The sequence below is a fragment of the Rousettus aegyptiacus genome, unplaced genomic scaffold (assembly GCF_014176215.1).
Source record: "Rousettus aegyptiacus isolate mRouAeg1 unplaced genomic scaffold, mRouAeg1.p scaffold_m13_p_13, whole genome shotgun sequence".
In the NCBI taxonomy this organism is placed as follows: Eukaryota; Metazoa; Chordata; class Mammalia; order Chiroptera; family Pteropodidae; genus Rousettus; species Rousettus aegyptiacus.
The window spans coordinates 75,025,238-75,142,140 of NW_023416288.1; the positions used below are offsets into that span (position 1 = coordinate 75,025,238).

Sequence of the window (116,903 nt, forward strand, 5' to 3'; positions counted from 1 at the left end):
TGAATCTATAGATTGCTTTGGGTAATATGGACATATTAAATATGTTAATTCGTCCTAACCATAAACAAAGTATATTCTTTAATTTGTTTCTGTATTCTTCAATGTCCTTCTTCAATGTCTTATAATTGTCCTAGTACAGGTCTTTTACCTTCATGGTTAAATTACTTCCTAGATATTTTTTTGATGCAATTGTAATTGTCTTCTTAATTTCTCTTTCTGATAGTCCATTATTGGTGTATAAAACTGCAACCAATTGCCTAATAATAATTTTGTATCCTGTTACTTTCCTAAGTTCATTTATCAGTTTTAATAGTTTTTGGTAGAATTTTAAGGGTTCTCTACATAGAACATCACGCTATATGCAAATAATGACAGTTTTACTTCTTCCTTTCCTATTTTCATGCTCTTTATTTTTTTCTTCTTGTCTGAGTGCTGCAGCAAGTACTTCCAATACTATGTTGAATAGAAGTGGTGAAAGTGGACATTCTTGTTCCTGGTCTTAAGAAAAACACTTTTAATTTTTCCCTGTTATATATAATGTTGGCTGTGAGTTTGTCTTATATGGCCTTTATTATGTTGAAATATGTTCTCTCTGTACTCACTTTGCTGAGTTTTTATCATAAATGAATGCTGGATTTTGTCAAATGCTTTTTCTATATGTTACCATTGTATGATTTTTATTTTTTATTTTGGTTATGTGGTGTACCACATGAATAGATTTGCAGATATTGAACTACCTTGCATCCCAGGAATAAATCCCACTTGATCATGGTGTATGATCTTGTTAATGTACTGCTGAATTCAGTTTGCTAATATTTTGTTGAGGATTTTGCATCTATGTTCATAAGGAATATTAGCCTATAATTTTCTTTTTTTGTAATGTCTGTCTGGTTTTGGAATCAGGGTAATGCTGGCCCCATAAGATATGCTATGCTTTGGAGCCTTCCATTCTCTTTGATTTCGTTAAGAGTTGGAGAAAGATAGGTGTTCATTCTTCTTTGAATGTTTGGTAAAATTCACCTGCGAAGTTATCTGGTCCAAGACTTCTGTTTGTTGGAAGTTTTTAAATTAGTGGTTAGATTTTTGTTAATAGTAATTAGTCAGTTCAAATTTTCTGTTTCTACTCAATTCAGTCTTAGGAGATTATGTGTTTCTGGAAATTTATCCATTTCTTCAAGGTCGTCCAATTTGTTGGCATATAATTGTTCGTTGTATTCTCTTATAGTCCTTTGAATTTCTGCAGTGTACATTTTCACTTTTCTTCTTTCAGTTCTGACTTTATTTGGGTTCTTTTTTTTTGCCTTGATGAGTCTTGTTAAAGGTTTATAAATGTTTTTCTTTTCAAAGAACCAGCTCTCCGTTTCATTGATTTTTTATATTGTTTTTTTTTAGACTTTATGTCATTTATTTCCACCCTGATTTTTATTATTTTCTTCTACTCACTTTGTGCTTTGTTTGCTGTTCTTTTTCTAGTACTTTTAGCTCTATGGTTAGATGTTTATTTGAGATTTTTCTTGTGTCTTGAGGTAGGCTTGTATTGTTATGAATTTCCCTCTTTGGATTGTTTTCCTGTTTCCCACAGATTTAGGGTCATTGTGTTTTCATTATCATTTGTGTCAAGGCATCTTTTGTTTCTTCCTTGATCTCACTGTTAACCCATTCATTTTTCAGAAGCGTGCTATTTAGCCTCCATATGTTTGTGTGTTTTTCAGGTTTTTTTTTCTTGTAATTGACACCTAGTTTCATACCATTGTGATCAGAGTAAGTGCTTAGTATAATTCCCATTTTCAAAATTTATTGAAACTATTTTGTGGCTTAATGTGTGATCTATCCTGGAAAATGTTCCATTTGCACTTGAAAAAAATGTATATTCTGCTGCTTTGAGGTGAAATGTTCTAAAAATACAGTTAAGTCCATCTGGTCTAACATGCATTTTAAGGTCACTGTTTCCCTGTTGATTTTCTACCTAGATGATCTATCTATTGATGTTAAAGTCCCCTACTACAACTATATTTCTATTGATCTCTTCCTTTATATCCCTTAATATTTACTTTATACTTTTAGATACTCCTATCTTGGGTGTCTAAATGTTTACAAAGGTTATATCCTCTTGTTGGATTGATCTTATTATCATTATGTAAGATCCTTCATTGTCACTTATTTTAACTTTTGTTTTAAAGTTTATTTGTGTGATGTATTTCTATCACAGCTTTATTTTTTCATTTTCATTCGTATGAAATATCTTTTTCTTTTTAAAATTAAATTTATTGGGCTGACATTGGTTAATAAAATTATATAGGTTTCAAGTGTATAATACAACATAGGTATATTGTATTGTGTATTTACCACCCAAAGTTAAATTGCTTTTCATGCCATATATTTGACCCTTTTATCCTTATTTTCCTCCCTCCCTCTTCCCTCTGGTAGCCACTAAACTGTTGTCTGTGTCTGAGTCTCTGTTTGTTTGTCTTCTTCATTTACTGTTTTCAGTTTTATATTTCACATATGAGTGAAATTATATGATTCTCAATTTTTTCTGTCTGATTTATTTCACTTAGCATAATAATCTCAAGATCTATCCATGTTGTAGCAAATGGCATTATCTCATCTGTTCTTATGGCTTAGTAATATTCCAGTATATATACATATACATATATATATATATGTATATATACACTGCACCTTTTCCATCCCTTTATTTCAGTCTGTGTGTCTTTCTATCTGAAGTGGGTCTCTTGTAGACAGTAAATGTATGGGTCTTGTTTTCTTATCCGTTCATGTCTTTTGATTGAAGCATTTAGTCCAATTACATTTAAAATTATTTTGATAGATACATAGTTATTGTCATTTTGTTATTCATATTTATGTTCTTTTTTTTCTTCCCTTCCTCCTCTTAGTGTCCTTTAACATTTCTCCTAATATTGGCTTGTTGGTAATGAACTCCCTTAGCTTTTTCTTGTCTGGGAAGCTCTTTATCTGTCTTTCAATTCTAAATGATCGTTTTTCTGGACACAGTAATCTTATTTGTAGGTCCTTACTTTTCATTACTTTAAATATTTCATGCCAATCCCTTCTGGCTTGCAAAGTTTCTGTTGAGAAGTCAGCTGACAGTCTTTTGAGAGCTCCCTTGTGTAGAAAACTAACTGCTTTTCTCTTTCTCCTTTTAAGAGTCTCTTTTTGTCTTTAACCTTTGGCATTTTAAGTATGATATGTCTTGTTATGGTCCTCTATGGGTTCATGTTGTTTGAGACTGTTCTTGTTGGGCTTGTATGTCTATTTCCCTTGCCAGGTTAAGGAAGTTTTTGGTCATCTTTTCTTTAAATAGATTTTCAATCCCTTGCTCTGTCTTTTCTTTTTCTGGTACCCTTGTGATATAAATGTTGTTATACTTGATGTTGTCCCAGAGATTCTTTAAACTATCCTCATTTTCAAATTCTTTATTCTTTCTGCTATTCTGATTATATGTTTTCTGCTGCCTTGTCACTGATTCAATCTGCTTCATCTAATCTGCTGTTAATTCTATCTAATGTATTCTTCATTTTAGTTATTGTATTCTTCATTGTATTGTATTCTGATTTGTTCTTATTTATGGTTTCTATCTCTTTGTTGAAGATCTCACTGGGATTATCTATTCTCCCCCTAACTTCATTGAGCATTCTTATTATGTGTTTTGAACTCTGTATCTGATAGATTGCTTGCCTCCATTTTGCTTAGTTCTTTTTCTGGAATTCTGTTCTGTTTTATATTTGGGACATATTTCTATTTCTGTCTCTTCATTTTTGCTGCCTCTCTGTGTTTGTTTTTACATATTAGGTAGATCTGCTAAGCTTCCCAATCTTTGTAGAGTAAGATGTCCTGTATAGCAGGTCGTAGTCCTGTGGGGCTCAATGTTGCAGACTCTTTCCTCACCTGAATCAGGTTCTACAGGGCTGTCCTTTGTCTGCGCCATCTGTGTCCTCCTTTTGTAGTGGAGGCTTGATTGCTCTTGGCAGAACCGTGGGTGGTGTTGATTCTCGATTGACTGGCTATGAAGACTGCTTGTGACTATAGGGTGATGAGCTATTTTGTGGGGCTGACCTTAATAAGTGTGATTTACAGTAATGGGGCTTTGGTGCCTGCTGAGGTCTGCCCTTTGGGTTTGCCATTTTTGGAGCTATTTGGATGGTTCTCTAGTGTGGTCTAAATCACCAAGTATGTTGGTTCTGGGGCCTCTTGGTATAGGCCTAAGTCACCTACTGCATATCTTCAGCCCAGGCCTGCCTGGTAAGAGCTACACAGTGCTCTGTGTTTGGTAACTGTTGGTTCTGGGCTTGGAGGCTTCTGAGAGAGTCTATGCTATGAAGTGAGGCTGGCCGCCACTACTACTAAGCCTAGGGCCACTTAGCACGTGGTACAGGGCATGCTGAGGTCAGTCGCTGCTTTTTTGGGGTTTGTGGACCTTTCAGAGATTTTAGGGCAGTCCATAACATGGCTCAAGCCTGACAGCTTGTAAGTGATTGATACTATTTTAAATTACTAAATTTGGGGGGGAGGGGTGAATAAGTGCTTCTTTTCTTGAGATGTGTTAAAATTATAATGCAAGCAAAATTTATCTGTTAGGACTTGTTGCTTCAGTATTATTCATTTTCCCACTTTTTTCTACTCTTCCATTTACCATAAGTTTCCCTTAAAAATCCATGTCATATTATGACTAGCCAATTTATTTTTTTCTAAGTTTAAAAGTTCCTTTTAATATTATTTTGTCTTTTAACAAAGAAAGATGAGAATCTCGAAGATGCAAGTGCTGAAAAGGATTTAGTGAGGAAGAAAGAAAAAGAAACATGTAAATTCACCAGATAGGAGCCAAAACATCCAATTTAAGCTGTACTGCTTCATGTTACCTAAGTCAGAAGTCATCTTTGCTTTATTTCTCTGCTTACAAGTACCATGTCACTTACTGTAGTTGACTTTTTCAATTGAGAAAAATTAATTACTAATTATGGCTTCTTTATAAACCACATTTGCCAATTTATTAGAAGCTAAAATCAACTTGGCAGATGAACATATTTAAATAACTGACAAAAATTTTCTGTATCTGATGCTTTTCCTAAAACATGTAAAGTTAACCAAAGAATAGAAAAGAAAACAAACAAACAAACAAACAAACAAAACAAACAACAAAAAAAAACACTACTGTATTATACTTCTTTTCGACTAGTCTACCACTACTTCTCTTTAACTGGCCTGATTCTTCAATGGGAAATTTTCTTTAAAAAAAATATTCTCCTAAACCTATGTAGCATATATTTTGATTCAACATAAAAATCTACATAATATTTTCAGTTCCTATCAATATCAGCTATTTGGAATTAGACTAAATTAAAAATCTAAGACTTTGGCTATTATTTTCTATTTTAAAGTCATGGGCATTGATAAGAGACTAACATTCAAGGATTATTTGCTATCTCTCTCTTTCCTTTTTTTACATTTTCTCACTTAACAAATATGCTAAAGCCTTGCTATTGTCACACTAAATTGATCTAGATAACAAAAGAGATATCCAATTTGTATCAAATTTACACTTAATTTTATAAGTAGTAAATAAATAAGGATTCCACTGATCTTCTGCATCAGCTTACTAGTAACTTCAAACTTTGTGAAAATACAATCTTTTTCTTTCTTTTGTTCCTTCCTTTTCTTCTTCTTCTTCTTCTTCTTCTTCTTCTTCTTCATCTTCTTCTTCTTCTTCTTCTTTTTTTTTTTTTTTTGGCCACTGAAGCCATAATATCTAGTAGAATATCTGGCATATAATAAGGACTGAATACAGTATTTTAACAACTTTATTGAGTTATAATTAATATACAGTAAAGTACATGCATGTAAAGTATATAGTTTGATAAATTTTCACATATGTACAGACATAAAATCATCACCAAAATCAAGATAACAAACATATCTATTACCCCAAAAGTTTCCTCATTCCCCTTTCTAATCTCTCCTATTATAACCACTGACCTACTCTCTGTCACTATAGATAACTTTGCATTCTCTAGAGTTTTATATAAGTTAAATCATACAATATTGTTTTCTGGCTGACTTCTTTTACTCAGTTTAATTATTTTGAGATTAATTCCGGTTGTATAAATTAATAGTTTATTTCTTTTCGTTGCTGACTAGTATTCTATTGTGTCACTATACCACAGTTTGTTTATCCATTCATATTTATTGGACTTTTGGGTTGTTTCCAGTTTGGAGGTGTTATAGATAAAGCTGCTGTGAACATATGTGTATGCCTTTGTATAGATAAATGCTTTCATTTCTCTTGGGTAAATACTTAGGGGTAAGATGGCTGGATCATATGGTAGGTGTATGTTTAACTTTTTAAGAGAAAGCCAAAGTGTCCAACCAAATGCCAAAAGTAGTTGTACATTTAACATTTATACCTGTATTACTTGAGAGCTCCCCATCCTCTATATCTTAGCCAATACTTGGTATAGCCCATCTTCCTAATTTTAGCCATTAGCATAGGTGTGTAATGGTATCTCATTGTGGTTTTAATTTGCTTTTCCGTAATGACTAATGATGTTGAACACTTTTTCACATGCATTTTGCCATTTGTATATTATCTTTAGCGATGTCATATTCTTCCCATTTGGCAAAGGAAGGAAAGTGTTTGCTTTTTTATTAAGTTATGAGAGTTTTTTGTATATTCCGGATACAAGTTCTTTATAAGACATATGATTTCAAATATTTTCTCCCACTTGGTAACTTGTCTTTTCATTTCCTTAACAGTGTATTTCAAAGAGAAGTTTTTAATATTGATGAAGCTCTGTTTATTAATTTTTCTTTTATGGGTTGTACTTTGTGTTATATCTAAAAAAATGTGTCCAAATCAAGGTCATAAAGATTTTCTCATAGAGGTTTTACAGTTTTAGGTTTTATATTTAGGTCTATGTTCCATTGTGAGTTCGTTTTTATGTATGGCATGAGACATGAATTGAAGTTCATTGTTTGCATATGGACGTCCAGTTGTTCCAGCATCATTTATTGACAAGAGCATCCTTCTTCCATTGAATTACCTTTGCAAACTTGTGAAAAAATCAGTTGGCTATACTTGTTTGGGTCTATTTCTGAATGTTCTCTTTTAATTCATCTTTTTCTTTGTCTTTATACCAATATCACATTACCTTGATTATTATTGAGGCTATATATTAAATCTTAAAATCTCCAACTTTGTTCCGCATTTTCCAAATTGCGTTGGTCCTTCTGGTTTCTTCATATTTCCATGTGAACTTTACGATCAACTTGTCAATTTCTATAAAACATCTTGTGCATGTTTTGATTGGGATTGCTTTGAATCTTTAGGTTAATATGAGAAGAATTAATATCTTAACAATATTGAATCTTCTGACCTATGGTTGATACATTTATATTGAACAAAAAAGATGTTAGGAGTTTGATTATGTAATGAAAAATTTTCAGAAGCTCTAAGTACATTAAAAATATCTCGTTTATTAAAATGTTATGGCAGGAAATTTTGATTTGTCTTTTCAAAAAAACATTTATTCTAATAATCTTACAAAAAATTTTGAAGAGATACAGTCAATTTTAGGAAATGTATGGTGATTGCTTCATACTTTGACATGTAAAATCTTGTAATTTTGGACTTAATAAAGATCTTTGGAGTATGTTCTACCTTTAGAAAAAGGAGGAAAAAATGGTGAGGTAGTGACAAACTATTAAAACTTGAAGGGAGACTGATGTACATTTAGTAAGAAAAAGTCTAAATGTAGCTTCAGGCATCCAGGAAAATTTCATTTTTTTCAGGTTTCTTAGAAGCAAGTACCAATCATAGTTATTTGCTTTTGGAATTTTTTAACTTTTAAAAGCACTTTCAGCCCATAATTACTTTTTATTCATACAATAACTTTGTGCAGTAAGAATGGCAAGTTATCATCATTTGGCAGTTGATAAAACTGAGGAACCCAATTGATAACAGATCATCAAAAGTCATAGTGGAAGCTAGTGAAACGGCTTCCAGGTCACCTAATTCTCTTCCAAACTGTCTTTTTACTAGAAATTTCTGTGAGAAAAATAGAACTCACTCTAGCTATTCCAATAGATAAGGCATTTGTTAAAGGATATTAGGTAGTCCCCAATCTCCAGAAGGACCAGAGACACAGACTTGGAGACTGCCTGCCCAGATCAACACATAAGTCAAGCCCAGCGAAAACTGTGCTGGTCAGACCCCACCACCTGTATTTTTTGGCCTACAGGGAAAATAATGGACACCAAAAGATAGGGACACCTCCATAAATGTGATCCTAAAATACCTACACCAGCATAGTCTCCCTCAACAGATCCAAAGATTCCCTGTTGCTCTGCTTCATTATTTTGCTTTTTGCTAAATAGAAAGTTCACTCTAGAGCACATGAGTAGCAGAGTCTAGGTCACTTATTTGAGCCTCCATTCATAATGAAGGTAATCCCCTGAATAAAAAAAAATGATGTTCAAAGTCACTTGCCTCAACATGTCAAGGTACATCTCATAAAGCAGTCTTAAAATCAGTGTGATCAGTGGCTTTGGGTCAAAGGAATCTTTTAAATTTCTAGTATTTTCCTAAGTGTAGTCCATGGCTCTTTAGAAGGCCATAATAATCAATGTAGTGTGTTCCATAGTTTTAAAAACTGAAATAGAATTGAAAATGTCATTGTTTATTGCACATAGTGAAGGTAAGTATTGTCTGGTGAAATTTTTTCCTAATTGTATATGTGTGTCTACATTTATACATGTGTATGTATAGTATGGATATATAAGTGTTCCAAGCCCTAAAGGAAAATATATTTCCTAATGTGAATCACGATTAAAAAAGAAAAAAATTGAAAAACAATAGTTAAATCCAACTTCTTTATTTTACACTTAAAGTAGAAAAAAATAAGGCTCAGAAAAATCAAATACTTTGTTCTGGTGGTTTAATGCAAAGCCAGATCAGAATGCAGGAAATTTCTCAGTTCTACTCTCCATTACAAGGACATCATCTATCACCTAGAAGAATACTTTCTGTTTTCTACATAGATCTCTTTCTACATTAGCCTCTTTGTAATAACTGAATGTATTTCATTAATTTGTATATCACAAAAATATTGTAAATTTTACAGTTGCATTTGGAATCAGAAAATATTTTTTCCAATTTTAATATATTTTATTTTTTCTATTTTCTTTGTTAAATTAAATTTATTGAGGTGACATTGGTTAATAAAATTACATAGGTTTCATGTGTACAGTAATTAATAGTTTTATTTGCTGTAGTTAATACTAGTCTTAATACCATACTACATATTAACTCTAGAAAGATAACTAATCTGTGTCATTTTAAAGATTTTTAAGTTGGTAAATATGTTAAGAATTGCAGAGAAGTCATTGGACTAGTAGCTCTAAACATGTTTTTAAAGAATATAATTCTATTTTCAATAAAAAGGAATTTTAAAGTTGTAATCTGCCATGCTGAATGAAAATATATCATTGAAAATATTTATCTTCTTGCTAGTTTTCTGCTACATTTGTCTCTATCAAAATATTAAATATATTTCCCAAAGAAAGTTTTTATGATTTAAAATAAAGTACGATAACAAAAGATTTTTAATAACATAAAAAAACAAAAGTTTTTAAATAATGTGCCCAATTAGTGAAACATCTACATTTTAAAAAGTGGAATTACTAAAAAAAATTTGCTTAAACTTCATGAATTTTTATATTTGTGGATAAGAATTTTACAAATAATAATAAATATTTTCAAAAGAATATAGCTTACTTTTCTAGTCCTCATTTTAACTGAATTTCAAAAATTCTATTTCTACATAGCCATGACCCAAAGATTTAGCTACCTTGGAATTTCTATTTTCAACAGTAAAGAGGTTCAGTAAGTCTTTTTGCACTATTGGTGTATACCATTGCATGTTTTATAAAAATAAGTTTAATATTAATATTTCTATTCCACAATATTAACACCTAAATGTTTTTAACATTTTGATGATAAAGAAGGTTAAAGAGAAGTAAATAATATCAAAATTCAGTTAAAAATATAAATTATTAATGCTTTAGACAATTCAAATAACCCTAATTTCTACTGTGTAGTCTTCTTCCTGCAAGAATATATAATAAATGTAGCAATGAAGAGTACACTTTTGCAAAGTGCACCTAGAATCTTTCTATTTGTTAACTCGGTGTCATTATGGATTTTGATATGGATTTTAAAAGTTTACTTTTATCACAAATTAGTATTTTTCAACTCTTGCTGAGAATAGAATGCACTTTATTTTTACATGTTGACTCTTATCATCTGTGAGAATTTATTTTCTTAATAAAGATTATAACTACAAACAAAAAGGATAGTGTGTTTATCTTGCCAAAAACTTTTCTTCTATACTGAATGGTCTTTGATGTAGAAAGCTTACTATGACACATCAAATGTGCATGGGAAGACTGCAAAGACAGACAGATAAGGCAAAGAATGAGAATAAAAAATTTAGTTATCAGGGCTTTAATACAGTCGTTAGAAATTTCTCTTCCTCCCAGATTTGTTTGTCCTGTTCGGTCAATACTATTTTATTCCAACATCCCTTTTTCCAACATCCATTTAAAACAATAACAAAATTTTAAAAAAGAAAAAGAAAGAAAGATATTTACAGTCAATGAAATCCTGTCACCACACTAGGGGACAGGGGAAGGTGCTGATATTTTCCTGGGCATAGGGTATGCTCTTTAAATGCAGTACCAAATCACTAGGGGGCGGAAATTGTGTAGATGATAGATGCTTTGTTCATCCTTCTTGCGACCAAATCAAAGTTTTGACAGAAACAAAAGTTTTTGTTTCAAGCAAAGTCGCCTGAGAACTAGGTAAACAGAAACATTACATTAGGGAGACAAATAATTAATCAATCTGCAAGATCTCAAGTTTGTGTGTTCTGGAGCAGCTGAGTGGGACAGAGGCTGTGGCAGGCAGCAGCTGTAGACACCTCTTAAAGAGGTCGTGGCCGCCAGCCAACTTTTGCAGTGACAGACCTGCTGGCTCTGAGCACCAGCATCTGGTCGGCTTCACCAGGGGGACCAGGGAATTATAGGGGGACACTGGGTTGTCCAAGTGAGGGCCAGAGGTGAGGATCTCTCCCGGGCAGAAGTGCCGCCAATATCCATTGTACCCCTGTTGAGTCCTTCCCCATCCTATCTTGAGGACACAGTGCCACAATAGCTGAGATGTCATCAAACAGGATACCAGAGAATTCTCTGAAATATCACCTCCTCCTACTCGCAGCCGCACACTAGCCACATCCATTTGTGTCCTCTGCAAGTCTGGTGCTCCTTGCTGAGCAAAGCCAAGATTCACACTGGTGACAGCTGGCCTCAGCTACTGGCGCAGCTCTTGAGGCAACTGTAAGCACATCTGTGGATTGCTTGGTGAATCTTAACAGGTGACCCTGGAGGGACACAGGCTGGAGCTAAACTTGGCCTGCAGCTGAACCCTTCGCTGGACACCTACTACACAAAGCCACGCTAATAAAACCAAGACACTTGGGAGCTTTGCTTTGCACATAGAAAGAGACACAGAAAGGCAGCCAAAATGGGAAGACAAAGAAGCAGAAACCATTTAAGGGAACAAAGCAGAGCTCTAAAAAAAAAAAAAAATGGAGTTAAGCAATTGAACAGATGCAGAGTTCAAAACACTGGTTATAAAGATGCTCAATGAACTTACGGGAAGTTTAAATGAATTCAGTGAGAACTTTAACAAAGATATATATATATATATATATATATATATATATATATATGTATATGTAAATTTTAAAAGAGAATCAGTCAAAAATGAAGAACACATTATCTGAAATGAGGAGTAGATTAGAGGGAATCAATAGAGTGTATAAAAAGAGGATCGAACCACTGATATGGAGGATGGGAAAGCCAAAGACACTCAATCAGAACAGCAAGAAAAAAGAAGCCAAGAATATAATAATAATTTAAGGAGCCAATAGGACAATATTAAATGTAAAACTATCCATGCAATAGGGGTACCTGAAGGAAAACAAGAAGTTGAAGAGCTATTTGAAAAAAAATAATGATGGAAAACTTCTCTCATCTGGTGAAGGAAATAGACATAAAACCCCAGGAAGTTCAGAGTCCCAAAGAAAATGAACCCAGAAAGATCCACACCAAGACACATTATAATCAAAATGCCAAAGATTAGATACAAAGAGAGAATGTTAAAAGCAGCAAGAGAAAAGCAGTTAGTTACATACGAGGGAGCAGCTGGTTTCTAAAAAGAAACTATGCAAGACAGAAGGGCTTGGAACAAAATATTCAACATGGTGAAAACTCAGGATAGACAGCCAAGAATACTTTATCCAGCAAAGCTATCATTTCAAGTTGAAAGACAGATAAAGAGCTTTCCAGAAAAAAGTAAGCTAAAGGAATTTATCAGTACCAAGCCAGCATTACAGGAAATGCTGAAGGGACTTCTTTAAAAAGAAAAATAAGTGTGTGTGTGTGTGTGTGTGTGTGTGTGTGTATACAGGAATAAAGAATGGTAATAACTGCATTTCTAGCAGCAAGAACCTCAAACGGAAAAGAATTAAGTGCTCCAAGCAAAAGACAGAGTACCCGAATGGATAAGAAAACAAGCCCCCTACATATGCTTCCTACAAGAGACTCGCTTTAGAGTAAAAGACACACACAGATTAAAAGGAAGGAGATGGAAAAAGATATTGCCTCGATGGACTTAAAGGGTATTGTATTGAATGAAATGGGTCAGATAGAGAACAACAAATATCACATGATTTTATATACACATGGAATACAAAGAACAAAATCAACAACAACAAAAATGGACATAAACTCATAGATATAGAGAATATTTTGAGGGCTACTAGATGAGGGGAGTTGGGGAGATGGCAAAAAAAAAAGGCAAAGGGATTAAGAAGTATGAATAGATAGGTACAAAATAGAAATGGAGATATAAAATGTAGCAGAAAGAAACTAGTTAATAAAATTATAATAAACATGTAAGGGGGAAGAGAGGTACTAGATTTAGTGGGGTGATCATGTTGTGAGTTATATAGATCTCTAATCACTATGCTGTACAACTGAAACAAATATATTTTTGTATGCCAACTATAATTGAAAAAAAACTTATTGAATCATACAATGTAAATACAAGCAACTCATTGTCTATTATATTTCAATAAGGCTAGAAAAAAAAAAGCACCAAATCTACTTCTTGTAATGAATCCCTATGAGCGATTATGGCAATCATTTTACTTAATATATAATTCCATTAACAATTTTATGCTACCTTAACAGACAGAAAGCTTTTGCCAATTATTAATCACACTGGAGGAAGGGCATAAATATAAACCCCTTTTTATACTGTGGTCTATGGCTAGCTGCCACAATACTGCTAAGAAAGCTCGTTGTTGGTGTTATTCAGGACATGTTAGCCTTGTTCTATTCGAAGTCATGCAAATTTAGATAAAACTCTGTTTGTGCAATTTCTATTTCTTCAGTTATCCTCAAGGAATTGTTAAATAAAAAAAACAAATTTAAAATATTAAGCTCTTCAATCTGCTTGAAAAATGAGAAGTAGATAGGCTTAAATAAGTTCCTTTTACTTGCACTTGTAGTATTAATATTGAAAGTTAAAATATTATGCCAACCAGAATATTAAGAAACAGCAGAAAATTTTTACACTTTTTAAAAATAGAGATCTTTAAAAAAAATTTTATTAATGACTTTGTAAATTGCAATACCCACATTTGGTAAGGGTGCAATGAAAGAGACATTCAAATGTACTGCTGGAGGTGACATAAACTGCTACCACCTTTCAGAAAAGGTAATTTGACAATATACACAAAAACTTTAACATGTTTGACCCTTGATTCAGAAATTCATCTTTTCAGGATTTAGTCTAGTGAAATGCATAATTAAAGAAATGGACAAACATTTGTGTACAAGGGTGCTGTTCATTACAGAATTTGAAATATAGAAAAACTGGAAACAACATAAATATACAATAGCTGGAAATTCATTACTGAAATAATACACTATTCATATAATAGATTACCACACAGACATCAAGAAATATACCACTTGAAATATTGTATTTACAAGCAAAAAAAAAAAATGCTGAAAGTTGTTGTCTCTCGATAGTAAGTTTCCAGGTGACTTTTACTTTTTTCCTGTTTTTTTTGGGGGGGGGATATAATTGACATAGAACATTGTGTAAGTTTAAAGTGTATGATGTTTGTCGATTTGACACTTTTATAAATTGCAAAGTGATTGTCACCCTAGTATTAGCTACTATCACAATACTTACTGTTTCATTTTTTGTGGTGAGATTTAAGATCTACTCTCTTAGTACTTTTACTTTCTTTACTCCTTTCTGTATTTTCCAATTTTCCTTCAGTGTATGTCATTATTTTTAAAAAGGATTTAAAAATGTGTTTGCTAATAGTAGCATGGAGAAAAGTTTTCTTAAAAACTACAGTTCAAATGAAATTTGATGCTCTCTTTAATGTGATTGTAATTTCCAAATATTTGCACCTATTTTTGCATCCCATATATATTAAAATATGAGCAAAAGAAGTATGTCTTTTCAAGCTCCTCTTTTATCCCAAATAAAATCCCCTCAAATAAGACCACCATATCCTCAATTTATTAGGCATGTTTGGGTAATTTCTCTTCATGATTCTCATGGGAGTGCGAACCCTATTGTGAACTGTGCATATGAGGAATCTAGGTTGCATGTTCCTTATATGAATCCAATGCCTGATGATCTGAGGTGGAGCTGAAGGAGTGGTGCTAGTGATGGGGAGCAGCTGCAAATATAAGTTAACATGAGCAGAGAGGTTTGACTACATAGAGATCATAACAATTCAAATGCTTGTACACTCATATCAAAACCCTATTAGTGAGCGGCAAGTGATAAGGTGCATCTGGTGGCAGGCTTTATGGTGGCAAGCCAGTCGATGTACTCAGTTGTACAGCTGCATCTGGTGGCAGGCTTGAAGTCAAATCTGATACTTATTTCAGTCTGCATGTGGCCCGCCCACTATTTCATTTATCATATGCTCCTCTTTCTCGCATTGAGTACTTAGGTTTGGTAAGTCCACAACCTAATCCCAGCTGAAATGAGTTAAAAAAATAAATAAAAATCACTGGAAAGCGTCTTTGAAAAGGGGGAAAGACTCAGTGATGAGAGACCAGAAGACTCTAAGACTGCCAACAAAAGAAAGCTGCATTTAAAAGAAAATACCAAGAGTCCTACTTAAATTATGGGTTCATTGCAACAGATGATTCACAGTCTCCAAGCCCACTTTGTATAATATGTAACAACCGGCTATCCCACAAGATATGAAACCTTCAAAACTGCTTCATCATATGTAGATCAAGCATCCTGCATCAAAAGACAAGGCTTTGGAGTTCTTCAAAAGAAAAACAATGTGAACATGAAGAACAGAAGCAATTGCTGAAGGCCATCACTTCATCAAATGTGTCTGTGCTGAGAGTGTCATTCTTAGTGGCTGACCACACGGCTAAAGCAGCGAAGCCCTATACTATTGGTGAAGAGTTGATCCTTCCTGTTGCTAAGGACATTTATTAACTTTTAGGAGATGCTGCAGTTCAAAAGGTGGCACATGTACCTCTTTCGGCTAGCACCATAACTAGAAGAATGATGAAATACCAGAGGATACTGAGGCACAATTGTTAGAGAGGATTCATGAGTCACTGTGGTACACAATATAGGTTGACGAGGATACCGATGTTGACAAGGCTACAAAGCTTGTTTTTGTGTGATGTATTTTTCAGAAAGATGTGCATGAGGCTATGTTATGTGCACTTTTGTTGCCAACCAATACCACAGCTGCAGAACAATTCAAGCCTTTGAATGATCACATGTCAGGAAAACTGAACTGGTCATTTTGTGTTGGTATATGCACGGATGGAGCGGCTGTCATAACTAGATGGCTTTCTGGTTTCACTACTCGGGTCAAATAGGTCACTTCTGAATGTGAGTCTACACACTGTGTCATCCATAGAGAAAGGGTGACTAGCTGGAAAATGTCACTCGAAGTTAATGGCATTCTGCAGGATGTGATTAAAATTATCAACCACATTAAAGTACATCCCCTTAACTCACATCTGTTCACGCAGCTCTGTGAGGAAATGGACACAGAGCACACATGTCCTCTCTCATACACAGAAGTGAGATGGCTCTCTAAATAGAGATCACTGGCCAGCATTTGTGAGTTATGAGAGCCCCTCCAGAGATTTCTTTTAGAAAAACAGTCATTATTGGCAGCACATTTCAGTGACACAGAATGGCTCGCAAAACTTACTTACTGGTGTGATATATTAAAATTGCTTAACCAACATAATCTGTCACTTCAAGGGACAATGACAACTGTATTCAAGTCGGCAGATAAAGTGGCTGCATTCAAAGGCAACTAGTGAACACTGGGATTTTTGACATGTTTCAGACAGCAGAGATTTTGAAAGAGACTGAACCAAGGCCTTCTTTCTCCCAGCTGATGCATGATCATTTATTTCAGCTTTCAAAAGAGTCTGAGCATGATGTCCCAACCACAGAAGGTCCCCGAACTGGGAAGAAAGGTATCTATGACCTATTTGTGAATAAGCCGGGTGAATTGACTCTTTCTGTGCTAGAAGGCGATCAACTGCTTGAGATCACAAATGACAGTGGCTTTAAAAGTATGTTTGAGACGACTTCAAATCTCCATACATTCTGGATTAAAGTCAAGGCAGAATATCCTGAGCTCACCACAAAAGCACTGACAAGCCTACTCACATTTCCAACATCCTATCTTTGCAAAGCAGGGTTTTTTTGTTTGTTTGTTTTTTTGTTTTTTTTGTTTTTTTTTTTTTGTTTTTTTGTCGTAACAGCAACCAAAACGAGATTATGGGTAGATTGGACATAAGCAACACAGTTTGGGGATCACTGTCTCCCATCACCCCCAGATGGGACTGTCTAGTTGCAGGAAAAAAAAATCAGGGCTCCCACTGATTCTGCATTATAGTGAATTTTATAATTATTTCATTATATATTACTATGTAATAATAATAGAAATAAAGTGCACAATAAATGTAATGTGCTTAAAGCATCCCGAAAACATTCTCGGCGCCCCCCCACGCTCCCCTCAACCCTTCCACCCTGCACCCCCCCCATCCCCCCTGCCCCTGCCGGTCTGTGGAAAAAGTCTTCCATGAAACAGGTCCCTGGTGCCCAAAAGGTTAGCGTCCTCTAATGTAACCAACAACTGTAGTGCAAGGGTACGCTACAACCTAACACAATTTATTACGGGCTCTCAGCTATTGAATATCTGACACTGCAGCAGTCTCAGTACCACTTCAGGAGCTAATGGCAGAGTCTACTTCTCTTTGATGTGCAGTATTCCACATTTCTGGTACATAAGTCAGCAAACACATTCCCGGTGATCTTCCCAAGAGAAGAGATGAGTAGGGGAGGAATAGGTTGCTCGAACCACTTTATACATTCCGCACATATTAACCCACCAAACTGAAAAGTGGGAAGTCATTCAAGCCTACTTTAAAAGTGCTCAAAAGTTCTGATGCTAATTAGAGTAGTACAAGATTCCTGTAATGCCCAGGGCACCACGGATGTCTCGATGACATCTATTGTAGGTTCTCCATCAATTCTTCCCTCTTGCCCATCATTCTCTTGATTTTCTTAGCCCACTCTTTTCTCCATTTTCTGTGTTTCGCCCAGCACTAGGACGATAGACATTAGCCATTGCTGGACCGTTTAAACGTCACTTCTTGCGCCATAGAAAGCATCCTTTAAAGTGTAGAATTCCAGTGCTGTCAAGTCATCTCAAAAGTGCTTCTTAGTACTACTCAGCTAAAGAACCTACAAGTGACAAGGTTCAGCAACTGACAGTTGGTGGGATGGCCTGAGAACGCGAGCAAGTTGGACGTCAAACTCACGTTCGACCTTAGCAAACTCAGACGCGCAAGCGCGTGGCGCAGAGCCGGTCTCTCATGGCCGCATCACAGCGCCTGCGCACAGAATCAGGGCGGGCCGGGGTGGTGAGAGGAGATGCGGTAGGTTTTAGCACTCATACTGTCTTTGCTCGCTTCAGTTTGCTAGCCCCGCCTCCTCCAGCTGCTAGCCTTCCCAAACAGCCGGGTGCAACCCCCCCCCCAGCGCTCTCCGTCCATTGGCCCTTAGGCTTTTCCGTTTCCGCCCAGCCCTCGATAGTTCACCAATCAGCATATGCGTTTGGGTAAGCCCACCTTCTGCCCGTCGCTCGGGCTCCTCCGCCTCCTCGCGCTGCTGCCTCCTTCCACACCTCCTTCGTCAGGCGGGTGTCTTCTGGGGGCCCAAGGGCTGTCGGCGGCAGCAGCAGCAGCAGCGATATGGAGCTTGGGGCTGGTGGCCGAACTATTGCTCGCGGACACGAGTCCGGGTCCTTGAACATTCCGCCGCCCCGGGAGCAGGAGCGGAAGCTGGAACAAGAGAAGCTGTCCGGGGTGGTGAAGAGCGTACACCGGAGGCTCCGCAAGAAGTACCGGGAAGGTAAACAGGGAGCTGGGTGGGGGGGGGGGGGGGGGGGGAGGCATCATCGCCTCAGCCCCTTGTCTCCTCTCCGCTCCGGCCAAGGTCCCACCATTACAACCCAAAGGAGCTGCACGTCAGCCACTGCCAGTGCAGCTATCCCAGGCCCGGACCCTTTATGGTCGAGCCTCAGTCCGCGTCTGGCGGGCTCCTCCCGCCCCATTTTCTACGAAGGCCCTTCAGAAGAGTTCCAGGCCTGTGGAGAAACTTGAGTCCCCAACCCCTCCAATCTCCAGCCGCAGTGCTGAGATTATTGTCACCACACACAAAAACATGCCCTTACAGAGGAGGTGGAGATTTCTGGTTGCGAGAGACGGCAGGTAAAATCCATTTGAGAAAGGCGGACTGAAATACAGCCGAGTTGGCCCTCGCGCCCTCGCGCTTGACCAGACTGATTTCCTGCGGGATCAGACAGACCGCCTTAGAACCTCAGTCCTACGGGTTTAGCCAGGCCGTGTCGTAGCTTATTGGCTTCAAGGGCTGCGAAGTCATCAGGCCTTTTAGCTGACTGGACTTAACCTTGTTAAAAAGGGCAGGGGCTCCATCCATGCCCCACTCACCATATTCAAATACTTGATCTTAGTATTTATTTAGGCGGAGGAGGAAGAGATCTGGGGCAGGTTTTCAAAATACAGTGAGAACACAGATTCCCCGGAGAAGCCAGCCTTTTCTGAGAACCCTCCTATGGAAGATCGTGAGCAAAGGAAGAAGACTTAGTAGCTTTTGCTTAAATTAGTGTTTATAGTTGGGGGTCTACAGTTATGCTTAGCAATTTTTAATATAGGCCTTTTTACAGAGCTATTTTATAATACACTGACTGAAAATTCCATTTTTTTGTATGCCCAGGAGAAATTTCTAATAAAAATGAAAATGAAGAATAACTACTTGGCTCTCTTTTTAGCTTAATTGCAAACCGAAAAGTCTTCTAGTGTTAGTCTTATATTTAATTTAGGATTAGAAGCAAAATTATGTCAGTCAATGGAACAGACATGTAAGATCATGTTGCTTTGATTTACAAACACTTCAGTTGCTCTACAAGATTAAAAGTGTCTTTTGCTCCTTTGAATATAGTTAATGTGTTTAATTTTTCAAACTTTAAATTCAGTTTTCTTCCTTTGGCAACTTAAGCCTAGCTTTTTAAGCAGCTGATTCAATAGTGTTCTAAATAACTACTGTAGTTATTGTTTAGTAGGTAGCACAGAAAGAGACTTAAGGGGCATAGTTAAGATGTTGAAATTTGTTTCTTAAAAGGATGCTTTAAACCCCAACCCAGTTTATTCAATAAAATGAGCAGTTATGACAACCATTGCATCATTTTTGATAATCAGAGAATGCACTTACATAGTGGCATTCACTATAGATTTTTATGTTGTTTGGAGAAATGGAGAAATCAGTGGACACACTTTATATTAATTTATCATGCTATTTTGTAGAATTTTAAGTAAGTACATATTTTTAAAGAAAAAATGACTAGTATATAATTCAGTTTCAATTTTTACCTTTTTATAATTTCCAATATTTATCATTTATTCATAAATCAATAGGTTCCACTTAAATTAACACACTACTAATGTGTTATGTCCTCAAGTACTATTTATACTTGCTTAGTTCTAACATGTTGAAACATGTCTTTATACGTGAATTATTTATAATGAGAATTGGTAGTTGGAAGTTACCAGAGCTAGAATAGATACATGAAGTTCATAAGTGAATGATCTGCTGTGCTTCTGAGCAGGTGGAGTCCTGGCAGTCTGTAAACATTTGAATGAGACAGTTTTCAAGGCGTTTTAATGCCCTGAATTCCACCAGTGATCTAGATAGACTTCGGTAGGCTTTATTCCAATGATATACAAAGCCCATCAGTGAACTAGCAAAGTGAAAGATCTTAATGAGAGTGCCATTCCTACCTTTATTTCTGACATGTAGGTCAAATCTTAGTGGTTTACAAAAATCTGTGAAAAAAAGCCATCTGTGAAAAGTTCTGTTATGCATATAATCCCAAAGAAACAAGTTTTAGCGATTTTCTTTGAAGTTTTAGCATTGTTATAATACTAATGGTCCCCCAGCCTGCAGACATATTTTTACATGTTCATTTGCAAGTCAGCTGTGGTCATAAAATAATAATATAAATGGTGATTAGGTGCTAGGTCAGGTTACAAAGGCCTGTTTAATCAGTAACATACTTGAGCTCTAATACCAATAACTACACTCTTTTTATAACAATATCAGAATAGGCAGTGAAAATTCCAGCTTAGAATCTTGGAACATTAGACTGAAAGGAGGCTTAGCATTTTATCAGTGTTCCCAAACATCAGTAGACTCACCTGGGTGCCTTTTAAAAAGTTCCTGCGTTCCACTTCAGATGTATATTTTCAGAATCTCTATCATTGGAGTCTAGAAATTTGTCAGCCATATTTTGGAGTGGTGACCTAAACTTCCTTCCTTTTATACATGAGTAAGCTGAATCCCAAAAATATTAAAATAACTTGGTTTGTATAGTTCATTGTTAGCATGTATTTTTTAGGAACACTAGTTTTTCTTTCCAATTCCAAGCCTTATGGTGACTCCAAATGTTGGAATGGGAGGGAAAATGGGGAGCAGAAAGTAAGTAGCCCTAGAATTTGTGTAAGAGGATATAAATTGATGGGAATGGGGTGATCCATTGATTGGATAGGTATTAGTTGAGCTGAGACTATGTGAGGTGTGAGGTGTGGGGTTTTGTTGTTGTTGTTGTTTTATAGTAGAAAAAAGTTTTATTAGAAGGAAAAGTACACTTCCAGACGTGGAAGCGGGCCAGAGCAAGAGAAGTGTGGCTCAAAAGACAGGTGTGAGTTTTGGGGAAGGAAATAAGTTGAGGTAGAATGAAGAAGGCAAAACATTCACTGGATAGTAAGAACTGGATCATGAGTGTAAGGTTGGATAATATAGTTTTTCCTTCCTTATCTCTGGTAGTGAAATTAAAAATGAAGCAGGGATAAGAATAAAAATAAGATTTTCCTGTCCCAATCCATTTTTCCAACTGATGCTTATCGATAGTGGGGTGTGGGGTAGTAGATAGACTAGTGGTAAAGACTAGAAAGTGGGTTTCATGCACTCTTACCACTTTCCCCCTCTCTGTTCCATTTTACTGCTGGTCCTATGTCACCACTTAGAGATCGTTTGCCAGTGCATATAAGGCTAAAGTGAGAATTGGTGGTAAAGGTCAGTGTTCCAGGCAGTTCTGAAAGCTGAAGTAGTTACCAAGAGGAAATGGTAGAAGAATGTCTAGCAATAGTGATGAAAAGGGTTTTTTTTTTTTCTAGTGTCAGCCATTTATAGATAAGGAACAGTCTTTTAGATTGAGTTTGTATAAATGGAAATACGGTTGCAGATTAGGTGTTTTCTGTCTTTGTTTTACAAAATTTTTAAAAAATGACCTCCATGTAAACCAAAAATATTTTAAATATATCGTGAGTTGTAGACAGCTTTTTAGTAAGAAACAGCTAGTTTTACGTTCCATATCTAATTGAGAGCTGAAGTAGAGCCATGTGTATTTTCAGTTGTCTTTGTATGACTTTTTCCCATAATTCTAGTTATATAATCCCATTACTAAATGATTGTTATTATGGTTGGCATCTCTTTTTTCCAAACTTAAAGTATTCATGTAAAAATTCCAAGGAAATGTAAAGGTTGTGGTTGTTAGGAATAAAAGTACAATTTCCGTTTCATTTAGTTTTGAACTTTTAACAAATCTCATGAATGTCTTTAGCAAATTTCATTAATTTATTTAGTCTCTGAATTATTTTATATGCCAAAACTGATTAAAACAGTTCATGACATAAACCTATACGGTTTATAAATTAATCAGAGAGAAATAAAAATACACATTAACCTGATAAGAGTAGTACTCTCAAGGTCATGGGATTATGAGACAAAGGATGAGTTAGAATAGCAGTTTAAGATAAGCTGAAAAATACATTTGTGATTGATTATTCTTTAGCAAACATCTAAGAGAATTGCGGGTGCAAGTGATAAACCTTTGAATTAGAGATAATTTTAAACTAAAACCAAAAGTTCTAAAAATGGAGGAACGAATGTAATAGTGTTTTTCCTGATACGTTTTGAAGTGGTTTTTAGAATTTGGATAACCAACTTTATAATTGAAATTTCCTTATTTTCTTTTTTCTTTTGATGGCCTTCAACACTACTTTAAAATACTGACCAACTCCATAATCTCAAGAAACTTTGAACAGATTCTTTTTGTTTTACTTTTTCTTAAAGTGAAATTTTACCCTGTTTCTTTATATGTTTGTCCCAGTCATGTCCAATCAAAACATGCTGCTTTATTGTGCTGGAATCTGCTCAATCAGCAAAATAAGTAAGGTAGAGACTGTCCACAGAGAGGCTTGTTAACTTTGTCCTAGGAAAGTTTGAACTGCCATTCTAGCAGGGGGGAAAAATGAAGACTTTAATAATCTGTAAAACTGAAAAATAAAAGGAACAGTGACTGATAGTCAATTCAGTGAGGGGCACAGAGTGCCCCTACAATAGCCATTTGATTTTGTTATTTTTAGTCATCTTTGTAGTAAGGTATCTTTTTAGGATGTTTTTATATTTCAAAAGATACAGTAAAAGTCAAAAGTATTGGTGTAGATCTTTTGATTATTTTTAGAGAAAAAAATTAACAACAAATACAGTGGATCTTAGCCTTGGTTCCCCGTTAGTTTCATCTATGTAACTTCATGGAACACAGACATCTCTATTATTTAAGAGCTTCATAGATTATACAGTGGAGAAGGGTTGAGGGACACTGAGCTGAAGAGAAGGAATATAGAAGAAAGAAGATCATCTAGGAGGCTCATATTAATCTGGTTAAGAATTACAAGCATAAATAACAGGAGTGATCATGAAAGTAAAGATAAAGCCTTTTTGAAGGTCAGAATGAACTGTTTTAGTGACAATAAAGGGAAAGAATGAAAGATGATACCAAGATTACTTACCTGGGAAAATGTAAGTATCCATTACCATCCAGTTTGGAAATGTGTGTGTTGTTAGGATAAAGGCAGAACAGAGACAGGCAGATTGACTTGTCCTAGGGATAGTGGTAATGATATAGTTTGGAATATATCCTTTGGACATGTAGAATTGGAAGCCCTCTCTGTGAATGTTGAAGCTTTAAGGGCAGATGAACTGACGAATGGAGTGATGATAAATAATGTATAACTGAGGACAGATCCTTGGAAGATAGCAGTAGTATCCAATTTTACTTAACTACTCCTCTTTCTACCTTATGCTCCCATAGTACAGTTGTGCTTGCCTTTATTGTATTTATCACTTACCAGTTCACTTGTCTGTCTTTCCCGCTAAACTTAGGTTAAGTAGTATTCTGCCTTTTATCATTGTACCCCTAGTATCTAGCACCCATGCCTCCTCAACCTAAGGCACACACATACAAAAAGAAAGAAACTAATATAGATATTTCTAGATAGTTGAGTTTAATCTTTTTATATTTGTAACTTTTAAATTTTAACTTTTGTGTTTAATTTTTTATAATGAATTTATGGTCATATCTTTTGAATTGAGTATATTAGATTAAATTTACCCCTTTAAAAATGACCCAAATTATCATTTTGAACATCATTCTATTTTCTATATATAAAACTGGAAATAATGGAGAATATAGATATTGTAAAATGCTTTGTCCTAAACAAATATTTGATAAATGTTTGTTCAATCAGTTTGCCTTATTTTACTACATACTGTGAATTTTGTTTCTCCTCTTATCTGCTACTTACCTTCCCCTATCCATTGGTTCCCACATACCAGTGTCAGCCAGAGATTTTTTTAAAAAAGATTTTTTGCCAACAGAAAAATGAGAACTGATAAAGATGTTGCAGTGGTATAAGGTGTGTCTCTATGTGTTGGTATTAGAAGACGGTAATAGTTTTGTGTATGTGTGTATATTTAGTTATATTTATATACGCAGACTTCAAAGATGCAAATTTTGCAACTCCAGTCGATATCAATCTCCTAAATTTTGGAGGTAAAATTTGTACTAATTGCAAAATCTAAACATCTGAAAACCACAGATCTAAACTTCACTTTTATTATGCTTTAAGTGTATATATACCCACTGCAAGCATTATTTTAGCATAGGTTGCTAATTCCCATGCTTTTAGAAGGGCCTCTGAGTATTCCTTATTATTATTCATACAAAAATTCCTCTACTTTATAGAAACTACTGTTCTCATTTATACAGAAATTTAAACAAATGATCTGTATGGTTTGTACACATATCAATAAAGTTGTTTCACAAGAGGACAGCAGATGTTGATGCCATTGATTTCTGACTTTTGATTCTTTCCATTTCTCATACAGCATGTATTCAAAGATTTTTATGTTTTAGATTAACTATTTTTTAGCATAAATATGTTTATGGTAAGAGAGTGCTCCAGACACAGACGATACACTATGGGCCATATTGTATTTGTATATATTAATTCATGCACTGTTTTATTTTTTAATTAAATTTTACTCTTCAGGTTGCCCCTAGCCTCATTGCTCAGTATGTTTACAACTTTGCCATAGACCTGTGATTTTGACATTTGGAGAGTATTAAAATGAATGTTACCCCTCCAGACCAATTAAATAAAACTTATGGGTGATTCTGGTGTGCAGCCAGAGTTGAAACTACTGCCAGAAGTCTGACAACTAGTACAGTTGCAGACCAAATAACTGCATTTGACTGACAAAGACCACTCGTTTGTGCCTAGTCGAGTCCCTGTACTTTGTTGTAGTGCAAAAAGCTTTATTCATATCCATGAAAGTTCATAAATTAAAAACTCATTAAGAGAAGCAGGGTGTTGTATTGGTTAGAAGCATGGACTTTGGCATTTGACTGCTAGATTTGATGTGTACCCTTGAGAAGGTGACCTAATCTCTCTGTACTTCAGTTTCCTTGTCTGTATCCATCTTAATGGGTTGGTGTTAGAATTAAATGAGCTAATATTTATAAAATACTTAAAACAGCATCTGGCTTATAGGAAGCATTAAGTTTGTTAAATACATAATTAAAAATAATAGAAGTGTATCTGTAGCTGCGCCGCCGCCTGAATGCATTTAAGGACTATAACACTGAAGATTGAATGGTTTCCGGAATTTCTGTCTATGCTTTTCTATAGTGTCTTCTCCAGTATTGGAATGGTTGTAACATTTTTTTTTTTTTTGTTCCCTTTTACTTCTTACATTTTTAAGTTTTCATATGGAAGGTCTGATGTTTTTAGTATATTATGATACTGATTTTTTTCCTTTATCAAAGAAATAACTAGTTGTAGCATATTGGATATAAGATACACATTTTCAGGTGGTTTCTTTGTTTGATTCTCAGGAAGTGCTTCAACATCAAACACCTGGGGTGTTTTGTCCCCGCCTTAGGGTTTCCGCTATATCAAGTGCTCAAGAATGCTAAAAAGGCCGGTCTCTTGTGTGACTTAATTATGTTTATAAGATAGTCTCGTCCTGAACATTTTGTTTTAATGTTTTGGAATAGCTGCTGAATTTGTTTCCACTTGGTCATGAGTTTCTCTGTTTACCTCATATTAGAGAAAATGACCTTTAAAAGTTCTTTGAACTTGAATTTGCTAATCTAGTCTTCTGTAGATATGTATCGTATAGCCCATATTTGACAGTGTACCTAAGTAAAAATTAAATAAATTGCTAGTTCTGAATTTCTAAAAGTTGAAGACTTGTTTGTGATACTCAGTAAATCTTTTAGACTATTTTTTTTTAGAGAATTTGATGACCCTCAAATTGAAATAGTTTTTAGTTTGTAATTTTACTGTGCTCATGGAACATCATTGCATTGTGTGTTCATCCAAAGTTAGATTTCCTTCCGTCACCAAATATTTGGCTCCTTTTACCTCTACCTCTTTATCATCTTTTTTAAATTAAATGTATTAAGGTACAATTTATATACAATAAACTGCACTTAAAGTGTATAATTCAGTGGGTTTCAACAGGTGTATATGACTGTGAAACCATTACCAAAATCAAGATACAGAACATTTCTCTTGTCCCCAAATTTTCTCATGTTCCTTTGCAGTCTCTTTCTCCACTCCTTGTCCCACTGATCTCTTGTTACTATACATTTGTCTTCATTTTTTAGAGTTTTATATACATGGAATTATGTGATAGCTTTCCTTTTGCATTATATACCATTTAAGAACCACAATAGTGCAATGTTAAGCTTTAGTATCATGATTCACAAGGCTAAACCACCAAGAATAATGACATACCTTACATTGGCCTCACATTTACACTACTAAATTTCTTCTGTGCTTTATATCTTTTCAAATGAGAATTAGGATAGAGTTATTGAGAGAATTATTTTCTAATGTATTCTAATGGCATGTAAAAACATGAACCTTACCATCACCTGTTTATTTTTTTCACATATAAATAACTCATTTATTTAGTATTGTTACCAATAATTTTACCTTAAGCATATAGATTTTCCAAAAAGATCTAAGTACTGTTATCCAAGAACTTATGGAGGTGACTGCACTTCCAGCTGCAAATTTTTCTTTTGATAGTAACATGAAGTGAAAAAAAAAATTATAAATCATTTAAAAACAGTGAAGAGAGGCTCCGGAAAATTTTGAATCTATTGCTTTTCTAAACCTTGTAACTTATTTTGAGAACACTACTTTGAGGTATTCAAATTTTACTGCATTTTTATCACTATTATCTGTTGACAGTTATCACCTGCAGTTTGAATTTAACCGTAGCACCTGATTTGATTTATTTGTAATTTCGGTGCTTCCTGTATTATTTTAGCATAGTGAAAATACTTTCTCCCTTATTGATGGGGCACCTTGGTTAACTTCTATAGCTTATACAAGTTATAAATCAAAAGTAGTTTTTGCCTTTCAATTTATACTTTATAATGGGAAAGTCGTACTTTCTTTTAATAGACATATATATAAATAAGTGACTATAAGGATGGAGATGCATATATGGGAGAATGTAAGATGATCAAGTGGGAGGCAGGGTAGACCCTCTTAATGAATATATGAATTCAGTTATGTTTTGAAGGAAAGAAATTTGCTATACCACATGGCAGGAGAGAAGTTAAAGGAAAATATAGTATCGGCTCTTAAAGAGTTTAGGGGTTCCATTCGTTCACTTGAGTTTGGACCTGTAATACAGCTTTCCTTAAAATAACTACTTATTTCATTGTACTTGGTCCTTACAAAGACAGTTACAATTAAAGTACTATCATAAACTATTCACAAAACTATTAAAATGGTACTGTTTTGAATTAATGAATTAATGTGCCATTAATTTATTCCTAGTTATTAACTATTTTTTTCCATAGAAAGTAGCTCATGTTTGTTCTTTAGTTGTGACATAGAATGTGAATGTAAATTTAGAAATAACTATGTTATTATCTTAATGTTAACCAAGCTTCAGAATAATTTGGTTCATTGATTTCCAGGTTAAATTTGGTTTAGCAAACTTAAATTGGCATCAATTTTAAATTATTTATTACTTTTTTGTGTTTTAATAAATTGAAATTTATTAGAGAATGAGCCTTGCTCTAGAATTTTATAAGATGACCAGATGACTATCTTTTAGACTAGAACTTTAAGCTGATCTTAAAACTATGTATTTGAAGAAATGATTACTGATTTCTTCTTTAAATTTATTTTAGTTTGACCATAAAATGTGTATTAACTATTTATGTCAAGTTAGGCTGCAGGACACATTTATAATTTTGACTTTGCTTTTTAAACTAATTTTGGAATTCTCTGTATTTGGGCAGAGTGAAATGTATCCATTCATTGGAGAGTTTCCTCTTTTCTCTGTTCTCTCTCCCCTGTCTCTTTCTTTTTTCTTTTTTTTTTACTTACATTCATATTTTTATAGGTTGCCTGCAAGATGTGACTAAGAAAATAAATTATTAATCACAATGATTCTGAGTCATCACAAATGCCAATGTATTAAAATCATTATAAGGCTAATTTTTAATAATTGAGTGATATGATTAAACTCGAATACTTAAGCATTTCTGGTTCTGTTGACTACATCTTTGATGCAGAGAGCAGGAAGTTCTTAGTTCCTAATTTGCCTTTTGATAACATGAAAGTATTATTCTTTCAAATAAGACAGTCTTAAATCTTAGTTGACTTAATTAAACGATAGTAAACATCCTAAAATTGATTTTTAACATATTTTTTGGTACATGCAATTTGAAAAAGTTAGCAGAAGGATTTTGAATATGTATACTGGACACTAGTTAATCTTAACTTTATTTGGCTTTTAGAGCCTAAATCAAATTATTTTGAAAATATTTTGCCAAAAGGATAGATGCCATTTATTTTGAATACTGTAAGAACAAATAACAGGCTGTTATAAAAAACTGAATTTTCCTGTTCTATTTTTATTTAATAACTTTATTTTAAAAATACTTTCATAAGCTTTCAAGAGCATCCTGGAAAGTGGAATTTTCTCATAACTGAATGCTAACTCTTTTTTATTCAGCTTTGAAACCACCAGATATTTAACAATGTATACCTAGTAATCAGGTTTGATACATTTTTGTTGAATAAATACATCATTTAAAAGTTCTGGGTCCATTGTGCCTTACATGGAACATAAGGTACATGTCAGGTTCATATCTGTATTACAGCATATATGACATTTTATTGTTTTCTCCCCTTCCTTTGATGCCAATACTTGCTCATTAACTTTATTATTCTCTGTAGTATTTGACAGAGTATTTTTCTGAAAATTTGTTGAAAGAATGAAAAGTATATACAATTGCATTGTTTAGCCTCAAGTATATTTACTAATAACATGTCAGTTTCAGTATTATCATACTTGCAGAGAGTTTGGAGACTCTTAAATGTTAATAAAAACATTAAAGTTTGAGTTGAATAGGCTTGCAGACAAAATTTGAATCCTTCCCCAAAACTTCATTGAAGCAGATAGGAAGCCTTAAAACTAAGAAATTGGCAGTATTTACAGAGAATTTCATGAAGTGTAAAAAACTAGAAGTCTTCTAAAAAGCAGAAAGGCAGCAGGTTTTTGTATATATAGAGTAGTCTTTGCATCCCAGCTAGTAGAATAATTCTAAAGTAAAGTGAGTTTCACATTTTACAGTTGACACAGAAATAGATGCCTTTGGTGGCCCACTTAACCCTGTTGCTTTTCACCTGTGGTGGACAGACACTGTGAGCTCAGAAGCACCCAGCCCTGATAGATTTCCAGTTTAAATGTGTGCTACTTTCTTTTCTACTTTCTGCCTTTCTTCAACACTGCTGGAACTCACTGCACATGTCCCCTTATTTAGTGCCTAAGTACAGACTAGAAGTTCAGGCTGTTAACAACCCTTAGTTAATGGGGGTAGTAACTGATAGCTAAATGTCCAGCTGCCTGCCCATCCTTTCCTTTAAGTGAACAATCCCATAGGCCTTCTATATGCTTCTTTTGTTGCCCACAGTAGCCTTGTTAAATTCACATTTTCTCCTTCCTTTGCTTGCTCTCCCACCCTCTCAGTCCTGTTCTTAGGATTCTTTGCCACATCAACTACTTGCACCCGTGTCCTTAAGTTGTACCTTCTGTAGAATCTAAACTAAGAAGTTTTATGGAAGGGACATTTGTTTAAATATTTTAAACATGGTTTTCCCAAATATGTTGGATCATAGAACTTTTGTTTGAATGACTACTACCAACAAATGTAGTAAATTTCTTTATAACATGTACGTTATATAGAACAGTGAAAGTTGCAAGTTCAAACAAAGGGCCTTTTAGAGTTAAAGATATTTATCTCAACAAAAGATAAAGCACCTTTAAAATGATATTATACCTTAATAAACCATTTGGTATCAAATCTGATAAGTAAAGTCAGGAATAATGTTATAAACCATCATAGGTTTATAAAAGTATCATTAACCAAAATATTTTGTTTGAAAGATGTCTTATAGTTCTATTTAGATACAGATAATGACATTTGAAAGTTACTAAAACTGAGGAGTTTTTCTTTGAGAATTTAGAAAAAAATTTTTTTTTGCCTGCTTGTTTTTAGTGGACAGTTATTATCAATCTGCTCTATAACAAATTAAGAGCCCTGTCATTACGTAAATATTAGTGAATATTAGTGATTAGATCAATTATTCCTGGATCTCTCTTCTGTTCTCTCGTGTGGTTTCTGCTTGTGTATCTTCCCATTTTTGCCGACTTTCTATGTCTGTTTCTATATACTAAGCAAAGCTCCTAAGTCTCCTGGTCTTATTAGCATGGCTTTGTTTAATGGGTGTCTAGTAGCACAATACTGAGAGGGGTTTAGCTGCAGGCCAAGTTTAGCCCCAGTCTGTGCTTCTCCAGGGCCACCTGTAAGATTCATCAGCAATCTACAGATGCTATGCTTATAGTTTCCTCAAGAAGCCACACCAGAAACCAAAGTCAACTGCCATCATTGTGGGTCTTGGAGCTGCTCCGCAAGTTGCACAAGACTCCTCGAGGACACAATTGGATGTGGCTTGGGAAGGGCCGCAAGTTGGGGGATGTGGAGAGTTTCAGGGAATCCTCTGGGCATAGCGACCTCTGTTATCCAGTTTGAGGATGTCTCAGCTATGACAGTGCTGTGTCCTCACACTGAGAGGGAGGAGGGTTCAACAGAGGATCTCTGGATACCACCAGCACTTCTGCCTGGAAGAGATCCTTGCCTCTGGTCCTGGTTTCGACAACTCAGCATCCCCAAGTCCCTGGTGCCCTCTGAGCAGCTGACCTGCCACTGGTGGTCAGAGCAAAGCAAGTCTATCCCTGTGAAAGTCTGGTGCAGACACATTCCCTTTCAGAGGAACATCACAGCTGCCAGCTTGCAGCTGCAACAGTCTCTGTCCCACTTAGCCGCTCAGGGCTAGGCAGCCTCACCTCTTCATCCTCTCCCACCTCCTTCTTTTGCCGGGTGATTTCTTATTTCTCTCCCTAGTTGTAGGGCTTCTCTTAATCTAGACTCCAAGCGACTCTGCGTGCTGTTTGCTCCATGTTTTCATCACAACTTTGATGTGTTTGCAAGAGTAGATGAACAAAACCTCTGTCGTTTACGCCATTTTTCTCGGTCTCTCCAACAATCACCTACATTTGAGCATGAGGCAAAAGAATCTAAGTCTTATGGCTAAGGACATTGAATGAAGCCACTTTGATAATTTTTGTTTATTTTTTTTTACCCTGATAATTATGTTAAGGTCATTTATTTGACCATAGCACACCTCTCTATCAGAACTCACATTGATGTTTCAGATATCATATTAAGTATGATGACTGATTTAATTTTTTTTAAAAGGTAGTAGTTAGAAGTAATATAATGTAGTCAGCATATAATATTCAGAACATTTTATAAAGACTCAAAACTTTGGAGAGGCTCCAAGGTATTTTTTAGTGACATTTTTGCCCTAGGTCTATAATTTCAACTCCTTTTTTATATATGGAACTAGTAAGTATGTAGAGATCCAAGAAAATAACAGGCAAGAAACAGCCTTAAGTGGTTTTACTCTGTTGCTGCAGTCATATTGCCCAATGGTACTAGGACAGATTAATGTCTGATTGCTCAGTTATACTTATTTTCCTACCAGCATGTTTCTAATTTATAAACTGATAACTTGTTTATGGTCACTTATATTTATTAGTTTTATTCAGCTTCACAAACCCATGTGTTTAAAATGGTAAAATTTATTTGATTATCAAATCATCATGGCTAAAATGATACATCTATTTGCAAATGGGATCTTTTAAACTTAGGAAATTTAAACTTTATGATTTTGCTTATACTCATCTTTAATTTTTAGACTATGCTGAAACTTCTAAGAGCCTGGCTTTTAAAAAAATTTATTCATTTAAATTAGTTTCAAGTACACAATACATTGGTTAGACATCTGTATAGTTCATAAAACAATCTCCATATTTGCTCCCTCACCTGGCCCTCCACCTAACCATCATATTAATGCTAACTCCATTCCCTATACTGTGCTCCCCATCCCCGTGACCAGCTATCCACTACTATCCATTCTCCCAGCCCCCAACCCCCTCCCCTCTGTCTGTCACCAAATCATCTACTATATTTGTGAGTTTGTTTTTGACTAGTTTGTTCTTTTTGTTCCTTAGATACTGCATGTAAGTGAAATCATGTGGTATTTATCTGTATTTATCTTTATTTGACTTATTTCATACAACATAAGAACCTCCATCCATGTCATTGCAAATGATAGGGTTTCATTTTTTTTTAATGACTGAGTAATATTCCATTGTATATATGAATCATATTTTCTTTATCCAGTCTTCTGTTGATGGGCATTTAGATTGCTTCCATATCTTGGCTATTGTAAATTGTGCTGCTGTGAATATTGGGGTGCATAGATCTTTGCGAATTATTGTTTTGGTCTTCTTTGGATAAATACCCAGAAGTGCAGTTGCTGGGTAAAAAGGTATATCCATTTTTAATTTTTCGAGAAATCTCCAGACTTTTTCATAGAGGCTGTACCAATTTGCAAGCTCACCGACAATGTAAGAGGGTTCCTTTTTCTCCTCATCCTTGCCAACACTTGTTTTTTGATATTTAGATGCTAGCCATTCTAACAGCGATATCTCATTGTGGTTTTAATGTGCATTTCTCTGATAATTAGCGACGTAGAGCATCTTTTTATATGTCTATTATCCGTCTGTATTTCCTCTTTGGAGAAGTATCTTTTCAGATCTTCTGCCCATTTTTTAACTGGATTGTTTGTGTTTTTGTTGTTGAGTTGTATAAGTTCTTTATATATTTTGGATATTAACCCCTTATCATATGTATCATTAACAAATATCTTCTCCCAAACAGTCGGTTGTCTTTTTGTTTTGTTGATGGTTTCTTTACTATACAAAAACTTTTTAGTGTGATGTAATCCCATTTGTTTATTTCTCTTTTGTTTTCCTTGCCCAAGGAGGTAGATCTTATAAGAAATATCTGTTAGTAATATCAGAGTTTACTATCTATGTTTCCTTCTAGAAGTTTTATGGTTTTGGGTCTTAAATTTAAGTCTTTAATCTCTTTTGAGCCTATTCTTGTATATGGTGTAAGAAGATGGTCCAGCTTCTTTTTTTGCATGTATCTGTCCAACTTTCTCAGCACTATTTATTGAAGAGACTGTCTTTACCCCATTGTATATTCTTACTTCCTTTGTCATATATTAAGTGAGTGTATAGGCGTGGATTTAATTCTGGGCTCTGTTCTGTTGCAGTGATCAATGTATCAGTTTTTATGCAAGAAGCATGCTGTTTTGAGCCTGACATATTTTTAAGTAAAGTTAATTTATTTTTGTCCTTGTTTTTAGTGGGAGATTTTGATAAGATCTGGCGAGAACATTGTGAAGATGAGGAAACCCTTTGTGAATATGCTGTTGCAATGAAAAATTTGGCAGATAATCATTGGGCAAAAACTTGTGAAGGTGAAGGTCGTATTGAATGGTGTTGTAGGTGAGTGTTTTTATGAATTAATATTTTTGGTTTCTAATGTATTGTTGACACTCAAATTTAAATAATGCAGTGTATAATTGTTCAAAAATAGAAGTGTTTTAATACAGATATGTCTTTTAAACAACTTCTTCCTTGTTTCTTAGGTTTATTTCATTCATCTTTTTTTAATCAAAATATTTTTCTATGACATAACTTAAAATTTTTGTTTCAACTTTTTAAAAGTATAGCTTTAAATGCATTTAATATTTAAACATTAATACAATAAAATGTGAGTTTTAACACGACTTATCATTAATAAGATATAGTATAGAAATTTCTGTAGATAGATATCTGTATTTGGACTCAAGTAAAAGTTAGCCCCTTTTATAATTTAATATTTAAAATTTAAAAACAACTTCAAACAACTTTAAAATATTGATTTTTGATATGTGATTCAGGGCATTCCAGCACTTATGTTGTCTTTGGAAAATGTTTATTTTCTCATAGATTCTAATGTAAAAAACATCAGCAAATGAAATACTGCTGATTAATTCTCTTAAGGTGGTAAAATTATAAGAACGAATATGTATATTGACTGAATTTTAAAATGAAGTCTCAGAAAACAAAGCATTATTTTTCTGCATGAACATTAAGTTCATGGCAACTTCAAGTTTATATTTCATTTCAGTTATTTTTTATTCAAAATTTCTGCATTAATCTCATTTAAAAATTATGTAATAGTGCCTATTTCATTTGTTCAACAAATGAGCCAAGGTAAAACATGTATTTAACTTAGTTCTTTTCTTTATTCATTCAATAAATATTTTTAATATTTACTGTCTACTAGTTATACTGGGAGTTCAACAATCAACCAACCAGACAAAATCTAATGGAGCTTGCATGCTAGTGGAGATTAGAAGCAAAAAAACAATACATATATTAAACATATATTAGATCAGAGATGGTAAATGCTATGAGAAAAATAAAGTAAGGAGAAATCAAAGTTTCAAGTAGGATGTAAAAAGAAGGCCTTCCTGATGTAATATGTGTAAAAGACCTAAAGGAAGTAAGAGAGCAAGCCTTAATAAGTCCCAAGGCCTTGAGGCAGGAAGCAGGCTGGCATGTTTCAGAAAGAGCAAGGAGACCACCAGTATGGCTAGAGAAGAATGAAAGGGGGGGGGGGGAGTGGTAAAAAATAAAATAATGAACAGCTAGATTTTGTAGAATAATGTGGACCATTGTAAAGACATTGTCTTTTACTCTGTGTGAGAGGGGAAGTAGTTGAATGTTTAAGAAAAGAAATGACAGTATTTTATAAGCCTTTTAAAATATTTCAAGAATCCTGAAGAATTAATTGCTATGTTAAGATAAACTATAGGAAAAGCAAGGGTTAATAAAGGAAACCAGTTAGTCCACTGCAATACCAAGGAATAAAATTACAATGAAACAGTTTTCTTGGAGAGTAAGGAAGAAAATGGATAGGACAGTGTAGTAGGCTCGAAGGAGTATAATGACTCAAGAAGGACAGGAGAGATGATAATGTATATGGTATATACTGTGGTGATTATGATGATATGTAAGAAGAGAGTTGAATATGAGGTGGTTGAGGAGCAGTGAAAAGGTGGTACCATCAATAGATTGTGGAATCAAAGAATTGTAGAGCTGGGGAACTATAGGAAGGAGCCAAAATAATAGGAAATAGGATGCTTGAAATTAAAGTGTTTGGGTTGCTTGATTTGGTTCTAGAGAGAAAATGGTTATAAATCTGACTTTTTTACAGAACATATATTTTCTCTTTTAAGAAATATAAAATGAGGTATATTGCTGAACTAAATATTCCCATGTAACACATAGTGATACTGTAATCCTATCAGGAAATCAGCACCATTACTATTTAAGATCATCATTCTTGGCTTTTAGCAGCACTTTTAAATTAATATTCCAGTACATGAGGCAAGCTTTCAGACTTTATTTCTAAAATGTACTTTGATATGTCATAGGAGTATTTAATGTACCTTGAATAATGAATCTGCCTCACATTTCACTCTTCTTTTTCCTAAGGTATATGTTTCTATCAGTAGTTATTGTATCTACATGTGTTCTGAAAGAGGTCATTTTTAGGTCTAAGTGCTAAAAAATGTCAGTGGCAAAATATGGTAAAAATTTTGCTATGGGAAGTAATCCCAAAAGGAGTTTCATAATATCTTTACTTTAAACTTAAAAGTAGGTTGGGGGGAAAGACTTCAAAACATACTGAATTTTGAAATCTGAGTTATCTGTAATTCTAACTTAGATTATATGTAATTCCTTCCTCTGTTGACAGTTCTAAGAGAGCAATGTCACTTTGAAAGCAAAAATGGGCTTTAAAAAGAGGTTGACAAAATTTGTTTCCAGTTAGTTATACTTAAAACTTTAAGAATTTGGCATGTGAGATAAGCCTTACTGACATTATCCTGTCGAGATTTTGTTGACTGGTTAGCTCAAAGAATTCTACATAAGATTTCTTTCAAAAAGTTATAAAGTTTTATTTATAATAGGACGTATTAAAAATTAGAAACAAAACAATATGAAGCTATAGTTGTACATTTAATAAAACAATTGGTCTTTTCTACTCTTTACACATAGAGAAACATAAACACTATTTCCTGAGCCATTTGAAAGTAAATAACATTAAATAACCATGTAAGCATGGGTTTATTTCTGGGCTCTATTCTGTTCTATTGATCTGTGTGTCTGTTTTTCTGCCAGTACCGTGCTGTTTTTATTACTATAGCCTTGTAACATAATTCCGCCTTGTAACATAATTTCATATCAGGTAACGTAATACCTCCAACTCTGTTTTTTTCCCTCAAGATTGCCTTGGCTATTCAGGGTCATTTATGGTTCCACATAAATTTTAGGATTCTAGTTCTGTGAAAAATGCCATTGCTATTTTGATAGGGATTGCATTGAATCTATAGGTTGCTTTGTTAATTCTTCACCATCTTGAGCACAGTATATGCTTCCAGGTTTTTTTTTTTTTTTTTTTTGCATCTTCAATTTCTTTCTTCAGTGACTTATAATTTTCTAAGTACAGGTCTTTTACCTCCTTGGTTAAATTTATTCCTAGGTTTTTGTTTGTTTGTTTGTTTTTTCCAATGCAATTGTAAATAGGATTGTTTTATAGTTTCTGAGAGTTCATTATTGGTGTATAAAAATACAACTTATTTCTGAATATTAACTTTGTGTCCTGCAACTTTACTGAATTCATTTATTAGTTCTGATAGTTTTTTTGGTGGAATCTTTGGTGTTTTCTATATCAAGGGTCCCCAACTCCTGGGCCATGGCCTGTTAGGAACCAGGCTATACAGTGGGAAGTGAGCGGCAAGTAAGTGAACAAAACTTCATCTGTATTTGAAGCTGCTCCCCAGCACCAGAATCACTGCCTCAGCTCCACTTCGGCTCATCAAGCATTAGATTCTCATAGGAACACCCATCCCTGGTGCCAAAAAGTTTGGGGACTACTGCTGTATATGATTCAGTATCATGTCATCTGCAAATAAGAAGTTTCACTTCTTTTCAATTGGGATGTCTTTTATTTCTTTTTCTTGTGTGATTGGTGTGGCTGGGACTTCCAATACTGTGTTGGATAAAGTGGTGAATGTGGACATCCTTGTTTTATTCTTGATCTTAAAGAAAAAGCTCTTAGCTTTTCCCCGTTGAGTATATTAGGTGTGTGTTTATCATATATTTCCACTTTGCTGACAGATTTTATCATAAATGGATGCTGGATTTTGTCAAATGCTTTCTCTGCATCTATTGATCATATGATTTTTATCTTTCAGTTTGTCTATGTGGTATATCAGTTTAATAGATTTGCAGATATTAAAGCAACCTTGCATCCCAGGAGTAAATCCCACTTGGTCATGGTATATAATCTTTTTAATGTATTGCTAAATTTGGTTTGCTAATATTTTGTTGAAGATTTTTACATCTATGTTCAGCAGGAATATTGACCTATAAATTTGTGTGTGTGTGTGTGTGTGTGTGTGTGTGTGTGTGTGTGTGTGTGTGATGTCTTTGTCGGATTTTGGAATCACGGTAATGGTGGTCCTATATACTGAGCTTCAGAGCCCTCTCTCCTTATGAACTTTTTGGAATAGTTCAAGAAGAATAGGTGTTAATTCTTTGACTCTGGTAAAATTCACCTGTGAAGACACTTGTTTGGGGGGAGTTTTTCGATTACTGGTTCTATTCTGTTAGTAGTAATTTCTCAGTTCGGATATCGTTTCTTCTTAATTCAGTCTTGGAAGACTACGTTTCTAGATATTTATCCATTTTTTTTCCAGATTTTTCAATTGTTGGCATATAGTTTTTAGTATTTTCTTATAATCCTTTGGATTTCTCTGGTGGCGATTTTCACTTCTTTCAGTGTGATTTAATTTATTTGGGTTCTCTTTCTTTTTTCCTTGATGAATCTATTAAAGTTTATAAATTTCATCTTTTCAAAGAATCAGCCCCTGCTGATAATAATTTGGCTTTTCAGAGATTTTATTTTCCATTGAAGTTCTCCATATTTTTGTCTATTTGATTAATCTTTTTTTCCATTAAAAATTATAACAGTTATTTTAAAGTCTTGTCTGCTTATTGCAACGTATGGTTTATTTGGGAGTCTGTTTCTTTTGGCTGTTTTTTTGTTTCGGTTATGCTCATCCCTTTTTTGCTTCATTTATGTCTCATAATTTTAAAAATATGTATATTGGCATTATATTGAAAGGAGACCGGTGTAGATATTATTTTTTCCTAGAAAGGGCATCTTTTCCTCTGATAGGCAAGTAGGATAAGAGAATCAACACTTTGATCTCATCAGGAGTTAAGCTGGATAGAAGGTGTATCACCTCTTTAGTTTTAGTTCATTTCTGGTGTCAAATGTTTTGAGGCTGAGTCTTGTTCTATCTATATTACTCATACCATCATCTAGGAGGACTCTAACCTAAGGCTAAGAAAAAGTGCAGAGAATTTTCTGGTCCCACTCCAAGCCTCCATTGCTACCCTACTGCCTTTATGTACTTGAAAAGCTCTGGGAAAAAGCAGGAGGAGAATGGAGAGAATCTCTGCATTTAGGTTTCTTAAGGGTTCCAATCTGTCACACCATTTTAGCAGCCATTAAGAGCTCAGCTGGTTTCTGTTTAACAAAACAGAATTTCTCTGCCATGAAAGACTTGATCCTTTGCTGCCCATGCACCTAGTCAACAAATGTACTAAGTGCCTGTGATCCCTTCTCATCTAGGAAGGGCTTGTGTCCCTGGATTTGGTTCCTTTTGACTCCCCTTCATCCTTAGCTCTATTTCTTTAATATATTGTTTTTTAGATTATATAGTGTATTTTTCTCTTTGTAGCATAACCAGGGGACTGTGATTGTATCTTAATCTAAAACTAGTATTGTGTCTTTTGTTTTGGATTTATCTGGATTTTTATTTTTTTTTTATTTTTCCTCAAAGTGCCATTTAATTACTTCTTCTCTCGATTTTATTTCTTATAAACTAAAAGTTGGGTCTACAGTGTTGATTCAAGTCATGTATTTTTGCCAAAATATCTATTAGGTGAACCTGCATACTCGATATTGCATCATATTAGGAGGTTCTTATTGTCATATTATTCCACCACTAGAGAATATAACCAAATTTTGTCATTTGGTTAAGGTGGTACCTACTACTAGATCCTTCCATTGTAGAATTGTTTTCCCTTCTCAATTAGCAGGTAATTTGTAATGTAACATGTTGACTTATGGATCAGTCCTGTCTCCCAGCAGCCTTTCAGGTAACAGATTTACTCCCATTTATTATTTCATTGGGGTTGCAAACTGATTTTTTAAATTATATTATTCTTTGCATTTATTAGTTGTTATTCTTCTATAAATAAAAGCTTTCCTGTATGCACAGAGAAGTATTAAATGATCTCTAGAAAGGATGGGTAAAAATAAATTTATGTAAGTAAATCTTTAATTATCAATTCACAAGGAGTTGGTATAATAATTCCAATTGTGATAAGCGATTTTATTTGGAATATCACTGTAGCCTCCTGGATTGTTGTTTATTCACTTTTTCTATCAGTTTGGTGTGTGTGTGTGTGTGTTTCTATTCAAATAATTTCATATTTTGCCAGTGGGAGCCCCTTCAAAGCTGACTTCTATTTTCTGACATCACCTTTGGGCACTTTCTTACTATCTAGTGTAATCTTAAGACCTAGGATTAGTCTATTTCTTCAAGGAGCCCTGATTTCTTTTTGTGAGAAGTGACATTCAGAAATCAAAATCTAGGCACTGGATATGCTGCTGGGGTGTCCTTCCTGCTAGAATTTTTCAGTGAAGACAAAAAAATGTATTTATAGTCAAACATAATTTACATTTTCTGTCAAATGTAACTTCATAGGATTTTTGCCTTCTTTTATATCTGTATCTCTTTTGTTACACTGAAGAAATTAGTTGTGAATAACATTAACATATTTGCTTTGTTCACATAAAATGGTTTCAAAATTACAATGCCAATTTTAGTTTTAACAATAAACTGAATGGAGATTTCTTTGTAGTTCTTTTGTCTATAAGCACTTGTGGTTCATTTAAGTTAACATAAATTAACCATCACAAGTATATAGATATTGTCTCATTTTTATAAACTATTTACAAGCTTTCCTTTTACAAATAGATCCCACTAAGGGTCATAACACCTATGTTTAAAAGTTCCTTGAAACAATTCTTTTGTGTATAATTATATTATCAATTTTCTATACAGTTGGTTTCACTTTGCTTTCAGTTTTATGTGTTTTTTCCTCCAATTTTCTTTAAATTTGGGGGACTATAAAATATTTACATAGTACAAAAATCAAAACTTTATTATAAAAGTATACCCCAAAAAAACCTCCCTTCCATTTTGTTTTTTTGTATCTCTTTTATCTTAACCATTGTTCCTTTTCGTAGAAACAAACAAATTTAAACACAAATGTGCATACACACATATATTCACCCATTCTTATCTATATAAGTAAGTACAGGTTATATACTCTATTTTGTATCTTTATTTTTTACCTAGTAATATGTCATGGCAGTCACTCTGTTTGGTATTGTATTAGTAAGGGTTCTTCAGAGATTTGTCTCACTTGTTTATGGATACTCATAAGTCTCAAGGTCTACAGGGTATGTTGACATGGTAGAGACCTAACCAGTGGTGTCATGTCATTTCTAAGATAGGCAGGGTTGAGATTCAAAGAGCCGATGGTTCAATTTGAGTGTAAAGTTAGGAAAAATCCAGTGTCCCAGTTCACAGGCAGTTGGGCAAGAGAAATCTCTTACTCTGAGAAACGTCAGCCTTTTTTTTCTATGTGGACTTTCAGCTGATTGGATGAGACCCCCCCATGTTACGAAGAACAATCTATTTTATGCAGTCTACCAATTTAAATGTCACGCTCATCCAGAAACATCCTCACAGAAATGCCCAAAATGACCCGATAACTAAGCATTTGTGGTTCAGTCAAGTTAACAAATAAATTAACTACCCCATAACTTCTCATTTTTATGTTATTTACAAGCTTTCCTTTTACAAATAGTGCTATAGTGAATAATCTTGGGCATATTATTGTTTTTTGGGCATTTTATCTTTGTAGATTCCTAGATGTGGAATTGTAAGGTAAAAGAGTAAATGCATATGTAATTATTTTAAATATTGCTAAATCGTCGTCCATAGAGGTTATATCATTTTGCACTTCATTCAGGAAAAAAGAGGATATCAGTATCTCCACAACCTCACTATGAGAGTATGTTGCACACCTTTTGAATCTTTGCAAATCTGATATGTGGAAATTGATATCTATATGTGGTTTTAATTTACGTTTCTCACAGGAATGAGATTGAGTATGTTTTCATATATTTAGGAATTATTTGCCTTTTTTTCTGTGATTTAATGTGTTCATGTTTTTGACACTTTTTTTCTCTTGCTTTTTGGTTCCTTTTTCTTGATTATTTTTAGAACTCTTTATATAATTTACAGATATGTGCCCTTTTTCTTTGACCTTGTCTTTTGTCGTGCAGGTTTTTGTTTTGCCATGTAGATTTTCATTTTTACAAAATTTATTACTTCCAAATTTTGATTATTTTAGAAGAGCTTTTCTGATTCCTAGACTATAAGAATTCATATTAGTAATTCATTTATGTTTTCTCTAGTGCTTGCTTGTGTGATATCATTTTTTACATTTAGATCTCTGACCTATTTGGAATTCAGTCTGGTGTTTGTTGTGAAGTATAGATCTAACTTTTTCCACCCAAATAATTACCTATATCCCACAATCATTTATGAAAAAGACACTTATATGATATGCCAGGTTTCCCCACATAGTAGATTTTGTTTTATGACTTTTTGTTATGTTTCATTGTTATATCATTTAGTCCATGATATTCTGTAACATCTTTCCCCACCTCACCACTGTTCTTCTTTCTCAGGGTTTTCCTGGTTTTCTTGCCTTTGTTTTGTTTTGTTTTGTTTTGTTTCCATGTGTACTTTAGAATCAGCTGATCTAACTAAATTTTTGAAGTTCATATTTTTGAGAGTACATTAAATTTTTCGATAACTGGAAAAAACTGCTATTTTTATAATGCCGAATAATTGTATCCCTGAAAAAGGTATGTCTTTTTATTCTAGTCTACTTTTGAGTATTTCAGTAGTAGTTTAAGATTTTCTGTATAGTGGTTGTGCACATTTCTTACTATGTTTATTTCTAGCTTTTTTATCATATTATTGCTGTTATAAATGTGATCTTCCCTTCCATTACGTTTTTTAATAGGCTATTATTTATGTTTTTGTGGAAATTTTTTAATTTTTGTATGTTTTACTGAATTCTCTTATTGTTTGTATTTATGCTTGATTCTTATAGATCGTTTAGGTATACTGTTATATTATCTGCAAATATAGTTTTCATTCCCTCCAATTCATTTGACTGATTCTTTTTCTCTTATCTATAATGTAGCCAGGCCTTATTTAGCGATAATGTATAGTGTATCCTATTAAATAAGTTATTGGGTTTTTGGCTGATATGTATAATTTTACTATAAGGGAATATTTACTAATTCCTATTTTGTTAAGTGTTGAATTTTGTTGACTGTCCTTTTCAGCATCTGTGGAAATGAATATGAGTTTTCTCCTTAGATTTATAAATATAGTGAATTACGTTGATAGATTTTCTTAATATGACTCATGCTTGCATTCCTGAAATGCATACTCCTTTGTTGTGTTTGATTCTGTTGCCAAAATTTTATTTAATATTTTCACATTGATATTTATAAGTGATATTGGTCTGTATTTTTTGTAGAAATTATCAGACCTAATTATCATTGTTATTTTGCTCCATAAAAATGACTTTGGAAAATTTCTCTTTGTTTCTATGGCCTGGAACTATTTAAATAGTTTTAGGGTTGTCTCATGGGAATTTACTTTATAGGGGTGATTGAGCAATGACATGGGAGATCAGTACCATTGAAAGAATTGATTACTTACATTCTGAGAGAAGGGGGCATGCCTTGCCACCCAAGGCCACAAGGGAAGCACCAGATTTGATCAGGAAGCAGAAGCAGGAGTGAGGGGACAGAACAGACCAGACAGTTTTAGGTTTTTTGTGGGAAAGGCAAAGTAGGGCAGATTAAATAGTTTAGAATTGGCTAATATGGATAATTCTAGTGGGTTTTAGGGCATACAAGCTGTTCTTAACTATCTGGTACTTGGACCTGAGTGACGTAGGCCAGGGGAAATAATGGCTTGCTATGTGAGAGTAAAATAAATGAAATTTTGGCTTGTATATGAGAGGCATGCTCCTAAGTTGTTTATTATCTTTAGGAAGTAGCTAAGTTTGGTAGGATTTCTCCCCAGAGTATAAGGCCCTTCAAGATATCAAAACAACATAAGGTACAGAAAATATAAAACAGTAATATAAGGTTTTCTGATTTTTGAAGGCTTGGCAGAATTTGTCATTGGATTAGTGGTGTTTTTTGGTGTATTAACTCTTCGATTACTATTTCTATTTTATCTATTAATTTTGATTTTGTTTGAATTTCCCATTTCCACCAATAACCAAGAATCAGGTTTAATAAAGTTCCCTCTATTTCTATAGCTAGAATATATTCTTAGAAAAATTATTTGTTTCATTAAGTTTTCAGTTTCATTAGCATAATGTTATGCAAGTTAAAGAACCAGTTTGTGTATTTATTTGTTCTGCTTTTTTCTAACACAATATCTTCTTCCTTTGTTTTGATTCACTTTTTTCTTAGTACTTTGAATTCGATATTTCATTTATTTTATTCTTCCATTTGTATTGATATCATATGGATTTGAATTTTCCTTAGGTCACTATTTTAGTTGTCTTCCTTCCTTAGGTCACTATTTTAGTTGTATTTCTTAGATCTTGATGTGTGCTTTCATTTATTATCTATCTATCTATCTATCTATCTATCTATCTATCTATCTATCTATTTGATCCTGTGATTTTTATCGCTATTTCCTTTTGACCTCAGAGATATTTAATTTTCAAAAATTGCAGATGAAATGGATTTTTTATTCTATTTTGTTGTTAGTTGCTTCTAGTTTTATTGCATTGTGATGGGATGATTTTGTCTTGTATTTTTTTTCCTATGGCTCTTACTGTGTTTTTTTTTTTCATGACTTAATACATGTATATGATAATTTTGTGAATTTCATGTGCACTTGATAAGAAACTGTACTCTATTTGAGAAAAAAAATTGTTATGTAGTGATAAGATAAACCTTATTATGCTCTTTAGGGCTTCTGTAACCTTACTTGTTCATTCACTTGATGGAGAGTGGTGTGTTAAAGTTCCCTGTTTGTCGTATATGTTTCTCCATGCATCTTATGGAATTTCTACTTTGTGAAGATGGTTACTATGACAAATGATGTATAAATATTTATAACTGTTACATCTTCTTTGGATATTTGCGGCCTTCATCATTATAAAATAGCCTTTTTTTTTTTTTAATTTATTGAATGCTTTTTATTCACTACCAGCCTCTTCACCAACATTTTCCAATCATCTCATGGATGAAGTTCATCTTCCAGTAAGTTCTTTTTTTTTTTTTTTAATAGTACTTTGTTTTTTATTAATTTTTATTTTTTTAAATTAATGTATTTAAATTAGTTTCAAGTATACAGTACATTGATTAGACATCTATATAGTTCATAAAGCATCCCCCCAAATGCTCCCTCCCTCCCCTGGCCCTCCACTTAGCCATTCTAATTGCAATTCCTATGCTGTGCTCCCCATCCCTGTGACCATCCATCAGCTACTAATCCGTACTTCTTTAACTCTTTACCCCATTCTCACAGCCCCCCAACCCCTCCCCTCAGTCCGTCACCAAATTGTCCACTATATTTGTAAGTCTGTTTTTAATTAGTTTGTTCTTTTTGTTCCCTAGATACTACATATAAGTGAAATCATTTGGTATTTATTTTCTTTATTTTTCTTTATGGTGACATTGGTTAACAAAATCTAGTAAGTTTCAGGTGTACAATTTAGCCATAAGGCGTGTGTGTGTGTGTATTGCATTGTGTATTCACTGCTCATAGTTAGATTTCTTTCTGTCACCACATATATGACCCCTTTTACACCAACTACCTCCCCCCTCCTCCCTTCCTCCCTACCCCATGGTAATTGCTCATCTATTGTCCATGCCCATGAGTCTCTGTTTTCCAGTAGATTCTTTAAAAGCAGCTTGTAACTATGATGTTCCTTGAATTCTTACATCTGTTTTTCTAAGGTTTTGTTACAAGATGCATAGCTTGGCCTGATGTAAAATCCTTCATTCACACTTTATTTCCTTCTATTTCTGGAAAAAAAAAAATCTCAATTTGGATTTGTGTGGTTGTTTCTTTGTGATTAAATTCGAGTTAAGTATATTAGCAAGAATATTACATAGGTGATAGTGTCCTTCTCAGTGTATTACATTAGGAGGCACAAGATCTCTATTCTGCTTTGGTTTTTTTTTTTTCCCTTTCAAGTAGACTTTTTAGAGCAGTTATAAGTCATAGCAAAATTGAAGAGAAATATAAATAGTTCCTGGATATATCCTGCCCTCTTACATGTACAGTATCTCCCATTGTCAACATCCATCCAGAATTGTGATGAACCCACATTGACACGTCATTATCATCCAAAGTCCATAGTTTATGTTAGGGTTCACTTTTGGTGTTATATATTCTATGGGTTTTGATAAGTAGATAAAGACAACTATCCACCACTATAGTAACATACAGAACAGTTTTACTGCCCTAAAAATCCTTTGTGCTCCGTTTTTTCATCCTTTCTTCTTTCCTGCCCCTTTTAACCACTGAATTTTTTACTGTCTGCATAGTTTTGCCTTTTCTAGAATGTCATGTTGACATTATTCACTTAATACACATTTAAGTTCCTCCATGTCTTTTCATGGTTGATAGCTTATTTCTTTTTGGCGGTGAATAATATTCTATTGTGTAGATGTATGACAGCTCATTTATCTATCTACTGATGGACATCTTGGTAGCTTCCAAATTTTGGCAATTATGAATAAAACTGCTGTAAACATTCATGTACAGGTTTTTGTGTGGAAGTTTTCAACTCTTTTGGCAAATAACAAGGAGCATGATTGCTGGATTGTGTGGTAAGATTATGTTTAGTTTCATACAGAACTGCCAAACTATCTTCCAAAATGACTATACCATTTTGCATTCCCCCCAGCAATGAATGAGAGCTCTTTTTTGCTCCACTTCTTCACCAGCATTTGGTGTTTCAGTGTTCTGGAATTTGGCCATTCTAATAGTGTATAGTAGTAGCTCATTGCTGTTTTAATTTGCATTTCTCTAGTGACATACAATGTGGAGCATCTTTTCACATGCTTACTTGCCATCTGTATATCTTCTTTGGTCAGGTATCTGTTCGGGTCTTTTGCCCATTTTTTAATCAAGTTGTTGTCTTGATGATTTTTAAGACTTCTTTATGTATTTTGGATAAGAGTCCGTTATCAGATATGTCTTTTGCAAATATTTTCTCCCAGTCTGTGACTTGTCTTCTCAGTCTCTTTCATATTGTCTTTTGGAGAGCAGAAAATTTTAATTTTAATGAAATCTCAGTTCTCAATTCTTTCTTTCATGATTATGATTTTGAGCTGTTATGTCTAAAAGTTTATCACCAAACCCAAGGTCATCTAGATTTTTTCTCAGAAATTTATAAATCTAGCTAGGAATTGTAAAGTTTTGTGTTGTATATTTAGGTCTGTAATACATTTTGAGTTAATTTTTGTAAAGGATGTATGTAATGTCTTTGTCTAGGTTCATTTTTTTGCATGTGAATATCCAGTTGTTTCAAAATTATTTGTTGAAAAGATTATTTTTTTCATTGTATTGCTCCTTTGTCAAAAATTAGTCGAATATATTAATGAAGGTCTATTTATGAGCTCTATATTCTATTCCATTATTCTGTTTGTCAATTCTTTCTCTAATACTGTACTTTCTTGATCACTATAGCTTTATATTAAGTCATGAAGTCAGATAGTATCAGTCCTTCCAACTTTGTTCTTCTCCAATATTGTGTTAGCTATTTCTGGGTCTTTTCCTCTCTTTATGATCTTGAGAATCAGTTTGTTGATATCCACAAAATAATTTGCTGTGATTTTGATTGGAAAGAACTGACATTATGGAATCTCTCTCCATTTATTTCGTTCTTTACTCTCATTTTTAAAATCTCATTTAAAATTTGAAGTGCTCTTTCAAATCTGCAATTACTTATATATAATTAATATTGAAATGTTATGTACAATTTTTTTGTGTCTATTTTTGTTTTTTGTGCTTTCGAGAATTTTCATCTGAAAAGTTTTGATGGTCTTTCTCGTCCCTTATAATAGAATTTTGTATGGTTGATGGATTCATTGGGCATTTCTTTTATGTATTTTGTCTGTTATGTTGGAGTATCTCTACATGTGTAGGTAGGGTTTGGGCTTATTTTGTTTCATAATTCCAAAAACCTTGCTTGATTGCTACAAATACAAAAGTAGAGTTTCCTTAGTAAATATTGTACTCTTTTGGTCTGACTTATGATTTTTAAACTATATATAGATTATGACACCTCAATAGGCTTCTTTCTTTCCCCTTATTGTTATCACTTCATTCTTTCCCCTTATTACTATGCCTCCAGATATACCTCCTTTTTTCAAGGTGCTTCTTTTCTTCCCCAGAAATAAAATCTTCTCAAGGTGACAGCCTTTCCTATATACTTTAAAAAGTTCCTTTTGAATTTCCCATGGCTGAATCTCTGATTCACCATTTCCCAAATCTCTTCTTAAGATTTCCCCAGAGTTCGACACTTTTTTGGTGGTGAAACTTGGCTTTTGTCACTTAGTTTTTTCTATCCTTTAACACCCTATCATACCTTTCTTTCTTTTAGAGTCCTCATCTGACTCTACTTTGGGTGGCTCCAAAGCCAATTCAGTTTGCCTTAGATTTTTATTTCCTCAATTACAAGTAAAATGAAAAGCTCTTCTCTTTCCTAGATATGCCATAGATATGAACTATACGTGATTTTTATTTGCTCTTCCTAATGATCTTTATATTTTTGAGAAGGTATGTAGAGAGATTGGAATGTAAATGGGTTGTTGTTATCCTATGAGAACCTGGAATTCTAGCTGTTATATGTTTTGCGGTCAAGTTTCTAGATAACTATGAGATTGAACCACATAAAACTGTAATTTTTGTGGGTCAAGAACTATTGAATATCACACTTATATGTGGTTCTACCTAATAGAAAGGTAAGCAAGCTCTTTAGTATTTCATGCCTTAGTGAAATGTTATATGGTAGAGGCATTATTTTTAGTATTAATTCCTAGGCGATAAAGGCTACATTTTTTTTATTAACCTTACTGAGGTTTAATTTATATATGATAAAATGCACCCTTTCTAGTGTACAGTTCAGTGGGTATTAACAAATATTTGTACTTATGTAACCACCACCACTATCAAGATACAGAACATTTCCATAATTCTAATAAGCTTCATTGTACACCTTTGTAGTCTAACCCACCCACTTCAGGAAACCACTAAACCACTTTCTATCATTAAATTAGATTTCTAAAGGCCACATTTCTAAATTGGCCTGTAGGTCTTGCATGATCTGAAGCTTGCTTACTTTCCAGTGTCACCTGACTACCAGTTCTCTACATATGTATGCTAGCCTCAGGGCTTTTTCACTTGCGAGTCCATCTACTCATCCATTTTCTGCCCAGAACTTCAAATTTCACATAGCTTTAACTGATGTCCATCTCTGCCAGATCCATGCTGAGTTTCTCTTCCATGCCTTTGCTCATGCTATTCTCTCCACCAGGAAAACATTTCTCTCTTTAACTAACATTCTTACTTGCTTGATTTAATCTTGTTCATCTTTCTAAAATCAGCTTATATGACTGATTTTAGACTGGGTTAGGTATTTATCAGTTGTATTTTATCTTTATCAATTATATTTTCTTTATTATTATATAAATTGTTTATCTCCTTTACTAGTCTGAGCTCCTTGAAGGCAGCTATTCCTTTAATTTGTTTTCTCATCAGTTATGTACCCAGCACGTGATAGGTACTTAATAAATGTTCGATCAGTGATGAATGAGTTTCAATTCTTGTATATAGAGTTAAAACTGAATCTCCATAGAATAAGTTAAAGAAATATTAAATAATAGATATTTAGAAAAATTGAAGTTGAGCTAATAGTATCCTACAAGTGTGAAGAGGAATGGACATTGTTCCCTTAGACCATAATTCTACTTGTAGAAATCAGTATTAAATTACTTCCTCAATTCTAAACTTTTCTTGGCATGTGTTTTTAGAACTTCACCAGGGAGTGTCTATGAAACAAAAAAGTCTAACTATGTTCAAAAGTATGAACTATATGTAATAATAATATGATTTATTTTAAAAATCTAAAAAGAAAGAAAAATTTAGGCTTCATTCTCCTTTAAGTAGCTTAGATAAGTAGTATATCAGTTAAATGTTTTCAAGTGTGTATCTCTTGCCACACTGTAAGCTCAAGGGCCAGAGCCAGAGCTTGTGTGTTTGTGTGTCTATCTGTCTGTCTGTCTGTCTCTCTCTTTTTTCTAGTAAGTTTCTTGGATTTAATAGCTAATAAATGTTGGAGTTGATTCTATGGTTCATGTTTGCTTTCTTATAATATACCCAGGCATGGGTCCATACTGTGGTCATCCTAAAATTATATTAGATACCAAGAAAATTATTTAAGGTTATGCCAGTCATCAGTTTCTGATTCTGGATAGCAACCTGATATGGGCTAAACTATATGAGCCTAAAATGATATATCTTGACAATTCTGCATTTTAATAACATATAAGAATTGGGACAAGTAGGAATGGTCTCTTGATAGACAGGAATAATTTTGAAGTGTTATGAAAACTACTACCGTGTTTCAACCTTCGTTCTTTTTGAAGATATACCTTTATGGGATGGTACTATTTTTTCTTATCTTTATTGAAATATAATAGACAATTAGTTACTTGTATTTACATTGTATAATTCAATGAATTTTTAAATTATAGTTGGCATAAAATAATATACCAGTTTCAGTTGTACAGCATAGTGATCAGAGATCCACATAACTTGCAAACTGATCACCCCACTAAATATAGTACCCCTTTTCCTTCTTACATATTTATTATATTATTAACCATCTTCCCCATGCTACACTCTACATCTCCATGTTTATTCTACAACTGTCCATTTGTTCCTCTTAATCTCTTTGCCTGTTTTGTTCTCCCAACTCCCTTCAAATTTAGTATCCCTCTAAATAATCTATGTATCTATGAGTTTATTTTTGCTTTTGTCGTTGTTGATTTTGTTCTTTAGATTCCACATGTGTGTGAAATCATGAGATATTTTTCTTTCTCTATCCTACCCATTCATTCAGCGCAATCCCCTCTAAGTCCATTAAGGAAATATCTTTTTCCATCCCCTTCCTTTTAGTCTGTGTGTGTCTTTTTCTCTGAAGTGAGTCTCTTATAGACAGCATACGTAGGAGTCTTGTTTTCTTATCTCTCTTTTGGTTAGAACACTTAATTCTTTTCCATTTGAGGTATTGTTGATAGGAATGTAGTTATTACCATTCTTTATTTCTGTTTTTGATACATGATTTTTCTTCTCAATGAAATCCCTCCAACATTTCCTGTAATGCTGGCTTGGTGCTGATAAATTTCTTTAGCTTATTTTTGTCTGGAAAGCCCTTTATCTGTCTTTCAACTCCAAATGATAGCTTTGCTGGATAAAGTATTCTTGGTTGTAGATCATCACGTCGAATATTTTGTTCCAAGCCCTCTGTCCTGCATAGTTTCTTTTGAGAAATCAGCTGCCAGTCTTATGGGAGCTCCCTTGTATGTAACTGTCTTTCTCTTGCTGCTTTTAAGATTCTGTCTTTGTATTTGACCTTTGGTATTTTAATTATGATGTGTCTTTGTGTGGGCCTCTTCGGGTTCCTGGGTTTTGGGACCCTAGCTTGCTGGGGTTTTATGTCTGTTTCCTTCCCCAGGTTAGGGAAGTTTTCCATCATTATTTCTTCAAATAGTTCTTCAACATCTTGTTTTCCTTCAGGTACCTCTATGACACGGATATTTTTACATTTAATAGTATCCCATAGGCTCCTTAAATTATTATTATAGTCTTGGCTTCTTTTTTCTTGCCATTCTGATTGAGTGTCCTTGGCTTTCTCATTTTCTGTGTAGGTCATTTGATCCTCCTCTTTATTCACTTCGTTTATTCCATTTAATATTCTCATCTCAGACAATGTGTTCTTCATTTCTGACTGGTTCCCTTTTATAATTTCCATTTCCATTTTTATGTTTTCTTTATCTCTTTGTCAGAGTTCTCACTGAATTCAACTACCTTCCCATAAGTTCATTGAGCATTTTTATAACCAGTGTTTTGAACTTCATATCTGTTAGATTACTTGACTCCATTATTTCTGGATCTCTGTTCTGTTCTCTCATATAGTTTCTGCTTATTTATCTTCCCATTTTGGCTGTCTTTCTGTGTCCATTTCTATGTACTAAACTAAGCTCTTAAGTTTCTCGGTCTTATTAGTGCAGCTTTATGTGATGTGTCCAGTGGTACAGTACTGAGAGGGATTCAGTTAGTTGCAGGCCAAGTTTAGCCCCAACCTGTACCCCTCCAGGGCCACCTTTAAAATTCAGCAAGCAATCCACTGATGCTATGCTTATAGTTGCCTCAAAAGGCTACACCAGAAACCTAGGCCAGATGTCACCAGTATGAGTCTAGGTGCTCTTCAGCAAGGGGCACCTGACTAAGCGAGGACACACCTTGATGTGGCTTGAATGGGGCTGCGAGTTGGGGGAGGCGGAGTTTAAGGGAATCCATTGGACGAAATGACCTCTGTTATCCAGTTTGAAGATCTCTCCTCTATGTTCACACACTGGTAGGTGGGAGGGCTCAACAGAGGAACAATGGATACTTCCGGCACTTCTGTATAGAGTGAGGCTTGCTTCGGCTGGCACTCCGACAATTCAGCGCCCCCTTGTAAGTCCCTGGTGCTCCCTGTGCAGCCCTAATGGCACTGGTGTTCAAATCAAGCAGGTCTGTTACTGCGGAAGTTCACTCGTGGACAGGGCTCCTTTAAAAGGCATCTGCAGCTACTGGCTGCCACAGCCTCCAGCCGACTCGGCCTCAGTTTTGAGTCCTCGCCCCTTTCTCCTTTTGACGTTTTAGGGTGATTTCTTAGATTTCTCCCTAGTTGTATAGCTTGTTCATCTAGATCCCAGGCGATTTTCCTTGTGGTTTTCTTCTTGTTTCTGTCACAACTTTGATTTGGTCGCCAGAGGGATGAACAGAACCTCCATCAGCTATGCCCTTTTTTTCTTCTCCGAAATGATACTATTTTTACTTAAACTAGATTTTTATACCCTTCTCTCAGAGCAAATTAGAAGGTAAATGATTTTCAATGTGTGGACAGCCTGACTTTTCATAAACCAAAAGGGATCTGAAAAATAACTGTTGGCATATCTGTCTACTGTTTGCATACTAGCAAAGCTGACTCGGAATTAACTGTGACTACTATTTTTGGATGCTGTCACTGAATAGCAGTTATCTAAGCTCTTCTGGAGCAACTTATGTTTCAGTTAAGAATGAGGTTCAGTAAAATATACAGGCACATCTGTGCTCCTGAAAAACATACTTTTTTTTTTTTTAATTAAACATATGATTGTGCTTTGTTGTATGGTAATTTTAAAAATGCGAACATGCTACAGGATTCTCAAACCTACCTCTATGTGACATTTTCAAAATAGGAATCTGTAATTTATAAGTTTTCCATTTCGAGTAATAAAGGCTAATATTTTTCTACTTAATTTTACATTCATACCTCATGTTTTAAAATATAGTTTTATTTTGCCTTATAGTGTATGCAGAGAATATTTCCAAAATGGTGGGAAGAGAAAAGCACTTGAAAAAGATGAAAAAAGAGCTGTACTTGCCACTAAGACCACTCCAGCCTTAAGTATACATGAATCTTCTAAATTCGAAGGTCATTTAACCAACCTCAGCTTTACAAACCCTGAAATTATAACTGAGTAAGTATACCTTTTGTACTTCAGTTATTAACATTATCCTGGATAGCTGTGTTAATAATCTAAAATAGTATGATGGTTTATACCAAAGAGTGGAAAGTAAGCTTGTTCCTCTGGTAATATGTTAGGCTGAAAAGTGCAGATTTGTAGTATTACTAGATAGAAAACTAGCATAAAATTTTATGGAGCATGTTTAAAACTAGTGGTTCTATAATGTAGATCGTCCTTACCAAAAATGAGAAAGACTAGTTTATTAAATGTTATTATAATCATTCTTATGGTAATACAAAGAATCAAAACAGGAAAGTCCAAATAAACTGTTTAAAGTGGCTATCACAAATAAGGAATAACGAAAGATTACTAAAAGAACCAGTTACCATTATTTTATTCTTGATATGATAATCTGCCTGCTAGTAGTCAATGTATGCATATAGATACAAATTTTATTTAATAAGTTCATGAGTATTTTCCTAGTTTTATTGAGATATAATTGACATATAACATATAAATTAAGCTGTATAACATAATTATTTGATGTATGTATATATTGTGAAATGATTACCATGATAAGTTTAGTTAACATTCATCACCTCACATAATTACAGATATTTTCCCTATGATGAGAACTTTTAAGGTATACTGTCTTAGCAACTTTCAAATATGTAATATACATTACATACCCAGAACTTACTATCTTATAACCAAAAGTTTGTACCTTTCACCGCCGTTCCCGCACACCCTATCCACTGCCTCTGGTAACCACAAATATGATCTGTTTCTTTGAGTTTGATGTCTTTTTAGGTTCCACATAGAAGTGAGATCATACAGTATTTGTCTTTCTCTGACTTATTTTACTTAGCATAATGCCCTTGAGTTTCATCCATGTTGTCATAAATGCAGGATTTCCTTCTTTTTAATGATTAAAATAGTATTCTATTGTGTGTATATACATAAAAGTACATGAGTATTATAATCCAATTAATTATTTGGAGTATTAAAAATTATTTATACAGCCTAGTACCAGAATAGATTTGTGGTGTCAAGTTATATTTTATTAATCTCTTGAAAATGCTAAATTTGAATAATTCTAGAAACATTCTTGAAGACACTAAAAACTAACCATGAAAATAAAATTAGCCTCTTAAAACTGTTCTAAATCTGTAGATATCAACACAGCATTCATTACCTTTGGTTATTTTGTTTTTACGCCATGTTGAAAATATTATCTAGTGATAGCAGTTTCATTAAAAAATTAATATACCATTGACTAGTTTAGTAGGAAAAGAGAACACATCTTTACCTTTATTTAAAGGTTACTATAAAGCTTACAAAGCATAATGACTTACTAAACATCCTATAACTCAGGCATAATGAATATTTAAAAATATTTTTTAAATGTTGACCAGTGTAAGAAATTGTAGTTATACTGCTATCAAAAATAGATATATATGGAAAATGTCAACACTAGAATTTCTGTATGGTTCTTTTTTATAATCTCTTTCATTGTTGAGATTACTTTATTTGTTGAGTCATTATATTTTCCTTGAATTCTCTAAATCAGTTTCTTTCAATTCTTTGAATATTTTTATAATATGTGATTTTTGAAGTGTTCGGTAAATCCGATTATTGGGCTAAGAGTCGGTTTCTAGTTAGTGCTCTTTTTCTTGAGTATCGACCACAATTTTCTCTTTTTCTTTGCATGTCTCATAATTTTTTGTTGAAAACTGTTTAATATATTTTTGATAATATATTGTAAAAAATCTGGTTTTGGATTCTTCCCCCAAGGAAGTTGATAATATGTTTTTTTAGTAATTTGCCTGGATTTAATCTGTGGGATCTATCTCCCTTTTAAACTGATTTCCTAGGGTTGCACCTGGGTCACTGATAGTTCTGAGGTTGTACTCAAATGCCTCTGGAGCCAGTAGGGCTTGTACTCTCTGCCAAGGGATATGTATTGATATGGGAGTGAATCCCAGTCAGCCAAGGCTGTGTGGGAACTTATCTAGCCCTCTGTGTCTTTCTGTTAAGACATAGAATCTAGAATCTTTCTGTTAAATCTCTGACTAAGTCCTCCAGTCTACAGCTCAGCGCTCCCAAAACTGCAACCTAAGTCTAGAGTAGCTGCTGCTGACTTTCCCTGTTTGTTTTCTAATAAGTTTGCTACTTTTACTGACAATGCTGTATTTGGGTTTTTCATTCACACTTTGTTCCAAATCAAGTTAGCCCCTTCCAGCAGTGAAGCTGCTGTTTCTCACAGCCAGCCCTGTCCTTGAAGTACCTCTGTAAAAACTGAGCAAGGGGTGGTGGTAGTGATTAGAGCTGCTCCCAGGCAAGGACACCACATATCAGCACTGTTGTTAACCTTGGTTCAGCTGGTTTTCATAAAATACACTTCTCAAATTAATTGCCTTTGTTTGAACCTAGAAATGGTTGTTTTTGAGGTTTTTGTTCAGTTTCATAGTTTCTTAAGGAGTGGATTTGCTAACTTCTATCTTGCCATAGTTTTGTTTTAAAGGAGAGAAATTAGTTTGGCTGAAAATAAAGGAAACTATCCAAATATAATTGTTATAGGTCAAGAATTACTTAGTAAAAAGGACTGAAATGACTTAGCTGAGGATGGCTAAGTTTAGATTTTCTTCAGTGTAAAAACTCTGGATTCCTTCACATACTTCTGGCCATAACATGTGTCTGTCGACGTAATCCTTCTGCCCTGTCAACCGTTCTTACAGCTTGTATTCTAGTCATATGGGGCTATTTAAATTCCCCTAGTGCTTTTTCTCACTTCTGGCAGTTACAAATGTGATATATCCTTTTTCTGATAAACCATTGCTGCTATATTAGGCTATATTTGAAGCATCTTTTCTTTCGGAGCTTAGCTGGAACTTCTCAAAAGAATTGATATTAATATTAAACCTTTTTATATCTTTGTTATAGTACTTATCATATTCTATTAAAATCACCCATATATTTTTCTGACTATAAATGAAATAAGATCAAATATGAAATATTTGCATGTAGAGATTATAGATGTAAAAAAATTGTTACTTAGTCCTGGTTACATTTAGGTACATTTTTTTTCCAGTCTTTTAAATAGTCTTTTTAAGTAGAGACCATGTAGTATAAAGAATTTTGTAAATTTCTCTTTCTGTGCTATTAAAGCATTATATCTCTTAATAAAAATCTGCCCTGTAAATGTCTAAATATAAAGTGGTCCTAAATATAGAATAATACTCAATTTTTCCAAAGAGATTCCCTTTCCCTTACATTGCTGCCTTTTAAAAATTATTTATATTTTTTCAAAACATTCACCAAATAAACCATATCCTGGGCCATAAAACACACCTTAACAAATTTTAAAAGATAGGTCATCATAAGAAATATTCTTTTAGACCACAATAGAGTTAAAGTAGAAATCAATAACAGAAAGAGAGCTGGAAAATCCCTAAATATTTATGAATTAAACAACATACTTCTAATCAACACATGGGTCAAACAAGAACACTCAAGAGAAATTTAAAATTACTTTGCACTAAATGCAAATGGAAATGTATCTTGTCAAAATTTATGGGATATGGTAAAAGTGGTGCTTAGATGAGAATGTATTGCATTGAATGCATATATAGTAATTCCCTTTCATCCGCAGTTTCAGTTACCTGTGGTCAACTCTGGTCTAAAAATATTAAGTGGAACATTCTAGAAATAAGCAATTGATAGGTTTTAAATTGCGTGTTATTCTGAGCATGATAATGAAATCTCACTTCATCCTGCCCAGGATGTGAATCATCCCTTTTGTCCAGTATCTCCATGCAGTATACTCTACCTGCCTATTAGTCACTTACTAGTGGTCTTGGTTATCAGATCAACTATTGTGGTATCACAGTACTTGTTTCAAATAATCCCTGTTTTACCTCACAGTGGCTCAAAATGCAAGAGTAGTAATGCTAGCAATTCAGATATGCCAAAGAGAAGCCATAAAATCCTTCTTGTAGGTGAAAAAGCTATGTATATATAGGGGTTCAGTACTAACCACTGTTTCAGGCATCCACTAGGGGTCTTGGAGCATATCTCCTGTCAATAAGGGGGGACAACTGCATTAGAAAAGAGGAAAGATGTAAAATCAATATAAGCTTCTACTTTAATAAACTAGAAAAACAAGAGCAAATTAGCTTCAAAATAAGCCGGGTGGGGGGGAAATAGAGCACAAATCAGTGAAATTGTGAACAGGAAAACAGTAGAGAAAATCAGTGAAACCAAAATCTTGTTCTTTGAAGATCAATAAAAGTGATATACATCTGGCCAAGCTAACCAAGGAAAAAAAAGGAAAAACACAGATTACTAATATCAGAAATAAAAGAGGGGCCATTACTACTGTTCCAGTGGACAGGAGTATTATGCCCACAAACTTGATAACTTAGATGAAATGGTAATTCCTTGAATGACACCAAAACTCACACAAGGAGAAATAATAAAAAGAGTTCTGTATCTATTAAAGAAGTTAAATCAATAATGAATGGGCTTTCAAAACAGAAAGAACCTGACCCAGGTGGTTTCACTGGTGAAATCTACTAAACATTTAAGGAAAAAATGACAATTTTCTATAGTCTGTTCCAAAATATAGAATCAAATTTATCCTGTGAGGCCAGCAGAATGTAATTTAAGACACTGAACCAGACTCAGACCGATGGTATAAGCATGATTAGATAATGACTGTATTATCATCCCTATTGGGGATTAAATTATGCTTTTTTTTGCTTGTGATGAAAACAAATCTAAGGCTAATGTTAGTTTTTCCTAAATAATACTTCATTATTCAGAGCAATTGAGAATGCTCAATAATTTGGAGACTTTTTAAGGACTCAAATACACTGCCCTCTTTTTGAAAGATAATATGGTGGAAAGAATCTTGCTTTACATACATTATTCTTTTGTTAGACATTTAGATTGTTTTCTTTATGACTTGTTTCCTCTCAGCATTAACCCTCTTTGTGCTTGAATTTTTATGTCCTTTAATGTATTTCAGGGTTGAAGAGTATAAATGACTCAACACAGTTGTACATATTACTGAATGACTTGCCAGAAAAAACAATACTAATTCCATTACCTCTAGCAGTGTAAGTGCCAATTTTGCCAAAATTCACCAGCATCGATTTTCTCATTTTATTCATTATTTATTAACATGATGGAATAAAATGGCATCCCATTGTGTTAATATGCATTTCTAACAGATACACAAAACAATGAAGAATAAATTTTTTAAATAAAAGAAAGGAAAATCACATGAAATCAGGAAAATAAAATCTATTCTGTGAAGTTTTAACAGTTGTCACGGCTGAAGTATAGCACACATGCTGTCATTACAGTTTCTGAAATCCATGATAAACATAGGTCATTGGTTTTTTCCTACAGAGCCTGAACTTGGCTTCAGAATTCTTTTCACATAGTACTTTAAGAAGCCATTACCAATTAATCAGTCAATATGAGAAGAAAGTCATCTACCATTTATGTCTATTACTCTTGCTATATAAATAGGACCAAATTTTGACTTAAGTTTCTTAGCAGTAGCCGGTAAGCCATGGCTGTGAATAGGATCATTTCTTTTCTTTTTCTTTTTCTTTTTCTTTTTCTTTTTCTTTTTCTTTTTTTTAGCACCCTCCCACTCTCCATGGAATTTCAAGGCCCACTGGCCTTTTTTGAAAGCCCTTTATTTGCTCCCTTAGCAGAAGCACAAAATCACTTTTGTGACTATTTTAGATAAAAATGAAAGGTGATTATTACCTCTCTAGGAAGAAAGCAAAGCCTCACCCACTCTAGAAAGCAAATCAAACAGTATTGGCTTTCTTCTTATGGAGTTGTCCATGTATCTTGATAGGTAAACATGAGAGGGAAACATTCTGGGCTGTGTAAAATTTTGTTATTTCTTAAAATGTTCTGCATACTTACTTAAATCTCCTCACTCCTTAGGAACCAGCTTTCTGAAACAGAATTATGACCACTTTAAGGTGGACCAGTTTAATATGTTTTCTTAATTATTTTTAAATGGAGGCAACAATTTAAACTCAAAAGGAAAATTGTGTTTAATGGTACAGGATTAGGCAAAGCTGCACAAAATGGAACTCTGAAAAAAATATCTAATTTCTAGTAAATAATTGTGGCTTTCAACCCTTAGGACAGTCTGAAGCCCCAACCGAACCTTTTGTTTGCATTTGAGTTGCAGCTTGCTTAGTCCCTAGGGTCATTTTTTTATCTTCCTGTTTTGAGAATTGTCTGTTTATATCTTTTATCACTTAAGTATTGGGATCTTAAGTGTTCATCAATTTGGATGAGCTTTGTAGTACTCAGGGTATTTCTTGATATTTATATTATTGGAGCAGGGGCTTAATACATGTTTCATGGGTAGAAGGAAAGACAGATGAATAGATGGAAGGAAAGGAAAGAAGAGTGGACATACTTAGGACAGTACAACCATGTCTTTATAATCATCTCCTTGAGGATTAGTAGAAGAAAAGGCAGAAGGAAGAGGTGGTGCACTGAGGGAAAGAAAAGACCATTAGATAGTCATTGCTATCCAAGAGTCTTGCTATAGGCCTGTCTCAATTCTACCTTCAGATATAAGATACTGGTCATATTCTTAAAAGCTGACAGAGAGAATATAATGCATGATGATAGGTAATGTCTAATAAAGAGAACCTAATTAAACATACTTTAATTTTATTCCCACCTCCCACCTCCACCCCTTTTGCAACCATCAGCTTGTTTTCTGTATCTACGTGTCTCTTTTTTGTTGTTTTTCATTTATTTTTTCAGATTCCACATATAAGTGAGATTATATGGTATTTGTATTTCTCAGTCTGACCCTCTAGCTTCCTCCATGTTGTTGCAAATGGCAAGATTCCATTATTATTTGTTGCCGAATAATATTCTTCTGTACTTACATACCCCATCTTCATTATCTATTGATGGACTTCTAGATTGTTTCATATCTTAACTATTACTAATAATGCTGCAATGTACATAGGGGTACATCTATCTTTTTGAATGAATGTTTTTGTTTTCTTTGGATAAATACCCAGAAGTGGGATTGATGGATCATATGATAGTTTTATTTTTAGTTTTTAGTTTTTCAAGGGTTGTCCATACTCTTTTCAATAGTGACTAATTTAAAATCCCACAACCAGTGTGTGAGGGTTGCCTTTTCTCTACATCTTTTCTAGCACTTAGTTGTTAATTTATTTGATAGTTGCCATACTGACAGGTGTGAGGTGATATCTCATTGTGGTTTTAATTTGTATTTTCCTGATGACTAGTGATGTTGAACATCTTTTCATATCTCTGTTAGCCATCTCTGTGTCCTCTTTGGGAAATGTCTATTCGGGTCCTCTGCCCATAGACATTTTTTGTTGTTGAGTTATATGAGTTATTTATGTATTTTGGATATGAACCCCTTAACAGATGTATCATTTGCAAACATCTGCAGCCATTCATTAGATTGTCTTTTTATTTTGTTGTTTTTCTTTGCTGTGCAGTTTTTTAGTTTAGTATAGTCTTGTTTAGCTTTGCGTAATGGCAGTATTGTAGCCAATGAGGTTTATCCAAGGCATGATTACTGCTAATTGATATAGTCTTGTTTATTTTTTCTTTTGTTTTCCTTGCTCGAAGAGATATATCCAAAAAGATATTTCTCCCTGGGATGAACCCCACCTGATTATGCTGTATTATCCCTTTAATGTATTGTTATATTTGATTTGCTAGTACTTTGTTTAGAACTTTTGGACCTGTCTTCATCATAGATATTGGCTTATAAGTTTCTTTTTTTGTGTTGTCCTTGCCTGCTTTTGTTTCAGGATAATGTTGGCCTCAAAATGGCCTCCTCTCCAGTTTTTTGGAAGAGTTTGAAAAAGATAGGTAATTAATCTTTGAATGTTTGGTAGACCTCTCTAGTGATGCCATACAGTTAATAAAGATTTTCTTATTCTTTGTGGTTGACTCTAGGAAGGTTATTGTCGTTTTCATTTGTCTCTATGTATGTTTTGAACTCATTTCCTTTCCAACCCAATTGTTATGAATCATATGGTTTAATTTTCTCCTTTGTGGTTTTCCCTGCTTTTTTGTAGTTAATTTCCAGTTTCACCATTGTGGTCAGAAACTATGCTCAGTATGATTTCAGTCTTAAGTTTATTTAGACTAGTTTTCTTCCCCAGCATATGATCTGTCCTTGAGAAAGTTCTTTGTGCACTTGAGAAGAATGTATATTCTGTTGTTTTAGGATGGAAAGCCCTAGAATAATCAGTTATGTTCATTTGGTCTGATATCATTTAAGACTGATATTTCCTTATTGGCTTTCTGTTTGGATGATTTATCCATTGCTGTTAATGGATAATTGTATACTATAATTGTATTTTTGTCACTGTCTGCTTTTAGCTCAGTTAGGAATTGTTTTACATATTTTGGTGCTTCCAGGTTGGGGCATATAAGTTAATAAGTGTTATATCTTCTTGATGAAATGCCCCCTTTATCATTGTAAGCTGTCCGTCTCTGTTTCATGTTACCTTTTTATCTTGAACTCTATTTTTTCTGATATAAAAGTATAGCTACGCTGACTTTTCTCTGGAAGCTATTTCGTGGTGTTTTATTTTCCACCCTTTTCACTTTGAGCCTGAGTTTGTCTTTGTAGCTGCAATGAGTCTCTTGAAGATAACATATAGTTGGGTCTTATTTTTTCATCCAGCCCCCTAATCTGTACCTTTTAATTGGTGAGTTTATTCCATTTTTGTTGAGGGTAGTTCTTGGCATATGAGAAGTTAATACAGCTATTTTATCATTTGTTCTGGTTGCTCTGTTTCTCTGTTGTTTCTTTTCCCTTGTATTTCTGTCTACTATTTTACTTTGGTTATTTTCTAAGATTTTTTTCCCTCCGTCTTGTCTTTTTTTTTATCTTACATGTCTCAGTTCTAGATTTTTGTTTTATGGTTACTTTGAGGTTCGTGTAAGTAAAAGTTTCATACTGTAGTCCTTTTTCTTCTTATTGAATCATATTTTCATTCACTAAAGCAAGTTCTGTCCTTTTCTACCTCCCCTTTTATGTTTGGGTGCTTTTTTGTCACAAATTATCCCTTTTATGCTGTATGGTTGATATCAAAATTATGGAAGGTATAGTGTTTTGTTTTGTTTTTAAATTCCTCTCCCTCCCCTTAACCTTTATGTTATAATTGAGTATTTAATACCCTATTCTGATGGATTCTTTCTTTGCCTGTGCATTTGAGATAGTGAATTCTTTTTTAGATACTCTTTTGTTTTTAACAATTCAACGAGTTTATAAGTAGAGGTCTTTTGTTTTCTAGTAAATGCTTCTATGATGCAAATTTTGTGTTTTTAATCCGAAACTAGTCTTTCTTATTGTGATTAGTTTTCTGCTTGGACTTCTGGCTTCTTTTTTGGGCTGTGTCACTTTATGGGGAAAATGCCCGGTATTCCATGAGAAGGTGGGTATCCCCTCTATAATCAGGTTTCCTCAATCTCAGAATACCATCGCCTTGGTGGGATGTGGTAGGTAATGGAACTCCTGACTTATGAGTTCCTGGCACTGCCTCCTTGTAACCAGAGGTAACCAGCTACACTGTGCTGTCTACGGTGTCTCCACTGCCTTTGTTGGGTTCTGCTGTAATCAGTTGGTGAAGGGATCACTGGTGGTAGAGGTGGAGGAATGGTTCCCAAGTCTGTGGCTTTGTCTTCTTGCTAGTGCTGGTGGCTGCTAATTCACTGCTATCATGCTTCTGTGTGGCATCTCCAACTGGTTTTAAATGCCAAATGGCACTGGCTACATAGGCAGGAATGTTCCTTCTGTCCCTCCCATACTCCCAACTGCTGAGTTTGTGCTGCAACCCCACACCTCCTTTACTTCAACATCACCTGGGTCTGGGCGGGTACAGGGAGGTAAGGGGAGGCCAGTTTGCATGTCTGCGATTTTGCCTTACTCCTAGCAATAGCAGCTACCAGCCCCTGGCTGCTATACAGTGCTGTGCTGTGTCTTTGTCCATGTCACCAGGTGTAGCCTCAATGGACAACAGTCACTCAGGCTCAAATGTTGTTACTACCCTGCTGGCCCTCTAGTCAACAGTGTGAGGGTTGCAGCCCAACTCCTTTTCCACTACTGTGTCAGCTAGGGCCACACCAACACAGAATTGCATCTGCAGCCCCCATGTCTGACCTTACCCCCCAATCCCGCCTTCCCTGCTCATTCCCATAAGCCCACCTTCAACTATCTCCATGCATGGATCTCTCAGACATGTTTGTGTGTTGAGCAGGGTATCGTTTATTGAATTATAGTTATCCTATGTATGTAACTTTAAGGGGAGAAAGTAAACGATCTTCTTACTCCACCATGATGCTGGTGTCACTTATTCCAGTCTTCCTGAATTTATTAAGCTTATTTTGTGGCCTGATATGTGATCTATCCTGGAGAATGTTCCATGTCACTTGAAAAAATGTGTATTCTGTGGTTTTTAAGTATAGTGTTCTAAAATATTTATTAAGTTGACCTTGTCTAATTTGACATTTAAGCTTGCCATTTTATTATTAATTTTTCGTCTAGATTACCTATTCTTTGATGTGAGTGGGGTATTGAAATCCCCTATCCTAATTGTGTTTCTGTGGGTTTTTCCCTTTATCTTCATTAATTGCTTTATGTATTTAGGTGCCCCTATATTGGGTGTGTAGATATTTACGATTGTTATGTCCCTTTCTTGGATATATAATTATATAATGTCCTTCTTCGTTGTTTTTCCATTTTTTGTTTTAAAGCCTATTTTGTCTGATAAAAGTTTTGCTACTCCAGTTTTCTTTTTGTTTCTATTTACATGAAATATCTTTTCTATCCCTTCATTTTCAGTCTATGCATCTTTTGATTTGAATTGAGCCTCTTGTAAGCAACATATAGATAGGTCATGTTTTTTAATCCATTCAGCCACCTGTGTCTTTTTATTGGAACATTTAATGAATTTACACTTAAAATATTTATTGATAAGTATGTACTTATTGCCATTTTGTTATTTTTTGGTTATTTTTATAGTTGTCCTCTATTCCTTTCTTCTCGTGATGTCTTGTAAGGTTTGCTGGTTTTCTTTAGTGTTTTGCTTAGGTTTCTTTCTTTGTGTTCTTTGTATATATTTTGTAGGTTTTAGGTTTGTTTAGAACTCTCATCTTGTTTGGAACTCTCCATGCTTCCTAGACCTGGATATCTGTTTCTTTTCCCAGGTTAGGAAAGTTTTCAGCCATTATTTCTTCAAAGTATCTGTTCCTTTCTCTCTTCTTCTGGAATCCCTATAGTGTGATTGTTTGAGTGCTTGATTGTTATCCTAGAGATCCCTTAAACTATCCTCTTTTCTTTAAATTATTTTTTCTTTCTGTTCTGGTTGATTTCTGCTAGTCTTGTCTTCTAGGTTGCTGATCCATTCTTGTGTTAGCTAATCAGCTGTTGATTCCTTTTACTGTGTTATTTGTTTGTTTTTGTATTCTTTAGGTCTGCTTGGTTCTTTCTTATACTTTCTAACTCTTTTTTGAAGTTCTCCCTAAGTTTCTCTATGGCACTCCCAAGTTTTATGAGCATCCTTATGATCATTTTCTTCTAATTCTTTATCATGCAAATTTCATATCTTTATTTCCTTAGGGATTTTTTTTTTTCCTGGAGATTTTTTTTGTTCCTTCATTAGAGATATTATTCATTTGGCTTCCTCTGTTAATATGAATTAGACAAAATAGCTGTTTCTTCCAGTCTTGGAAAAGAAGCCTTATATAAAAGTAGGCTTTCTGTAGAGTGTATTCTGGCTGGTTTGGGCAGGCTGGTAGGAGCAGAGCTACTGTCTAGGGTGTCCTTTGTACTGAGCTACTGACCTGGAGCAGCTCCATGTGGGGAGACCAGGTACATGTAGTAATGTATTGTATGATCCTGCTTGCTTGCTTGCTCACTCACTATGTTCAGGCTGAAATGGGCTCTGGCAGTGTGTCCAGAAACACTGAAGTGACCTCAGGCAGTCCAGGACACCTGGATAGAGCCTCTGCCCACCCTGTGGAGGTGGAAGGGGACATAAACAATGGCAGTCACCAGCTCCTCCAACCCTGGAGAATTCACGTAGTCCTGGAGAGTTCCCATGGTTCTCTGGTCTTCTCTATACAGTCTCTTATTTATTGTACCAAAAGTGGTCTGATGTAGAAGCAGCCTCTGTGTAGGCTCTGTGGCTGGTAGTTTTGGGAAGAGGCTTGGAGCCCCGCATATGCTTATGGTACTTGGGACACTAGCCTACAGGTCCTAGAGCAGCTATTGGCAAGGAGGCCAGGTTGGTGTGGTGAAATCCTATTGTTCCTACTTATTCCCTTTGTTCCGAAGCAAAAGTTTCCAGGGAATGTAGCTGTGAAAGCACTGCAGTGATCTTGCAGGTAGGCCAAAGCACTCAAATAGAGCTCCTGCCCAACCTATTAAAAGTAGAAAGGAACATAAAAATGGTGCTCACTGGCCCCTCAGGCCTAGAGAGTTCCTGAAGCTTCTGGAGGGCTTCCTTAGCTTTCTAGCCTTCTCTATTTGGCATCTTTCTCTTGTTGTTGTCAGAAGCTATTCATTCAGCACTCAGTTGTCTTGCAGGAATAAATGCTACTACCTATGTACATGCATTTCTGATTTTGCTTATAGGAACAGGCAACTTCAGCATCCTCCTGTGTCCTTGCCATCTTAGACTTCTGTAATTAGACATATTACTGTCAGTTTTGACAGTTGAGTTTATAACAATTAGTGATTTTGAATGCCATTTTTAGTATTCTCTATCTTTTTTTTAAATATTAGTTAGCAGTTGATTTCTATTCAGTTTTAGCATTCTTTGTATTTTGTGCTCTTCAATATTGAAGGTTACCATAGTAAGTAAAAGATGTTACAGTGGTAAAGGAGGAACTTAAATATCTTTTGAACATACTTCATTATATATAAATAATAGTGACTTTCAGTAGTGTTTTGCTCTTAGTTTGATGTACATTCTATATTATGATCAAAGTATATATGCAAATATAAATTTGAAAATGAAAGTAAAATTCTTCATTTATTTTACTGAAATGTTAATAGGTTGAAATCATGATTGCAAATATCAGGTCTGGAGTTCTAGTAATGTTAAGATATTAAGTCCCATTTAAAGCCATGTATATTGTAATTTTTAAGCTAGTCTACAGAAATAATGCATATTACTAATTTGAAAATATGAAATTTTCCTTCATAGTTACTTTTGGTTACATATGTTGTGCGTATGTATGTATGTATGTATGTAAATATATACATATATATATTTGTACTAGATTATAAACAAACCAAATGCAAGTAATCCATCCTTATCAGTTGCTCCTTTCTAAAAAGTTATAAAGGTAGTTCCTTTCCCACTTGTATCACTGGTTTAGAGAATAACCCTTGGGAAATATCTAACATTCCTGAGTCTCCTTTTTAAAAAAATAAATAAATAAAAATTTAAAAAAAAAATAAGGATAATAATAAAGTCTTCTAGGTATTAAGTTGAAAGAACTACATATAAAAACTCCACAGCTCTGAGCTTTCAGATAATGACCCAAAGTACTAGATGTTGAGAAAGAAAGGAGTGATGATTGTATAGTTTTGAATATCATTTGGGTAACAGCGCAGTTGACAAATGGTCATGAGAAAAATACCATGATCTAGGCTTCTGTAATCTGACCAAAAAAAAAAAAAAATAATAATAATGGTAACAGACTATTTTCTACCCAAAGAAATTCTTTCTGGAGGGATTCATAAAGTAAATGTCTTCCTTAGTAAGATTTAAAGCATTTCAAAAAGGTTATTTCTGTTAACCTTAGTTTATAAGATTCTTAATGTAGTTCTGTGCACTATGCCCTCATCTGTTAACGCTTTACTGTCTAAAACAGGTTGTTTATTATTTTAATAAATGAAATTGAATCTCATTTGTTCTAATAAAAATATAAATTTAATTAGACTTATGCATAATTATTGAAAGACAATTCAAGAAATGGAGTCTTCAGTGTTTTCTTTCTTTTAACTAACAAATTAACTGTTTTCCAATGAATTACCGAAAGCCTAAAATCCTTCCTGAAACAAATATTAATGAATGTTACTCATTTTAAGGGAGTGGTAGATGAATGCGCTATTACCTATTTTATGAGTCTTAATGGTAATTTAGTAGTTATTAACAATACATTTATTTCTTCCATAATTTTCTTAATCATTGCAATATTATCTTAAAAAAAAAAACAAATCAGTCTTAATCTTAATTCCTGTGCTATAAGGGCATGCCCTTTATCAATCCATGTACTTATACTTTCTTAATGCACCACATTTCCTTTCTCTGCCTGTCTCTTGAATGCTAGTCTTAGGCTTTCTTCAAACTCAGCATATCCTCCCATGGCACCTTAATTTATTCACATAGCTTTGGTTACCACATGTATACTGATGATTCCAAATCTGTATCTCCAGTTCAGATCTATGATCTGCCTTCATATATCTAGTTGTCTACTAGACAGCTCTTGTTTGTGTTTGCACCTATGAGATATCCTTGTGTCATGAGTGAGCTAATAGTCTCCCTTTCCTACTCTCTGAACCACCCAAATCTATTTCTCTTACTGTGTTTCCTATTTCGTTAACTGGGTGTATGTATGCCAAAGCCAGAAACTTTAAATTTATTCTTGGTTCCTCCCCCATGTCACTTTCCACATCTAGTTAATCACCAAGTCCTACTATCAGTTCTAAGTTCTTAGTATCACTTTTGTCTATTTCTCTCTATCCTCATCTCTCACTAGGGGTATTACAATAATCTCCTATTTCCAGCCTTATTCCAATCTATTCTCCACAGTTCAACCTGAGAATTTTTTCTGAAACACAGAGCTGATATTGCCAGCTCTCTTACTTCAAACTTTTCAGTGATTTCCCTTTGCCCTTGAGATAAATCTAAGGTTCTTAACGTAACATTAAAACGTCATTTATGATTGACCCTTTGCCTTCGTTATTTCCTGGTGTATATATACATATACATGTATGTGTGTGTGTACATATATGTACACATATATATGTATATGTGTATATACACGTATATGTACATATATATATTTTAACTATATTACTTAATAATATTGACCTTACTTTTATTCATGTAGAATTCTAGTGTTTTTCCTTTTGCCTAGAGCATTCTCTCACAACCCATCATTCCTCCCCTTCACCTGGATAATTTCCTGTTACTCCTTACATATAGTCATAAACATTTAACTTTCTCAGGAAAAACTTTCCTTACTCCTAGACTTCATACCATCAGCAAGGCTACATACTCCTCTAGCACAGCAGATATCAAAGTGTGGGCTGTGTGTCTCTGGACATCTCTGAGGCCGTTTTGCTGAAGTCTGCAAATTCAGAGTATTTCCATGTTAAAACTAACATATTATTTACCTTTTTTTTTTTTTTTTTTCTGGATTGCTGTTTGTACTGATGGTTCAAAAGTAATGATGGATAAAATTGCTGACACATTAGCACATATCAAAGCAGTGGTATACCAAACTACATTAAGAGTCATTGTACTCTTCACCATGCACTCGCAATGAAAACAAAGACCAGTTATACATGTTTGTCATTGATAAAACACAAAAAATTATCAATTTTATTAAATTGAAATTTTCAGTAATCATCTTTTTAACATGCCACATGATGAAATGGGAAGTCCACAAAAAGTACTTCTACTGTATCCTAATGCGTGATGGCATGGTTAGGCAGTTGTTTTCTATTTAGTCAGATATCAGATATATTTGGAAAAAATGTAAACAGTGACACTCTTCTCATCAAATTTTTGTTTGGAAAATATAGTTCATTTTCAAAACATGTTAATTTATGTTAGCATATGATGATATTATTGCTATTTATGAATACATTTAAAAATTTCTCAGTAATTTCTAATACAGTAAATATTAATAGGTATAACCCACATAAAAGTTCTTTGGAGTCTTCAGTAATTTTTCAGAGTACAAAGGGATTCTAAGACCAAAAAGTTTGAAAAGCCCTGCTCCAAAACATCTTATTCTGTTTATGATTTATCTTTCTCCTTAGACTCCACAGTAAACTGTGAAGATAAAGTCTACATTTGCCTTGTGGGTAACTCAGCTCCTAACATAACGCCAACGCATACTAGATCTCCACTAAGTACTATGAACTTAATGAATTCCAACACCGTGTGTTGATATTATGTTGCATATTGTTGGAAATGTGAGTCTGCAGCTAAGAAATGAGTTCATAAAATAGATATTAAAAATCTCATCTGCATTTGGGGGTTTATTTGATTGATGGAACTACATGATATCAACCAGATACACAGAATATTACCTTAGTCAGTCCTAAGAAAGATGTTAAAGTAGAAAGAGAAAAGGAAAAAGAGAAATCTTAATTATGGAACTTTAGGGAATGCTTACATATAATAGGAATGAAAAGGAAGCCACAATGAACATTAGAGTTAAGAAGAATAATCATCAATAGGATACAATTAAAGGGTGTTCGTATGTTTCTAGAGTAATAATACTCTTAAAGGATCATAGCGAGTGGTAAATTAAGCTAAGGTAATATTTTCAAGGAAATTCAGATCAGTAGGGCTACACAAGTGACTACAGTACACATTTTATTTCATACATGTAAATATACAGAGTAAATTTTTTATTATTTTGAATCACCTAAATGAGAATTTAACTGAATTTTTTATTAATGCTAATACAACAGCATTAACAAACTTAGAGGATAGAAAGAGAGTACAAATTGGCTAGAGCCGAGGAACAGAAAACACACACACATACAGAGAGAGAGAGAGAGAGAGTGTGTGTGTGTCAGGTGGATTGAAGAATAAATTCTACTGTTAGTGCTGCAATTTTGATCACTTTCCTCTTATCCTCAGGAGGATCATTTTCTTAATAAAAATCTCCTATTTAGTACTTGTCTAAAAGAAATATTTTACTTGATAGCTCTACTCTTATCTCCCCTCATTTGCAGATAAGTTTTTTTGGTCCATAATTTTTTTCTCTAATATTTTTAAAAAATTGATTATGCTCAGAGAATAGATTTTCCATTAATGCTATCTTGTGTCGTTAATTAGGATAACTTGGTTTCTTGGTATTAAACCTCAGAAAACATTTACTAGTTTTATATATGGTGTTCGAGGCTGATGGTACTTATGTTTTGTTTTCTTTGCCATTTATTTCTTAAATCAATTGCATTTTAAAAATATAATTTTTCATCACAACATTTTGATATGAAAGTGTCGAAATATTGCTATAGTAACTGTCATGGTTAATGATAGTTCTGACCAAGACAATGAAGAATCATATTCAGTTACTACAAGGGAAAGTTGGTTAAGACAAATATAACTGGTGAAATACTTAACCATCAATTTGTATTATAATTTTTATTTTGTTATACTGTCTATAAATAGGGTGACCATATTTGTCTCGTACAGTGCTAGTTTATGGTTGTTAATAGTACTTTTTGTTTTCAGAAGTGTCTCAGTTTGGACTATAAACTATACAATGACCCTCCCTATAAAATGCAAAACCATAATATAGCCGTAGCTCAGTTAGAAGTCAGATTTAGAGAGCAGCCAAAAGAGATGTAAGTAAATGCACGACATGACCTGGCAGATGACTTCACTTACTCCACACAATAAAAAGTTGGTCATTTTTTTTATGGCTTAGTACAGCAAACAAAGAGAAAATGTAGAGTTTTCTGAAATTGAAAACGGACGTTCAATCTGAAAATCTATAATTGAAAGGCAGGAAAACTAGTGACCAATAGGATGAAATATCAAGTAGCCCCAGCAACAAAGACACAGATGGGTGTATGTCAGCACCGAGTTGATTGAGAAGGGAAGGTTTCTAGGTGAGATACCCAATTGAAAGAATGCATGAGGAGCAAACATGAGGGGGAAATAGCAGGCACAAATTTTATTGTGGGATGCACGTTTCCGCTCTAGGGAACCGCATGGGCTTTTATATGTCAGAGAACAATAGTGGCATTCTGCCACCCATGTGTGATACAGCAAGTTGAATCATTCTTACATAAGCTAGACACAGGCACACTACTACATTTAATGTAACATACTAGATCCAGGGTCCTGTTCCTAGCCACAAGTCTGGATCGCAGCCAGACCTGTGATCAGCCAGGCCTGGGGCCCACACTCCGTCCTTATAGGGTTGCAACACAGAGAGTACTACCTTGGGCCCACAATTCTCAACAACAATACTAAAAACAACGGAATACTACCGGGCTATAAGCTATAAGGGCTATGATGGTTATTGCCCGCCCCCAGGAGAATCCCAAGGAATTCCATCAAGCTGTTAAAGGATCTTCCCCCAGGGTGTGGATGGCTTGGACTTCAGCATCTATTTCTTGGAGGGCTACCTGTTCCTGGTTGACATGATCAGAAATGTAGACATAGCATTCTGCATGGAGTAGGGCACAGGTGCTGCCCTAAGCCATAGTTAGGAGGTCAAGGACCATGCGGTTTTGCAGAACTACTTTCCACATTTGTGTGGTTTCATTCATTAAAAGGGTTATGGCCTGACACACAGCATTCAATGCCTGTGTAATGTGCTGGGCTAAGGCTTCTTCTACCTGTAATTCTACATCTGTGGATCCCACTTTTTTCCTGCAACTAGATGGTCCCATCTAGGGGTGATGGGAAACAGTGATCCCCAAAGTGTGTTGCTGATGTCCAGTTTACCCATAATCTTGTTTTGGTTGCTGTCACTGCAGAAAACCCTGCTTTGCAAAGATAGGATGTTGGAAATGGGAGTAGGCTTTTCAGTGTTTTTGTGGCAATCTCAGGATATTCCGCCTTGACTTTATTCCAGAACGTATGGAGATTTAAAGTTGTCTCAAACATACTTTTAAAGCCACTGTCACTTGTGATCTCAAGCAGTTGATCCTCTTCAAGCACAGAAAGAGTCGATTCACCTGGCTCATTCACAGATGGGTCATGGATCCATTCCTTCCCAGTTCGGGGATCTTTTGTGGTTGGGACATCATTCTCAGACTCTCAGAAAGCTCAGAAGCCCCTGGCTCAGTCTCTTTCAAAATCTCTGCTGTTTGAAACATGTCAAAAATCCCAGTGTTCACTGGTTGCCCCAATAATTTCAGTTTGCCTTTGAATGCAGCCACTTTATCTGCCGACTTGAATACAGTTGTCATTGTCCCCTGAAGTGACAGATTGTGTCAGTTAAGCAATTTTAATACATCACACCAGTAAGCAAGTTTTGCGAGCCATTCTGTGTCACTGAAATGTGCTGCCAATGGTGACTGTTTTTCTAAAAGAACTCTCTGGAGGTGCTCTCATAACTCACAAATGCTGGCCAGTGATCTCTATTTAGAGAGCCATCTCACTTCTGTGTATGAGAGAGAACGTGTGTGCTCTGTGTCCATCTCCTCACAGAGCTGCGTGAACAGATGTGAGTTAAGGGGATGTACTTTAATGTGGTTGATAATTTTAATCACATCCTGCAGAATGCCATTAACTTCGAGTGACATTTTCCAGCTAGTCACCCTTTCTCTATGGATGACACAGTGTGTAGACTCACATTCAGAAGTGACCTATTTGACCCGAGTAGTGAAACCAGAAAGCCATCTAGTCATGACAGCCGCTCCATCCGTGCATATACCAACACAAAACGACCAGTTCAGTTTTCCTGACATGTGATCATTCAAAGACTTGAATTGTTCTGCAGCTGTGGTATTGGTTGGCAACAAAAGTGCACATAACATAGCCTCATGCACATCTTTCTGAAAAATACATCACACAAAAACAAGCTTTGTAGCCTTGTCAACATCGATATCCTCGTCAACCTATATTGTGTACCACAGTGACTCATGAATCCTCTCTAACAATTGTGCCTCAGTATCCTCTGGTATTTCATCGTTCTTCTAGTTATGGTGCTAGCCAAAAGAGGTACATGTGCCACCTTTTGAACTGCAGCATCTCCTAAAAGTTAATAAATGTCCTTAGCAACAGGAAGGATCAACTCTTCACCAATAGTATAGGGCTTCGCTGCTTTAGCCGTGTGGTCAGCCACTAAGAATGACACTCTCAGCACAGACACATTTGATGAAGTGATGGCCTTCAGTAATTGCTTCTGTTCTTCATGTTCACATTGTTTTTCTTTTGAAGAACTCCAAAGCCTTGTCTTTTGATACAGGATGCTTGATCTACATATGATGAAGCAGTTTTGAAGGTTTCATATCTTGTGGGATAGCCGGTTGTTACATATTATACAAAGTGGGCTTGGAGACTGTGAATCATCTGTTGCAATGAACCCATTATTTAAGTAGGACTCTTTGTATTTTCTTTTAAATGCAGCTTTCTTTTGTTGGCAGTCTTAGAGTCTTCTGGTCTCTCATCACTGAGTCTTTCCCCCTTTTCAAAGACACTTTCCAGTGATTTTTTTTTTTTTTTAACTCATTTTGGCTCGGGTTAGATTGTGGACTTACCAAACCTAAGTACATAGTGCAGAAAAGAGGCTCTCAGATGGAAGTGGTAAATGAAATAGTGGGCGGGCCATGCGCGGTCTAAAGTAAGTTTTGGATTTGACTTCAAGCCTGCCACCAGATGCAACTGTAAAGCTAAAGTACATCAGTTGGCTTGCCACCATAAAGCCTGCCACCAGATGCAGCTTGTCACTTGCCACTCACTAATAGGGTTTTGATATGAATGTACAAGCAATTGATTAATTATGGTCTCTGTGCAGTCAGACCTCTCTGCTAATGTTAATCTCTATTTGTAGTCGCTCCCTGTCACTAGCATCACTGCCTCAACTCCACCTAAGGTCATCAGACATTAGATTTTTAGAAGGAACACACAACCTAGATCTCTTGCATGTGCAGTTCACAATAGGGTTCACACTCCTATGAGAATCTAATGCCTTTTGATCTTAGGTGGAGTTGAGGCTGTGATGCTAGCTAGCACTGGGGAGCAGCTGCAAATAAAGATTAAGCTTCATGTCGTTGCCTACCACTCACCTCTTGCTGTGCATCCACTTACCAACAGGCCATGGACCAGGGACTGGTATTTGTCCATGGCATGAGGGTTGGGGACCCCTGGTATGAACTTTACTTTTACCTCAAAAAGTACAAAATAATATTTTTAAATTTTTGCAATTTGCAACCATAGTTGTATATTTGTTTGTATTTATTATTACAATTACTAGTGTTGGTTAATGTTAATGGCTTAGTTAGTGTTTAACATTTCCCTTATCATCTCTGTGCATAATTTTCCCATTCATATGTAAAGGTTTTCACTTTTTGCTTTTAAATTAAATTTTTTCATTTATTTTTAATATTTTAATGTTATAAAATGTTATGATTTTTCTGCAGACTATTATTGACCTTTGTTTTCTTCTTATTTTATTTGTTAACATCTTTTTAAATCATTGATTATTTTCTTTATAATTTTATTCTAGTGCTTCAAAGCTTTAAAGAAAGATTATTTTTCTTCAGACTAGATATTTTCAGCTTTTTGTTTTTTAGTACAAACTCTGGATATGGTAGCTAGGGTTAAGAATATATATGATTGAATACCAATTTATTTAATGTTTATCTTTATATATGATTTAAGGAGTGGCCATAATTTATCAGATACATTTTAAAATGCAGCTGAAGCTCTTCCATATTCAATTTCTTTGTTCTTTAGTTTTCACTTAATATATAGTTTTTGAATATTTTTTTTTTGTTTTAATTTCTAGTAATTAGTTTAATTTTTCTTTTCTTTTCACCCATTTGATTGTTCCTTTCAGTTCCAAAAGAATCTTTTGGGGACACATTGATTCCAATTGAATTAAATATTAAATAAGTTTGAACAACAAATATTTTTACATTGCTTAGTTTTCCTGTACAGCAACATTTATTGAAATGTTCATAATCTAGTTTTGTGGCTTTTATGAAGTTTTTGTCCTTAGATAATGGTATAGTTCATCATTATGCTTTCTATCAGATGTATGCAAAAACAATTTTTGAATATAAGTTTTTCAAATACTTTAACAAAAAATGTTGTTATACAAAGGCCAGTTTTACCAGGCTGATATTTGCTCCTTTACATCCTTACAAATAATAAACTATATTTTCTCCTTCTTAAAGAGTCCATAATTAAGATATTATTAATTTCTATTGTCATTGTGGTTTTTCCAGTTACCAAAATGAGGACATTCATTTTAACTGAATGTCCTCTAAGTTAGTTGTATACTTGTTTATATTTATGACTTCAAGAAAGCAAAATAGGGGTTAAAGTGATCTCTAAGTAGCCAGTGTGAACACACACAGATATATACCTCAGTCTTTCTCATGCCTTTCTCTAACTATAGAAGCAAATATTTTGAATAAACATATAAAATTATTAGTGGCTAATATGAAGGCTTTTTCCCAAGTATGGTAAGTGTAGACGCCAGGCCTGATTGGCCCAAGGTCTGGCTGTGATCCAAGATCTGGCTGTTATTCAAGGTCTGGCTGATCCAAGACCTGACTAGCCTAAGGTCTGGCTGGTCCAAGGTCTGGCTATAATCCAGGCCCATGGCTAGGAATAGGATCCTAGAGTTTAGAAAATATGTAAACATACTTCAGCCTGTTGTATCACACATGTGTGACTGAATGCCACTTTTGTACTCTGCTATGTAAGAAGCCATGCTGTCCCCTAGAGAGCGGAAAGGGAGAAAGAAGGAGAGCAGAAGGAGAGACAAGAAAGGGGAGCAGGAGAAGTGCGCGTAAGACTGTGTGTCCCATGCAATAGACTGCACTCTCCAGTAGAACTGCACTTCCCAACAGAAGTGCACTTTGCACAATAAAGTTGGTGCCTGTTGTTTCATTGTCATGTCTACCTACCTCTTGTGCATTTGTCCAACTGGGCCTCATACCATCGATCCTTCTGGGTCAGGTCAGGAATACCTTGGATCCTGACAGTAAGGTAGCCAGAATTCTAATGATGCCTATCCACCACTTGCTCCCAAATTTTCATCTCTTGTTTATTCAAATACTAATCTAGGTACTACTGTGAAATAATTTTGCAGATGTAATTTAGGCTATTAATCAGTTGACCTTAAAATGGGAAGATTTTTTGGGTGAGCCTAATTTAATCACATGAGCTCTTAAAAGCAGAGAACTTTCTCCAAATGCAGCAGAAGAAAAGGGGGAAAAAGGTGTCAGGGAGACTTGAAGTGTAAGGATTCAATGTGCTGTTGTTGCCTTTGAAAGTGGCATGGGCCATGATTTATGAAATATAGGTGACCTCTAGAATCTAAGCAGACAGCCAGCAAGGAAACAGGGATCTCAGTCTTAACATCCACATGGACTTGGATTCTGCCAGCAACCTTAATGAACTCAGAAATGGATTCTGCCCCCACCCGATAACACCCTCCACCCCCTTGCAAATAAGAGCCCTGGCCTGCTTTCCCTTGATTTCAGATTTATTAGACCCTAAGCAGAGGTACCAGCCATACAGAATAAGGTGGTATTTTAAAGTTACATTTGTGGTAATTTGTTGCACAATAGACAATAGATAATATACATATTTCAAAATGAAAACTACACTAATAGTATACATTTCCATAGGCTATTTCTTTTCTTTTATGCATGGACAACTGTTAGGTTGCATTCAAATTGCTACTTCTTTCTGTATTATACATAATAAACATAATTGTTTAAAGCTCAGACTGCTGAGTCAAATTGTAATTCCACCTGAAATCACTTGCCAACTATATGACCTTTGGTGTGTTAACTTACTAAACCTCATTCATACGTTGCTGGTATAGAGTCCATTGTTATATGATTATAGTGATCACCGTGATAACAACACAAAGAATGTTGTCAATAAGAACAGGAATCTGGGCATTGATGTGAATCCATGGGCAAGATCTTTTCACTGAAATTTTTATACTTCTTTCAGATCTTTGTGTATGGAGTTTCTGGGTTATCCTTTCAGGTTTTTAAGATTTTTTTTTTTTTTTTTAGAAACTAGATATCCGTGCTTTTCTCATGAGTCTTCTGTTTTCATATCTCCAATCTCAAAGTTTCCAAGAGAAGTTTTGTAAAATAATACATAATTGAAAAGGGAGTTTGTCAGCAAAATAAATTTGGGAAAACATTGGATGGAAAAAATTAAATTGGGTTTCTTAATTATAGAACTATTACATGACTACATGCCTGTAGCTCTTCAAAAAGAGAATATATTTTCCACATTCATTGACCAATTGACAAAGGAGTGTCTTGCACGACTATTTCATGAAATGAACTTTGGGAAAAACTTTTCAGATGTACTTCGTTAATTCCATGAGCCAATACCTGTCTTCTCTTTTCCTTGTTAAAGCTTGACTTCATCTATTTAGTGCAGATTATTTAGCCCATAAACAGCCTTTACTCACCAAACTTAATTTCCCTCCAGTACATTTTTGGTTCTTTTGTACCAAAATGTGGAGGGGAAGCTGTTGCCTGGCTGTTCAATATTGCCATCAAAATTAATAAACTTTAGAAGTTAGAATTTCAGGGATTTGTGATACATATAGAAATGAAATGAATTGTATGAGAAGTGGTAAGAATGTGTTGCTAAATAAATGATAAAGAGCCAAATTTTCAATTGGAGTCATACGTTTTCTGACAACTTTTTTTTCTCTGTTCCTTGAAAAAATGATTACAACAAGAGGGCGGGTGGAACTAATGATTTTATGTGATCCAGGGTGTCTAGTAATAAATCTTTCCCACTTATTTGTCATCTGTCAGCCCTACAAGTTGGCTTTAAAAAAGTTTCTCATATGTATGACTACCATGAATTCAAGGAATAACAGTGCTGTTTATATTACTGACTCTTAAAAATGTATTTTTTTCCCTCAGATGAGAGATGAAAATCTGTTTTTCCCTTTCTCTTACTTCATACCAGTAAGGATCATAAATAAGGCCTAGGTCATTGATTTCAACCATTTCAACCATTTTAACCTTTTCTTCAGAAGAAACGTTTTAGGGTCTGGTGAAAGGGTATAGAATTGGTAGCCTCCCCTTATCTCCCATATCTGCCTTAGTTGGCTCTTGAAAGAACTCTAGAAAATACCTAACTCTTTAGAGGGCACTTTGAAAAACTACTTTGTAAACTACATACTTGGGTAAATTTTGCCAGATTTTCTTACATAATGGGTAAGAAAAAATTACTTAGAGTTTATAGGTCCCTCTTCATACGTCTTGATAAGTTCAAGATGTTGTTGTTGACACTGGCAACATGCCAGACAAAATTTTGTAGGATATTAAATCTGTATTCCCTCATTAAACTACTTAACCAGCAGGGCAGAAATTGAGGGGGCAAGAGTAAAGACATATGATCTTATAATGTAACTGGTTTGGAAAAGAGAACAAAGACAATATTGAGTAAAAAACAACTTTCTATTTAAATTCCCTATACTATTTGAACAGCTTCTACATTTTTATATATAGTTTTTTTCTTAACACTTGCATTATGTAAAGAAGGAAAAACTGTCAAATGAAGTTAGAAGACTGAAGTTTTAAAAATATTTTAAAATAATATAACTTTAACATTTTTTGTGTAAATTTGTCTAAAGAAACAAAATTAAAATTTACTGAGAAACGTAAATGAACATTTCAAAGGGGCACTAAAATGTAGAGGAAGCATAATAAACTTTTTAGCCAAATTTTATTTTCAAACCAGTATGTTTTGTCACTTTACAGAATGTGAATGAAGACAGAGGTAGTGTAGACATGCTGAAAATAGAAATCAGTTTAACAGTATTGCAGTTACTTGTCCTTCAGAAAGTCATTTGCTTCCTGACTAGTCAGCCTCTTGACCTGTTATATAGATTTGCCTTATTAGAACAAACTAATTTTCCCAAATATTTGCCTTACCAACATTAGTAAATTCAGCCATTCCTTTTGTTTCTTAAGTATAATGATAGATTTTTTTTTTTTTTTGCACAATCTTTTCAGAATCACATTTTGCATGTCAAAAAATGGCTTTCAAATATAGGGCTTACATACAATCTAGTGCACATTTGGAAAAATGTGTCCAAATGCCCCAGGGTGGTCTCCAGAAAACATAAACATATTTCAACAGTGCTTCCGTAAAATACAAAATTTGTTAAAACTGTTTAATAAAGTTTTAATGCCTGCAACATGTTCCTTTTGAACATTCTTATTAGTGGTAAATTGTCTGTCGAGGTTGAAATTGATTTTAATTTTTGGAGAGATGTTTCAGTAGAAAATGATATGGCTGTGATGAGCCCTAGGTTGCTATTGGAACGAGGGACAAAGCATGAAAAGTATAACCTGAGAATGGCTATCTGAGAGTTAAATGTCTTGGAAGGAATTTAAATTTCACACCCTAGCAAAGAATGCTAAACATTAACTCAGAGATAGGTTCACATGTATTACTTAATATTTCCAGTTCATATCCTGTGTACATAAATATTAAGTTTAATTCTGAACTGAAGTAAGAGATACTTTAATAGCATAGTCCAGGACTATTTCTATTTTAGTCATTGGAGTACAGAATTTTTGGAAAGCAAAAATTAAAGCAGCTTTCTGGAAAGAAGGAGGAAGACAGAGAGTATCTGCTTGGTAACTTTTCTGCTCCCATGAAGACCAGTTGTACTTCTGAAAATTGAAGTCAATGAGATATCTTTTCATATTTAAAATAAATCTGCCTTTTACTTAAGTTAGTTCAAATGATTTTCTCTTTCTTAAAACTAAATTATACCAGACCAAGCCAATGATTGAGTAAACCTTTGTCTTCAATATCACTGCCTATACATGTAAACTCAGATAATTTGAGGGGAGTCTGTGAACCACTCCAAATTGTAAGAAATTGTAATTTGTATGTCATATGTGCATTATTTTCTCAGGGAAAAGGACCATAGATTCCATCAGATACTCAAAGAAGTCTGTTTATTACCATTGGATCTGATGATCCCATGGTTATGCCAGTTTTTATCCTATATGTGGCACATTGAAAAGCTATTCCTTAGAGCTTTGATATTTGATATATATTAATATGACAGAATAGATTTTTATGAAATTTGGCCCTTAAGAAAATTTACTAGATAGTAATATTTTTTTCTAGTAAGTCTTAATTTTTGTTCATTTGGTTATTTCCAGCTAGAAGTTGATATAGACAAGTTTGAATTGGCTAAGAAAGTGGTATGTTACTCTCTCAAGAACTGATCTAAAATTTTAGAATGAGAATGGCTTTTGTAGCTCATCTATTCCAACCCTTTATTTTACAGATGAGGAAACAAAAAAATAATAAGTAAAATTTCTAAAGTCACAAGTAAAGATCAAGTTCTGTTGATTATCTCTCTCCAGAGCTTTTTTTTACACTATCAAACATGATAATTGTTATTTCTTTACTCCTTGTATACATCTATGATGTATAGTCAGGTCATTTAGAATGCTGTGAGGAAGATGCTACTATAATTCTCATTTTAGTAACTGTTTTTTTGTTTCTTTGGGGAAATTACACTGTGAGTGTTCTGTTAAAATATATATCAATTTGAAAAATACAGCCATATGCATGTATATACTTAATCATGGTATAGTGGCTTTGGATTTCTAGTCTTGGATAAATCAATGGAAAGAGTCATTTCAGGTATTTTCTTCTCTATTTTTTTAGGAATGTGATTAGAAGCTTATTTTTTGTTTGTTTTTAAAATTCAAAGTGAGTTTTAAAACAATGTTAAGGGCAGAAAGAACAAAAAAGTGTCACTGTATTAAAAAAAATACAATACAGCGAAATCAGTTACTAGACAATATTTCAAAAGCTACTTTATGAGTTTCAGAGATACTATGGAAAGTCCACACCTCCTTGGAAACATACTTTTATACTTCCTGTGCTTCTAACTGATATGACATTAACCCACCTCAACAACTCTTCCCTTTATTCTCTAGTCTCCCTCCCCATTTCTCCTGAGAAAAGCCTACTTATCCTATAGGTCCCAGCTGTGGGTTTCTCTTTTCTTCCACCAGTGTTCTACTTCCGTAACATTTTATACACTCCTCTACTATACAATCATTGCGTTGTTTTCATATCATATATTTGCATGTGTGTTGTCTTTGCTGGATTTATCAATTCCTTGGGTGTCAGGGCTTTTCCTCAACTTGATATCTCAAGTTCCTAAACAGAATCAGACAGCTATAATAGGTATTCAGTATGTTGAATTATAGATGTGTATATGTTTAAAGCTAGTTTTAAATAATTTCAAAATAAAATAACTTCTAAGATTAAACAGTCTTAACTATGTATATATGATTATAGTTATTTAATATAAACTTTTTAAAATTGTCTGCTCCAGTCTAATCTTATTTCTGATTTTAGGCCTTGAGCTTTCAGGTTAATCTATAGCCTTTATATCTACGTATCAAAAATAGAACATATGATCTGACAAAGATTTTTTTTGTTTTGTTTTTGTATTCTGTACATTAAAGGTACTCTGAAATATGGTTTGGATGTCAAGATACTAGAAATTCCAGATCCTTCTACCTCAGTGAGGAAGAATAGTTCACTTGTTACTGTTAAGAAAAAAAAAAAAAAAATCTAGATTCTCTTATTCTGTTTAAGCATATTTTTGTTAAATGATATATTCTTACATTGCTTATGCCAATTTTTTTTTAATTCCACCTATCTAACCATCACATTAGCCACCATTTAATTTGCAAATAAAAGAGCTTTCTCCTAAGTAAATGTATACCAAGAGAATTTGTATAAATAGTAATAATGTTTATTGTTGAATTTTAAAGTATTAGTGCTTGAAATACAGAAATACTGGTGTCAGGATTTAGTCTTTATCAATAAAAGTCATCTTGATGTCAAAGTAGTTCTTATAAGATTGATTTAATTGGGGCTATGTAATGACATGTTCCTTAAGAATTTATTAAGGCTAAATCTGAGACAGACCAGTATAGCTCTACATGGTATAACTATAAAAGAATTATTTACTTTTTGTAGAAAAATTTGTAGTGATGAAAATGAGAAAATCAGGTAATTCAGTATCATTTTAGTCATAGGTATATTTGTTGTTTTAACCACTTTGTTTGCAGAAAATTTCTAAAATGCATATATTCCTAAAAGGATATAAATGCCTTATGGAAACACAGTTTTTAAAATATGAAAATCTTGTGAATGAGGAAAATAAAATGTATAAAGACAGCAGAGGTAAGGTTAATATAAACAGTAACTACTGAGCATTCTTGTATACTTCTTAGAAGTGAGGCACAATTTTAGTTTATAATCATCATGGGTTTCCCAGAAAGGAAGTTCTTCATTCCTGCAAAATAATTTTCTTTTCACTTGACAGCTTTTATCTAAGTTAAATGAACCTGCCCAGTTTTAGTTCATCTGAAAATTAACCTTTTAGGGGGTCCATAAATAGAATTCAGAGATTCCGTAGACTTGAATGAGAAAAAAATTAATCTTTATTATTTTTATTTACCTCTAATTAAAATTTAGCATTTCCTTCTTTTGGGAATGTAGGTAGCAAAATCCAATATCTATGACTGTCACTTTCAGAAATCATATATTAAAGTATTATAGTTACTACACATATCAAAATATTCTTATCACTACTTTGAAATTATCTTAGTTACTAGATTCACTAGTAGATCCTCATTTAACGTATTACTAAAAACATATTACTATATTGGAACTTTAAAAATAGTACTTTAATAATCGTATTTCAGTATATTCCTTCGTAATTCAGTTTATTCATTTAAAAGCATTGTTTTTAAAAAAGGATTCATATATTTTACTGAACTAATGGGATTCACAGTCTAAAAATATTTGGAATCTCTAACATAGAGGAGGAAACTACACATGGTTGTATGATGGTAGTCTTCCTTTCCAAACTCATAATTCTTAAGTAATTGGATCATTTGAGTACTCAAAGTCATAATTATCTCTTGCAGAGAAGTGAATGAATATTTGTTTGAAAACATTTAGAAAAATGAACATGTATTTCTAGGTAGTTCCTCTTGTGTTATTATAACTAACACTACTATATAGTTATTAATTTTTTAATTAATGAAGAATTAATTCTGAAGGTAAGTTTCCATGTTATTTATATTATACATGTTAGTATATAAGTAAAGTTTGTCAGTTAATAATCACTTTAGGTTGGCTCTCTGGCCTTTTTTGATGAAGAAACTTCAAAATCATTTAATAGAGATTATTCAGAACCTACTTGGTCCTTAACACTCCTAATGTGGCCACAAAGTAGAGTACTTTTATATTAGGGAACAATAATGAAAGAGTATTTCACTGTTTATTTAAATATCCTTTTATAACTACTGGCTTTTTTGTTACAAACTATTTTTATGCTGACAACTTAGACTAAGTTAATTTTATCTGTTTATATATTCTACTTTAAAAGTTAAACTACTTTTATATACTTAAATGTAACTAGGAGGATATTCTAACTAATCTCTCAAACTTGAAAACAATTTTTTTTGAATGTTGAATAAATCTTCTTAGAAACAACAAAAAACTGATAAGTACAAAATACAAATGCTGGCAGGAACCCAGAAAGCACAAAACTTCCTTTACCTTTAGAGCATTCGTTCATGCTGGCAAACTTCACCTTTGGTTGTTATACTTCATTGATAAGAGTTGAAGCTCCAAAGAGTTACCTTTTCAGTTTAAAGGTGAACCATAGTAAATCTACCCCATTCACCCAGAGCACGACAGACCCTGACAAGTTGAAACTATAGGACATCTCAAGAATAAACTAATAGTACAAATTTACGTCAGTTTGGTCCAAAAAACTTAAAACCTGAATTTATTTAGTTGAAGATGGTCCACTGGTGGATCCCAGGTTGCTTGAAAGAAACATAAATGAATGCTTCTGTTTAAAAAAAACAAATCTTCGTACATCATTTTTTAAGAAAAATAAACAGCTTACAGTAAAAAATAATTCTAAACATGTGTGGAAATAATGGACCGTGGTCTAAAGCCAGAAGACAGCAAGAATAGATCTGTAAAGCCCTCAGCTACTAGAATTATGAGTCATAGACTATAAAATAAAAGTTTTTTAAAAAAGAAAATAAGTCGAAAGTATCTGCATGGACTAGAAGTTTTAAGGATTTACTAGCCACTTGAAGAGCCAAAATTAAAATATAGAACTTCTGGAAATGAAAAAGTAAAATAATTAAATTAAATATGTATGGCAGGAATTAAAGAGGATGATTGAACTGGGTAAGACATTAAATAACATTACCCAGAATGCCACATGCATACAAGAAAATACAAATATACGAAAAATAAAATAGAATTAAAATGGTTGAAAACATGGAAGATAAAAATAAGAAGGTCTAACTTCTTATTGGAGTGGCAGAAGGAGAGAAAAGAATGAGAGAGCAAATCCTTACTAAAAGAAATTCTAAAGATATATTTCGGGCAGAAGGAAAATGATCTCAGATGGAAAGTCTAAGTTGAAAGAAGGAATTTTAAAAAAATGGAAAATATGTTTGTAAACATAGACATTCATAAAACAATATCCAACAAAAACTAATATAAGTTGTATAGTTAACAGAATTTTTAAGTGTTCTCAAGCATTTGTATGGCCTGGGAGAAGGCTAAGGTTATTAAATAGTTAAGTATACATTTTTTCTAAAAGAATAGAAACTGCAAAGTTTTCAAATCAGTAAAATGAAAACACATGAATTATTAAATTTAAAAGGAAAATCTAAAACTGACTCTCAGCCTTAGCTGTCCAATACATTAACTTGGTATAGCTTCAATATATATAAAGCAAGAACTGACAGACCAATCTATAGATATTGCTACTTTGCTTTATATCTCTGTGTGTACATATGTGTGTGTGTGTATGTATAGATAGATATATGTACATGTATAGATATATATATGTATAGATATATATCCATATCTTATTTTGTTTCTTTTCTGAACTATATATGAGTTACTTCAATCCTTAAATACTTTAGCAAATATCACACAGGAAATTTAACATTGGTATAGTTACATAATACACAGTCATTATTCACATTTTCCAGATTATTGCAATAATGTAATGTTATTATAACTGCAGATTAGTTGTTTGATCCAAGATCTAATCAAAGATCACAGTGTTTAGTTGAAAATCTGTTAGGCTTCATTAATCTAGAAAATTGCCTATGATTAGATTCATGTTAAATATTTGTGATAGGCATACTATATAGATGATATATTCTCATTATATCACTAAAAGGGCACACGTCAGTTTTTCCCATTATTGGTGATGTTAAATTTGATCATTTGACTAAGGTGGTATCCACCAGATTTCTCCATTGTAAAGGTAACTTTAATCTGTAATCTGTGAGGTTATACATGAAGACTAAATAAATTTACTGTTCCTTGACAGTTTTCACATGTGGCTTTAGCGTCCTTTAATGGTCTTTCCAGAATCGAGTTTGTGTTTTGTTTTGTTCTGTTTTTTACAGTAGTGATTCGCAAATGGTACTTTTTTTTTTTTTTTTTAGTTTCTACCTTGCTTAAACATTCTTTTGTAAATAATTTTCCCTTTTCCCTTTCTTTAATACCTATGGGCTCATAGATTTTTAAAAAATTTAATGCCTTATAAATCATTCCTATCATTAGTCATTATGATGCCAAAAACATCCCAAATTAGTTAGTGGAAACTCCTGTAAGCCAGCTTCTTTGAACTTTTAATACGCTCCCGTTAGTTTTGGAGCATTACCTTACTTTCTAATACAATAAGATTATCCAGGCTCCCCTTGTACTTTCTCCGCTTCAACCCTGGAATAAGCCATTCTTCTAAGAATATACATTCCTTTTGTAAGAGACCAAGTTCTGGCATTAATTATGCTCATTCTTACTGGGATGTCATTGCTTCTACACCCTTTCATAAGAAACCTCTAATTCTAGCCCATCATAAGGTTCTTTCTCCCTTTTTCTTCATTCTGAATTTGTATCTTCAGCAACTTTAGTTTATTGTCCCATTCTCTCAGCACTTCAGTACATGCAAAATAATTTCAAAATGGGTGCCTCAGAATCACAATAACATACTAAGTAAAATTCAGGATTTCTTTGTGGTTCTTTTTGTCCTTAAAATAACCTATTTAGGTTATTTATTTATAGTCAGCACATTGTGTTTAGAAGTCATCAGGGTTTTTTTGCTCCTATGTTACTCAATATATAGTTAGGTTCATTAGTTTTTCTTACTGTTTTGTGTTTGTTTGTTTTGAGATTCCTGTGAATTTTTTTTTAAATCTGTTAAACTAACAACTTTCAAAAGTTAAAACTACAAAAAAGGGTATATATTCAGATGTCCCATCCCTTCCTTAAAACATCTACCTTGTTTCCAAATCCTGAGGTTTTATTTTTTTTATATTCTTTTTTTTTTTTTGCAAAAATGAAAAAAAATCAAATCAATTTATGGAGATTTTCTATTTTCTGCTTCTTTAAGAATAAATTGGAAGATTTTTACACATATTCAGTAATTGAGAGAGCAAGCATTCAAAAAGTAAGACCATGTAGTATTTGAATAACATGATTAAAAACGTGCCCTAATGGCCATATATAAAATAGTGTATCCACAAACTGCGGTCATTTTCATTTCACCAATACATGTAACATTTATAAAAATATTTTACAAAAATTTATAAAATTTTTAAATTACATTTAAAAAATGTTACATTAAATTTATAAAAATCTAGAAAGTATATGTCAAGATTCAAAGGGTTGAAATTATGCAGAGTATATTCTCTAATGACAGTGCTAATTAAGCTAAAAATTGATACCAAAAGGCAAATAAGTGATTCCTAAAGGTTTAGAAAATAACCTAAAAAACATCCATGAGCTGAATTATAATGAAAATTAGAAAATATTTCAACTAAATACTACATTTCTGTGGAAAAAAAAAAACACTTTATCAAAAAATGTTATAAAAATGCTTTCTATTAAAGTTTGTGGATCTGGCTAAAGCATCACTTAAAGGGAAATTTATAGCTTAAATACATATATTATAAAGAAGAAATGCTGAAAATTAATGAACTAAGAATCTATCTCAAAAAGAGAATCAGCAAATAAGTATCACCTCTCCCTCTCAAAAAAAAAGTGAAAAACAAATAATAAAGATAAGAGCAGGAAGAAAGATCAACATAGATAAAAGTTAGAATTTTGTAAAGACAGTATGAAAATTTAAAATCTCTGAGGCAGATTACAAAAAGCAAAAGTCACAAATAATCAATTTTAGGATTTAAAGGGGTAATTTATACCTACCGAAGATATTTAAAAGATACAGAAGTACAATGAATAATTTTGTGATCATAAATTTGACAGAATGACATAATCACTAAAGATATTAAATCAGTGGTTAAAAAACTTCTCGAAAGTAAAACTCCAGGCCCAAATGGCTTCATCAGCAAGTTCTAGTTAACATTCAAGGGAAAATGAATTCTGTTATACACAGACTCTTTAAAAATAGAATATAAGGAAATCTCTCATACTCATCTTAGGAGTCTAGTATAACCTTGATATTAAAACCCTCCATAGACAGTACAAAAAGGGAAAGTTTATAATCTGGTCTCACTCAGGAACAGATACAAAAATCCTAAAATATATATATCGTCACTCCTCAATACTTAAAAATTCGTATCTGCAATGTAATCTTGCTAAAATTTATTTCTAAGTCCAATATCAATACTCATGGCATTTTTAGTTATTTGTGGATATTAGCAGAGAGTCGAAAAAGTTGAGTTATCTGACACACACCTTCCCAGGTGAAGTTGAACAAGAAACACTCTGTCTTGTTGCAGCTTTCAAGTACAGTCATGCATTGTTTAACATCAGGATAATGTCCTAAGAAATGCATTGTTCGGTTATTTCCTCATTGTGCAAACATCATTGAGTGTGCTTACACAAATCTAGATGGTATGTAGCCTACTACACACCTGGACTATATGGTATATAGCCCATTGATCCTAGGCTACAAGCCTGTACAGGATGTTACTGTATAAAACAGCTTTAGATTAAATCAAGCGCACAAGAAAATGATGTAATCAAGAGCCAAGGTAATCATGAGATATATAAGGCTGCTGCTGGAACTGCCAACACAAACTTGTTTTTGTAAGTAGAAAGAGTACACTCTAAAATAATGATAAAGAATATAATATAGTAGATACATAAATAACCATTGGTTGTTTGTTATCACTATCAAGTATTATGTACTGTACATAATTGTATGTATTATATTTTTATATGACTGGCAGAACAGTAGGTGTGTTTACACCAGCATCACCACAAACATGTGAGTATTGCATTGCTACAGTATAATGTCACTGATAGGAATTTTTCAGCTTCATTATAATTTTATGGGACCACCGTCATATATGCAGTCCAAACTTTGAAATGTTGTTATGCAGAGCATGACTGTATAAGGAAATGTCCATTTCTCAATCTATTTAGGGTCCCATTTTTAACATTTTTATGATATTGCTTTTAAAATGGCCCCAATGCATAGTGTTGAAATTCTGTCTATTATATCTAAATACAACAAGGCTATATTAATAAATGCCTTACAGAGAAAATGGCTGTGAGCGGTAAGCTTTCTTTAGGCATGAGTTATAATGGTGTTGACTGTGACTTGTGTTAATAAATCATAATATATATTAAATAAAATGTCTTTAAACAGAAACACATATACATCCAAGTTATTTGCTGATCTGTTGAGAAAAATGTTGTGACCAGAGGCCTAAGCCATGGTTTAGTGTTTGTAGTGACTTTATATACCATTTCTGCCACAAATAGTAAGAAGTGACTGTATATACATATATAAAACAAATACTCTGTGAAAAGAATAATATATCAAACTACTCTATGAAAGGATAATATATCAAAACCAAATTAGATCATTCCCCAAAATGGAAGGTTGATTTAACACTACAAAATTAATGAGTGTACTCTACCACATAAACAGATTAAAGTCTTATCTGAGTAGCCAAGTAGAATACATTTGATAAACTCCAACATAGTTGTGTTTAAAAAAAAAAATTTGAAGCACTATCAAAGTATAAGAGAAGTTTTTTAAACTTTAACAATAGTAGTACACAAAACCTAAAAAAATCATTGCATTTAATGGTGAAACACTAGAATGTTCTCTCTGAGACTAGGAACAAAATAGCAGTGCTTGCTCATACTTCCGTTTAACACTGTATTAGAAGTCTTGGGCAAAACAGGCAAGAAATAGGTGGAAGCTTGCATGAGTGGGTAGACAGGGAAAAAAGAAATACAAATGTTATTTTTCACAGATTATATAATAAGATACCTAGATTAGAATACTCAAAATAATATACAGATAAGCAGTCAAGATAACAAGAACTTAGTACAAAGTCAGTATATAAAAATCAGTTGTATTTCTGTAACCAATCATGAAAAATGAAGTTTTAATAACAAAGTTTATCCATAGAGGAAAAACAATAATGGCATAAAAAAATGACATGGGAAATATACATCTAACATGATTAGTCTTTAAACTGTAAATATATGTTTAGTACAAATAAAAAATGAAGGCACTAAACCAAATAATTTGAAATGGACTGAGATTTAATGTTATTAGGTTAATCCATGTGATTGTATCATGTTGAATTGGATTATCTATCCAGATAGAATATTCATGATGTACTTTTTAAAATAAAGAGTATCAGAAATTTTTTGCTAATAATTTACTAGTATATAATTTAGTGTGAGACATTTTTTTACTAGGTCTAGGAAGATCATTAGTGGATATACCACAAAATAATTTAATGTACTATAAAATAATATTAATAGCTAACAATAATATTTACTGCTTCTTGAGCATTCACCATGTAGCAGATATTGGGTCAAGCATTATGAACGTATTATGTCATTTAATCCTTGGAACAGCTCTTAAAGGTGGATACCATTATTGTCCCCATAGGTAAAGAACAGAATCGGATTTTGATTTTAGTCTCTCTGACTGCAGAACTCTTGTTTTTAACCATAGCCCCAAGTAAAGATTATAATGATGAACTAGTTGTGGATATAGTATTACATTTTGTTATATATTCTCATTTAACTGTTTATGATTTGGGTATTCAGATTAATTGAGCAGTGTCAGCTATATACCAGACGTTTCTATGGTCCTTATCTACTGAATCTTTGCACTGTTTAGCAACTTGGAACCTATGCCACAGTTTGCAGCCCTCTCTCTTCATTGGAACTAATGTACTGTGATATTTCAAGTATTTTGTTACAGGCATTACCCATACAAATAATAATCTGCTTCCTGATTGACTTCAGTACAGAAAATTACCTCTTGCACTCTAAGAGCAGCTCTTTTCACTGGGAGAGTTTCTAGCTATTGTTTGCAAGAACTGACACTACTGATCTGATGGTCATAGTCAGAATTATTGAGTTGTCTTATCGGTATAGAAAATGAAGACCCTCTTTGGTGAAATGTTATTTCCTTATACCACCTTAGCTCCTTTTCAGAGTTCTTAAATAAAACTTTATGGACAAAAATATTTTTAATAGTTTCATATTATTTTTATGGTACTATACAGTGGCATGTACTCTATCAGACATGTCTTATATAGTTCATTTGTAATCAAATGGTGATTATGATCATTTCTATAAAATCTTAGAACATCAACATGTGGTTAAAAATGTAACTATTGATTACGTTCCTCCTCTAAAAAAAAATCAACTTTATATTATTTTGACTTAATAATGCCTTTTCCAGGAGCTTAACCTACTGTCTGTTGTTAACTCCTCCTTAATTACCCTAGGTAATATACTAGATGAGGTATAGGAAGAGAAGCTGAACAGGTTCTCAAGGCCTTTTAGACTTCAAGGAACCAAGAGGCTGTTTTTGCCTAATTATTTCCCTATACTTTCTTTACTTTATTTTTCCAATATCTACTCATAATTTTTTAAAAGAAAATTATCTTAATATCAGTGACAATAACATGCATCTGAAGTTGATTTTTGTTATTGTTTTACTATCAACATTAGGACTATAGGCTTCAGACCAGCAAGTCCACTATTTTCCTTCATCCTTGCTGTCATGTAAAGCCATATTAGTTGCACTTGACCAACTTTAAAATATGTTCATTTCTGGTTTTGTTCACCTTCATTTTTTCCTGCGTTTTTGGACATGAGGAAAACTCTTAAATAAAAATAAAACAAAATTTTTTTATAACTTAAAAATACTATTTGTTTCTTTCTTCAATCCTTTTAAATCATTGAGTCAAAGTACAAAGACATTGTTATATTGACTACTGAGAATTGATTTGTTAATGGATTTTTTTTTTTATCTCTAAAGATCCAAGACCCCTTCAGGGTCTCTGTAGGGGAGAAATTATTTTCACAGTAATACTAACATGTCATTTGCCTTTTAGACTCTCATTTTCTCAAGAGTATAGAGTGTAGTTTTCTAGAGACTACATGATATGCAATGTTGGAACAGCTTGTATGCAAAAACAGATATGAGATTCCACCAGTCTTCTTTTAAGCCAGACATTGAAGAGACTTGAAAAAACGTAAAACCACACCTCATTTTTCACTATCTTTAATCTAGATTTTTCATTAAAAATATATAATTTACAGTAACATATACTTTATGAATGAATTAATAAATGTTTTTAAACTATTCAGTTTTAATTTCAAATATAATATTATTGACAGATCTAATCTATATAAACAAAGCTTTTTAAGGCCCTCAGTAATTTTTAAATGTGTTAAAGGAATCCTGAGACCAAAAAGTTAGAGCCAATAATCTGTATGACATTTTTTATTTTCAAATGTTTGAACTTTATCTTATACTTTATATTTATTTTGCTTTTTTATAAAACAAAATAATCTGTTTTTAGGTTACTACAAACCTCAGGAAAGATCAGATTACTTGATGTTGGCAGCTGCTTTAACCCCTTTCTGAAGTTTGAAGAATTTCTAACTGTTGGCATAGACATTGTACCTGCTGTAGAGGTATGCATAATTATGTTTTGTTTTGTTTTGATATTTGAATAATTTACATGTATATTTACAGAGGAAAAGCACTCTTTACATTCCTGAAGTAGCAAATATATTTACTATTGCAAGTTGATAAGAGATTTTTTCTATTTAAAACTAAATATATATTAAATGAAAATTTTTGAGCATTTGGTTAACCAATATTAACTTGACCAGTACCATGTTTTTATTTTTTCTAGTTTTCTTCCCAGTTTATCATCTATTTGTGCAGTCTGGAAACTTTAGTAGATTACCGAGATTTCCAGATAGCTGTAGTGTTTCGGCTTTTTGTTTGGATTTTTTTTTTAATGCATCTCTTACTGAAATGTGTTATGATATAGAGCCATTATGGATTAGTGGAAAGAACAAGAGTGCTGGAGTCAACTAAAATTGTATTAAATCCCAGCTATTTGTTGTACTTACTACATGATACTGCTTACCTGTACACAGAATGTTTCCTTTATTTTTGAAATTAGATGTTTTTTATTGACATAAATTGGTTTGCCATTTTACTTTTGATATAACAATTTACACATCGCTTTTTTATTGTTATAAAGAGACTGTACATTAGAGTATAAATGCTTTCGATTAGTGATTTTGTTTTCCACACTGCTATCTTCCCAGCACCCAGAAGTATGCCTTGTATATTAAGCAATCAGTAAGTACTTTTTGAGTAAAAGAATGCAATCTTATTTTTAACATAGGTTTGAATCTCAGCCTCAGTTTACTCATCATGTAATGTTTATAATGAACTTAGTAGCGCACCATACTTCATAAGATTGTTGTAATGTTTACACGAGAAGACATGTTTAAATCATATAGCAAAGTACTAGTTATATAGTGAATGCGAATGAAATAATTGCTGTAATTGTTAAAATATTTCTACATAAACATTCAACTTTTTTTTTTTTTATGATGACAATGATTAATGAAATCCAGAAAGTTTCAGGTGTACAATTTAGCACTAAGGCATGTATATATATTGCATTGTGTGTTGACTGCCCATAGTTAGATTTCTTTCTATTACCACATATTTGACCCTTTTCCCACCATCTACCTATTTCTCCCCGCTTCCTTCTGGTAATCACTAGTCTATTGTCCCACATATAAGTGATATTTGATTTTCAATTGTGTCTGTCTGGCTTGTTTTGCTTATCGTTATTATCTGAAGTTCCATCCACATTTTTGCAATGGCAGTATTTCATCTCTTCCTATGGCTGAGTAATACACCATTGTATGTATGTACCACGGCTTCTTTAGCCAATCATCTATCGTAAGACACTTCCGTTGCTTCCATGTCCTGGCCACAGTGAATAGTGCGGCTATGAACATCAGTGTGCAAATATCTTTTATGATATGGATTTTCAAGTCTTTGCAGTAAATACCCAGTAGAGGGTTTGGTGGATCATATGGTAGATCAGTTCTTAGTTCGTTGAGAAACCTCCACACTGTTTTCCATAGTGGCTATACCAATTTCCGCTCTCACCAGCAGTGTATGAGAATTCCTTTTTCTCCACATCCTCTCCAACATTTGTTATTACTTGACCTGTTGATTATAGCTATTCTAACAGGTGTGAGACGGTATCTCATCGTGGTTTTGATTTGCATTTCCCTAATAGCTAGCAATGTTGAGCATCTTTTCATATATCTGTTGGCCATTTGTATGTCCTCTAGGGAGAAGTGTCTGTTCAGATCCTCTGCCCATTTTTAAATTAGATCGGTTTTTTTGTTGTTGTTGTTGTTGTTGTTGAGTGGTATGAATTCTTTGTATATTTTGCATGTTAGGCTCTTATCAGAGACATTGCTTGCCAATTTCTTCTCCCATTTGGATAGATGTCTCTTTGCTTTGTTGACAGTTTCTTTTGCTGTGCAGAAGCTTTTTAGTTTGATGTAGTCCCATTCATTAATTTTGGCTTTTAGTTCCCTTGCCTTTGAGGCCAAATTCATAAAATCCAAGTCCTTGAGTTTAGCTCCTATGTTTCTACTATGTAATTTATAGTTTCAGGCTTTACATCTAGGTCTTTAATCCATTTCGAGTTAATTTTGGTGTGTGGTGATAGACAACAGTCTAGTTTCATTCTTTTGCAGGTGGCTTTCCAGTTTTCCCAGCACCATTTATTAAAGAGGCTTTGCTTTCTTCACTGTATGTTTTTGGCTCTTTTGTTGAAAATTATTTGCCCATATAAACATGGGTTTACTTCTAGACTCTCGATTCTGTTCCACTGGTCTGTGTGTAGGTTATTCTGCCAATACCATGCTGTTTTGATTACTGTCGCTTCGTAGTAAAATTTGAAGTCAGGCTAAGTGATGCCTCCAGCCTTGTTCTTTTTTTCTTAGGATGGCTTTGGCAATTTGAGGTCTTTTGTGCTTTCATACAAATCTGATGACTTTTTGTTCTATTTCTTTAAAAATTGCTTTTCAGATTTTGACGGGGGGGGTTACATTAAATCTGTATAATGCTTTAGGCAATAAGGTCATTTTAGCTATGTCGATTCTTCCAATTGAAGAAAATGGAATATCTTTTCATTTCTTTCTATCTTCAATTTTTTTAAATAAAAGGTCTTATAGTTTTCATTTTATAGGTCCTTCACATGTTTCATTAAGTTTATTCCCAGTTGTTTTATTCTTTTTGTTGAAATTTTAATAGGAATTATTTTTTTCACTTCTTTTTCTAACAGTTCATTATTAGAGTATACAAATGCTATGGATTTTTGAACATTGATTTTCTATCCAGAAACTTTACTGTATTTGCTTGTTTCTAGTAGTGTTCTTGTGGAGTCTTTAGGGTTTTGCATATAGAGAATCATGTCATCTGCAAATAGTGACAGTTTGACTTCGTTTCCTATTGGGATGCCTTTTATATCTTTCTCTTGCCTGATTACACTCACTAGGACCTTCAATGTTATATGAAAGAACAATGTCAATAGCAGACAGCCTTGTCTTATGCCTGATCTTAGAGGGGAGGTTTTTAGTTATTCACCATGAAGTATAATGTTGGCTGAGGTTTTGTCATATATGGCCTTATTATGGTAAGGTACTTTCCTTCTATACTGATTTTGTTAAGTGTTTCGATCATAAATATTTGCTGTATCTTGTCGAAGGCTTTTTCTGCATCTATTGATATGATCAGGTGTTTCTTATTTTTTAATTTATGTGATGTATCACATTAATTGATTTGCATATGGTGAACCATCCCTGTGCCCCTGGGATGGAGCCCACTTGATCGTGGTGTATAATCTTTTTAATATGTTGCCGTATTCGGTTTGCTAGTATTTTATTTAGGATTTTTACATCAGTGTTCATGAGAGATATTGGTCTGTATTTTTCTTTTTTTATGTTATCTTTTCTAGGTTTTGGTAATATTGGCCTCATAAAATCAGTTAGGAAGTATTGTCTCTCCTCTTCGATTTTTTTGGAAGAGTTCAAGGAGAATAGGTATTAAATTTACTTTGAATATTTGGTAGAATTCACTGGCGAAGCCTGGACTGTTACTTTTTGATAGGTTTTTGATGATTGTTTCAGTTTCCATACTGCTGGTCGGTCTATTTAGATTTTCCAGTTCTTAATTCAGTCTAGGAAGGTTGTGTATTTCTAAGTACTTCTCTGTTTCTTCTAGGTTATTAAATTAAGTGTTATATGTTTTTTAGAGTATTCTTATATGATCCTTTATATTTCTACCATATCTATTATAATTTCTCCTCCTTTATCCCTGATTTTGTTTATCTGTGTCCTTTCTGTTTTTTCTTTAGTGAGTCTAGCCAGGGGTTTGTCAATTTTATTTTCCTTCTCAAAGAACCAGCTCTTTGTCGCATTTGTTTTTTCTATTGTTTTCTTTTGTTTTCAATGTCATTTCATTCTGCTCTAATTTTAAGTATTTGTTTCCTTCTGCTAAATTTAGACTGCATTTGTTTCTTTAGTTTTAAGATGAAGCGTTAGGCTATTTATTTAGTCTTGTTCTTGTTTTTGGAGATGGGCCTGTAATGATAAGAACTTTCCTCTTATGACCGCTTTTGCTGTGTCCTGAAAGTTTTGCTATGTTGTACTATCATTATCAGTTGTTTCTATGTATCTCTTGATCTCTTTTTATTTCTTCTGTGACCCAGTTATTCTTCAGTAGCATGTTGTTTAATCTCCATGTATTTGTAGTTCTTCCTGCTTTCTTTGAACAATTGATCTCTAGTTTTAAAGTACTATGATCAGAGAATATGGTTGACATGATTTCATTCCCCTTATATTTGTTTCTTTATTTCTGAGCTACCTTGTCTCCTTAGTTCATGGTGTTTAATGGAGTATTTCTCTGCCTTGTCATTAATGGAAGTTTATTCTGCTCTTTTTCCAGAAAGATTTATTGTATAAAGGTCTCTCTTTAGCCTGTTGTTAAGATGGCATTTTTTCTTTAGTTTCCCAGTAGGTGGCATCTAAGTCTCTTGGATCCCTGCTTTATATAAAGTCTTAATAATGCCTCTTTTCTTATAAATATTCAATTACATTTGCTACCTCAGTCTCAGCCCGTGTCAGTGTTAGCAACAGTTTCGGCAGCATTTCCTCAGATTCCCTTGGGGTTCGTGGTGTTCTTTCTTGGAGGATATAGTGGACAGGGCCATCTGGGTTGGAAAATGGGGGCTGTGGCTTAGCCTTGCGTTTTGCAACCTTGGCTGATAATAAACAGCTGTTGCTTCTCTGCCTTTCCCTCTTCTGTGTTTTCTGCCCTGATCCTTGGGCACTGCTACTGCGTGGGGCTCACAGCTCTCCCAGACAGGGTTGTTCAGGGAACCCACCGCACCTTCTCCTCTCCCCTTCCTCCTGCAGTGAGCTCCAGCTGTAAGAGCCAGCTTCTTTTTTCTCCTAGTCTACCGCTTAACTCCCTGGGTTCTGACCTGTGGTAGCTCTTATGTGTAGATTCCATACTCAGACATGCTCATGTGAAGGTTAGGTGTTTGGGGTTGAATTTTAGATGTCAGTTTATTGTTGTTTCAAGGGGAGAAATCTAGGGATATCTCTTACTCTGTCATGTTTCTGACGTCTAGAACATTCATCTTTTGTGTACATCTTTTATTTAATTTTGATGAGTATGACTGTTTAGTATAAATATACGTGAGAGACATTGAGAGACAAGAAAATTCTAAAACCATTACTGTTGAATCTACTTCCTAAAGATAGAGAGATGTTTGCTTCATGGTAAAACTGCTGTTCTTAGCTTATTACTGCAGAGAATTCCTGTTTCCATCTGGAGTTATAATTTTAAAGTATCGGTGCCTCTTTCCTTCTTTCCTGAAGGTATAAAATAGAAATGTCCTTAGGGGGCTGCTGAGAAAATGATGAATATTTGCTCTAAACTTCAGGTTTATATGTTATTCTTAAAATATTTAATTTGTTTACAGATAAGGCTTTAAACTTTAAATTGTAAAGTCACTAGAGAAGGCAAAACACCTGCTATACATAAGTTTAGTAATGGAATCAGACTTTCACAGTTTCAGAACTCTGTAATTAAAACAAACAGGAAAGACACACTTCCAGCCAAGATTGAGTCACACGGACCAGACTGATTCTCTTTCTCTTGCCTGAAACACAAACAAAAGTGAACAAAATATTCACAATAATTTTCAAGACACTGAACATCAGGTAATGAAGGTTGGTGTTCCCTATTTGAGTGTAAATAAATAACATGAGCCCTACAATTGTACCAGTATATATCCTTCAGATAGTTTCCAGGACTTGGCACAAAGAGAAAACCCAAGCCCAGCTGATTACCTGAGTTGTGGAGGCAGAACTCAGAATCCTGGGAGACCAAGACAGCTAGGGTTCCTAGGGCAGAGTATCAAAGATATGAGAGCTGCAGAGTCCTCCTTGAGTACACAGCTGATTACAGATCAATACATATATGAGAAAACTACATGAGTCTGAAGGAAGCACCATGTGGAGAGGCCAGAGATTATAGTGCTTGGCACTCACACAGGCTAGAAATAGTAACTATTTCCACCAGCCACAATGGAATCCTAAAGAATCACAATGCATTGGGTAGAGTACACATAAGAGCTTTGTCTTACTGGTGGAGAATAAGTAGCCCTACAATGAAAACTGCTCCATTTTCACCTAACAAATCTTTAAAGCAAGACACAAAAATCTCAAACTGTCTCTAGGCAACTTAATTACATCCCAGAAAAAAAAAGCTCAGGAACATATATATAACAATGCAAAGCCATTCAGCATTCAGCAAGGTAAAATTCACCATGTTTGGCATCTAATAAAGAAGTAACTAGCCATGTAAAGGAGCAAGAAAATAAGACCCACACCGAGAACATAAATCAGCCAAGAGAGAACAACCCTGAAATGACACAGATGTTAAAATTAGAAAACAAGGACATTAGTGCATTATGACTATATTCCATAGTTACCAGAAGTTAAGTAGATACATGGAAGATATTTTAAAATATGCAAATCTAACTTCTAGAGATAGATTACTACAAAGTACGATAAGAAACAAACTGGATGGAATTAATGGTATATTAAATATTGCATAAGTTAAATTGAAAACATGGCAATAGAAAATACCCAAAATTAAATAAAGAGAATTTTTAAAATGTAAGAGCATCAGCGATCAGTGAAACGATATCAAGTGGCCAAACATAAGCATAGTTGGAATCTCTTCCCAAATGGTAGGGGCCGGGGGGATGTGATTTTCCAAATTTAATAAAAGCTACAAGTCTACAAATCCAAGAAGCTCAACAAAGCCCAAGCACCAAAAAAACTACACCAAGGAACATGGTAATCAAACTTCTCCCCCAAAAAATCAATAAAGGAAATCTTTAAAGCAGTCACAGGATTTAAAAAAAAAAAAAAAGACGTTAAAGTACTGAAAAATAAAAGTTGTCACCTAGAATCCCATACCTAGTGAAAACATCTTTCAAAACTGAAGGCAAAATATGGCAACAATAATACAATGAATGAGAAGGAGAAAGGAGAAATGGAAATATACTGTTTTAAGGTTCTTATATATACATGAAATGGTGAAATATTATTTGAAGGTAGATTTGATATATTAAAGATCTATATTATAAATCTTAAAGCAACCACTGAAGTAACAAAACAGTTATAATTAATAAGCCAACAAAGAAGATAAAAATGGAATCATAAAGAAATTCAGTTAATCCCAAAGTTGGCAAAAAAACAGAAGAAAGGAGACAGTAAACAGATGGGACAGATAGAAAATAAATAACAAGATTACAGATTTAAACTTAGTGAATCAGTAATCACCTTAAATCCCTATGGCTCAAATACCCCAGTTAAAAGGCAGAGATTGTCAGATTGGCTAAAAACACAATACACAAATATATGCTTCATAAAAAAAATGCACTTTAATCATAAACACACAGATTAAAAGCAAGAGGATGGACAAAAGAAAGCTGGTATAGCTGTATTATAATCAGACAAAGTGGTTGTCATAACAAAGAATATTAATAGCAATAAAGGTGGTAATTTCAAAAAGAGCAAACAATCTAATTAAAAAGTGGGCAGAAGACATGAATATATTTCTCCAAAGAGGAAATACAGATGGCCCAATTGACATACGAAAAGATGCTCAAGGTCACCAATCATCAGAGAAATAAAAATTAAAACCGCAATGAGGTATCACCGCACATTTGTCAAAATGGCTATCAGCAATAAATTAAAGAACAACAAGTGTTGGTGAGGATGTGGAGAAAAGGGAACCCTCATACACTGTTGGTGGGATTGCAAATTGGCACAGCCACTATGGTAAACAGTCTGGAGGTTTCTCAGAAAATTAAAAATGGATATATCTTTTGACCCAGCAATTGCACTTCTGGATGCTTATCCAAAGAAAACCAAAACAGTAATTTGTAAAGATCTTTGCACCCCAATATTCATGGTAGCACAATTTACAATAGCCAAGATATGGAAGTAACCAAATACCCATCAACAGATGACTAGATAAAGAAGCACATATATATACAGTGGAAAATTACTCAGCCATAAAAATGAAATCCTACCATTTGCAATGACATGGATAGACCTACAGGTTATTAGGCCGAGTGAAATAAGTCAGATAGAGAAAGATAAATACCATATGATTTCACTTATATGCAGAATCTAAGGAACAAAAAGAACAAACTAGTCAAAAACAGACTTACAGAGGGCAATGTATCAGCCAGAGGAGAGGGAGGTTGGAGGTGTGAAGGGTTAAATAAATACAAATTAGTAGTTGATAGATGGTTGCAGGAATGGGGAGCATGTCATAGGGAATACAATTAGCATTAATGTAATTGCTAGATGTAGAGCCAGGAGAGAAAGCAGTTGGGGGATCATTTCATAAACTATATAAATATATAACCAACGTAATGTGTACTTGAAACTAATTTAAAAATATGGTTATTTCATAATGATAAAATGATTAATTCATCAGAGTACAGCTCAATCCTAAACATTTATGCACCTAATAACAACTTCAAAATACGTAAAACAAAAACTGATAAACTAGCAAGGAGAAATAGACATTCGTAAAATTATAGTTGGAGACATTTACACATATTCTCATTAAAATGCAAATTATAGTAATTACATATAGTTGAAGATTTTAATATCCCTATCTCAATAATTGATCAGTTCAAACATCATTTAAAGAACTCACCAGGAAAATTGGACTACATTTTGAAATGAAGATAAAACATAAGAGACCAACATGCCTAACATGTTAATAAAGTAATATTTAGGGAAAATTTTTCAATACTAAACACCTTTATTAGAAAATAAGAAGGGTCTTAAAGCACTGAGAGCAACTTTTCAGCATTAAAAAAAAAAGGACAAAATAAGTATCAGCAGAAATTTGATCTAAATGAAATGAAATAGAAAACTTTCAGAAAAAAAGGGAAAATTGAGAGTGATGGCAGTGTGAGAAAACCTCTTGGTGTCTACCCTTAAAGATAGAATAGGTTGGACAAGCATAATTCAATAAAGGAGTCCCTACTTAACCCAAACATATCTGAGAGATCTGCACATTGAGACATCTGAAGGTGGGCCTCTAGTAGTGAGTGCAAGACACATGATATGGGGAAGGACAAATACCAGACAAAGACCAGAGCCACAGATGTATTCCAGCACTGGTCTTGGCTTCAGTGAATGTGGTAGCAGTGAATGTGGTGCAGCCCCCACTGGGCAAATTGAATAGCTTTGCCCATCCTGTAGCTTGCTGGTTCCAGCAAATGCTGCAGCAATATATGTGGGTTGCCAAGGGGCAGAAGCAACATTCCAGCTAGAGTGCCCTGCACTCATTGTGCTGAACCCAATGAAAAGAACATAGCCACAGATGCCAGGCCACCTCCCTTGCCCAGCCCTCCCCCACCTGTCACTTTGGGACCTAGTAGAGGCAGCTGAGACACCTTCTCATAGTATGCTTAGTGCCGGTGGTTCTGATTGCAGGAGAGAGCATCAGGAATTCACAGGCTGGGAACACCATCACCCATCACACACCTTCACAAGGGTGGTGCCCTGAGACCAAGGCAAACTGGTTTTAAGGGTTGCCCACCTTCTCAGGGAATATGGGGCAGTTTTCAGGCTGAGGCAACACCACCCCACTGAGATCCCAGAAGTCCCAGTAGTACATGTAAGAGAAAACTAAAACTTGCACTATAGCAGCATATACTAGTAAACAAAAGAAAGAGCTCTACTTACCAACATGCTGAGCAGAGTTAAAGGCAACTAGTAGTTTAAAAAGCAGAGAAAAAAAAATCCATCAAGTACCCTGGCTAACCAAGGTAACAAGGTAGTTCAGAAAGAAAATGAAAAATCTCCAAAAAATAAACTCAGAGATCTGGGAGGTTGTGATTTAAATGACAGACAATTAAAGATGACAATTCTGAAAATAAAAGACATATGAGAAGCTTCAAAAGAAAACTCACAAAGCTAGTTTGTTGCTCAAGAATGAAATCATCAAACAAAAGGATACTTTACCAGAGAACTTGAAACTATTTAAAGGAACCAAACAGAACTTCTGGAACTGAAGAAATAAATGAGATGAAGAATGAGAGAGCTTAGGAAATAGACCAGATGGTAGAAAGATTTAGTGATCTTGAAGATAGATGGCTGCAAATGACTCAGGTTGAAGAAGAGAGAATTGAGAGGAAGGAAGGATGGACGGACAGACAGAAGGACTCTGCAAGAACTATCTGACTCCATTAGAAAGAGATATATAAGAATAAAGAAGAAGAAGAAGAGAGGGAGAAGTAATCAAAGAACTTATTCAAACAAGTAATAGATGAGAACTTCCCAAACTTATAGAAAGAACTGGACCCTGGGATCTAAGAAGCTAAAAGAACACCTAATTATCTCAATTTAAAAAAAAAAAACAAAACAAAACTTCAAGGCACATTGGATTAGAACTGCCAAAAGTTAATGACCAACAATTCTCAAGGCATCCATTGGAAAAGAAGACTGTACCCTATAATGGAAACCACATTAAATTAACTTTGGATTTTTCAGAAGAAACCATACAAACTAAGAATGAACTAGTCAGAATATTGAAAAAGAGCAATCACAAGCCAAGAATAATATGTCCAGCACAGTTATCCTTTAGAAGGAGAAATAAAGGATTTTTCCAGACACACAACACTGAGGAAATTTATCACCACAAAATTTGCATTACAAGAAATGTTGAAAGGAGCACTTCTACCTGAAATAAAAAGTCAAAAGGATACAAAATTGAGTAAGATGACAGATGGCTCAGGAAGTTGCAACTTTTTCAGAATAGTGTATTAAACACTTAGGCATAACACAAATTAAAGGTGAAAGCATTTTTTAAAAATAAGAAAATAGCTTTTGCAATTTGGTATTCCAATTTGGAAATAAACACACAGCACAAAAAGAGATGATTTAAGTGGAGAGGGGAAAAACAGAACTTGCACAGATGAATAGAAATGACATGCAATCCAAAGAAAACAACTATGGTATATATGACTTTTTTTTTTTTTTTTTTTTTGCATAAACCTAATGGCAACAACAAAAAAAAAATCTAGAGCTGAGACACATAACATAGGAAAAGATCACAGAATACTACCAAACTAAAATAACAAACAGAAACACGGGGGTGGGGGGAATGGAAACAGCAACCAGAAAACAAACGATAAAATGGCTATAAGAAGTCTCCATGTATTAATAATTACCCTAAACGTAAATGGACTGAACTCAACAATCAAAAGACACAGAGTAGCAGGATGGATTGAAAAATGAGACCCAACTATATGTTGCCTTCGGGAGACCCATCTCAGCTACAGACACACATAGACTCAGGGTTAACAGGTGGAAGATGGTATTCCAAGAAATAGTATCCAGAGAAAAGTGAGTGTAGCTGTACTTTTATCAGACAAAATAGATTTCAAGATAAAAAAGAATATCAAGTGACAAAGGTGGACATTCGATAATGATAAATGGGACAATACATCAGGAAGATGTAACACTTGTAAATATATATGCACCCAACCTGGGAGAACCAAAATTACTAACAGACCTAAAGGGGAGAAACTGACAAAAACACAATTATAGTAAATACCCCATTGATAGTGATGGATAGATCATCTAAAGAGAAAATCAATAAGAAATTTCAGCCTTAAATGACAAATTAAAACAAATAGACATAGTCTATAGTTACAGAGCATTTCATTTCAGAACACCAGAATATGCATTCTTCTCTAATGCACATGGAACAGTCTCAAGGATCGACCATATGTTGGGGCACAAAACTAGCATCAATAAATTTAAGAAGACTGAAATCATATCAAACATATTCTTTAATCATAATTCTTTGAAATTAGAAATCAACTGCACAAAGAAAGATGGAAAAAAATATGTGGAGATTAAACAACATGCTACTGAGTGACTGGGTCAAAGAAGAAATTAGAGATCAAAAGATATATAGAGACAAATGTGAATGGTAATATGGTATATCAAAATTTGGGGGATGCAGCAAAAGTGATAATAAAAGGAAAGTTTATAGAATTACAGGCCTACCTAAAAAAAAAAAAAAAAAAAAAAACAAGAAAAATCTCAAACAACCTTACTTTACCTTTAAAAACTAAAAAGAAAACAAATGAAGCCCAAAGTCAGTAAAAGGAATAAAATAATAAAAAATAGAGCAGAATTAAACAAAATAGAGAACAAAAAGACAGTAGTAAAAGTAATGCAACAAAGACACAATTCTTTGAAAAGGTTAATAAAACTGACAAACTTCTAGCTATATTCACAAAGAAAAAAAAAAAAGACTCAAAATCAGAAACGAGGGAGAGGTAAAATGGACACCACAGAAATATAAAGGACTATACAAAAATACTGTATGGTCCTGAAAGGCTATATGCCACCAAATTCAATAAACTACGAGAAGTGGACAAGTTCTTACTAGAATGAATCATGAGAATTGGAGAATCTAAAGACTGATCAGTAAGGAAATTGAAACAATCATCAAAAATCCCAAAAAGTAAAAGTCCAGGGCCAGATGGCTTCACTAGTGAATTCTACCAAACATTCAAAGAATATTTCAATACCTAGTCTTATCAAACTTTTCCAAACAATTGAAGGAGAGGATGTACTTCCTAGCTCATTTTATGAGGCCAACAATACCTGATATCAAAACCTAGTAAGGGCAATACAAAAAATTACGGAGACAAATCACTGATGAATGTAGATGTGGAAATTCTAAACAATATACTAGCATATTGAACCCAACCATACATTAAAAAGATAGTATCATGATCAAGTAGGGCTCATCCTAGGGATGCAAAGAGGTTTCAGCATATACAAATCAATCAGTATGATATATCACATTAACAACAAAAAAAGAGATAAAAATCACATGATTTTATGAATAGATGTCAAAAAATGCATTTGAAAATATACAACCTCATTTATGATTAAAACATTAATAAAAGAGTACAGAAGGAAAGTACTTCAACATAATTAAGGCTGTTTATGACAAACCCTCAGCTACTATCATCCTTAATGGTGAAAAACTGAAAATTATCTCTGAGATCAGTAACAAGACAAGGATGTCCACTCTCAGCACTGTGAATTCAGTATAGTACTGGAAGTCCTAGCCAAGCAAGAAAAATAAAAGGCATCTGAATTGGAAAAGAAGTAAAATTGTCACTTTTTACAAATGACAGGATTCTTTATGTATAAAAACCCTAAAGACTCTACCAAAAAAACCTGCTAGAAACAATAAACAAATATATTCAAGTTGCAGAATCCAAAATCAGTGTACAAAATCCATTTTATTTTTATATACTAACAATGAAACATCGAAAAAGGAATGAGAAAACAATCCTATTTGCCAGGTGCATCAAAAAGAATAAAATACCTAGGAATAAGCTTAACAAAGGAAGTAAAGGACCTATACGCTGAAAACTACAAGATTTTGTTGAAAGAAATTAAAGGAGACACAAAGAAATGGAAACACATTCTGTGTTCACAGATTGGAAAAATCAGCATTACTAAAATGGCCATACTACCCAAAGCAATATTCATTTTTAATGCAGTTCCCATCGAAACTCCACAACAGCATTTTTCAAGGAAATAGAACAAAATATCCTTAAATTATATGGAACCACAAAAGACTCCAAATAGCCGAAGGTAATCCTGAAGTATGGGGGACAGGGGGATAAAGCCAGAGATACCACATTCCTGACTTCAAATTATACTACAAGCTACAGTAATCAGAACAGTATGGTACTGGCAGAAAACTGACACTCAAATCAATGGAACAGAATTGACGTCCCAGAAATAAACCCATACCTAAATGGGCAACTATCAACTGAGGAATCAAAAAACTACAGTGGAGAGAAAGAAAGGCTCTTAAATCAGTGTTGTCGGGAAAATTGAAGAGCCACATAGAAAAGAATGAAACTGACTCCATATACAAAAATTAACTCAAAACAGATTAAAAACTTAAATAATAAGACCTGGACCAGTAAAATACATAGAAGAAAACATAGGTACTAAACTTATGTAGCTTGGTCTCAGGTTTTTATGAACTTGATCCCCAAAGATAAGGGAATTAAAAACAAAAATAAATGAATGGGACTACATCAAACTAAAAATCTTCTGCACTGCAGAAGAAACCATTGGCCAACTAAATGGGCAAAGATACTTGTAAACAATACCTCCAATAAAGGGATACTTTCCAAAATATATAAAGACCTCTTAAAATTCAACAACCAAAAATCCAGTCATTTAAAAAATTGGGCTGAGGACCTGAACAGACACGTTTCCCAAGAAGACAATACAAATAGCCAACATATATGAAAAGATGATTAGCTTCATTTGCTGGAAGGAAAATGCAGATCAAACCACTCCGAGATACCACCTCGGCCTGACGAAAAGGATGAAATATTGCCAACAATATTAACAAAATAAATAGACCTTGAGAGTATCATACTGAATGAAGTAGGTCAGATCCAGGACAAGAACCATGTGGTTTCACTCATGTGGGATATAAAACAAAGTAACAAACTCATAGACACAGACAATAGTTTGATGGTTACCTGAGGGAACAAGTGAGAGGGGGATGAAGAGGGAAAGGAAGTCAAATATATGATGATGAAAGGAAACTAGACCTATGTTGTGAACAAAGAATGCAATATAAAGTTCCTTTGAAGACACATACTAACAAGCTCACTGATGAAGAAATAGATAACCTAAATATATTAAAGGAATTTGTACTGGCAGTTAAAAACTGCCCCACAAAAAAAGAATTACCGGCCCCCATGGCTTCACTGTTAAAATCTACCATATGGTTAAAGAAGAAGTAATACCAATTATCCAAAAAATTCATCCAAAAAACTAAAATTGATGAAATACTCCCCAACTCATTCTATGAAGCTGTTACCCTGATACCAAAACCAGACAGACAATATGGAAATTAAAAAAAAAAAAAAAAACGGGGTGGACTATGTACTGTATTCCTCATGAATACAGTCAAATGTTTACATAAAATTTTAGCATATTGTATTCAACAATATTTTAAAAAGGATAATATAACTTTGGCTAAGTTTGGTTTATTCCAGGAGTATAAGATTGGTTTAATGTTCAAAAAAACACTCAGTCTTTCACCAGAGTAATAAACTAATAAAGGTTATCTCAATAGTTCAATAGTTATAGACAAGTATTTCCCAAAAATTCAAACATTCTTTCCTGATTAAAACTCTGAAGTACTTGAAGGCAGTTTCCTCAACCTGACAAAAGAGTGTCTGAAAAAACCTACAGCTGATATCACACTTAATAGTAAAACAAAAAATGCTTTTCCCACAAGAACTAGAACTAAAACAAGATGAGGATATTTACTCTCAGCCCTTCCATCAGCATGCTATAGAGGTTCTAGCCAGTACAATAAAAAAAAAAAAAAAAAAAAAAAAAAAAAAAAAAAAAGTAACAGGCCTCCAAATGGGAAAATAAAACAGTCTTTATTCACAAATGACATTAATCATCTATTAGCTTATTCCTTGGAGGCTACAGAGAAACTGCTACAAGTTGTAAATGAGTTTAGCAAGATTGCATGTATAAAATAACATCAATATACAAAACTCAATTGATTTATATATACTAGCTACAATTAGAAATTAAACAGTGCAATTTACAATAGCATGAAATATGCAATATTTATTTAGTATATGAACATATCTATATAAATATAAATGTTTCATGTAAATCTGACAAAAGATGTGGAAGGACCTCTTACTGAAAACTATAAATTATTGAGAGAACTTAATAACCCAAATAAGTAAGGAGATATACCATGTTTATTGGTAGAAAAACTCAATATTGTTAACATGTCATTTTTCCTCAAATTGATCTATAGAGTCAGTGCATTTTTGTTCAAAATCCTAGCAGGCTTTTTTGTAGAATTTGAAAAACTTATTCTGATTTGTGTGGAAATTCAAAGTACCTAGAATAACTAAAACTTTTTGGTGAAGAGTAACACTACCTTGTTTTAAAATTTATTTTAAAGCTCAATAATCAAGAGAATGTATTATTGGTGTCAAGACAGAAGGTCCACAAATAGTCAAACTTATGGATTGCTAATTTTCCATCATGATGGACTATTTGTGGACCTTCTGTCTTGACACCAATAATACATTCTCTTAGTAACATTGGATTAGGAAAGATTTCTTAGATATAACACCAAAAGCAGTTTATAAAAGAACAAATTGATTAATTGGCCTTCATTAAAATTAAAAAATTCTTCTCTTTGAAAGACTGTTAAGAGAATGAAAAGACAAGCCACAGAGAAAATGTTTTAGATTTAAAGAACTCTCAAACTCAATAATAAAATGAGTAGTCCCCCCCCCCAATTTAAAGCAACCCAATTACTTTTAAATAGGCAAAAGATTTAAACATGCACTTTACCAAAGAAGATATCTAGATGGTAAATAAATACATCTAAAGGAGGTAAATACCACTACTCATCAGGAAAATGGGAATTAAAACCACAGGAAACCGTTACACACCTGAGGATTTGGAGAAACTGGAACTCTCATGTACTTCTGCTGGGAATATAAAACTGGATAACTGCTTTTGAAAGCAATTTTGCAGTTTCTTTAAAAGTTAAGTATACATATACTATATGAACCAACCATCTCATTTCTGCATATTTACCCAAGACGAAAGCATATCCATTTAAACACAAATAAGAATATTCAAATGAAAGCATATCCATTTAAACACAAATAAGATTCATAGCAGCTTGAGTTGTAATAGCTAAAAACTATAAATGATCCAAGTAGTCATGAACAGGTATATGGATAAATAAACTGTGGTATATCTTTGATCCAGTAGGATACCTCAGCAATTAAAAAGGAATAAACTATCAACACACGCAAAAAAAAAAAAAAAAAAAAAGGGATGACTCTCAAAACAATTGTGCTGTGTGAAAGAAACCATGCAAAATAAGAGTACATTATTTTGTATTACTCCATTTATTCCAGGAAATGCAAACTAATCTATAGTGATAGAAATCACATCAGTAATTGACTTATGGCAGAGGAAGAGCAGGGAGAGTGAGAGGAAGTTATTCTAAAGGGGCACAAGGAAACTTTTTGTGGTGTTAGATATGTTCATTAACTTGATTGTGGCAGTGGTTTCACAAGTGTATGTCAAAACTTATCAAAGATGTATACTTTAGATATATTTGTCCATTATATTTGTTTGTATGTCAGTTACACTTTAATAAAGCTAGCAAAAAAAAAAAAAGTAAAGGGAAGAAGGAAAAACAATCTTTTCCATGTAATAGAGCTTTATGTATAATTATCCCTAATAGGTAGTTCAGATGATTATGTAACCCAGCTTGTCTACCGACTAACAAGAATGAGGGACTAAGGAATTAGTTCATATCTTTGTTAATTAATAATTATGATTAAGGGAACTAAGTTTATCTAATTGTAAAACCACTTATTCTGGATCATTCCTATAGAGTTTTAATATTTAACAAATCATGCGATACTATTTATTCCTTGTAGTGTTTCCCATGGTCATTTGTCTAAGTTAAATTTAATATGTAGTTTGTTTCAAACCTGGGATTAACTTTTTAATAGAATAAATGTAATATTAAAATTACTTTTAGGATGTTAAAGTTAATTGTTTAAAGATGTTTTTCATGACCTTAATAAGTTTTGGTATGCTGCTTTTACAATTTTAGAATGCCTCTTTGACTTCTTTATTTCATGGTACTTCTTGTATAAAGTTGTTTTTTATTAGCCTGTTTTTGGTACCTGTAAATGTTGAAATGAATATAAACATGATTATTTAGAAAAAACATTCCTGTAAACTCTTACCCAAATTAAATTCCAAATGTATTACTTTTAAAAGATTCATATACTTAAAAATTATTTCTAATTTCAAATTAACTATTAAACAATTTTTTTTTAATAACTAGAAATTGTGTGGGCTTAATTACTCTTTGGGGTTTTTGTAACTAAAAGCTTTGGTTGAATAAGTCTGTGCAAATGGAATAAGTTAGAAGGGGAAGGTGCATAACTAAAGTTTGAATTACATAGAAATGTTTTGAAATAGTTTGGTGTAAAAACCTTTGCAATAAAGTAGAAGTAATCTTGGAATTCTCAATATGCCTTGTTTTTCCCTTTCTGCAGAGTGTGTATAAATGTGACTTCCTGAACTTGCAGCTTCAGCAGCCACTCCAGCTTGCACAGGATGCTATAGATGCCTTTTTGAAGCAGCTGAAAAATCCTATTGATTCTCTTCCTGGAGAACTTTTCCATGTGGTTGTTTTTTCTCTCCTTCTTTCTTATTTTCCCTCACCTTACCAGAGATGGATTTGCTGCAAGAAAGCCCATGAACTGTTAGTATTAAATGGTTTATTGCTTATCATCACACCTGATTCCTCCCATCAAAACCGTCACGCTATGATGATGAAAAGCTGGAAGATTGCTATAGAGTCCCTGGGTTTTAAACGATTCAGGTATTCAAAATTTTCACATATGCATCTGATGGCATTTAGAAAAATCTCACTAAAAACCACAAGTGACTTGGTTAGTAGGAACTACCCTGGAATGTTATATATTCCTCAAGATTTCAACAGCATAGAAGATGAAGAATATTATAACCCTTCCTGTTACGTTCGATCAGATATAGAAGATGAACAACTGGCATATGGTTTTACAGAGCTCCCTGATGCTCCATATGACTCAGATTCTGGAGAAAGTCAAGCCAGCTCCATTCCTTTCTATGAGCTAGAAGATCCCATATTACTTTTAAGTTAATATAAAAGCAAAAGGCCCATTAGTCCAGACTCCTAAACTAATTGCTTACACTAATTAGAAATACTAACATGAACTCAGTACTTAAACCTGGTTTGCATAGGAATGCAAAGGTTTATAGAGTTTGCTATTTTTTTCTACTTCTGGATTTTAAAATTTATTCTTATATAGAAAGCTTAAAGTTTCATGCAGAATGACCCTTGTCATAGCAGAAACCACTGTTACTTTAGCATTTAGCACTAAGAGATCATAGAAAGATACCTTTTTAGTGTTATCGTGAAAAATGAAGCTTAGTTTGCTCTGTATTTTTCTTTTTTTAAATCTTTTCAATGTTGACTTTAAAACATTACAATGAGAAACTTTAAGATATGTAGAAAGCAGTAGATTTTACTTTGATGATTCACAAGTTAAGTGACACAGATAGATTGGTTTAGTTGTTTTGTAATGCACTTATTCTTTTTTCTAACTAAATTGTTATCTTTTACAGAAAGCCATTTTCTGTGTCCAGTTTTGTCTGATGATCCAACATTTCCTGAACTTTTTGGAATTGATGATTATTTTTTTTTTCCTTGTTCTTGCTCATTTGGCAACATCAGACATTGGGGGTGAAATTTCCCCCGAAGTATGTATTGTAATTTGATTAGCACAGTACAATAAACACCATTGCCAAAGTAGAATTTTCATATTTTGGGGGGGCCTTAGTGTTAGTATATTTAACTGTGAGAGTTCACTTTTACTTTTTTAAATTTAGGTTTCATTTATAAAACGTTCTATTTAAACAAGGAACAATACTCGATATTGACCTTTGTGAAAGGGTTTGCACTTGTAAGAGAGCTTTTATTTTACCTGGACCAGCCTTGATAAAGGGTCCTCACCTTTCTGTTAAGGAGGTGCTGCACTACAAGTCTGATTATATAGAAAAAAAATTTAAATTAACCCTTTGCTGGTCATAAAATGGTTCAGACCTTTCGGTATTCTTATTACTGTCTAAATCCTAGCTAAAAATTTTCTTTGAAAGTATAAACTGTTAGCTGTGGGAAATTTCCCTTTCCACATTGACAAATGCCTTTCTGTGTTTCTGAATCAGAAGCAAATGATTAAAGAGAAATGTATGTCCCAATAAGACAAGATTTAGTTTAAGTAGCTAAGAACATTTAGTCCACGTTATCTTGTCAGCCAGCAATTGTCATGTAAATTATCATTTTTAAGAGTGCCACTGTGTGGAGTTTTTTTCAAGTGGTTATTACATTAAAATTACCTCATACTGAGGTTTTTGCACTGAAATATCACAGTTTCAGATTTCTTGGTTAATGTACGTATGTGTGTGATTTTAAAGGAACTTGCATTTTCAATAGTTGACCTAAATTTCATAAACTGCACTTCTTTACTCTGGTAAAACTGATGTTTTTGTGCTTATTGTGAATTGCTGTAGTTAACTTTGAATGGCAAACTTTACATAGAAATACAAAATGTATTCTTTAAGATATAAATGGTTGAGTGTGTACCTGATATTTCAAATTAAAATCACATTCTAAATCAATGAAAGTAATAAGATTGTAATTAACCTTTAAAAAGTTAATTACATGCAATAAATATTGATTGCTCAAATATGCCAGAAGTAACTTGAAATTTTTCATTTACTTTTCAATAGCATAAGATAGCTTAATAATTAGGCTTGACTTTTCTTTCCAGTTAAGCATTGTTGGATCAAGTCTTGTAGCTCCCTCAAAAGAAGAAAACCAGTTTGATGTTCAGGATAACACAAAACTGTATTTAGGTAGTACTTTTACTGTATTGCTTGTTTTCTTTGATTTGACTAAATACTATCCTAAGAGCAAAGAAAACATACCAAATGAAAATGCTTTGAAAGTAAATGAAACAGTGCTTTTGAGAGGTTGGTGTAAATACAACCTTGGAGTCAGCCTCTGTTACAGCTAAAATGTTGGTGCTATAAATTCTTTGTTTACAGATGATTCTGCTTATGCTCCAAAATGTGCATGATGTATTTTAACTAGTACTTTACAGAAAAATCTCTTTATAAAACCTATACTACCACTTAGTATAAATTTTTGAAATTATAAATATCATTTGTTACTATAAATTCAGCTTATTCAAATTAGGTTGGCACAGGATTTAAACTAATACATTTTCCACCAGAGCCAATTCAATGTATAAGTGTTAGAATATAAGCAGTTGTGTGGCTTGGTGCAAGATTATATATGTAATGACAAGAGAAGTTAATGGAGTTTTCTAATATTGTATGGGTATTCTCGAGAATGATTTCATTTGGATATAAAGAAGTTAAGGGGTCTCCTGTCATGTTTACAACAGGGTTCTCCAAAATAATTTGGTGTTTGAAAAACAAATGATTATTTGGTTGGATTCTTCAAGATCAAGTAGTTTATATCATAGTTGCCAAGTGGTAGGAGGTGACATACCTGAAATTGTATGTTTGTGTTTGTTGTATTTTTCACATTTTGTGAACAAAGCACATTTATTAAAAATTTTAAATTTTCTAATATTCATTGTCTGGTATTTGTAAACAAAGTTTTGTGGTCTTTGACCTAGCTTTTAAGTGATTTCAGATTTGGGAAGCAATTTAGAACTTGAATGACAGGATTTTATAGGTGGATTCATCTAACCCCTTAATTTCATAAATCCATTCACTGAGATCCTGAGAGCTCAAGTGATTTCCCCATTATTATGCACTGTCATTATGTTTATTGAAGAAACATGACAATCCAGCATAAATTCTAGTTTATTGTATGTCAATAATATCATACTCTGCTCTCCTTTAAAATTACATCAGATAATTTAGGTAAGAATATCAGTTTTTAGGGTAGCAGATGTCTTTCTCATGATGTGAAAGTTTTTTATTCATTGAACAAATGCTTGAATTCTGCCATGTGCAATATATTAGGCAAATAATAGGGATAGATGTGGTCACAGTCCCCTGCTTTCATTGTGTTTATGACCTAATGAAGATGATAAGCATCCTGCATGGAGTCAATGTCTTTCTAGGAATGATAGATTACTGATCCTACACCTTTGCCCCTCCTTAAATCCCTTTTTTTGTTTCCCAGAAATGGAACAGAAGACAAAAAAGTTCATTTAGCAAATTACAAACACATTGAGGACAAAAGGGATGTACCATTCAACCTTCTAGAAAAGTGCAACCTAAAGTTTCTCTGATTGTTAAAAGCAGGGAAAAAATGGAATTGAGCTTTTGCTTCATTTTCCCATACTTTTCTGAGCACAGGTATTCCTCTTTAAGAGTCCACACACTAGGCAAGCAGCATGTAGATTTAAAACTTGGCTTATGTTGCAAATTGTTAGATGATAGCAAAGGTAGAACATAAATTTTTCTAAATTACTAGTCTAAAGGACAAATGTTTATTACAATATTTATAATTGAATTCTTCCTATTAAAAACTGAATTATAAGAACTTCCATAATTCATAATAAAAATTCATATTCATGATCCACTAAACACAAAGCTCCCTGAGATTATTAGTTGTGGCTTATATTACACAATATCCAACAAACAAGCATGCCACAATAGCTAACAATTATATTAATTAAGAATCTCTAAATGTTATAAAAAGAGAAGTATTGTGTTTTCTGAACCCTACTTTGTATTATTAGAGAAATTCAAACCTCAACAATTGGAAAGTCTTTTGTTCTCATTAAAATCAGGTTTGAATATATGTTTTATCCTAAATTCTTTCAGAATGAGCTCAGTAAGTTTAATTTGTATTTTTCAAGTAAGAATCTTGTTACATATGGCACTGTTGAGTGGTAACTTTTAGTCAACATAAATAGCATTCAACTTGTACATTTCATTTTTAGCCATGATAACTTTGCTCAATTAATAAAAAGCTATTCCACTTTTGGCAGTGATATAAAACTTATTAATGTCACTGCTTGTTTTTAGTAATCAAAAATATTGATAACTATTTTACAACATAGATTTTAACAATTTATAAGATTGGGCCCTTCAATAGTACCAAAGATGGTACCTATTTTCTTTTAGTTAAGGGAAAATACAAGGAATTAAGTCATAGACATTGACTAAAGAATTTGTTTTTAATTTGTCAGTAATTAAAAGGCTGTAAAACAAATTTGTTAATATTATTTGATTGGAATGCTCATGTAAACCATAAAAATAATAGGGAGCATTGTTCAAAAAAAAAAATATCTGATAATATTTCCTAGATCCAAAACTGTTTGCAACTCTTTATAAAGAAAACCCAGAACATACTTGTATCCTTTTATTGCCTATATGTCATATGTACTGAAGAAAGTCACAAGTAAATCATTCTATAGTCTCCTAATGACAATATTCTTTCTATAGATCTTTGGGCCTGTGTGGGTAATCAAATATCTATAAGAATATGATTAATGATCACAGAGATACTCTATATGAGGCTATTACAGAACCTACATTTAAGTCATATACATTTACTTTTATTCCCTAGACCTTCAAATCTTTTTTTACATTTAATGCCACTCTTTAGCTAGGTCTGTTACCTTCAACCAAGGAAAAACTACAAACATGACCATGGCCAGTATTAATTTAGTTCTTCCTCATATTCTTGTAACACATCTCTGGATGACAGTCTGCAGAGACAAGCTAAAATATATAGGAAATATGAAATCAGCAAGAAACATTCATAGTTTCCAACTTCCCATAGGCCTTTTCACTAGGAATCCAAGAGATAACATATTTCCCAAAGGCAGGAGTGGATGAAACATTCCCTGGAGATAAGGTAGATGGGCGATTACTGGAAAGAAGAGAGGTATGCAGTCCAAATCCCCGGAGCCTGCCTGCAAGAAGAAAAATGCTTAGGAAACAGACCTGAAAAGGAAGGGGGCACTAAGGGATTGCCTGTAAAAAGCTTTATATTTTCCAACCCCATTGAACTATTAATAAATATTAAAGAACCAAAGTACAGGTTACTGTGAAAACATTTGGGACCTGGGACTTGAAAGTAAGATAACATTTTGATAGGAAAGGTGATGATCTAGAGCTTATGTAACCAGAGGTATTATTAAGGTAGGAATGACCCTGGTGGCCTGGAGAATGGTACTGTACTACTTAGAATGAGGAGCTACAGAATTAGAGTTAAGATGTCACAAACTATCTTTTTAGTCTTGCTTGGTTCACATGACCTTTTGGCACATTGTTCATAACCAATCTAGATGCAATTTACTTTAATATGGGTATCCCTCATGGAAGTGCCAAATATAAATGATGTTGCCACTCCCTCTCCCATTTCAACCTAACTCTCTCATTCACTTTAACTTCTATGTTAAAGTCCTAGTGGGGAACAAACCTCTGCCCACCTTTTGCACTAGCTAGTCCC

General features: G+C 33.8%; 1 protein-coding gene and 1 pseudogene across 1 annotated transcript; both read left to right on the forward strand.

Annotated features, from left to right (window-relative positions):
- The first annotated feature begins 18,284 nt into the window (after positions 1 to 18,284).
- Positions 18,285 to 114,056, forward strand: BMT2 (base methyltransferase of 25S rRNA 2 homolog). Its single transcript, XM_016138070.2, has 5 exons — positions 18,285 to 18,583; positions 33,973 to 34,114; positions 53,556 to 53,726; positions 92,629 to 92,743; positions 110,911 to 114,056. Exons 1-5 carry the CDS (start codon positions 18,424 to 18,426, stop codon positions 111,538 to 111,540), a joined length of 1,218 nt encoding a protein of 405 aa, XP_015993556.2. The 5' UTR covers positions 18,285 to 18,423; the 3' UTR covers positions 111,541 to 114,056.
- LOC118610848 lies at positions 61,273 to 61,404 on the forward strand (annotated as a pseudogene).
- Positions 114,057 to 116,903: the final 2,847 nt, after the last annotated feature.

Coding starts and splice junctions, on each gene's coding strand:
- BMT2 (XM_016138070.2), top strand. CDS start 18,424: ATGGAGCTTGGGGCTGGTGGCCGAACTATTGCTCGCGGACACGAGTCC. Junction 18,584..33,972: donor CCGCAAGAAGTACCGGGAAG/GTAAACAGGGAG, acceptor CCTTGTTTTTAG/TGGGAGATTTTGATAAGATC. Junction 34,115..53,555: donor CGTATTGAATGGTGTTGTAG/GTGAGTGTTTTT, acceptor TTTGCCTTATAG/TGTATGCAGAGAATATTTCC.